The sequence below is a fragment of the Giraffa tippelskirchi genome, chromosome 2, assembly GCF_054371585.1.
Source record: "Giraffa tippelskirchi isolate mGirTip1 chromosome 2, T2T-mGirTip1v1.2.pri, whole genome shotgun sequence".
Classification (NCBI taxonomy): domain Eukaryota; kingdom Metazoa; phylum Chordata; class Mammalia; order Artiodactyla; family Giraffidae; genus Giraffa; species Giraffa tippelskirchi.
The window spans coordinates 210,303,166-210,433,006 of record NC_137276.1 but is presented as its reverse complement, the minus strand read 5'-3'; the positions used below and the strand labels follow the sequence as shown (position 1 = coordinate 210,433,006).

Below are 129,841 nucleotides of genomic sequence, written 5' to 3'. Positions count from 1 at the left end.
AGAAGCCTGGGAGAAACAAACAGAATGCTCTCAGTTCTCACTTTTCAAATGCTTGGAACGCTTTTAGCCTACACGCGTTCTTATCTTGGTCCCTTACTTCTGCTCTTTGAATAAGCAGCCCCTGACAAGGACCTGCCCTGAGTATCTAACATACAGTGGCATAATGTTTCCCGTCTAATCTTCAGCTTACTCTCTCCTTTGTAGCACATTCTTCTGTTTAACCACCTGACATTTATACATAGCTGTTGTTGCTTGATCACTAAGTCGTGTCGAACTCTTTTGTGAATCCATGAACTGTGGCCCGTCAAGTTCCTCTGTCCGTGGGATTTCCCAGGCAAGAATACTGGAGTAGGCTGTCATTTATTGTTATCAATATATATTACTGTTTGTCTCCTTAAGGACATACACATTGGTGCAGATTCTATGTTGCTATCACACTGTCATGTCACATAATGAACCAATAAAATCATGTTGACTTGAGACATACAGTATATAAGCAAGTACAAGCAGAAAGTAATTGAAGGTAATGAGAAGTGCCATAAAGCAAATAAAGGAGGATAGCGAATGATCCTATTGTGGGGGAGGGGGTTCCATGGCTTGTCGTTGGTGGATATTTCAAGAGGTGATAATATAAGCTAAGGTCAGAATGATGATACAATTAGTATAGTCTGTATATGAAAAAAATTCACTACAGGATAAAAGAAAAAGAGAAGCTTTATGGATGATTTTCAGGCTTTGAAAAAGTATAAGAGACTGTGTGTGTGTGCTTATTCAGTTGTGTCTGACTCTTTGTGATCCCATGGACTATAGCCCACCAGGCTCCTCTCCATGGGATTTCCTAGGCAAGAATACTGGAATGGGTTATCATTTCCTTCTCCAGGGGATCGTCCCAACCCAGGGATCGAACTTGCAGTCTCCTGCCTCTCCTGCATTGGCAGGTGAATTCTTTACCACTGCACCACCAGGAAAGCCAAAAAAGAACAGGTAAATCAAGTCAATTGCTAGATGTGTTCTCAAAAAGTGCACAGTGAGTCCTAAAACAATGGAGTAAGAAGATGATATTTCATTTAAAGGAGAAGGAAAAGGAGGCAGAAATGATCACTTTTTCCAATGTTCCACCCCAAAGAGGGATGGAGAGGAATAGAAAAAATTCAAGGGGGAATGCTTATATTTGTATAGACCTTTATACTTTCAAATTTTATGTTTTCACATTTATTTATCACATTTCTGTCTCGTGATGACCTCTGAAAATAGGTAGAGTTCATTATTCCAATCATTAAGAGAGGCATTTTTTGGGCCCCCAAATCACTGCAGGTGGTGACTGCAGCCATGAAATTAAAAGACACTTGCCCCTTGGAAGAAAAGCTATGAAAAACCTAGATAGCATATTAAAAAGCAGAGACACTACTTTGCAGACAGATGTCCATCTAGTCAAAGCTATGTTTTTTTTCAGTGGCCATATATGGATGTAAGAGTTGGACCATAAAGAAGGCTGAGCATCAAAGAATTGATGCTTCTGAGCTGGGATGTTGGAGAAGACTCTTCAGAGTCCCTTGGACTGCAAGGGGATCAAACCAGTCAATCCTAAAGGAAATCAGTCCTGGAATAATCACTGGGAGGGCTGAAGCTGAAATTCCAATATTTTGCCCACTGGATGCAAAAAACTGACGTTTTGGATAGGACCCTGATGAAGGGAAAGATTGAAGGTAGGAGGAGAAGGGGACGACAGAAGATGAAATGGTTGGATGGCACCATTGACTCGATGGACATGAGTTTGAGCAAGCTCTGGGAATTGGTGATGGTCAGGGAAGCCCGGCATGCTGCACTCCATTGGGTCGTGAAGAGTCAGACATGACTGAGTGGCTGAACTGAACTGCAAATAAAAAGCCTAAGACTTACAGAAGTCTGTGCCTTCTCTAAGGTCAACAGACTAGCAAGTTAGTGCACAGGGCTTACCTAGCAGCCAGATGTCCTCATACAGTCCATTACACCATGTCTATGATGCCATGCCGATCTGATGGAAACTTGCAAAAGATTACCAGGAGGTTGTCGATCTGCTCTATACGAACTGAGTTCATACAATTGATTTGTGTTTAAATTCTACAAGCTTGAATTAAAGGTTGACTTTGAATGGGTGACAGGAAAACCAACCTTCAAAGATTCCTTAACACTCCCCAAACAAATTCAGAGCTGGTAGCTGGCATTCAAGGTTATCACAGTGTGATTTCTATGAGAATTTCCAACTTTACCTCATACATACCATACCTAAAATAATATTCTAAAATCTTTTTACCCATGCCAGATGATTTAAGTCATTCAACATGAACAAAAGCAAAGAGAGGGAAGGTATGATTTGCTCCATCTTTAATATCTACCCTTTTCTTTCTCTTGTCTCTTTCTGTCACAGTTATCCATCTTTAAGAAGACTTTGCAAATCCCCAAGTCAGCTGTGAATTTTATCCTTTCACATAACATTCATCAAAGTCAGATGATACTAGTCATATCCTGCCTTGTACTATTACAGCTATTTGCTACTGCTGCTGCTGCTGCTAAGTTGCTTCAGTCATTTCCAACTCTGTGCGACCCCATAGACGGCACCCCACCAGGCTCCCTCATTCCTGGGATTCTCCAGGCCAGAACACTGGAGTGGGTTGCCATTTCCTTCTCCAATGCATGAAAGTGAAAAGTGAAAGTGAAGTCGTTCAGTTGTGTCCGACTCTTCATGACCCCATGGACTGCAGCCTACCAGGCTCCTCCATCCATGGGATTTTCCAGGCAAGAGTACTGGAGTGGGTTGCCATCGCCTTCTCCAACAGCTATTTGAGGAACTGTTAAATAAACCATTCCCTAAGTAGAATATAAATGCTTTGGTAAAGGGGTGTGCCTTCTGTACGTTCTTCAATTTTTTATTCCTTTTGCCGAGAATCTACCATATAGTGGAGAATTAGAAAATATTTTGAAACTCAATAAAACTGGTTCAAAGAGAAAAAAAACATGTAACCTTCAGAAAAATTGTCCCAACACTCTATTGAAGGAAGAAAGAAAAAATCATAGACTGAAATTAATAAATAAAATTATTTGAAAGAAAACAATAGAAGTGAAAGCAGTTCATTGTATCTATAGAAGCTGGCACAAGGTATGATGCACAGTACCTACTCAGTCATTAGCTATTGGATTAATACCTCAATAAATAAACACAAAGTGAAGGATTTATGAGAACAAAGAACTATTATAAAATAGTCATAAAACTAGGCCCATCATTTCAGGCCAAATGGGCAGAGATCAACAGAAATTAGGTCACTGGGTTAAAATATAATATTAAAAGGATAAGAAGAAATATCTGTATTACCTCCTCTGCTCTCTTGTTATAAAGCTTGCTTTGTTGTTGTTCTGTTGCTCAGTCATGTCCGACTCTTTGTGACTCCATGGATTGCAGCATGCCAGACTTGCCTGTCCTTCACTATCGCCCATCGTGTGCTCAGACTCATGTCCATTGAGCCAGTGATGCCGTTCAACCATCTGATTTTGTCACCCCCTTCTCCTCCTGCCCTCAATCTTTCCCAGCATCAGGGTCACTTTAAATTAGTTTAATCTGGACCACAGAACAATTCCATGAAGAAGCAGTAGAAACAAGATTCCACCCATTCTATAAATAAGGAACAAATCAAAAAGATTAAGTCTCTAGGTTAAGATCAGAGTCAGAGACTAAGTCAAAACTTGAAGTCCTTACTAGGAGGTCTCTAACTCCTTGATATTCTGTTTTCCATAGGCCAGCAACATTGTCATCCCTGGGGTCTTATTAAAAATGCAAAATCTCAGACTCCAATTCCAGACACCTGAATCAGAATCTGAATATTAACAATATTCCCTGGTGATTTGAAATAATCTTAAAGTGAACTGCTTACCTGATACAAATTTGAATATAAATCTGTCTGCCTTCATATATATAGACATAGGCAAATATATAAAACATAATTTAGGATATGCGTGTGTGCTAAGTCGCTTCAGTTGTATCCAACCCTGTGCAACTCTATGGACTATAGCCGCCAGGCTCCTCTGACCATGGGATTCTCTAGGCAAGAATACTGGAGTGGGTAGCTACTTCTTTCTCCAGGGGATATTCCCGACCCAGGGATCGAACCTGTGTCTCTTACATCTCCTGCATTGGCAGGTGGTTCCTTACCACTAGTGCCACAAGGGAAGCTCAATATAGGATTTATGTGTGTATATATATATGTATACATATAGCCATAAAGCCATCATATAAAAATATTACTCTTGGAGAGAATGAAATAACTATTATTATTACAAATAATATTGAAGATCATAATACATATACATTAGAAAGGAACATCGTTTAGGTCCATGAATATGGTCGTTTAAGAAAAATATATATTTAAATGAAGTCTGTTTTTAATTAACACAAATCTGAGAAGTCTGTTGGGCATATTAGAAATTCTATCATGTCTTTGAGAATAAAGAATACCAAAGGGAGCACAAAGTAATAGAGCAAGCACAATAGTTGGCAGTCATCTGTAAAAACAAGGTATTGAAATATGCCTATTTCAGCACATGTTAACATCTGGGGGTTAACACATACACATACATACAATAGCTAAGTAGAATGGATTTGATGCTCAATCAAAATATGAAGTCTGTGATGTGCTAATTAAGGGAAATTCCTTCTGGTGATATTATGTTAGTAATAACAAACACTACAAGGCAGTAATGGAACCTATGCATGGCTTATAATAAACACATGTACCACTCATGCCTCAGATAAAAGAATGGACAAAAGCAGGAAGTTGGTCTCTCCTTTCAGAAAGGTGAGAGGTTATTTTCTTTTGTATTTTAAAAGGTAGACAAATCATTTTTTAAAAAGTGAAATTTCAGAGCTGAGTTTGTATTTTAAAATATTCCCATTGCCATCTACTTTTTTCTGCTCAGCAAAAATTACAAACAATACTCAATATTATAATAAATATAAAATAGAAGGAAAGAGAATATGAGTGAATAAGAGATAGGGAAAAGTAGAAAGTGAAGATGTTCCAGAAAGAAGGAAAACGTTTTCAAAAAGGAGGAGAGTTGAGCTAGGTCCAGAAATATGAATTAAATTCTCTAGATAGAATTTTTTTAGAAAACAACTTTTTTTGTTATAAAAAGACAAGATAGCTTCTTAAAAACATATAAAAGGACAATTAACTTTTTTCCTTCTAAAGCTGAAAGATAATAGTCTTTATAAATACTGTTTATGAGTTATCTAATAAAAATCAAAATTATTTTTCATTAAAAATCTTATATTAAAGAAGTTATTTAATCTTTCATGCATAAATATTTTGCATTAATTTGTTTTCAAAATTGTGAAATATTACTTGAAGAAGAGTTCCATATTATATGGCATAGGGGAGACAATTATCCAATGTTCAAATTGTGTACTATGTTCAATATGGCTGATATGATAACAAAGTAAAGCCTTTTACAACATTTGATTGGCTTTTGATTTCTCAGAAGCATGATATTAATATGTTTAAATGATTTTTTCAACTACAGGTAATATCTTAATCAATGAGCATTCAACACATTTCTTTTCATACATACAAATACACATACACACACAATATCATCTAAGTTGGATGTCTGATATGATAATGATATTTATCTTATGATAATGGCAGAATATTCTTTGAGCATCTTGACTATGTATACTGCTTCTTCAATTTTATAAATATACTGTACAGCTAGTTTCTGTAATTTATCTGTTTCCACTTACCCTTTACTTGAATATATATTAAGAATTATTTCTTCGTCATCTTGGCTGTAGCTTCCCAGGTGGCTCAGTGGTAAAGAGTCCACATGCCAATGATGGAGACATAAGAGGCACAGAGAAGATCCCCTGGAGGAGGGCATGGAAACCCACTCCAGAATTCTTGCCTGGAGAATCCCATGGGCAGAGGAGGCTGGTGGGCTGCAGTTCATGGGGTTGCAAAGAGTCAAACATGACTGAGAGACCAAATAAGCTTTGCACACATCTTGATTGTGCAATTCATAATTGTACTTGTGAATATGAAGCTCTCTGTGACATATATTATGTGATGAGAGTAGAATCCAGAAAGTATATGATATTCTGGGATTAAATTCATAGAATTCTTGGCTTTCATGATATAGATGTATGTTAGATCTATAGTAGACAGAGTTACATTCAGATGGTTTTCTCTCATATTAGCACATTTAAGCTGCGTTCTTTTCGCATTTTACTGTGGACTACCAAAAGGCAGAGACTCTGTATTAATCATGTTTAAATTACCAATGAATACCACAATACTTGGCCCAAAGATAGACACTCAAATTAATTAACTACTCTGTAAGCCATATGAACTGAAATACAATGTTTTGGGTCCATGAGACTGGAAAGGTAAATTGGAAGTGTGTGTGTTAGTCGCTCTGTTATGTCTAACTCTTTGCAACACCATGGACTGTAGCCCACCAAACTCCTCTGTCCTTTGGATTCCACAGCAAGAATACCGGGGTAGGTCGCCATTCCCTTCTCCAATCATATTATAAATCATCCTGCTTATTGTCACAAAATAGATCCCAGAGATCCTTCAAAGCATGTCATCATAGAACTCATTCTTCAGGCATCAAAGCCAAAAAATAATTTATTTATGATTCTAAGTCACGCACTACTTAGCCAAGTATCTATACTTAAACCCACCCAATATTTAAAGATTTCAGCTATAACCTACCCATAGTGAAAGTTCTTCATTTGTGTCTGACTCTTTTTGTCCCCATGGACTATACAGTCCATGGAATTCTCCAGGCCAGAATACTGGAGTGGGTAGCCTTTCACTTCTCCAGGGGATCTTCCCAACCCAGGGACTGAATCCAGGTCTCTCATACTGCAGGCAGATACTTTACCAGCTCAGCCACAAGGGAAGCCTACCCAAAGTAATTTAATAGGTAAAAGATCAAATGGGAACTAAGTGGCTTGTCTGTTAAAAACGTGTATTTCAATTCCTCTACTCATAGATTTTCTAGTTTTGTTTTCTCACCCAAGAGGAAAAGTGGGTAAATACAATTGATAATATGCCCAAAATTAAATGATATGCAATACAAGAGTATAAATTACTTCATGATACTTCATCTCAGTTTTATAAAAATTTGATGATAATCAAGTAAGTTAACGTTAGAGACACATTTATAAGCTGTCTGTTAGTTTTCAGAAATATGTTCTTAGGAACTCAGGAATGATTAGACAGTTATATATCAGTACATATAAATATTTTGTTAGAAAAGGTATAAAGAAATAAACATAGATGTTTATTCAGCTAAATTAGAGAAATCGGAAAGATAGACTATACTATTTCCTGATATAAAAGGTGAATCTTTAAAGAAAAACTGAGTGTCTATTATTTGCCATGACTGACTTTCTCTTTATGTCTAGTCTTCATAATTGATTTCAATAGTTTTGTATTTTAGACAGGTTGATAAATAGAAAACTTCTCTTAGACAGGTTGACAAATAGAAAACTTCTGAACCTATTGACCTTTTAGTGGTCATAATTTACCTACAAAGAAGGAGTGAGAGGAAATTAGATAATGGTGTGCTGGTAACTGTTTAACAACTGATTCTGAAAAAAAGGGAAAAAAAGAACTCTGATTTGTAGAACTTGCTGATTTCTATGGTGCAAATACTTCTGCCACAGCTGACTTCAAACAAGAAAATGCTGTCTCTTAAAAACAGAGATTAGGAAGGAATAGAGTAGTAGCTCATCCAAGCTAGTTTCAGCTTCAGCACATCACTGAAATAAGGTCGGATTAAGTATTTTATGAACAAAGTTGATTAAATAAATAACTTTGGAAAGCAGTGTCAAGTATATGCCCCTATTAGGGATACACCATATATTTAGCTTTTAAATGTCCTGGAAAGTATCTTATATGAGAAACCTATTTAAGATTGTTTAATATAATATCCCTCTCATAATTATTTGACTTATGGATTTTTTTTTTTTGGTTCCAGAATATCTTTCAGAAAAATAGTGTTTCATCAAATCCTATTAGGGAAGTGTGGCTCTGATTATACACTTCAAGTCTCACTGCATACATTATGGGCTTTCAGTAATCATAAATCAGTGACACTTATTTATATAGAAAGGTCTAGAGAAAAAGGTAAGAAAAGATACACAAGTATTGATAACTAGAGAAGATTCCGTCCTACATTTCATGAGATTGAATTATATTTAGGTAATTGATTCTTTAGTGCAATTACAGACTTATTTATTTAATAGAGATATTTTATTGAGCATCTACTATATTCAATGCACTATTAGACATCAAGACCTTGAAAATTTCAGTGCTTTTATCTCTCTTATATGAGAGAGTCTCCATTGTGTGTGCTTGTGTGCTCAGTGACTCAGTAGTGTTGGACTCTTTGGGACCTGATGAACTGTAGCCTGCCAGTTTCCTCTGTCCATGGGATTTTTCCAGGCAAGAATACTAGAGTGGGTTGGCGTATCTTCCTCTTCCAGGGGATCTTAAAACCCAGGGATCAAACTCGTGTCTCCTGCATTGGCAGATGGGTTATTTACCACTGAACTGCCTGGGAGGCCAATTAGGCAAGGCCAATTTTAGTCCTTCTGTTTTTTTATTTTATAGTGGGGAGGGAAAAATATACTAAACATTCTAATGTTTAATTCTAAGGAATGTTTAAATCTAATACATCTTCTTACATGAGTGGAATTTTGTTGTAAAATACAGGTAGTATGGACACATTACTCAGCTACTTAATACTTCATATATAATCTTTCTTAAGGAAAGAGGCTGTTATTTTCCCCACAAGTACTCAGTATTAAATATCTGTCTGCATATTAATATGTTAAAGCAATAGCATTTTAGTAACTATCCATCTGAGTCTATGAGAATGTCTCTGAGTGTTTAACCTATATCTACATTTGGCAAGTTAGTGTAATTTATGTATACACATAAATATTCATAAAATTGAGTATGTTTTGAAAAACAAAAGAGCAAGACTAATGGTTGAATGTTAACAGTAAAAAGAACCCCAAGAGTTCAGCTATCTATTTTGAAACAGATTTGTTGCAATAGCCTCTCTTTCCTTGAACCACATCCCACAAATTATCATGCAATACATAAACCTTAGTGCATTTGCTTTTGCTTTTTTTTCCTTTAGAGGATTGAGAGGTAGATTTTCCACAGAAGAAATAGCTGGCACTTGACCTTTGGCAGCAAGTATGATCTGCTGTTTCATCAAAGAAACTCTGATGTTGAATTACCTTAGCAGCATGTGAATTATTTAAAGAAACTACAACATGACTTCTTTAAGATAATGTGTTCACTGCTTATAATTGTGTATGAAGTATTACATACTAAAAGAGTAACACTTCAGTAGTTCATTTTTTTATCCTATGAGTCTCCCTTACCATGCAAGCATAGAAATAAATGTTTCTTATCACACTGAAAGAAACAAAACCAAATGCATACCTTTAGCCATGAACCTAGCTCAAAACACACCATCACCATGAAGGAACACATCACAAAATTACCCTCTGATTTCTCAACTGAGAGTACAAAATTGTTGCTATCATGGTCACCAACACTTAATTGCTTTTGTAATGCTACAGGGTAATTTTCCTTCAAAGTAGGTATTTGAATGACTAGTTACATACAACAAGCCATATGGTGCTCATTTATAGTAACAAACATAACTTCTGAAAATTAAATTTAATGAAAGTTGTTTTATACTTTGCCTTTTGGAACCTTCTTTACTTTCTTTATTCCTTAATTTTAACAATACACTTAAAAATTGCTCCAAGTATAAACTGCATGGAATATCTAGAGTTAATTGTCCATCATTGGAAGAAAGCCAAATATGAACTTTTCTAATATTCAGTTATGGTACATTGTTGTAGGAACGTTTTACCTATCTATATTATGGCTACATTTTTGTAACTTATAGTAGACTGATCCTTAATAATACAGAATAAGCTGCACTTTATATTTGTCAACTTTTTATCCAAATAGCTTTAGCTGCTAATACATTGTATCACAAAATTCAACTTTAACAACTTAACATTTCACAGAAAAGGAAAAAAAGTCTATACGTTCATCAAAGTATCAAGCAATCAATAAAATATAAATACATGAATTAGAAAGAGAACTACGCTCAGAGGCTCATAATTTTGGCATAGATCTGAATTCACTATAAGCATCTTTCAAAAGGCAGAGGAAACTCCACACTTTCTTAGCTTTCACTTCCACACCAAGGAAGTTTCTTACCAAATCTCCTACCTTTCCTCATGAGATCTAACCATGGAAATGAACATAAACAAGGGAAGATCCAGGGCAGGAAATCAAAGAGAATCAGGACTGAGAGATTCACAAGAGCATATATTCATCCTATAGTCCAGCAAAACATGGAAATATTTTTAAATGCTATCCATCATAAAGTAATACTAACAATAGGCTTCATGATCCTGCCATGGAATGGGAGGTATTATCTTGACCCTTGACCTCTGCTCACATAAAACCCTGAGAAATGAAAATCATGTTTATCATGGCTCTTCATTTTACACAAATTTACTGTCTTTTCTTAAACTGGTTTAAGAAAAAAAAAATATTCTGAAATAGCCCAAGTCTGGTTCTTAATAGTCACGTGACTTTTTTTTTTTTATTTCTGCCAGCCATGTGCCCCGTATCATTTTACTCTGAAATAACTATGCGGATTTCAGCTCAACCTGCCTTTGCTTATAAAGCATGACATACCCCGTGAGGGAGCCTGAGAACAGGCTCCCTTGAAAAGCAAGGTTCTCATAGTTGGCCTGTAACCATGGAAGCAGATGCCGTTTTCTTCTTACCCCTGCTTACCTCTTTGCAGCCTCGAGCTGCTCCCTATTGTTAAAAGGGGTACGCCTTGATTTTTCTTCATCATGACCGAACTTGCCTCTTCTTCAAAGGGCATGATGCTGCAGGTCATTGGTCTAGACTGTTTGCACGGTCCAGAGAACAGCCTTGATGTAACCCTTGCTCCGTCTGAGCCACACCACCAGCCGTGCATCTGTAGACTGTAGGGGGACATTGGAGATCTGTATTTGAAAAGAAGTCTGTCTGATTTTGCCATTGTGCCTTTTCACTCATCGATCGAATGAATATCGAACCTTCTGTCGTTGCATGTGTGAAATAGATAGCTTAGCAAGCACTTTTGTGCCCAACCTGTGCAGTGGGCCAAAAAAGGTTTTCCTTTTAGTCTCAAGATTTTTTTCCTTCAGACTATGAATTTTGTGTTAGCTGAAATTGTTTGTGTGTTTTTATTTCATCCAACTGTTAGGATGACCGAATTACTTCATCAGCAGTGACTTTCTTTTGTAACAGAAGGAACATTTTCTTTTTTGTCAACTATATTTTGGTTTTTGGTTTTTGTCTTTTGTAGCTTTTTACGATCTAGTTTAACTCATTTGTAACTAGAAGTGGTATAATTGTATCCTGTTAAGCCAGAAAGTTGAGGTATCTTTTTAAGAAGATGGTTAGATGATGTTTATCATTTAACAGATTTAATTTCAGAAAGGTGAACTTGAACTGCCTCAAGGTAATTTCAGTGATTTGTAAGAGTAAGTAAATCAAATAATCATATTGATTTTGAGTTAAACGAAATGTTTGATAAACTATGTGAAGGAATTTTTTCTTTGTTTTTCCCCTTTTAAAAAATTGTGAAGGTGTTAGTCTGGAATATTTAAATATACTTAAAGGCACATAAATGTATTACTCTCATTTGTTATGATAAATAATACCATATATTTATAATACGTACCTTATGGCATGATTTAATTAGAAAGTATGCAATATGAAAATATGTTGTTGACATTTAATTTTTAATACTATTGTAATTCATTGTTTTTCATCAAAAATTGATGTTAAGAATAACGGATGACCATAATCCCACCTGCTCATTATAAAACATATTATTTTACTGATTCTTTAAAAAAAATCAGAATTAAAATGTTTGATATGGTTTTTTTCAATATATTGCTTAGTAAGCATTGTCTATGTGTATCAGTTTTTGTTTTGTTTTGTTTTAAGAAACCACTATCCCATACTTCAAGGCATACCTATTTTCTCTAATTGCCACAGGCAAAGGGGAGGTCCATGACAGAATAAAGAAGGTTATTGTGACAGATGAAACATAATTCACAATGAACACTCTTTTCATCCAACCTTAAGTAGCAGAAGATTATTTCCAAGCTGAATTTGGTGGCAGAATGTATGAGCTGATTTTATTAACATATAAGGACAGGCTAAAGGCAGAAAGCCTATTTCTCTTCAGCTGGATGGTGGTTATTTCGTGTGTGTCTGTTTAGGGGTCTTATTTTGTTCACCTCAAATAGAAGAAATGCTGGACAGAAGAGAGTCTGAAGAATCGGAAGGAGTAGGTGGGGAGGGTAGGAAATAGGAAACTTAAAGTAATAAAAGTTGGAATTTTCTATGCCAGATAATGAAAAATGAGTTAAATATATTTCTACATTATTTGGCATGCACATGAAATAGTCAAAAGTGTTTTCAGCAAACATATGAACTGCAAAAGTAGGTAAATTTTATTTCATAAGCTTTAATTTCCTTAAATGATTATTTTTGTCTTTTTCATATTCTTAATTTCAAATGGTTTATTAGATTTCCAGATGCTATCAGGCTTTAAATTAGGGCTTAACACTAAATGTCAATTAAATAAGTATGTGTTTGTTTGGATATTTTATTTGCTTTCAGTTATTTGTTTTGTTTTTAATGACAGGGTTTTATTTGATCTTTATAAAACTTTAATATTCAAGTATAAATAATTTTTACTTTCTTTTTTTTACTAATGAGGAGAGATTTTAAATTGACTAAAAGACAAGCAAAAAAAAACCACAAAAAACTGTACTTGATACAATATCTGTGAATCACAAGAAAATTCCAGACTACTAAATCCATTCCATCTTTTTTGTTTTAAACAGAATTTTATTTACAGCAATCATTTGAAATTACTTATTTTTGAATTTTTTTTTTCTTTTTTGCTGTATTTCAAATACTTTCTAGGAGTTGTAAAGTAGTTTTCCATATACAAAAGGAAAAGGAAGTGGTTGTTCTGTCTGCTAGCATATCTACTATTATAGAACTTACAATAAAGTGCTATTTCTCTGCTATGTTCTTGCCAATCATAGTTTGTTGTTCTAAGGAATGAAAGAAAAATCTAAATTCAAAATTGAGATCTTTTTCAATATAACAGATACATTCCATATTTCAAATATTGTAATGAATAATTCAGAAGCACTGAAATCATGTAGGTATTCACTAGAAAGTATAAAAACTATAATCTAAAGCTACTGCTTTTATATTTTTTCCTTAAAGTAATAAATATGATTCTTTACAATGTATCAAGTATACAACTTGAATTAACTAAAGTGACTTCAATTATTTAGGTTGGCTTTGTAGTTAAAAATTTAGGAAAATATGCAATAAGATTCTTTCACTTTTACAATTGGTTAACATCATTTCCAAATACTTACTGCTGCGTTAAATATTTGTTTCTATTAAGCTGGATTTTCATTTCATTTCCATTACGTTGTGATTGAATTGTTACTGTTAAAAATGCAGTAATTTAAAAATAAAAGAAAGTGACTACTGTATTATTTCAGAAAATATTCTCATTGATCTGTTGATTAAAATTGAAATCTCATATATCCCCTATGAAAATAATGCTGAAATGAATCACATATCTAGGGAATATTTTCAGAATATTTTATATGCTTTTGTTAATACAAATAGAAGGCAATCTTTAAACAAATAAGAATTCCAAAGGACAAGTATATGTATATATTTATTATTGCCAGATCATCTACAAAGATTCCCTACTTGTAGTTTTCAAATCCTTCCTAATAACTACTCTGTAGAAACATGCGAAGGCATACACCTTTTGCATTTGCTAAAATTTTGTTATGCTGCTGTTATTTCATAAATACGGCTTTATATAATTCATTTGAAATATCTGTGTAATTTATTAGTTGAAAGTATGAAGGAGATGAATGGGAACTAAAGTGATATTTTTTAATTAAACAGAAGGGAAAGAAGAAGATTTTAAGAATGATGAAGTTGATACAGGAATTATTGAAATGTTGTATTTCATAGCATAATGTTTTTAAAGAAGTTTAATTTTATTCATGATTGAACTTAAAATCAAATAGTAAGGTATGTTGAATGATCACATTTTAAAGTAAAATTCACTCGCACTCATTGAATATTATAAAATAATATGAGAAAATAATTATATTCATCTGAGAATGAGATTTTTCTTGTTATCACATGATAGTTCTTTAAAAAATGGCATTTGCAACCTGAAAGTGATATCATTAAATACATTTTTAATTAACCTGTATATTCAACAGAGTACTGCACAAAAATAATGAAAATAGTGGGAAGTGTATTTGATTTTCATGTACAATCTCTGCAGAGTCAACCTCTGTCTTACTCAAAATGTATTTCCTGTGTTTTAGGCCAGGACATTTTTCATATTGCTTTCCTCTTCCTCCCCCTCCCTAAAACACATTTTGCTATAAACTTCTGCACCAATCACCAGGAAAGACACAAACAGCAGTAGCAGTTCAGGAAGCAGCCCTGTGAATGTAAAAAAAAAAAAAAAAAAAAAAAAAAATCACAGACTTTGATTTTATAAGACAAGTTGGATAGGAGTCAAAACTGCCACATGCAGTGTGAAAAAATGCCACCCTGGTGTGAACAAAAGGTTTAAAATGGAGTCAAGAAGCGTGCAAGCCCGATGTCTAAGCTTTTCCTGTGAATTGTCTGCCACAACCTGCAGGGTATAAAGTGGGCTAGGAAAAACAGAGAGCGCTTGGAAGCTACAACTGAGAAACATCGGCAGTCAAATGTGTTAGCTGTTTTTTTTTTTTTTTAATTTTGTTTTGTTTTGTCTCATCTAAGCATCATTACACTAAACTGTTTTACCCAAAACATAAAACAAATCCAAAAAAAGCCACATAATTTGTGAAGAAACTGTTGCTTAGAAATGAATTGTTACTTTTTTCCTCTTTTTTTTGCATTCCTTCATTTATAGCAATGTGAAGTTCCTAACTGTACTTCGTATTTTCAATTCTATGTTTTGTGGGCCTCAGTTTTATTTATGGAGGGTGAATAGGGGAAAAGTCTTATAAAATCCTGACTACCAGAGCAAAAATTATAGCACACATGTTTGTTTATCCTCTAAATTATCAAGGAAAGAATGAGGGGAAGAGACTAAGAGTTCACTATTGGAAACAAGCATTTCATGTCTTAATAAATAATACAGTGATAATTCTGAATGAATATTCAGCAGGAATAGTCCTTCAGAAAACATACTATTACGATGGATTACTAAAATATACTAATATTACACCTTGCCTAATATATTAGAATATAAAAATTTACTCCACAGCCAAAAATGTTTATTAAAAAAAAAATCAGTTAAATCCAAGGTTAAACTATCATCATACACTTAAATAACCAAAAGAAGTAATTCAATTTTAAGGACAATTAAAAAGTTTACCACTATGTTATAACCCACACTTCAATAATCTTAGTATATTTATAAAGGCAAATATGAATGCTAATTACACTATAAATTATGAATAGCATTTAAAGAAAGTAACATATCCTAGGTGATTGTGATATAATCAATACAACACATCTAAATGCAAAAAGAAACAGCTCTGATGAGCATTGAAAAGATTCTTAAACTTTGAAGCCAGGTTTATTACATTTGCATCTTATCTCATTAAGGATTGGGTCCAAAGCCAGCAAATCCCATCGGTTATGAATGCAGGTCAAGACAGGAACATTTTTCTATTTACTCTTTGCAACACTGGATAGAAATCAATCTGTTACTTTCATTACAACCACACAATCAATTCCATTTAAAGTATAATACAACAGCCAAGTCCAAGGACAATATGGATCCTTGAAAAAAGCTCAAACCATCTGCAGGCTATATTTGATATAGCTCCTGGTGAATTGTTTTCTTTCTAATTAGTGTACATGGTCATTTAAAGCAAACATGCCTAAACTGATATTGCAACATAGGATCCAAGAAAAATTAATAGTATAGTCTTTGTCAAAGTTGCATTAAAATATCATTCTTTTTAAACAATGAAAAACTTACAAGAGCGATTCTCTCTCACTGACTCTAATATGAGCAAAATATTATTATATAACCACTTTAATATTCCCCCAAAATTATGCACAATAAAAATTCTACCTTGAAATTAGTATATGAGATCCTTATTACATATGGATCCTCTCATCTCTCAAAAAAAGACTTAATTCTTATAAACTTTATCATATCCTCAAAATTATCAAAATATTTGCTTTTAGGAGTTCTCTTGCACAAAGCATAGCTCAGTAAACAAAAGAAATATGTCCATTGTGCAATCCATTTACACATAACAGAACCATCATGTCAATCGTTTTTAAATATCAAAACTAAGATAATCTTTACTTTCATAAATTATTTGAAAGCACAAGATAAGCCCCTGTACAGCAACATTAATGGTAGTTGAATAAATTATCTTTCCTTTATTTTATAAATGAGAATAGTTTCCTTTTACACATCGATTTCAAGCATTGCAATTTACATATATCCCAATTTCCTCAAACATAGAATAAATGAATGCCTTCAAGAAGGGCACTATTTACAATTGTCTCAGATATAATTTTAAAAATGTATTTGTTATTCAAATATATTCTGTCCATTCCATACAAAACGGATAACTCAAATTTAAATAAAATAATTTGGTTTTTTAATCAAAACACTATGTCATTTATGCAAATCACATGACCATGGAATTCTGGACTTTGGGAAAGCTTTCTCCACTTAAAAAAACACAGCTCAAATTTTGTTTCACTATAGCTCAAATTTTGTTTCAATAATTTTCTTTCTGCAAAATATTATGAGGACATGCTTCTCTGTCAGTAGTCAGTGATGATTTTATTGTCACTATTGTTAATAAAATTCCCTTTCTAATGATAGAAAGTAGTTCCTAGGCTTGGGCTTTCCTCAAACACAGTCTGTAAATAAAATCTGAGATATGAATATACCTTTTGTATGTTTTAAGGGGTCCTACACATTACTGTCCAAGGGGTCACAAAGAGTCAGATATGACTGAGCAACTGAACAAAAACAGCAACAACAATAAAATGTTTCTGACCAGAAAGGAAGATCTTTTGTGCCATATTTCTTTCATAAACAAGTTTAGGCCAGTGAATCCAAGGTTCAAGTATCTAGACAGACTGTCACTACCTAGGAGACATTCTTCTTCAACACAGAACTCAGTTTCTGATAATCATAATGGCCTTGAGTGGGGTTACTGTTGAGTTGTGCTTTCTTGTGCTTTATGGCCTTCGCAACTGAAAGCATCTAATTCTACTCCTTTCTTTCTTATCTGCCTGCTAGACTACTTTTTTCAGATGGAGCAGGAACCACAGCCAAAGATGATTTGCAAAAATCATGCTCTGGGCCCACATGAACTTAGAGCAAATTCAAAACAAGAAGGGAAAAGTTAGGTAGACTACATTTTTCTGATAGCAATTCAGAAGAAAGACATCAGAAGGGACTAGGGCACACACATTCATTTTAGAGTGAAGGTTAGCTTGAGCCATTCATAATACAGTTTCTTAAAAACTAGAACAGACATTTCAAGTAAATGGGCTAAAACACAAAAAGAAGATAAGAATTACTTTGTTTAAATGCAGGTAAGTCGTATATGCACTGTTGATGACCATGTATAAAATACATAACCAACGAGAAACTACTGCAAAGCACAGGGAACTCTAGTTGGTGCTCTGTGGTGACCTAAATGGGAAGGAAATCCAAAAAAAAAGAGGGGATATATGTATACATATAGCTGATTCCCAGGTGGTGCTAGTGGTAAAGAATCCACCTGCCAATACAGGAGACACAAGGAACACAGGTTAGATCCCTGGATCGAGAAGATTTCCTGGAGGAGGAAATGGCAACCCACTCCACTATTTTTGTCTGGAAAATTCTATGGGCTGAGGAGACTAGCGGTCTAAAGTCCATGGGGCCATGAATGAGCAACTGAACACATACAAATGTACACACACACACACACACACGGTCGATTCACCTTGCTGTACAGTAGAATATAACACAACGTTGTAAAGCAACTATACTCCAATAATTTTTAAAAAAATAAATAAATGCATGCAAGCAAACTAAAAACACCTGTGGGTTGATCTGCATATGCTTATTAGCTTTGATTTTAATTCACATGTTATTTTTAAATGTTCCTGAGAAATCACACAGGGAGTTCCTAAAAACTATGGCTTTTAAACTCGCATCCCTAAAATAGGGATTTAATATTTTAAGTTTCATATTCAATTCAAGTTTATATTTTAAGTTTTATATTCAATTCACAAATGGGCTCATCTTTCACTTTCTATCCAAGTTTGTCTGGAATGCAGGATTTCCTAAAGGAAGATCAGAATCACTAACTATATTTTCTTAGTTTCTTTATTTTTCTTCAACAATTGAAAAACAAATAGGGCTAAAATGTGTAATTTATTTTTCCTTTTTACATTAAAATTTGTCCATGGAAGTTCAGCTTTTGTATGTCCAATGATAATTTCTGTATTGAAGAGATTTTAAAGAAATCTAAGTAATATAATTTACCATTACTTTTCCACTGGCTGAATCACATTTTGAAAAATAAATATGAACTAAAACTGATAAATTTATCATATTATATAAAAATATAGTATTTCCTAAATGGGCAATAAAAATTTTATATGCTTTTATTGTTAATCTGGACTGTAGATGCAATGAAATCTATTAGCTATACTGTCCTCTAGTCAAAGAAAATATGTGTCATTATGACTTTAGGATAAAATGTGTCAGCCAATATGATTCCTCAGAGTAAAGTCTCAAGTTCTAATCTGTTTCTAGATGCCCAGTGCCCTGGCTCACACTTCTCAATTTCTACCTAATTTGAAAAATAAAATTGAGATATTTGGAGTATTATAGTCTTTACTATCAAAAGCCACAATACCTCAATCGTATGTATTTGACTATGAATCACTGTTTTAAAAATGGAAAAAAAAACCTGACTTTCCATCTATATTTTACTCTTAAAAGCTGATAAAAAAATTTGAACATGACAGTATTTGTATAAAGTGATATTTCTTCCATTCAGATCAAAAAAATGAAAATGAAATGTTAATCGCTCAGTTATATCCTACTGTTTGTGATCCCATGGACTGGGGCTCACCGGGTTCTTCTGTCCATGGGATTCTCCAGGCAAGAATACTGGAGTGGGTTGCCATGCCCTCCTCCAGAGGATCTTCTCAACCCAGGGATGGACCCTGGGTCTCCTGAATTGCAGGCAGATGTTTTACTGTCTGAGCCATCAGGGAAGCTTCTGACCAAAAAATGTTATATGTAATTTAAAAGATTAATATGGTAAGTCTCGAAAACTTGCAATAAACTGGCAACTGTTCTTTGGGGTTGTGGATCATTTAATAGAGGTCTGTTGTCAAAACAATCATTTCTGAGATAATTTATAAAGTGAAATAGATACTGACAATATTTTATATCAAGTCTTAAATCCACTGATTCAGCCAACTAACATGTTTTAATTGCCTTTGTGCCTTCCCAGGTTTTGAGGACATTGTCCATTCAACAAATATTTGTTGCATATCTATTCAGTAATGTTCTGGATGCTAATTATATAATTACAAATTTCTAAAAAGTGATTATGTGCCATGATGTAGAATAAGGAGACTGAAAAGGAGGAGAGAGTTCAGGATTTCCCAGACAAGAATACTGGAGTGGGTTGCCGTCTCCTACCACAGGGATTCTTCCCAACCCAGGGATCAAACCCACATCTCCTGTATCTCCTGCATTGGCAGGCGGATTCCTTAGCCACTGAGCCACCTGGGAAGCCCTTCTACTTAGAGAAAGTAGTCGGGAAAGGTCAAGAGGAAAGGTCTCCAGAGGCAAAGGGTGAAATGAGATTTAGAAAATGAGAATGACCAAGCCATGGGAAGAAAAGCATTTGGTTTCTCCACTAGAATGTGAGGGACCCAAGGCAGGAAGACACCCAGCATATTGGAAGCAATATATGGAGATCAGGGCTGCTAGAACACAGCCAGAGGTCAGAGGAGGACAGACTTGAGGCCAGCTGGGATGAAGGAGCAGGAACTCACCACTGAAGGGCTAATAGGCCTGTGGGGAGGAGTTTGGATCTTATTCCCAGGGTAGTGGGAGCCTCTTGAGATAGAATCTCTCAGGAATGAGATGATAGATACGAAAACTTTTAACATCTGTAATTCTGGAACCATCAAGTATAACTTAATATATTAAGCAGTGGTTGTTAACAATATCAAAAACTAACCCCATATCATCTGGGGAATAATTCAGGCTTCCTAAATCTTCTTAACTGAAAAACTGCACACTTGGGATATTAATTTATGGTTTTTGTTCCCTGGAGCTAATTAAACAAGTATCTGCCTAAAAGTAAATGCTAATGTGGGTTGCTTCAGCTCTCAGGTAAGGTACTTGCTCCTAGAAGCCAAACTAGGTAACATTTTCTACCAAGAATGGCTGCATCCTATGCATCCTTTGACTAGTCACATGGTAAAATAATTTACCAATGAGATTATTTTATATTTAACTGTATCGGCTATTTAAATATTCAGTTGAAAAGCTTAAGGGCATCACAACACATTAAAAAGATTGAATCGGGTATTTTAAGTTTATTAACAACTGATGAATTGAATAAACACATATTACTTTTGATGTTACAAATACGTACGATACTATTTTCTACTGAACAATAACCAGGAATGTTGAATTAAAATATCATTTCAGTTTTAAGAATTTCTAACTGATTAGATTTATTAGATGAAGATAAAATATATTCATTAAAACCAAAAGGAGCTCCAAAGATTAGATAAGCAGTTGGAATCAATATTAGTAATCTATGACCAAAATCACAACTTTGAAATTAATAAAACACTACTATTAAGCTAAATTACAAGGTGTTTCTGCCTTGTAATAAAACTTGTAATCACAAGTTTTATTGTACTTTTTCAGCCCCTTAAAGACAAATGATTACAGGACTGTAAATTCTAGATATTAAAATACATGATTAATAGCAACATGCTTTAAAACTACCATGGAAGTGCTGTAGTTGGCATTTTTAATTGGTGCTTCCCTTTAGTGAATTTCTCACCAAACAAATATCTTTCACCTCTTAAAAGAATAATAACTAGATTCATCCCTTCCTGGAGATTTATATTTAACTGTGTAAAAGATGAAAATAAGGCCACAGGGAATGCTTAATACACTTATTTGTAGAATTTTTCACTTAATGTCGAGTGCAGTTTTATAAATGCATTCAATATTTTGGTTTCCATTAAAAACTTTTTTGATAAGAGTCATCTATACTTCTCTTTACACACTAAAATGCCTTTTAAATAACCAGTTTGACAAATTAAATTAAAAACCAGAAAGTTAAACTTGTCACTTTATAGAAGATCTTATCTATTTTGTGTAACTATCAGTGCACTACGTTAAAAAATTTTTACTGGGGTAACTACATATGAGATAGTAGATCCAAAGCGAGTTGTGAGATAGACCTCCTTATACGAACATCAAAGTAGGTGACTCTGTACACACGGAAAAGGCTTAGAGTTGTGAGAGGGTTTTCTGAAAATATTTTTCAGGAGCATTGTGTCTACCCCTCCGATCAATTTTAGTGATGGAGTTTCCATAGGAACACTTGGAGAGTTGAAGTTGGGAGACACAGCTCAATTGTCTTTGACTCCTGCCTGGACAATATAAATGACACACGTGGATGAGCTAGTTGCTTTAGTGTCAGATTAAAGGAGAGCTTCCTATAATGTTGACATGTGCTTGACTTTCCAGAGTTCATTCTTGCAAAAAATACATGAGAATGACCCACAGAAAAATGAAGAACAGCTGCTTAGAGTAGCACCTGGAAGGATGTTGGAAGCCATGACAGAGTTTGTGTGGAAAAGATCCCCCCAAAATGCAAGCTGATATTGACACTGCTAAGAGAGAAAAATATATTAGTCCATGCACAGAAAGTGCAATTGAATGGCCACAGTGGGGACCTCCTATGTGCATCTAAAAGCACCTTAAGAGCTTAAGACAACTACCATTTTAGAGAGTAGGAAATCACTTTAAGACAACAGCAGTCAAATGAGAACTTTCTGATACTTGTTTTCTTCCCTACTGCAACTTTGTTACTATGTTTTAGAAACTGCCCTTAGAAAGATGATGAATGAGCAACGTAAGCCATAGGTGGGGAAAAAGAGAAGGTTCTCCCTTTTTCTTCCTGGGTCATGGACATCTTACCTATAGCAGATCTCTTCTGGGCAAAAGGAGAGATGAGTTTAGATGGATAGGCAGCAGACAACTGATGCAACGCCTTTAGGACATTTAAAAAAATACTTATGGCAACGATAACCCTATATGTGAGACAGAATAAGAGACACAGATGCATAGAACAATTTTATGGACTCTGAGGGAGAAGGTGAGGGTGGGACGTTCTGGGAGAATAGCACTGAAACATGTATATTATCATACGTGAAACAGAACACCATTCCATGTTCGATGCATGAGACAAGGGCTCAGGGCCGGGGCAATGGGAAGACCCAGAGGGATGGGATGGGGAGGGAGGTGGGTGGGGGGTCCAGGAAGGGGAACACATGTAAACCCATGGCTGATTCATGTCAATGTATGGCAAAAACTATGACAATATTGTAAAGTAATTAGCCCTCAACTAAAATAAATAAATTTATAAAAAAAAAAAAAGAAGAAAAAATAAATAAACAAATAAAAAAATACTTAATCTACTAGATCAGTTATAGAGTCACAGCATAATTGAGTGGAGGGTACAGAGACTTCTCAATATGTCTGCCCCCACATTCATAGCTTCCCTCATTATCAACCTCTCTCACCAGAGTGGTACACTTTCTACAATTGATGGACCTACATTGACAAATTATTGTACCTGAAGTTCGTTAAGATTCACTCATTGTGTTGAGCATTCTGTGGCTTTGGACGAATATATAAAAACATGTATCCACCATTGAAATTATATGATACATATGATATATATAGTATATGTGTGATACTGTATATAGCATTCTGTGGCTTTGGACGAATATATAAAAACATGTATCCACCATTGAAATTATATGATACATATGATATATATAGTATATGTGTGATACTGTGCTTAGTGGCTCAGTCATGTCCAACTCTTTGTGACCCCATGGACTGTAGCTCACCAAGCTTCTCTGTCCATGGGGATTCTCCAGGCAAGAATACTAGAGTGGGTTGCCGTTCCTTTCTCGAGGAGATCTTCCCAATTCAGGGATCGACCCAGGTCTCCCACGCTGCAGGTGGATTATTTACTAACTGAGTCACGAGGGAAGTCCTTATACTGTGTGATACTACAGTATGTATATAATGGTAGATACTTCCCTGGTGGTCCAGTAGTAAAGAATCCACCTGCCAATGCAGGAGATGAGGGTTTGATCCTTGAGTTGAGAAAATCCCCTGGAGAAGAAAATGGCAACGCACTCCAGTATTCTTGCCTGTGAAATATTATGGACAAAGGAGACTGGTGGACTACAGTCTATGGGGTCACAAAAAAGTTGGACACAACTTAGTGACTAAGCAACAACAACAACATATTATTATATATATCAGAATATCAAAATACAGAAGAGTTTTACTACTCTAAAATCCTCTGAGCTCCATCTATTCACACCTAGCTTCTGGCAACCATTGATTTTCTTTCTTTTTTTTTTTTTCACTGTTTCTTTATCTTAATATTCTCCATAACACCATGAAGTGGAAATCATACAGCATATAGCCTTTGTAGATTGGCTTCTTTCACTTAGTAATATACATTTAAGATTCCTCCATGGCTTTTCATGACTTGATAGCTCATTTCATTTTAGCATTGAATAGTATCCCATTGCTGGATGTGGTTTAGGTCTTTCAGTCCGGGTGCAATGGAAAGACTTTGAAAATCTTAAGGAAAGAGTGACATGATGAGATTTATGATTTAAAAATACAAATCCAGCTTGATTGTGGGGAAGAGGTTAGAGAGGGATAAGGATAAATTCCAAGAACAGTCAGGGTGCTATTGCAATAGTTCTGGTATGAGAGGACAGAGCCACATTTTGTGGTGGTAGCAGTTGAGATGAACAGAATGAGATGGTTTAAAAACACATTTATGAGGTAGAAGTAATAGCACTCATTGATGAATCAGACTTAGGGAATTATAAAAAGAGAAGTCCAGGGTGACTTTTGGGTTTTTGGCTTGAGCAATTGGGTGGATGAGGGTATTTAACAAGGGTGGGTGCTGAAATAAGGCTGGAAGTATTTCTACTGGAGAAGGTTGATTCCAGGCCAAAAAGTCAGCCCCTTATAAAATTCTACTAGAGAAATATAAATGTCTTCAACAAACATAAATCTCATTTCCTTCCCCCTCAAATTGCTGGCCACTCCTCCTAGGCTGCAGAGATATGAATAATGCCCTTAATAATATTGCATAATTTCCATAAATCTTTAATTGCCCACTGATGTGTTTCCACTGTCTAAACCATCTCCTTGATGCTGTTGTCTGTCACTCCTAAACTTGACATTTTATATCCAACAGTACCCACAGTGTTCTTTTTCTTTTTTTAACTTTATTTTTTTTGTAAACTTTTGTTATTTGCAAACATTTATGTCAGTGAAAGGGGCTTCCCTGGTAAAGAACCCACCTCCAAATGCAGAAGACACAGGTTCAATCCATGGGTTGAAAAGATCCCCTGGAGAAGAAAATGGCAGCCTACCCAGTATACTTGCCTGGGAAATTCCACAGATAGAGGAGTCTGGCAGGTTTCAGAGTGTTAGAAACAACTTAGCGACTCAATAACAACAATAGCAACATGTCAGCTACAATAGGTCAAAATTGTTTGCTGGAACCCTAAATAAATAGCATAAATGGTGTCCATAAGAGAGTGTTAGGATCATTTGCGGTAGGTTATGCTCATAACTATTGGCTAACAGTGTATAGTTCATCATATGGGCTCTCATTGTTAAAAGTTTAAAATAGCATTCAGAGCATATAAATAGTAGGTTATAATATCCTTCATTTTATATATATTTTACTTTTTTATAAAAATTATTGAGAGACTAATAGCATTAAAATCAATCATCAATACAAATGTTAGTTTCTTGGTTTTGATAATTGAACTCCAGATATATAAGATATTAATGTTAAAGGAAGGAGGGTCAAGGATATACGGAAAATCTATGTACTATCCTGTGACATTTATGTAGGGGTGTGTGTGTGTGTGTGTGTTAGTCACTCAATTGTGTCGGTCTCTGCAACCCCATGGAGTATAGCCTGCCAGGCTCCTCTGTCCATGGAATGCTCCAGGCAAAAATACTGAAGTAGAGAGCCATTCCCTTTTCCAGAGGATATTCCCAATCCAGGGATCAAACCCAGGTCTCCCACATCGCAGACAAATTCTTTACTGTCTGAGCCACCAGGGAAACCCATTATGTAGCTCTAAACTTATCTTAAAAAGTTAAACCGCTTTATTTAAAGTGGATAACAAACAAGGACTTACTGTATAAGACAGAGAACTCTGCTCAATGTTATATGGAGCACATATGGGAGGGGAGTTTGGGGGAGAGTGGACACATGTATATGCATGGCTAAGTCCCTTCTCTGTTACCCTGAAACTATCACAGCATTGTTAATTGGCTATATCCCAATACAAAATAAAAAATGCTTAAAAGCAAATCATCATTGCTAGGGCAGAGTTAAAGGGTAATATGTATACAGGATATCTGAAAAAGACAGATATTTAAACATTAGCATTAAAGGGCATTAATTCAATATTATGTCTTCACACATTCTTGATTAAATACATGGGTTCACTTACATTTGCAAATCAAATCTGTTTAAATCATCTGAAATAAAATAAAACAGAAATATGTGAATAAATAGATGACTGTATGTATTGAAGCTTAATGAATAAACAGAAATTAATATTGGCTTAAAGAATTGTAAAGGAGCTAAGAACCCACCATAAATCTAAAGGCAAACTTGCTCAACAGTATAGATCTTCTTGCCCATGTTCTTAAGAAGAAATATATTTTATAAATTCCCTGAGCTCAAGGATGTCTTTTGGCTTTACCCAATCTGTTCATCACAAAATCATTTTTCTGTTAACTCAGGGGTAAAACTTTAGAGTCCTCTTTAACTCTTCCTTCTCTATTTCTTCTTTCATCTGAACAGTTCCTATAGCATGCCAAGCCTTGATCTTCCTTATCTTTGTGAAGTCGTTATTGCTTCTCTAAGATCTTACACAAGAATTTTCTTTTAATACTTCCCTGGTGGTCCTGTGGTTAAGGATCCATCTGCCAATGCAGGGGATCCTGGTTTGATCCCTGGTCCAGCAAGATCCCACATGTTGTGGAGCATCTAAGCCCATGCACCACAACTATTGAGCCCACATTCTGTTACTAGGGCAGGCCTGTGCACAGCAAAGAAGACCCAGAATAGTTACTGCTGCTGCTGCTGCTAAGTCGCTTCAGTCGTGACCGACTCTTCAAGACCCCATGGACTGCAACCTACCAGGCTCCTCCGTCCATGGGATTTTCCAGGCAAGAGTACTGGAGTGGGGTGCCATTGCCTTCTCTGCCAGAACAGTTAAAAACTAATTAATTAAATTTTAAAAACAAGTTTTCTTCTAAATACCATCCTCACTTTCCCTCACTCAAATGATCCATTCTACACACATAAGACAAAGCATTCACTATAAATTATAGATAGATCTGGTCATGTTCAAAAGTCTTCAGGGAAAATGTATTACTTTGAAAAAGAAAGGAAAACAGAAAAATGCAAACTCCTATAGAATTTGGTCTACATCATGACTCCTTTGTATCTTATCGAGTTCAAGACATCCCCTTTTTTCCATGTATGCTCCCTGCCCTCCTGCCAAAATGAATTGTCTACTGTCCCTTGAAGAGGCTCTGCCTTTGTTTTTCCAACCATCCCTTCATTCATGTTCATTCCCTTCAGCTGAAATTTTTCACTTTTTCAGTGGTTCAAAGGACCAGCCTTAACACAGACAACTAGGATGTAACATTATCATGACAGAGTGGTCTTGCCATTAAAGGGTTCCAAATGAAAGACTGCTTCACCCATGAAACGTCTCTGATCTACCTGTTAGTATGTAGACATTTCTTCCTTTGACCTGCCTTCCTTGTCAAGGCATCAATTTGACTGTAACCTGATATATATACTGATACTGTCCTCCCACGTGTTGCTTTCAAATAGTCGAAATTTTTGACAACTATATTCTCCATCAGAGAAGTGGGTGCTCAATAAAGATCAATAGAATAAAATCTAGCACTGAAGGTGCTCTCTAAGCAGAAGGATAACTCAAGTTCAGTTCCTGATCAGCTCCTCCCTTTCCTACCTTGACCTCCTTACCACAACAAATTTACCCAAATATCTTTTTAGACTTAAAATACTCACAAACATGCTTCTTGGACAATAGTAATATTTTAGAATTTAAATGAACAATCATCAGTGAACTACAATTAAACATAGTACTTTATTAAAATTTGAATTAACAATAATCAGTGAGCTATGATTAAATATGACACGGTTATAATTGTTTTTCGGTTATAGAAACCATATGTCTCATTTATTCTGCATACTGCTCAAACTTCCAGTTGAAGGAAAGCATAAATGAGCTGAAACCATGGACCTATCTTCAGTTCATCCTATTCAGAACCCTGTTTTGTCATCATATTCACGATCTAATATTCACCAGGCCCCTGCTTGTGGTTGTTTGGGTGCTCTCTAGAAGGGACACCACCTAGCAAGGTGAGGCTGAAATCCAGCTCTCACTCTGCTCACCAAAACATAAGCACAAGCCCAATGACACCAGCAACTGTGCATGTGGTACCTGCATGGAGGAAAGGGTACCTTTTTATAATTCACACAAAACACAAGTGGGGATTAATCTAGTCAATGAACTTTAATATATTGTATGGAAAAACTTTTCAATACTGAAATCCTCAGTGTGTGTGTGTGTTTTAATCCAATTTTCCTAATAGGAGTACAATTTTCATCTAAGTGTATTTCAACATAGAAGCAGTGAAGAATTGCTTTTATGAATTATTCTTATGCATAATCATATCAAAATAACCATAATTATTCTATGAATTAAACATACACACTCTGGCTTGAAATAATAAGAAGATACATTAGGTCATTAGATCAATTTCTTTTACAAAGTGAGACTGTTCTCTCCTGTGTATTTTTCATTGTTTTCTCCTATAAACTTGTTATACGAGTTTAAACTCTTTAAGCTGTGGTTCTTATTTTATTTCTCAAGGGTGCATATTCAAGTTTCTAAAGAAGCCCCTGGTAATAACTGAAGGGCAGGTATTTTTTGTTTTTTGCTCTGACCTGAATTCAGGGAAATTTCATATTACTCTTATAATTATCATCAACATCATTGCTGTTACAATTATCTATATTAGCCAACGATAGCATTTATAATGCTCATTGCCTCTAATCCTCTCTACAAATTATTCTGATAGGTAGTGATATTCCCATTTTTTTCAAAAGAAAACTCAGGTGTTTGGTGATATCCCCAAATCCAGAAGGTATACATGAGTCCAAATTGAGATTTAAATCCAGGTCCTCTTGGCTACAAAAAATTTTCTCATTTACATAGCCTTCCAAACTACGTTCCAGTTTCTTTAATACATTTTTTCAGTAAGTACTAACAGAATAATTCTTATGTGCCTGAAATTCTCCTAGATACTAGAGATGAGCAAAGAGACTTTATTTGTTTTTCTGGAGCTTACGTGGAGGAAAAGAACAATAATCAAACACAGAACGTGAGTCTAGGTATTGGCAAGTACTAATGTCATAATGGTTCCAAAGTGGGAAAGGAGTATGTCAAGGCTGTATATTGTCACCCTGCTTATTTAACTTATACGCAGAGTATATCATGTGAAATGCTGGGCTGGATGAAGCACAAGCTGGAATCAAGATTGCTGGCAGAAATATCAATAACCTCAGATATTCAGATGACACCACCCTTATGGCAGAAAGCAAAGAACTAAAGAGCCTCTTGATGAAAGTGAAAGAGGAGAATGAAAAAGTTGGCTTAAACTCAACATTCAAAAAATTAAGATCATAGCATCCAGTCCCTTCACTTCACAGCAAATGGATGGGGAAACAATGGAAAAAGTGAGACTTTATTTTTGGGGGCTCCAAAATCACTGCAGATGGTGACTGCAGCCTTGAAATTAAAAGACACTTGCTCTTTGGAGGAAAAGCTTTGACCAATCTATACAGCATATTAAAAAGCAGAGACATTACTTTGTCAACAAAGGTCTGTCTAGTCAAAGCTTTGGTTTTTCCAGTGGTCATGTATGGATGTGAGAGTTGGACTATAAAGAAAGCTGAGTGCCAAAGAATTGATGCTTTTGAACTGTGGTATTGGAGAAGACTTTTGAGAGTCCCCTGGACTACAAGGAGATCCAACCCATCATCCTAAAGGAAATCGGTCCTGAATATTCATTGGAAGGACTGATGCTGAAGCCGAAACTCCAATGCTTTGGCCACCTAACTCAAAGAACTAACTCACTGGGAAAGACTCTGATACTGGGAAAGATTGCAAGTGGGAGGAGAAGGGGACAACAGAGGATGAGATGGTTGGATGCATCACCGACTCGATGGACATGAGTTTGAGTAAGCTCCAGGAATTGGTGATGGACAGGGAAGCCTGGCGTGCTGCAGTCCATGGGGTCACAAAGAGTCAGACATGACTGAACAACTTAACTGAACTGAACTGAAAGTCATAAAACAAATTAGGGTAAGGAAGTAGAGAGTAATGAGTTTTAAACAGTGGTTAGAAGGTCAGAGAAGGTCTTTCTAAGGAAGTTATAGTTTAGAAGTGGTCTGAATGTAGTAAGGGGAAGGTCATTTGATGATCGTGTGAAGAATCATGACATGTTAGAGGAATTCCATGAAGGTCAGCATCACTAGGACAGGATGCACAGGTGGGAGAGTGGTAGGAGATGAAGTCAGCATATAGGGAGAGGTCTCCTAATGCAGGTTCAAGGAGATGGGATTTGATTCTCTTTTTTTCTGAGAAGCCTTTGGAAGTCTTTGAAAAATTACCTTGACTGTCATCTAAAAAGTTAACTCTAGGGAGAAAAGAATGAAAACAGAAATAGAGAGTATTGTGACAGCCTCCAAAAGAAATACCAGTGGCTCCAGGAAGAGTGGAGGTCTTAGACAAAGAAGGAAGCAGTTGTGTAGGAATAGAGTTAGAAATCAAGTTGGCAGGACTTGCTATGGAAAAGATGCAGGTCTCAGAAAAAGAGAGAAAGCCAAGATCATACTTCGGTTTTACACTGGAGGTTCTTGGTGGATGTTGGTGCCATTTATTGAGACAAAGAAAACTGGAAAGGAGCCAAAGTTTAGAAGTGGATAAGTGGGAAATCAAGTGTGTTTCATACACGTTATTACTTCTTATGGCATATTATACATGTTTCTCCATCATTCTGAGACTGTAACATTCCAACTCAACCTGAAAACACCTAAAGGTTTTGGCAGATACATACAGATTTATGCAAGAAGTGAAAAAATGTGTTCCTACACATATCCACTCACCCACAATACAAAATTGTCTCTACCATTTTTATACCTACCTACATTAATGAATAATCATACCTACATAATTATTCATTGGGATACACAGTTTGATTTGGATCATCAAACCAATGATTAAGTCCAGCCAGAAAAGATATATACAGTGGATATCAATCTTCTTTTTGATCATAGATCACCTCTATGATGCCCAGGGGCAATCATTAATGGGTCCATTTTCTCCATGTAAAATGTGTGGTTTCCCACAGCCCTGAGGTTGGGAGCAGAAATAGAGTTTGCTGAATTTTGTTGTTGCTGTTGTTGGCTTTTCTACCTCTTTCTTTCAGAAGCATTCTCAAAACACAGTTAATCCAAAAGCCTTCTCTGAGTGTTCCAGGTCACATAAAGAAGAGCCCAAATCTTTCCTGGAGTCTGAAAATGGTATCATTTATATCCCTTCTTGATCTTCATTTTTGAGCACTTAGAACCAACTTAGAGTTCTTAGCTTTCTTTTTGTTTCTAAGTGCTTTTTACCTAGCAAAATTGCTTTTTTACTGCTTAAAAGCTGCTTAAGGTAAGAGTGCTGTCTGGTACACTCATAATCACTCTTCACTGAGCATAATGCTTATGTAAGAGGCCTTTGACTCATTTTTTCTGATTAAAAAAAAAAATTCAGAAAGTCTACTTTTCAAAATTCAGAAAGGACACAAAACAGTATAGTTGTTTGGAGACTTCTGTCATATATTTGTAAAATCATAAATGTCTAACTTTGGCAGCAGTATTACAGATCATCTAATCCAACTTTATTTTGTATTTGAAACTTTGCTAGGTAAACTGATGCTTATTTAAACCAAAGCCAACAAATAGAGTAACAAAAAGGATCAAAATATACAACTATGCCAGTGAACGGCTTCGATTTGTTGGTGACTGGTTTGTTCTTCTGAGCTTTACTTTTTAAGGTCATTTTTGTCGATTTTTGAGTTACATTAGCATTTCTATGATTTTGCTTGTAAATGGTGATGATCTTCATCAATACTAAAAAAGGACATGATAACAAAGTCCATTTGAAGGAATCCCCTCCCAAACCAAGTCAAGAACTCCGGCACTTGATTGGAACTTCAGGTGATAATTATCTGCTATAGTCTTTAGGGTTAATGTGCACTATTTATTTTGATTTTAGAATTTATAAGCAGTATATAAACATTAATATGGTATCCTAAATTGTCTATTATACTGAGAAGAAAAATTTTTGACCAGCAAACAAAATATATGTGTCTATGTATCCATGGTAGTTTGCTTTTTTCTCTCCAAAAGTCTCTTATAAACTTGAATTTGTGAGAGTTAAGCTTTGAGGACTTTATCACCTCTGGGTAAAATGATCAAGTAAGTTTTCTCAACAAATACAACAGAACCCTGGAAAACGTAAGCCCAAGTGAGGTACAGATCCTTTTCAAGGTTCAACCTAAAACAGTGAGTGAGTTTTTGTTTAGCCTGCAATGCAAGAGATCCTGGTTCAATTCCTGGGTTGGTAAGATCTGATGGGGAAGGGATAGGTTACCCACTCCAACATTCTTGGTTTTCCCTTGTAGCTCAGCTGGTAAAGAATCTGCCTGCAATGCGGGAGACCTGGGTTCAATTCCTGGGTTAGGAAGATGTCCTGGAGAAGGTAAAGGCTACCCACTCCAGTATTCTTGCCTGGAGAATTCCATGGACTGTGTAGTCCTTGGGTTCACAAAGAGTTGGACACAACTGAGCGACTTTCACTGGTGGGGAAAGATGACATGAAATATCTAACATGACAAAAATGAGGTAAGAGGTGCACATCTGTACTTTAAGATGTCTCCAATGAAGCATAGAAACCACCAACATTCTTTTTTCTCAGCTCACAAGTGGAAAGCAGCATGGTCCCATTTCTGTTTTACATCTATTCCCATTGATCAGCTTGTCGGGTAATTCCTTCTCCCTTCCCACACTTTTGATTCAATCTGTTATAAGTCCATCATTTAGAATGCTTGCTGTGCCTAGTGGTCAGAAACAACTCTGGTTCAATACTAATCTGAGTAATTCAAGTGGACAGCCAAATAGCTGATATTATTCTCATTAGTGACTGAAAACAAAGCAAAACAGAAAAACCCACAGGGATAAATTGGATTTTGATGAGAGAGATGGTACAAGGTGGTGGTGAGAGTACAGTGAGAAGATCTGTCAACATGAAAAAGTTTCATTATTCTTCCCAAGTATGTTTTAATGTGTGTGATTTTGGTGTGTATCTTATATTCTTAGCATAATATTTCTTGAAATTCTACTTCCAAAATGGCTTGCCACATTTCCATGTGTAGCAAACCACTAGGCGTTCTCAAAAAGAATCATACTCGCCAAACAAGCGTGTATCTTCAAATATAAAAATCACGGAAATATCAATTCTAATACTAATTTTCAAGGAATGGTCTGAGAGCAAACAGTCATATAAGGCCCTGATTCTTTCCCCTAGAGCAACAGAATCTTGAAGAATTATCAGAACATACTTATAAAATACTCAAACTCCTGTTCATGGTCAGAAAATATGCACAATTAGCAAATCTGTGTTTGGGAAGTTTAAAATTTAACTCATACTGTATTAAAAGTATCTTCAAATATGACATAAAGATTCATAGTTGTTTCAACAGGCATTCACTGACCCCTCTCCTGTGTGCCAGGGTCCATGGACAGAAAGATAAATATGAAGAACTGTACATCACAAACTCCAAGATAATAAGTTGATTTTTTAATAAGGCATCTAGTTTTTTTCCCCACAAGGCAAGGACATTTTCTCTTTAATACGAGCAATTATGACCTTAGTGGGCCTCAGGTTCATGCCAAGACTAAAACTCTAATGTTATGATTCCAAAGATTTGCCAACATAATTAGAGAAGAGGCGATGAGTAAAGTGTGAAAAATAAAAGAGAAAGAGAGAGCCAACATAGAAAATGGATTTAAGTGAAACAGAATTTCAGTTGGAGGACAGCAATTTGGAGTTGTCTAGTCTGGAACATTAACAAAAATACTATTATGAAAGACTTTTAAGTTGGAAAGAACAATCTATTTGAAATATGTGGTAATGGACTGCTTGTTAAAGAAGCATTCTAAGCCACTTTATGGCCAGAAAGCCACGCATAGTTGTTAAGGTTTCTCTAAGAACCAGAACAAAAAAAAGAGAGAGACCAAGACAGAGAGATATTGGTCAGATCCTAAAATATCTAACAATAATCACAAAATGATAAACATTAATACTAACTTGTATATAGTTATTGACTTGAAATTGTTCATACCCTACATGCAACAAAATGTCCAGAACATCATATGAGTTTAATATTAAATGTAGGCCAGATGCTTAAACTGAGTGCTTGTGGAGAAGTTGCCTTTTATGTAGTGTTAAGAATAAATGTTGAAAAGAAGGGACAACTGGGGACTAAGGGTAGCATCATCTTTGAAATTCCTTTAATGATCATAAAATAGGAATGAAGACAATACACAAACATTCAGTTTCCTGAGGACACTGTTAGTATTATCAGCATGATGACTGCAACAGATATTCTTTGATCATCTGCAATTGTTTTCTTTAACTTCGCAATGCTCACCTTCTAATAAAAAGAGAGCCTATAAAGAGGTAGAAGGTAAAAAACAACAATGAGGATTTCAACCTAGCTGAAGACAGCAAAAGAATTTTTAAAGAAAAAAATGTCCTTGGCAACTAGTGCTTAATTATCCTGTAAATTGTGATGGAAGCAGTAAAAGGGATTTAAGATAGCCACAAGTCTTAAGTGATATGGTCTCCTGGAATCAAACAAGCAAAGTTATAATGTAGAAGGTAAGAATTCAGTCTAGGGGTCTGTTTCTATAAACAACAATTACTTGCAATTTTTTATAAAGTCCACCTTTTGAAATACCGGGTTGGCCAAAACTTTTCTTTAGGTTTTCCTGTAACATTGTACAAAAACCCCAAAGGAACTTTTTGGCCAACCTAATATTTTCCGTGGGGCAACTTAGAAAGCAACTTTACAGTAGCACCTCCTTAGATCCAAGAGAGTAGAAAAGCACTCCACCTCCCCGCTCCCAGACTAGGGCTGAAATACCTCAAAGGGTGATTGAGAATGACCAAACACAGCATGGCAATCCCTGTCTTTGGTTGGAAAATGAACATTACCCTAGGACATCAACAAGCATGTCTCATGCCATCTATGAAATGAGTTAATTGACTGTATTAATCCCCCACCCAAACACACAAATACACATATTCCCCTGTAATGCTGAGTGAGTGTGGAATGACTGTGTGTGACTGTAGGAATTTGTGAGTGCTTTATATCCTCAAGTTAAGTACTGGTAGATTTCAGAATGGACGTAAGAGACTGCACACACAAAGCAGATCATTGAAAAAAAAATATGCAAAGTTTAGGATAAAAACTCGCTTTCACCAGAAAGATCCTAGTTATTTATTATGCTTTGTTTATAGAGGAAAACTATTTGTTACTATCTATCCCTCATAGATAGAAGGAAATGGCAACCCACTCCAGTATTCTTGCCTGGAGAATCCTAGGGACGGCGGAGCCTGGTGAGCTGCCGTCCATGGGGTCGCACAGAGTCGGACACGACTGAAGCGACTTAGCAGCAGCAGCAGCATCCCTCATAGATACAATTTCTTGAATGGATGCTAATTGCACCTTGATGTGTACTTTAGGTAAGCCTTGATTCATGAAGATAATTTTCTTTAAACACTCCATTTAAGCACACATGATCTCAGAAGGAAGGAATCATGAAAAGAGTCAAATCCCACCATACACAAATACATTTAACTTTTACAAATACCTATAAGGCTACACATGTGCAGCAGTACAAGAGTTGATGTTCTCTAGCTTACTGAGTGTGTTATGATTTTAACTATCAATTTAAACTCACAAATAAATCACTTCTGGGTGCCTTTAACCTTTATAAAATTAGTACATAGCTGCTTTAATTTACTGTTCCTCTTTAACTTAAAGCATGATAGTTAAAACCTCTTTGATAAATACATTTGATTAAGACCTAATACAGAGTTCCTTTCACCAACAGTTTTAGGAAAAACTTATAAGGAAAGATTGGGAAGTCCTTTAATAAAATATCAGACTGGCAAATTTGCTTTTATGAATTAGGATCTGGGAAAAAAAAACTGGACTCAAAGTGGTAGGATCCAACTGTATTATTTTTCTTAGCTTACATTCCTTTCCCAAATGGCTGAGCAAGCTTATTAGAGGATCAAATTACTCAGTGTCAAAATCATAAAGGGGGACTCAGGATGAAAGTAAACCTGTGTGATACCTCCTGTGTGCCAAATGTGCATAGCACAAACATAGAGTAAGCATTTATGTATACTTAAACGTGCAATTCTGTTTGATTATTTTTCAGATAAAGAAATTAAGTTTTAAACTAGAAGATGTAAGTATATTTTCCAAGGTCACATACCAAATACATAGGGGAGCCTGGATATTAACATATTCATCTGATATTAAAACTCTTGCCTATATTTTTATTCTACAGTGCCTTTTAGTGTGCATTAATTATCAGAAGCTGTAACCTTGATTAGAAAATCATGAATACTCATTTGAAATCTGGTATTACTTTGGAAGGAACCAAGGGAGTTTACTTAGCATAACCTGCTTTTGTGATATCTGTTTGCACTAATTATTTTAATTTCTTTTAAAAAGTAAAACACTACATACATGAGTTATTGCCTTTATAGATTCTCACATCCATGAGCAATCATCACTGTCATTATAACACCGGCAGCTAATATGAGGGAGTGATGTAGTTAAGGAAAGCATGTCACCAAGGATAAGGATCCGAATTTATATTGTACTAAATTCTGATATCTAACTCACAACAGCATACTTCTTTGTAGCATAGATGATCATAATGACTTATTTATTAACCAAAAGATAACTATATGTACTATTTGCTTCTTACCAGCTTTAAAAAAATATTTGCCAAAAGGATGACCTAGAATCCCTGGGTGAGAAAAGAATTTTTCGCTTTTCTCAAACTTCAAAAATGATATGAGTTGACAAGTCTTTTGCCATGCGGCTCATTTTTAATTATCTTGAGTTGGTAGGAGGATGATGATAGTTCTTCAGTCTTTGAAAATTATAAACAAGAATTAGCCCTACTTTACAGTCTAGTAACCTACCCTATATGTCAACAGAAGTAGTCTGTGTATGAGAAAAGAAGTGAAAATATAAACATGGTATGTTTGACATTTTGGAGCATCCTTGTAGAGACATTGATTTGTAATTCAGATCACATAGCATCTTTGATTTCTCCCACTTGCCCATGCCCTTTTCTCACCCTCCCCCACTCAAAAAATAAAACACAAAAGCTTTATCTGCAAGGGATGGAGTGCAACCCAGGAATCTATGTGGAGACCATCCATCACATTTCTGTCTTAATTGAATGACACCAGAATGAGATCGATGAAATGTAACAAGAGACAGCTTTGCATTTCCACACTCCCTTACTCCTCTCCATTACTTTCAGTCACCATCGTGACCAGAAAGCCCAAGTACAGAGCATGAACCCTGCTGCCAGGCAAGCTGTTAGGATATGAATAAACTTGTCAGAGAAGCAGCAAAACTTAGAAACGTTAAAAGGGAGCTAGGGAGACAAAACATTATTAGAGGACTATTGAATAGACTTCTTTAAAAAAGCTTTTTCATAGATGTATTCTCACTGCTGAATCACCTGCTCAAATGCAATGTTTTGTTTAGATAATCTCTGCAGCTTTCCCTGTGGCCCCAAGATTTCTTGAGCAGGCATCAATGACTGGCTCCAAAACAGATGCAGTGACATCTCAGCTCAAATCTGCAAGTCCTGCAGTAAATGCCAGGCAGCTGTGATGTCCATACGTACAAGGTTCCTGAGATCTCCAATGCATTATTGATAACTTCATCACTCTGCTAAAAGCAAAGCCTGACACTGTTATAATCTCAGCCTTCTCCTGAAGAGCTCTGGCTTTGCCTGGGAATCGATCAGAGGAAGAAAGAAAGAAACCAAAGAGTAAAACTGCACATGTAAAACTCAAGAAGGTTAAGAATGACCTAAATTCACTTCACTCTGAGTGTGTTAACTCAAATCACATGGCCTGCTCAGGTTTTTTTGTACCTTTGACAGTTTACAGTGAGGCCAAACTCTAGGCTGTATGTTGTAATGATCCATTTAAGAGTCCACATCTTGGACTTGTTAGAAGTTATCCCCAGAAGAAAAGTCTGTATTTGAAAATAAAATTAAGTTTTTAATGTAGCTTCCCAAAAGGCCGTTTTTTTTTCCTTCATTCTAGTAAATTTTCTCTGTATCATTCTGCCACTTATTTAGATATAGACGACTCCTCTGTCTTCACACAGCTTCTCTCCATAGCCATATGGCATCTTAGGAAAAATATGTACCTCAAGAGATACTCTACACAAATTTACTTCTATATTTTAATAATGTGAGATTATAGCACAAAGTGTCTGACTTCTTTATAACTTGTTTTATTTTTACTTAGAATTATTTTTTAAATGAGACAATTGCATAATATGGCAAAATATAAATGGCACATCTTATCCCACATAATTTAAAGAGAGGATTAGAAGATACACCCAAAGCATGATACCGAGTTTGATTTTTTTTTTTCTTTTTCTGTGTTCATCCTTGGAGGTAAAGTCTTAAGGAGCCAGCCCTTGCTGTTAAAAAGAAGAGAAAGTTATTTTCTTAGCTGATAGATGGCTAGGTAATTTGCAGAATAATCATTAGTTGGAGGCTACTCCTGAATTCTAGAGCAAATGAGTTTGCCATTCAATCATGATTTGCAAATAAAAACAATGGATCCAATGGAACAGTGAGCAAAACATACACAATTTCATTTCCCCTACAGACAGTAGGCACCTGGAAGCAGGAGTTAACGGCTGGCTGCTCAGGTAAGACACAGGGTGTGCATTAATGAACCTGTTTTTTCCACCTTTTACTTGTTGAGGCCTGTATTTCATATCATGTACATTTTCCCCAAGTTACTGATTGTGATATGGCTCAACACAAAATAAGGTCCCAGGAAAGGTGGGTATTATAGGAAGAGTAGTATATGTCTTTAGACAAATATGCATACATTGCAAGACAGAAAAGTGTTACTCCTTGCATCCTAAATTAAGCACAATTTAAAGTGCCTCAAGACATATCATGCTGTTTTATTATGGATTATGATTTTTTAATGTAATCATTAAAAAAGACCACTTTCCCAAGCGTTTCCAGAGTGTAACCCCTGGGAAAAAAACAAGTTCCATGGAATGTGGAACTTATTTGAGCAACATACAGTAAAACTAACTTAGAGTAAATATATTCTACCTCTGATCACTTTTTACATTTCATTGATCTCTGCTTACTTTAGTTAGTGGGCTATACACGTGGCAGTAAAACAGTGAAGCTGTTTCTGATATAATATGCACACCACTGGATTAAAAAAAAAAAAAAAAAAGTAAAATATAACAAACATCATCAGAGTGTGGTAGTATCAGCGTGGGATGTGGACTTCCTGATGTATGTGTATCTCCCACTGGGAAAGTCGATTAACCCCTCGCATGGCCCTTACAGTTCAGGGGCTAGGAACTCGTCCACAGTGTGAGTTCACACAAAGAGCACAGTTACTGCTGTCGGGTGCTCTTTCTTGTCGATGGTATTGCGTGTGGGGTGTTTTTAATTTTCAAAACGAGGCTATGGCTAATTAGGGGTGTTGGCCCAGCTTGGAGTGATGAAGAAACCGATTACAATTATAAAAGACTTCTGGGGCCAGAGCAGTCAAAGATACTGACAGCTACCCGTGCTAGCCTCAGTGGTGTCTCTATGGTTGTCAAGGGTGATTAGATGAGAAGAAGACTGGATTTATTAGTTTTTTTTTTTTTTTTAACTATAGGATTCAAATGCCTATGGATGTGGCTCACAGTATTACTAGAGTCCTAGTTTTTCTCATGTTTCCTGTGTTCATTTAGAACACTCAAGAAAGAAAATCCCCATCCTACTGTACTCTACAGAGTCTATGATAAGGCAGGGTGAATGAAAAATTATCTTCCCGAAGTAACTTTCATAATACTTTCTCATTTTAAAATCTAAATGTCAGTCTCAAACTGATTAATTTTTCACATTCGGTATATTTGAAACTGATAAAAGGAGAATATATTGAATATCCACCAATAAGGTGAAAAGGGAACCAACCAAATTTTACTTTGGGTAATTTATTTCTAGAGAATGATAAAAGATAGAGAGTAAAAGAACCTTTGTTTAATCCTCTGGGGTAACCTATTGAAATACAACATCTAAACATAGTTTATGTTTGAGTTTTGTGCCCTCATGAGTATTCTTCATTTAGGAGATGTGCATTTATTACAGCACATTACAAAAGAGCCTGAATGGGTATTCAAATAACTGCTGTAAATCAAAAGATCCTTTTTTTCAAGGAAACAACCACAGATTTTTATAGTTTTTGTGCTTTGCTATGGACATTCAAAAATGATAGAAAGATTTTCATTTGTTCATACCCTCCCCCTCCATGCTATTGCATTGTTCAGGTTTTGTACAGTGTAGAACAATCCTGTAATAATAAAACATTTCAACTTTGTACAAAAGGTGAAGCTTTCCATTTGAAGTTGTTCTTTAAAGGGAAAAAAAAATGGTCTGACAGCTTTAGAAAATTTAAACAATTCCCCTTGCCAAGATCTGTATTTCATGAGTTTTCTCTAATTTCAGATTTGGTGCGTATGTGTCGTGCTAACAATGAATGCTTTCAATTTCAAAGTTCAGTTTCTTCTCTCCCTGTTGAAACCAATCTTCACCTTTTAATAGGCAATTATTTTTCTAATCGCCTCCTAAAAACTTTTTTCAGGGTTGTGAGACACTGAGCTCTAAGTTATACATTATGGTTGCATTTAAAACAAAATGAATGCTTTGCAAAGTGCAAAATGTACCCAACTGGTAAAAGTATCTTAGAATAAGGAAAAGAAGTGAGGAGGCTATACTTCAAAGTGTTAGAAAACTTTTATAACATAACAAATTCATAAATAGCATGGGGAATTAAATGAGAAGAACTCTCTTAAGGAAAAAATGAGCAAAGTATTATTGACTGTGACTGTTTCAATAGGATATAGAGTGTTGTACTATTTTCTCCTATTGGAATTAAACCTGACTTCGTAAAACAGAATATGCTCCCATTTTCTTTCTTTATAATCTGTTACCTACATGGAACACTTCCCTATATTTAAAGAAAAACATAAAAGTAAACTTTTATAATCTCCAAATTCACATATTTTTCCGTGTGAACTATAAGTGCATTCCTTTGTGGCAAAAAATAAAACAAAAAAAAAGTTTGTCAGAAAAAAAAAAAGAACAAATAATATGCTATATTTTATGATATAGCTGTCAGGCATGAAAAGAAAGACAATAGGTCCAGCCCTGTGATACCTTACCAAGACACTTTAGCAAGGGTAATTTCAATATCATGGAGACAAATAGAATAATAGAAATGTATGTGACTAAGCAGTCGAAATTGTAAATTTTAAGGATTATACCAGGGGATTCAATTCAAATCTTAAAAAATCAATTGATGTTTCATGAAATCAACTAACCTATTAAGAAAAGCTTTCTTCAATTTCAAGATTTTAAAGTTAATTTACAATAAGCTGTTTAAAAGACTTGTTTAATTATTAATAGAAACATTTTATCTCATGGATTTTTTAAGTTGCACTTGATATTATCTACCAATGATTCAATATAGAAAGTAAAACACAAAACATGGCTGAGCCAATATTGCAAAGATCCTAATTAGTATCATGCTATAGGAAAACAATGAAGTGATTTTGTCACCAATTACTGACAATTAGCCTAAGCACAACAGTTAATTTCATGGAAGTAAAACCACTATAAGATAAAAGGAACAAAACCTATCTAATTATCAGCATTTACCTGCATTCCTTTACTGGTTATTTAATTTAGGAACCATAAAAGTTTGAAACAACTGGAACAGCTAAATACATACACAAAATTCAAGTCTGTATATCTGGATTTTTAGGCATCTGTGGAAATATGTAATTTAGCAACAGAATTCATTATGTTTATCAAATTTTAACCCCTCAACCTTAAAATATTATCCTTCCAAAATGTGCATTTGTTAAACAATCAAATCTAGTATATTAAATAATAGAGAAATAGTTTGTGAATAGCTTGTTATTATCCTGTTGTCATACATCTAGATGCAGTAAACTGCCAATAATTGTAGAAATATTACAATGTTAAAAGTCCCTAGTCTCCCTTGCACTTTGTCTCAGTCAAACTTTCTTTCCCACTTGCTTCTTTTTTGGCTGTAACTCTGCTGTCTGTGCTAAGGACCTCAGGGATGGCTGTGACCTACCCCCCACACACACCATGTCAATTTCATCCTATATATTAACTCTGCCACAAGTTTCACAGATGTTGTGTCACAAGGCATCGTGAAGTCAAGTCAAGCTTTAAAGCGTCTCTTAAAGCTGGAAAGGACTCGTTTTGCAAGGTATCTACCAATCAACAAAGTAAAAACAATTCAAGTCCAGTGACTTCTAAAGCTAAGCTTCAGAAAATGCACCCTTGCAAATATTTTTATAGTTTCAACAAGTTCCGAAAAACAAAACTTTAAAACCTAACAAAACATCTCTATAGACTCATGCCTAATAAACAGCCACATCGATTTTTAAAACTTTAGGTACACACATAAAAACATTTTAGAGGTTTTTGACCACGCAGAGATAAGATCCTCTCTGGGGAGACGACTAGAAAACTGCTCGGTCTTTTGTGCAGACTCCTGGAATGTGCTTGCTTTTCATTTCTTTCTTTGTGTCTGGCACACTGGCCTCACAGGCAGTGTCTTAAGCCATGCAGGGTCAGGGCAAACAGAGAACAGCATTCATGGACAGATCAAGTTTATGTGAGAATATGCTCCTAGGCTGCCCTCAATCTCCATATGAATTGTTAATAAAATCTTAACCTGAAAGCTCATCACCCCAACAGTAGGGAAGTCATGCAGAGAATCCTCTAGTTCAGAAAAACAAGATTTCTTTATCTTTTTCATCCTTCACCAGCATTCGTGGGAATTCTGCCATGTAACCTCTTCCTGAACCACCTCCCCCTCCTCCACTTCTTTGCACAACTCTCTTGGTTGCACCTGATCACTGGGAAGGCAGAGAACTAAAAGACAAAAGAAACATTCTGACACCCACAGCAAATCTACCACAACATCAACTTTGCCTCTGAGTAATTTGCTGCTGTAAAACCTTCAGGCAAAAGGAAATATCAAATGCCTAATTTTTTCTAGTTAGTGTCAGAGAGCTAGAAAGACTTTCCCATAGCTTTATGACACCACATGAACTAGTGACTCACAGATATAGTAAAAGGTCACATAGAAGGCGAAGAACAGAGTCATACCGTAATTAACTTGATACCTCCATGCAAATACTGGACAGGAACAAGACTCCTTGTGTGCTGCAGGCAATCTTGCGTGTATCTTCTAACCTTGCTACAGGCTAGCTGGGCCTCTTGTTTCCTCTGCTTTTGCTCCTTGCAAACTGTTTTAATATCGAACGCTTTTCAGAGGGATGGGCTGATGAACGAAAACATGAATTTCCTGCCTGCCCTTTAAGGTGGGTTAAAGGGGGTGCTAGCAATCAATTACAGAACAAAAGAACCAAAAAAAAAAAAAAAATGACTTAAGAACCTAAGGAGTGAATGTGTTACATTCTTTCCACTCTATTTTTTTTAAATAGAGTGCTTCATTTTTATCAAGAATAGTAAACAGTATGTATTTCATGTAAGAACTAAAATAACTTTACCCAGGAGCTCAGGAAGGAAACCTATTATTTTGTGCTCAAAAAGTATCTAAATGCACTCAACTTCCATTTCTACTTGACAATAATTTTACAAGGAATAAGGAAATTTCACATTTCATTCGAATTTGTACTTCAGATTTTCAGGCCTATTTCAGAATAAAAGTTATATTTTCCACTCTAATTAATATCTTCAGCCTATTAAGTCTTTGTTTCCTTATTTTATTTTGGGCACTAAAGCAATATTAACTTCTAAACTCTTTGCACATAAATTATTCCAAGATACTTTTCGTTAAATGTATCTTTAGTGTACCTGCATATATCAAAAATGTTGAATATCATTTAAAAAACAAATATTCCTAAAGTATATGCAAATTAATATGATTTGGATAAATATACTGTAATTTTATCACCATACAGCTACAAATTCTATTAGTAATTAGTATTTGACAAGATAAAAATACATGAATATACACCCAGGCACCCCACACACAGAGAGTATCTTAAAAGCAAGTAAAGTAAAAGGAACACAAGACTCTCCACAATCACTCACATAATAAAGTCATAGAAATGTATTCAGTTCAGTTCAGTCACTCAGTCATGTCCGAATCTTGCGACCCCATGAACCGCAGCACGCCAGGCCTCCCTGTCCATCACCAACTCCCTGGGTCCACCCAAACCTATGTCCATCGAGTCGATGATGCCATCCAGCCATCTCATCCTCTGTCGTCCCCTTATCCTCCCGCCCTCAATCTTTCCCAGCATCAGGGTCTTTTCCAGTGAGTCAACTCTTCGCATCAGGTGGCCAAAGTATTGGAGTTTCAGCTTCAACATCAGTCCTTCCAATGAACAGCTAGGACTTATCTCCTTTAGGATGGACTGATTGGATCTCCTTGCAGTCCAAGAGACTCTCAAGAGTCTTCTCCAACACCACAGTTCAAAAGCATCAGTTCTTCATTGCTCAGCTGTCTTTATAGTCCAATTCTCACATCCATACATGACCACGGGAAAAACCATAGCCTTGACTAGATGGTCCTTTGTAGACAAAGCAATGTCTCTGCTTTTTAATATGCTGTCTAGGTTGGTCATAACCTTCCTTCCAAGGAGTAAGTGTCTTTTAATTTCATGGCTGCAGTCACCATCTGCAGTGATTTTGGAGCCCAGAAAAATAAAGTCTGACACTGTTTCCACTGTTTCCCCATCTATATGCCATGAAGTGATGAGACTGGATGCTATGATCTTAGTTTTCTGAATGTTGAGCTTTAAGCCAACTTTTTCACTCTCCTCTTTCACTTTCATCAAGAAGCTCTTTAGTTCTTCTTCACTTTCTGCCATAATGCTGGTGTCATCTGCATATCTGAGGTTATTGATATTTCTCCCGGATATCTTGATTCCAGCTTGTGCTTCATCCAGCCCAGAGTTTCTCATGATGTACTCTGCATATAAGTTAAATAAGCAGGGTGACAATATACAGCATTGACGTACTCCTTTTCCTATTTGGAACCAGTCTGTTTTACCTTGTCCAGTTCTAACTGTTGCTTCCTTCTAACTGTTGCATACAGGTTTCTCAAGAGGCAGGTCAGGTGGTCTGGTATTCCCATCTTTTCAGGAATTTCCACAGTTTATTGTGATCCACGCAGTCGAAGTCAATAAAGCAGAAATAGATGTTTTTCTGGTACTCTCTTGCTTTTTCGATGATCCATTGGATGCTGGCAATTTGATCTCTGGTTCCTTTGTCTTTTCTAAAACCAGCTTGAACATCTGGAAGTTCACGGTTCATGTATTGCTGAAGCCTGGCTTGGAGAATTCAATTTCTCTAAAACAAAGTCATTATTATAAATAGCACATTCATTTACTCTATATCCATAGATATCACTTTAGTGTGTGAAGCACAGAAATCAGTAGCTCAAAGAATTATCTTACCTAAGATTTAAGTCACATAAGTTTAATATAATTTCAAAACAACAGTAAATTAATTTTATATTAAATATCCCAGTGCCTCACCAAATTCTACTTAGGTATTATGACTTTAGAAATTCATTAAAGATAGAATGGAAATACAAATGCACAATATAGTTCTATATCATTCTTTAGCATTGAGGTAAATCATCATTATAATTATATTATTCTATTTCTGGAAGGATAGAAATTCTAATTGTTCTCCATAATATACCTAGACTAGGCTTTAAATATATAAAATTAGTAATTCAATAAATGTTAAAGAAGTACTTGCAAAGTTATACAAATATGTAAAACAGTTATTTTAGAAAATGAGAATGATCTGAAATACATATTAGTCTTTTAAAAATAATTACTCTAATCTTTAGCTAATTTTATAATAATGAGTTTAATAATCAAACAGGGCTTTGTGAAATTCAATATTTTTTATTCATAAGACCATACATTACTGAACTACATCACTTCATGGGTTATCCAGGCAAGGATACTGAAGCAGTTTGCCATTTCCTACTCCAGGGGATCTTCCTGACCCAAGGATTGAACTTATGTCTTCTCTCATGAGAACCCGCTTTGGCAGATGGGTAATTTATCACTAGTGCCCAAAATTCATATACTGAATGAGCCCTAAACCCGAGTGTGGCTGTATCAGGAGATAGGTCCTCTAAAGAAGTAATCAAGATTAAATGAGGTCACAAGGGTGGGGCCTTGACTTGATAGGATTAGTGTCTTTTTTTAATTGAAGTATAGGTGATTTATACTGTTGTACTAGTTTCAGCTGGTGTACAGCAAACTACACATAGTCTTTTCAGGTTCCTTTCCATTACAGGTCACTATAAGACATGGGATATATCCAATGGTACCCTCAGTGGACTACTTATTGTGTTAGTTGCTCAGTCATGTCTGACTCTTTGCGACCCCATGGGCTATAGTCCGCCAGGTTCCTCTGTCCTTGGAGTTCTCTAAGCCAGAATACCGGAGCGGGTAGGCATTCCCTTCTCCAGGAGATCTTCCCAACCCAGGGATTGAACCTGGGTTTCCTGCATTACAGGCAGATTCTTTACCATCTGGGCCACCACAGAAGGGTGCTACATAGTAGGTCCTTCTTACTTATTTACTTTCTATATCAGTCAGTTCAGTTCAGTTGCTCAGTCATGTCCGACTCTTTGCGACCCATGGACTGCAGCAGGCCAGGCCTGCCTGTCCATTGCAAACTCCCAGAGTTTACTCAAGCTCATGTCCATTGAGTTGTTGATGCCATTCAAACATCTCATCCTCTGTCGTCCCCTTCTCCTCCTGCCTTCAATATATTTTCCATATAGTAGTGTGTATATGTTAATCTCAAACTCCTAATTTATCCCTTCCCTTCCTTTCCTGATCTCACAGGCTAGTAAAGTAATGCTCAAAATTCTCCAAGCCAGGCTTCAGCAATACATGAACCGTGAACTTCCAGATGTTCAAGCTGGTTTTAGAAAAGGCAGAGGAACCAGAGATCAAATTGTTAACATCCACTGGATCATCGAAAAAGCAAGAAAGTTCCAGAAAAACATCTATTTCTTCTTTATTGACTATCCCAAAGCCTTTGACTGTGTGGATCACAATAAACTACGGAAAATTCTGAAAGAGATGGAAATACCAGATCATCTGATCTGTCTCTTGAGAAACCTGTATGCAGGTCAGGAAGCAACAGTTAGAACTGGACATGGAACAACAGACTGGTTCCAAATAGGAAAAGGAGTACGTCAAGGCTGTATATTGTTACCCTGCTTATTTAACTTATATGCAGAGTACATCACGAGAAATGCTGGGCTGGAAGAAACACAAGCTGGAATCAAGATATCCGGGAGAAGTATCAATAACCTCAGATATGCAGATGACACCACTCTTATGAAAGAAAGTGAAGAAGAACTAAAGAGCCTCTTGATGAAAGTGAAAGAGGAGAGTGAAAAAGTTGGCTTAAAGCTCAACATTCAGAAAACTAAGATCATGGCATCTGGTCCCATCACTTCATGGGAAATAGATGGGGAAAACAGTGGAAACAGTGTCAGAGTTTATTTTTTGGGGCTCCAAAATCACTGCAGATGGTGATTGCAGCCATGAAATTAAAAGACGCTTACTCCTTGGAAGGAAGCTTATGACCAATCTAGATAGCATATTTAAAAGCAGAGACATTACTTTGTCAACAAAAGTCCATCTAGTCAAGGCTATGGTTTTTCCAGTGGTCATGTATGGATGTGAGAGTTGGATGGTGAAGAAAGCTGAGCGCCGAAGAATTGATGCTTTTGAACTGTGGTGTTGGAGAAGACTCTTGAGAGTCCCTTGGACTGCAAGAAGATCCAACCAGTCCATCCTAAAGGAGATCAGTCCTGGGTTTTCATTGGAAGGACTGATTTTGAAGCTGAAACTCCAATACTTTGGCCACCTCATGTGAAGAGTTGACTCATTGGAAAAGACCCTAATACTGGGTAGGATTAGGGGCAGGAGGATAAGGGGGCGACAGAGGATGAGATGGCTGGATGGCATCACCGACTCGATGGACATGGGTTTGGGTAGACTCCGGGAGTTGGTGATGGACAGGGATGTCTGGAGTACTGAGATTCATGGGGTCGCAAAGAGTCGGACACGACTGAGCAACTGAACTGAACAATAAGAATCATAGACATAGGATTAGTGTTCTTTTAAGAAGAGACACCAGAGAAGGTGTTTGCTCTCTCTTTCTCACTCTCTCCCTCTATCCCTACACAGAACACACAGTGAAGAAATGCCAAGTAAGGGTGTAGGTGGAAAGCAAAGGTCTATAAGCCAGGAAGAGTCCTCACCAGAAACTGAATATATTATATCTTTGACCATGAAAAAATGAATGTCTGTGGCCTCCAGAGCTGTGAAAAAAATGTCTATTGCTTAAGCTTCCAGTCTGTGGTACTCACTTATAGCAGCCCAGGCAGATTAGTATGCATATTAAAACTAACAACAAAAATAGCAAACTGTAATAAATCTAGAATTGCATTCTAAGAATAGTTCTGTATCACCTGTATCTCTTCCCTTCTTGTAGATCTAGGTGAAGTAGACAAGATTCTCAATCTGAAACCCAGCCTCTGTTGTGAGATATTAAGTTCAACACCTGTATTGCAAAATGTTAAGTCTAAACTTTCCACTGGAGAGCTTATAAACTTGACTTTAACCAATATTTGGATTATATACTTAAACTACTGAGTATAAAGTTTAGAGTCCCATAGAGATATTTCATTCAAAATAAACAGAAAAACTATAGTGAAAAGAAAAAAATCTATAGTGTAATGAGGAAGACCGTGGCTTTAGAGAAAGATTTAAATGCATAAATGATTTTTAGCTCCTACTTGTTTTTATTATTTGAGTCATTCAAACTATGCAGTTATCAAAATGCTCATAATATTTGTCAAAAACAAATCATATCTTCAGGTTCTATGTGGAATATTCTGAAGCCACTTAAGCACTCCATGGAGCCAAATAACAGAGGGTATACTACTTTTAGCCCTACTTCTGTCATTTCTATTACTATACATTGCTCTGAAATCCCCCAGAGAAGAGAATGGCTACCCACTCCAGTATTCTTGCTTGGAGAATCCCATGGACAGAGGAGCCTGGAGGACTGCAGTCCATGGGGTCTCAAGGAGTCAGATACAACTGAGAAACTAATACTTAGTGGTCACAGTAAAGATTTTATCAGTGTGGCCGACCCTTGCTATTAATTTAAATATAGCCCTCTATTCTCATTTAACTAAGAAACTATGTTATATGTGAAACGTATATAATGTTAAACAAAAAAATATAAAATTTTACTCTACTTTATATCCATATTTCTACAGTATATAACACTGAAGTGACCTACTCCAAGTGAAACTCTAGAAAATGACTTGATTATAAGATGATATAAGAAAAAATGAGGTATGATTCTTTATATTGAAGTTGCTAAAAATGGACCAAAATGACTAAAACTGTGCCTACTCAGTATAAGCATATTTCCACAATTGTAGTGGAAACTGTGAGAGACTTTATTTTTAGGGGGCTCCAAAATCACTGCAGATGTTGATTGAAGCCATGAAATTAAAAGATGCCTACTCCTAGGAAGGAAAGTTATGACCAACCTATACAGCATATTAAAAAGCAGAGACATTACTTTGCCAGCAAAAGTCCATCTAGTCAAGGATACGGTTTTTCCAGTAGTCATGTATGGATGTGAGATTTGGACTGTAAAGAAAGCTGAGCTCCGAAGAATTGATGCTTTTGAACTGTGGTGTTGGAGAAGACTCTTGAGAGTTCCTTGGAGTGCAAGAAGATCCAACCAGTCCATCCTAAAGGAGATCAGTCCTGGGTGTTCATTGGAAGGACTGATGTTGAAGCTGAAACTCCAAACTTTGGCCACCTGATGCGAAGAGCTGACTCATTGGAAAAGACCCTGATGCTGGGAAAGATTGAGGGCAGGAGGATAAGGGGACGACAGAGGATGAGATGGTTGGATGGCATCACCGACTCAATGGACATGGGTTTGGGTAGACTCTGGCAGTTGTTGATGGATAGGGAGGCCTGGCGTGCTGTGATTCATAGGGTCACAAAAAGTTGGACATGACTGAGCAACTGAACTGAACTGAACATGTAGTTGTAAGAGGATCAGCTTCAATGATGGCTCACAATTGTCACTGTCAACTTCTGATGGCCGGCCACTACACTCCTCAACTTCAAGGCTCTCGTCTCCTTTGTAAAACTTCTTGAACCACCACTGTACTGTACAGTCATTAGCAGTTCCTTGGCCAAATGCATTGCTGACATTGCAAGTTGTCTACTATTTTACAGCCCATTCTGAACTCAAATAATAAAATCATTTGAATTTGCCTTTTGTCTAACATCATTTCTCTAGGCTAAAATAAATATAAAAAACAGTAAGTAATAAGTCACTAGCAAAAAATAGAAGGCAAGAAATGCACATTAAAATGATGTATAATATAACCATATTTATTTGGAATGTATTCCAATATCAAATGGCAAATTTCAACAATGCCAAAATCGCAATTACTCTTGCACCAACCTAATAAAGTTTGAAATTTCAAGAATGACCAAAATGTGAGATGGACACTTGACGTGAACAAATGCCATTAGAAAAATGGCACTACATTTTTAAAATAAATTATACTTGCTCCATACCAAGTTAACACAAACCTTCAGTTTGTAAAAAAAAAAAAAAAAAAAAAAAATTACAAATAGTTCTGAAGTACAATAAAACAAAGCACAATAACATGAGGTATGCCTATATTTGATTCAATGTTTGGAAAAACATATTGTCCTTCAGGCAAAATCAAAGTCAAGAATTTAATCATGAAGTTTCAAATGATAAGAATTTTTATAAAAGTTCAGGGGTGTGAAGTTACAAGAACTGATTCTAGACTCCGATGGATAGAGCATAACAAGAAATTTTAGTGCTCTGGCCAGGTGAAGTGAAGTGGCCAGTCTGGCTGTGTTCAGGTTTTGTCTACAGCCATCTATAAGGAAATTCAGAGTGACTGTATTGACCCAGCAGAAGTAAGGGTAAAAGCAAGTGATTATCCCAACTCCACATTCCTGTCACCTCAGACCTTCGGAATATAATTCAAAATCTACGGTAATCACAGTTTACTTAGTAGTATAGCAATATCTTAAGTGTACAGAATCTAGAGTTGACTTACTTGTGGCTCATATTTCAGTTCAGTCAACAATTAATTATTGCAACTCTAGACCTTAGCTTGTGGACTCTGTTTACAGATCTGTAAAATAGGAATAAAAATAATTTTGCACCCATAGGGAAGTGGTAAGTTTAATTGAAAATATATATAAAACAATTAGAGTAACACCTGACACACAGTATATGTTCATTTAATCAGTCATGCATATTACATTTTCCCCAGTGGATTCATTTCATTCAAAATGTTTGAAATGTTTAAATTATGCATAAATTCTCAATTTTTAGAGATTGCATGTGCTAAATAATGCATTACTACACTATCATGAATTTTGGGGTTCTGGCTGCTGAGGTACATAATTCTCAGATGACAGAGTTGCTGAGACCATTAAACTATCATCCCACATTGACAACAGCTTAAATGTTCCACAAGTCATCATCTAGGTTATTCTTCATCATGAGTGAAGTGAAAGTTGCTCAGTTGTGTCTGACCCTTTGCGACCCAATGGACTATACATGGAATTCTCCAGGCCAGAATACTGGAGTGGGTAGCCATTCCCTTCTCCAGGAATCTTCCCAACCCATGGATCAAACCCAGGTCTCCCGCATTGCAGGAAGACTCTTTACCAGTTGAGCCACCAGGAAAGCCCAAGAATACTGGAGTGGGTAGCCGATCCCTTCTCCAGGGGCTCTGCCCGACCCAGGCATCAAACTGGGGTCTACTGCACTGCAGGCAGATTCTGTATCAGCTGTGCTAACAGGGCAGTCCAAAGTTGAGCGTTATGTTTTATTCAGCAGACACTCTTAGGACTTAGAGCCCTGGAATGTGCTTAATTGCTCAGTCATGTCCAACTCTTTGCCACCCCGTAGACTGTGGCCCACCAGGCTTCTCTGTCCATGGGGAGCCTCCAGGCAAGAATACTGAAGTGGGTTCCATGCCCTCCTTCAGTGTTCTTCCCAACGCAGGCATCAAACCCAGGTCTCCCGCATTGCAGACGGATTCTTTACAGCCTGAGCCATCATGAATGGACTATATATTCTGTAAATCTTAGTTTTACAATACGTTTGAGTGGAAAAACACTTAAGAACATGAGAATACATAGGCCAGCTCATTATTCTAGGGCCCCCATTCCATAGTAGTCTCTTTTACAGAGTGCCACATTTTCACGAGAAATTTTCTTAAAATTTTGTAACTGGAACACAGGCTCTACCATAAGAAAACATAAAAAAGCTTTCTGAAGTGATCCTTATGACCATCAATATGCAATAAATTATAAAATTTTTCCCACTGCACCCCCAAATGAAATGAGCTTGAGAGGGAATAAAGTCTATTTTTTTTATAACATTACGCTCTGTCATCTTTGCACTTTCCTGGTCTCCATTTCCCAAGAATGTGTATTATGGAGCACAAGAAGATTAGACAACTGGGTACTGTGTTATAATGCTTCCTATGCTGGGCTTATTATCAACAAGCACTAATTACATTCCAACAAATAATCAGAATTCCAATTTAAGTAAAGATAAAATGCATTCTGAAGAAAAAAATGTTAGTTCTCTTTCTGTCTCTCAGAATGGCTATCACCTCAAGTGAGATGTATGAATAGATTTAAACTACTCATATCAGCAATAGTTTAAACAAATATTAAGCATTTTCTGGAACAACTAAGGACCAAATTTAATTTGCCTTTTTTTTCAATCCTTTTTTAAGGAAAATTCAATTTCAATTTGAAATCTTGTCTTGTTGTTTCCTTTTGTGCTTATGGTCTGGTTGAAATGTAATATTTATATGTTGCCCAATACTTTTTTCGATTCTATTTATTATGTTCTTTAGTATTTTTCCCCTGTTTGTAGAGGAATCATCCATTTGGAATGTCAATTATTTAGTTTTTTCTTCTCTTTTTAAATGTTCATGTTGGTTCGTTTTATATGTATGATTTCTTTGCCAACTAAATCATGATCTCCTAACTTGCAAAAAGTTTTTTACATGAGTTTTAGCCACACATATAAAGGTACAAGATAAATTATAGTGGTTTAGTTAAATATTTCTGTCAAGACTTAGTTCTAAGTATATGAAATGCTTTGATTCTCTTGTAATAAAATTAATGCTAAACACTAAATATTTTCCACATTAGCCCTACAGTACTATTAACAGATTTATTTCACTTGTCATATGAGTTGCATTTATTTAAGAGGCTGGTGTTTTTCAGAGAAAATACAAATTTTGAACCATTTTATTTTAAATGGAAAGAAAAATTGGTACATAAATCTTCTGAAAAAGCTATAGTTTTTGTAAACTCAAAAAAACTGCAGTAAAAGCTATAATAAGTAATAATGTAATAATATACTATAAGAAGGATTTTAGAATTTGAATCTTTCTTAGTATAAGAAAATAAAACAAGAATCTGATCATGCTAAGCAATTGAATAAGAGCACTGAACTTTCCAAAAGCCTAATCCACAGGCACAACACGTTTAGGATTATACAGTGTTGTGGGTTTTGGGTGTTTGTGTTCTGCTGTTGTGTGAGCATGCGTTCCCTTACTCATGGACTGGTGGATGAAGGGTGGAAGGAGGGAAGTGTTGGGTTGGCCAAAAACTTCATACTGGGTTTTCTGTTAAATCTTACAGAAAAACCTGAATGAAAATAATAAAACCCTTTTTTTTTTTTTTTTTAATCAGAAGGCTGGTGTTTTGTGACCTAGAGCAAATAGGCCATGTGTTTTTCTATGAAAATACACATTCCTTGGAACCATTACAGATCTACTTTTCTGAAGATATGTTTAACTACCATTTGAGAAAAACTACTATATCAGAAAAATAAAACTATCATATAAGAAAAAATATATCATCTACCTTGATTTTTTGCTTTAGGTGATCTACTCACCTGTAGCGCATAATGCAAAAGATCCCCCAAAAGTCATCCAGTCAGTGAAGGCAGCAATCATATATGTTTTTCTCACAACCATATCCCCAGCATGTAACAGGGCTCTAAAATACCTTTTAATAAATTTTTTACTGATACAGGAAAAAAAATTGAATGAATGAAAAAAATATAATTTCAATAAATTTATAACAGCTCTTCTTATATGACTCTTTGCAACCCCCACCAGGCTCCTCTGTTCATAGAATGTTTCAGGCAAGAATACTGGAGCAGGTTGTCACTTTCTATTTCAGGGGATCTTCCCAACCCAGGAATTGAACCCTTGTCTCTAGAGTTTCCAGCATTGGAAGGTGAATTTTTCCCATTAGCAACAACTAGGAAGCCTGCTCTTGTATGATAAAATAATAATGACATGGATATTAGCATACAGCATCACTTAACAGAAATATCCCTCACATCATTCAGATTTCTGCAAATTTGTAAATGGGAAATGGGAACTTCGGGACGTAGGTGCCTCATAGATTTATCTTCAAATTTCTGCACTGGAATTGAGAAAGCATTAGCTCTTTAAAATTGCCTGGTTTTAAAAATACTCATGTGTAAAAAGGAAATTCAATTCCTTTCAGAATGCTGCTACCAGAAATAAATTTATATAATACAGGGTTTATAAAAGCCATGCAAATGTAGATACATTTTTCCCCATATTATAATCCCTGGTGGCTCACAAGGTAAAGAATCTGCCTGCAATGCAGGAATCTGTCTTCAATGCAGGAGTTCAGTTCCTGAGTTGGGAAGATATCCTGGAGGAGGAAATAGCTACCCACTTTAGTATTCTTGCCTGGAGAATTCCATGGACAGAGGAGCCTGGTGGGCAACAGTCCATGGCGTGGCAAGGAGCTGGACATGACTGAGCAACTAACACTTTCACTTTTTCAGAGTCCACATTCATATTTTAAAGAAATGTCTGGAATTCAAGATATTCAATAAAAATAACTGGTAAAATTTATTTTCAAATAGAACTAGAAAAACCTGGAATCAATTTTAGAACACTATTTGGTTTATGTGTGTAAACAGGCAATATTACTAGCTATAAAAATACATCCCTTTCAGTTAGAAGATATGCAAATAGACATATTCTGTCTTCTTGTTCAAAAATGACTTCCTATTTTAAATTCTGTGTGTGTGTGTGCTCAGTTGAGTCCAACTCTTTCAGACCCCATGCACTGTAACCTGCCAGGCTCATCTGTCCATGGAATATTCCAGGAAAGAATATTGCAGCGGGTTACCATTTCCTACTCCAGGGGATCTTCCTGACCCAGGGATGGAACCCTCATGTCTTGTGCTTCCTGCACTGGAAGGTAGATTCTTTACCACTAGAGGCACTTGGGAAGCCCCCATATAAAAATTCTCCTATTGGTTGTTTTTTGACACAGAACACAAGTGAGCAATCATTCTACTCAAAATAACAACAATGATAGTAATAAGGTGAAGACAAAAATCTGCTCATTACCTATTTTTCCTGCTGTTGGAAAAGTAAAAAAATATTTGTTTACATTTCCTCAGTGGAAATGTTTATGCTTTCCCTTCATATTCTGATTTTGATGATGGAAATAGTTCAATTCCTACTTCAGTTTTCAATCACTTTGTTTCCCTTAGTGAAAATCAAATCAGTAAGAGCCTTTACTTTTGCTAATTTTTTTGGCACACTGAAATTATCTCTGTTACAGTCCAAAAATTCAATTAGTGTCCTGTGAACTGCTTTTCCAAAGAGTATCTAGTGCATAATGTCCAAATCTACCCCAATATTAAATCATATCTGTTTTGGAAATGGAGAGATTACCTTCCTGGATTTGATGTTTTTGAACAGTAACTATAACATAGCTCTTTGATTTAATTCCTTTTACTGTAGTTCACAGAGTGACTACTGCCTGATGACCATATTTTGAGACTCATTTTTTGAATTATAATTGTCACCATAAGACTATAAAAATCCTCAAACTCCAGTAGGTCAATGAAATTATAACTCCAAATGTGCACAAAAGTCCTTAACATATCTTGCTTACCTTCTTACTTTTCTTTTTGTTAGTGGTTTTTGTGAGAAGCTACTCTACAGAAGTTCTGTTCTACACTTAAGCATTTTCTTGACACCAAATGGTTGGAGATGAATGGACAAACCATAACTAAAGCAGCATCTCCCAGTGCTTTGTAGAACTGTAAATTCCCCAGAAAACACTAAAGGTGTCTCCAAAATCAGATTTGTGCAAAAAACAGAAATGAAAAACAAAATCAGTGGTTATTCCCTGTATATATTCTTTTAACTCCATAACATACAGACAGTTCAGGGAGCTATAATATATACAGTCTGGAAAATGGCGGATGGAATCTGGAACCTTGGATGTCTTCCTGGAGCAGAGTCACCCACCTGCTGGCTTTCTCAAGACTTTTATGAGAAACAGAGCTAAATTTCCACCTTGTTTGGTCCACTATATGTGGGGGTCTTTATTGCTGTTGCTTAAGGCATTATGAAGTGTGTTCTCTAATCCTGGAAGCTAAAAACATTCCAGGTGGAAGAATTTTCATCTCTAATTCCAGTTCACAACACCTTCAATATAGACTAATTTGTAGCTCTAATCTTCAGCTGGAAGATTCCTTTTTCAAGCTCAATTATTACATCCTGTGAGAAAACTTCCCCAACTCATTCAGACAGCTTTAGACAATTCACTCAGCTCTCTGAGGATCACTTATTCAATAAAGAATTCTCTGATAAAATATGCTTTTAAGAGACACAGCCTCAGAAAACTTGAGTGACTTTTGTTTAACTCTTCAATTTAATTTTATTATGGCACATAATATAAAGTACACTGGTTGCCACTCTCTTCTCCAGGGAAATCTTCCCAACTAAGGCATAGAACCCAGGTCTTCTGCATTGCAGGTATATTCTTTGCCATCTGAGCCACCAGGGAAGCCCATAAACTACATGATCCTGCATAAATTAAATACTGAGGAAAACTCAGGTTACTGAAGAAAAAATAAAGCAAAACAAAATGAAAAACATGTTTATGTCCAGTGTATTTATGTTCTTAAGGCTATCTCATAAAGAAAGAATTGGAATGAAAAGATGTAAATAATAGTTCTAAATTAAGACAGAATGCAATCTGTGCCCAGAGTACAAGTATTCTGTTTTCAAGCCAAGAGCTCATACCTCCTCCTCATATATCACCCAGCATCTCTATTTAAAAATGGGTAAATTTAGCCCATCATTGAGAGCATTAACAGTGACTTGTGCTTTAAAATAATCAGTTCTTAAGAAAGGTGCTTCTTAAATTCAGTTCCTTATTTAAAAGCAGCAATTGTCCACCATATGTGTGTGTGTGTGTATGTGTGTGTGTGCATGTGCACATGTGTTCAGTCACGTCTGACTCTTTGTGACCCCATGGACTGTAGCCCACCAGGCTCTTCTGTCCATGGAATTTTCCAGGGAAGAATATGGAAGCAACCTAGATGTCCATTGGCAGATGAATGGATAAGGAAGTTGTAATACATACACACAATGGAATATTACTCAGCTATAAAAAGGAATGCATTTGAGTCAGTTCTAATGAGGGAGATAAACCTTGAGCCTATCATACAAAGTGAACTAAGTCAGAGAAAGACAAATACTGTATATTAACGCATATATATGGAATTTAGAAAGATGGTACCAATGATCCTATATGCAGGGCAGCAAAGGAGACATAGATTTAAAGAACAGACTTTTGGACCTAGTGGGAGCAGGCCAAATGGGATGATTTGAGAGAAAAGCATTGAAACACGTACATTACCATATGTAAAATAGATGACCAGTGCAAATTCGATGCATGAAGCAGGGCACCCAAAACCAGTACTCTGGGAAAACTGAGAGAGATAGGGTGGGGAGGGAGGTGGGAGGGAGGTTCAGAATGGGGGGAACACATGTATACCTGTGACCAATTCATGCTTATGTATTGCAGAAACCATCACAATGTTGTAAGTAATTATCCTCCAATTAAAATAAATTAATTAATTGAAAAGAAAGAATATGGGAGTAGGTTGCCATTTCCTTCTCCAATGTATATATACATCAAGTTACATAATCAACAGTAGACATCTACTGATTTTAAATTTCTAGGGATGTATACAAATACACACACACATACATACCATGTATTGTTGTTATTATTGTTTAGTTGCTAAGTTATGTCTGACTCGTGTGACCCTGTGGACTGTAGCCCACCAATCTCCTCTGTCCATGGGATTTCCTGGGCAAGAATACTGGAGTGGGTTGCCATTTTCTTACTCGGAGGATCTTCCCAAACCAGGGATTGGACCTGCATCTCTTGTGTCTGCTGCATTGGCAGGTGGATTCTTTACCACTGAGTCACCTGGAAAGCCCATGCCATGTATACAAATATGGTATTTTAAAAGAGTGTGAAGAAAATATTTAAAGGTGTCACTGCTATCAACCTTTATTTGGTAATTTTCAAACAACAAAGCTTTCCAGGGTTACATTATAAGGAAGATAGAAAGAAAGAAGTATTTCAACAACCCTAATCAAAGGCAAAATTGTATCCATCTACATAATAGCCTCAACTGTAAAAGAAAGAGAACGTTATAGAGACAAATAATATCTTATGGCAGAACAAAAAGAAGATGTAAGGGATATGGACAGACCTGGTATTAGAAACTTAGCTACTTCAAAGTGGTGAGTCCTTCATTAGTGTTAAGACAAAGGCAAAACTTGGGTTAGTCTTTGGTCTATACAAAAAGGAGGAAAATTGGTATTGGAAAGTGAAAAATTAACCAACTTTTTAAAAATTTAAAATGTGTAATAAAAAACAAAACAGAACACTTAGTTTTGAGTAAATGATGGAGGGTTCAAGAGACCAAAAATTTTACTAAACTATCTGAGGCTTCCTATTTAGGACAGAGCAAGAGGGAAGGTCTTTAGTTATTTAAAGTATGAATAAATAATTGAAAATAGTAAACATTTTAGAGTGCTCCCTTCATGATCAGCATTTTTTAATTGCATTGTCTCTAATTTCTCAAACTTAAAAATTAATAATGTAATTACTTTCAGTTTTACAGACAAATCAACTATCTCAGAAACATTAATATCCTTGCTCAAGCTCATGATGACAGTAAAAGTTAGAGGCTGGTCTACCTCCAAACACCACATTCTTAAGCTCTACCCAATATTACTGTCTATGTTGACATTTATGACAAACATGATGTGGGGTTAACATTTGATGATATTCATGTACACCGATATTCTTAAAGCATCTTTCCAAAGACTGAGGGTTTGTTTCCTACAAAACTTGAAGCACTGATTAAAATATTTCTGCTGGACACCACAATTTCTTCTTGTTTCAAATCAAGTAAATTAAAACTCTATCAAATATATATTGCATAGAAAAAATAGCATCACTTCATTTCTAAACAGCTGAAAAATTAACAGAGGCTTAAAAGTCCACATTTGCAAACCCCATCTAAAACACCTTCATGTGAATTTCTCTCTTTACACAATATTATATAAGCACTGGCAAAGAATATATCACTTTTTTTTAAGGTGGAAATAAAATTGCAAACCTTGAAAAGAAGGATTTTATTACCCATCCATAAAATTCAAGTTTACAAGAGAGTTGGAATATATGCTAGGGTAACCTGATCATGCATAAAAGAGGTGATACACTCAGGGGATCACATTACTTTAATTAAAAACCTGCTTAAGGTCACTTCAGGTTGGGGAAGAAGAACAGTAATAGAAGTCACAAGGGAAGATTTATATTCCTGATATTACCACTAACAGGAATCCTGCATAATATAAAGATGGGTTTATTTATGTGTCAGAATGGAATCAACATAAACTAAATGTGAGATGTACAATGGTTTTATTAGAGGGAAGGCACCGTAGTATCCATGAATCAAGTTCCTTTCAGACTGACTCGCCAGTTTCCATTCAGTCACTTCTGCCAACTCATGAACTTTTATCTAAAAGTAATCCATGCACACAAAAAGAGATCCGATTTTACCTCAAATACATGGCAGAGTTCCCTCAATAAAACTATATTTTAAAAATTATTAAAGAAATATACTACAGAGATATTCTGAGGGGTGCTGCTGCTGCTGCTGCTAAGTCGCTTCAGTCATGTCCGACTCTGTGCGACCCCATAGACGGCAGCCCACCAGGCTCCGCCGTCCCTGGGATTCTCCAGGCAAGAATACTGGAGTGGGTTGCCATTTCCTTCTCCAGTGCATGAAAGGGTAAAGTGAAAGTGAAGTCGCTCAGTCGTGTCCGACTCTTAGCGACCCCATGGACTGTAGCCTACTAGGCTCCTCTGTCCATGGGATTTTCCAGGCAAGAGTACTGGAGTGGGGTGCCATTGCCTTCTCCGTCTGAGGGGTGGGCAGGTGTCAATTAAGAGGTTTAAACTGGGAGTAATGCCATAAATAAACAGAATGTTACTCTTTAAGGAGGAAAAGGAAAGTGGAAATAAATTTGACTAGTGAAACAGAATCATGGAAATTAGAAAATTTAGTTTTTACCCAGATCCACTGATAGTCAAGGCTTCCCTTGTAGCTTAGTCAGTAAAGAATCTGCCTGCAATGCAGGAATCTGCCCTCAGTGCAGGAGACCTGGATTTGATATGTGGGTCAGGAAGATCCCCTGGAGAAGGAAATGGCAACCCACTCCAGTATTCTTGCCTGGAAAATCCCAAGGAGAGAGGAGCCTGGCAGATTACAGTCCACAGGGTCACAAGAGTCGGACACGACTTAGCGATTGAAACATCACCACTGATAGTCAAAACACCTTACACTGGGAGGTAATTGTTCACAATTATGTCATGTATGAATGTGAGAGTTGGAGCATAAAGAAGGCTGAGTGCTGAAGAATTGATAGGTTTGAATTGTGGTGTTGGAGAAGGCTCTTGAGAGTCCCTTGGACTACAAGGAGATCAAACCAGTCAATACTAAAGGAAATCAATCCTGAATATTCATTGAAAGGACTGATGCTAAAGCTGAAGCTCCAATGCTTTGGCCACCTGATGCAAAGAGCTGGCTCATTAGAAAAGGCCCTGATGCTGGGAAAGATTGAAGGCAGAAGGAGAAAGGAATGACAGAGAATGAGATGATTGGGTAGCATCACTGGCTCAGTGGACATGAGTTTGAGTTACACTCTGGGAGATTGTGAAGGACAGGGAAGCCTGGTGTACTGCAGTCCAGGGGGTCGCAAAGAGTCAGACACGTCTGAATGACTGAACAACAATTGTGATTTAAGATCAGGGAAATTTCTTGACTTGTTTACAATTTGAAAATAATAGACAATCTTGTACTGGAATTAATTATTTTCCTGCATTTAATTCAATTCCAACTTCCAGAAGCACTTATTTCACATGTGGTGACACCTCACCACATCACAAGAACTGTGCAAAGAACAGGGACAAAAAGATAACACAACAATTACTACTCTCTTTAAGTAACAGTCTGTTCATTCTAAATTAGCTATATACAAGTTCATTAATATACTTATGACAGGTTAACAAACCACAGAAAATGCACAGAAGATGTTCAATGCAAACATTGAAGACGGTTATTTCTAAAAATACTTTTCAATTACTTCACCATTTCCAATTATAAAATGTACCTCATTATTTTTTTTACTTCCTAGATTTGACCTCAAAGTCAGTAAAGCTGATTAATAAACTAACTCTATTCATTTTCTTTGACATTAGATCATGTTGATAAGATTGGGTTTCTCAGGTGGCTCAGTGGCAGAGCATCCTCCTGTCAATGCAGGAGATGTGGGTTCAATCCTTTGGTAAGGAAGATCCCCTGGAGAAGGAAATGGCAACCCACTTCAATATTCTTGCCTGGGAAATTCCATGGACAGAGGAGCATGGTGGGCTTTGGTCCATGGAGTCACAAAAACTCAGTCTTGGCTTAGCGACTCAACAATAACAACGACATGTTGATAAGTTAGTATATTATGTAGAAAATGAGTGGAAATAGCATCCACTATTACTATCCTTCTTAAAGCATCTATATGGAATGCTTTGGAGGCTTTGCTTGGAAAGTGAACTGGACTTACTCATTGTAAGAATTGTGACATTTACTCTTCAAAATGAGAAAAATAATACGTGTTTCAGAAAAGTTTAAAACTGTTACAATTATAATGCACCTTATTTAGTCCTTTAATGCAAATATACTTTATTTGGTCAAAAGTCTATGGACAGAAAAATAGTGAATTATTCTTAAAACCCACCCTTATTATTTGGCAGGAAATTAAGCCTAAACACAAGACAGTATGACAAAAATCACCAGATGTTTTCATAGAATGCCGATATTGTGCTAATGAATTCCATCCTTATGGAAAATTCCACCTCATTTTACAAGGTTCAAAATCTGTTCCCTCAAGGAATGAAAATAACTATTAGGGTCACTGACTAACAGAACAGAATCCCACATGATGAAACAATTTGTTACTTTTTTTTTGGAAATATCATTCCTGTTGATAGTAGGTTCTACAATGTCTTGTAATTTATTAATTTATTTGTTTGAATTTTTTAATTAAAATGATACTGAAATGTACTAAGAATTAAACAAGCCATCCATATCATACATATTCCTACCACCCAGAATTAAGCATCAGTAATGTCTTGGCATATTAGTCATTACTATCTTTTAAATAAAATTGTTTTATTATTTTTATAGGATTCATGCCCACTGTGAACTCAAAATTTATTTGTAAAGAAATAAAAGGTACAGAGAAATGTGTTAAAATACCCAAAATCCTTATGCAGTAATAACTAGAATTGGTATCAGGAGAGTTTCACTTCAGGCATCTTTCAAAGTACATATATGGATGGATAGATGAGTGAAAATTGATATTTTTATGAATACTGAATCATTACAAATAATATTTTAAGTTATTAAATTTAATTTCAGTAGAGTATAACAAAAGAATGAAGCTGAAGACAGTGATAAATTTGGAATATTTCAATATCAAAAAAGACATTATTTCTTTAAATTTCCTTTTAATTTAAGACATTATAAGAAGGTCATTATCTTTTTTAAAACTACATGTCAATGGTTTAAAAATACATTATTCAGCATGACTTTTGCTGTGATATATGATGATATTAATAGTTTCAAATGTACCAATATCATCTCTTACTTCCAAATTTTTAAATGTGAATATGCTTAAATTCATCTTCTCTAGACTTTTGTCATTTCTGATAAAATATTTTAGTTGCTAACTTTTAGTTGCTAAGTTTTAGTTTTATACTTAAATAGATGTGAAGCTTACCATTATGTTTCCCCTGTGGTCTTTCCTTTCTGCATTCTTTACTTTAATTCAAACATGAATTGGCTTGATTTTATTGTCAGGATGGTTTGAGTATGCATACACACATTGTTACCTATCTATCGAAATATAAATACATAATCATTTTTAAGAATTAAAAGTTTAATTAAAAATTAAAACAAGTAAGATGACTAAAAAGAAAATACATTTAAAAGAAAACTCAAAATACTAACACAAGGGAATGTATAAAATTGTTCTTTAAATGGATTCAAATTCTGAAATGCCCTTTAGCTAATTTCATAATAATCTAATTAAAGGGAATTCTACACTGATGAGGCATTTCTAACTTTAATTTCCAATGTTTATTTAAAAATTAGTTAGGGAAGTGAGCCATTTTTAAGAATGATCTGAATACTTATACTGCATAGATGCTGGAACTTTGTCACTAATCTTCAACTCCTCTGAATTTACAGAACTTATGCAAATAAGTTACTGTATTAAAATGAACTGTACTGAAATTTCAAATTGACATTTTAAATAGATATACTAACTTGCATGGTGGGAACATAAAGAAAGTAAGACTGGAGACAGGAGCGTTAGAATTGCGCGCGCACACACACACACACACACACACACACACACAGAGTCTCCTGCATTTGCATTTGTCACGGCTGATTCAAGCAGCTTGTCATCTGAACAGACTGCTTTCTTAAACTCACCCATCAGTAATCTAATGCAAGAAGAGGTAACGGAACCGGCCCCAGTGAGAATCTATGTCTCTGCACTGATTTAACTTATTTTCAAGGACTGATTATGATAGTTTAATGCTTGCACTCTGGACCCCCCGGGTGTCAAGTAAGGAAGGAAGAAATTAGCTGTGACTTGGCGGGATTCTCATTTAAATTTCACATGTTGGGATTTGAAAATTATATATTCTGATTCAAAGGGTGTATAGCGTGTGACAAGCTATACAACACTCTCAGCTGCTTGCCCAGCAACATGATAGCCACATTAAAGCTCAGGCTGAAATAACACAGCTGACAAAATGGATCACCTGTGACAAAACAGCTCATTGGGAAATATCACATAGGACTTCGGAATCACCCATCATCAGACATGCTTAGCACCCAGGAGGCTGGTGGTATCAGCAGATGAACATTCCTAACCAAGAATAATTAGATTTCTCTGGAAGCAGCTCTCAGAATAAGCTTTCAGACTGTCAAAATTAAAAGCAAAAACTTACCATCACATACTATAGCATTACAAAATTGGCTCTTTCATAGTCCGTAATCGTGTAAAGAACATACAGAAGTAAGAGGTTTGGGACTTGAGAAACATGGATTTTATCTCTCCCTGGAATGATAAGACAATACATAATTGAAACCCCATATTCTGATCACTCAGGAATATGATATGGGGTCAAGGAAGCATGATAGCTCAGGGCTTTTCCTCACTGTAGGTTCCCAAAGGAGAGAGAGAGAGAGCACTGGTCTCTGACAGGACCAAAGGCAGAATCCACAAATCCAGCCTCACTTAATCCATCTTTAAGATATTGTAAAGGGAGATTGCTACCATATGCCAAGGGAGATTGGCAATCATATAATTTAGCGATGTGTGCTTAGCCACAGAGAAGAAAGTGTGAAAAAGAGTTAGTCACTCAGTTGTGTCCAACTGTTTGCGATCCCATGGACTGTAGCCCATAGGCTCCTCTGTCCATGGAATTCTCCTGGCAAGAATATTGGAGCGGGTTGCTATTCCCTTCTCCAGGGGATCTTCCTGACCCAGAGATCAAACCTGTCTCCTGCATTGCAGGCAGATTCTTTACCATCTGAGCCACCAGGGAAGCTCTTACACAAAACTCTAGGGGCACAAGAGATATAAAGAACTAGGTCTTTGGATGGCACTATAAAGAACTTTGTGCAATTATGATTCACACACACATACACACACACACACACAATCTTGATTTAATGCCCAATATTTAGTACAATTGTGGTACATTGGTAAAGTATCCGCCTGTCAGTACATGAGCTTCAGGAGACAGGTTCAATCCCTGAGTTGAGAAGTTCCCCTGGAGGAGGGCATGGCAGCCCACTCCAGTATTCTTGCCTGGAGAATCCCATGGACAGAGGAGCCTGCCGGGCTACAGTCCATGGATTTGCAAACAAGTCAGAAACGACTGAGCACGCACACATTTACTACAATTAATCAGGCCACTATTTGAAAATTAGTCAAACTATTAAGCATATTTGAAATGAGAGGGAGAACTGCCATTCCATATACATTTTAATGCAGTTTGATTAAAAGAAAAAAAAAGGTACGCATTACTATTACTCAACTATATATGTTAGCTTTATTGTAAAGCAATCTGTAGTAAAAAGAGATCTAGAAAATTTGTTAGTGATTATCTTTAAAATGGTCCCCTATTCACTGTAAATTTGACCAGCAGAAACATTTAGAATGGAGCAGCTAAAATTGTCATGAATTATTTCTAAATATTTAATTTTTAAAAAAGGAACAAAGATGGTCAAGGTTAACTTAAATATTAACTTCATATGAATTCAAAGCTACAAAAAGCTACAGCAGAAATTTGATGGAAGCCTTGTCTCTTAGTAAGAAATCCATTAAGGCTTGTGAGAGATTTGTCTGGTTTTTTAAGTGGCATCCTAAAAGCAAATCTAAAACTTTTCATTCTAATACAAATATAAGTACTTTCAAAAGATGAATTGTTGGTTAAGAAGTTACTTATTTATATTTGAAAATACTTTTATGACAAAAGCTATTAAATTCAATTATCATAAATTCAACATCCTGATCACTTATGATGGAGAATATTTTTGATAATGTTAACAGTCAGCCTCCCGTGTACTTTTACTTATCTTTCCTGCATTAAAAAAAAAATGTATTTAGGTTCAAGAACACCTCTGCTTGTTTTAGAGATAGGTAATCATTCAAGAAGGGACTAACAAATGACCCCATGGTTTATAGAGAAGACTCTTGCATGACAATTCAGTGAATTCTTCAGTTAACTTTTTTTCAGATTTGCAAATGTGTAGGTAGAACATATGGAAACTTGGTAACTACATCAATATGAAAGTCAATATGTTTACTTCCTGTCAGTTTGGTATAGTTTACTGACCAAGACACATTCAAAAAGGTTTTCACTTACTTTGCTCAACATGTCCATCTGGATACACTACCCCTCTCTTTCCCTTAAAAATATCTCAAAAGCAAAAGGTCATCTGCAGTAAATCAAGATTTGTCCTTTTATGGTCTTATTATTTCACAGTGTGGATTTCCAACTTACAGGCAAATACAATCAAATCAACTAGACATGGCCATCTGGAGTTTAAAACCACCAATAACAGAGTAACTGTTAAATGTATTAGTCTAGTTCTCTGAGTGGCATTTTTCCCTTGCATCATCATGCTAAGTACTCAGGGATGTATCCAACCCATAATTTGAGAAGTCTATGCCTGCAGGCAAGAAGGAGATAGAAGCAATTGAAGTTTAAAATACAGAAAATTGATTAGAAATAGAATTGAATTAACACCTAGGAATTAGATCGCTTATTTAATTATTTCATTTTGTTTTCATTTTCCTTCAATTACTTTATAATCTTTTGTAATAAATGAAGCCAAATCATAGAAAGAAAAGGTTTTGGCTTTTCCTTTTTATAAAATTAGCTCATCGTATGAAGTAGAAATGTGAAAACATCTAGCTATTAATTTTTTTAGGCAATATGGTTGCAGTCTGAGGAAGACCTAGTTAAATAGAAATGTTTTTCTAATAACTTTGAATTTCTTCAGTTTGCAATATAAAGAAAATACCAAATAATCTAAAAAGAATGTTTTTGAGGCAAAAGCATTTTAAAAAAATCAATATCAATTGAGACATAAAATGCTATTACTAATGCTACTATAGAGTTCAGGCTTTTGCATATTTAAATATATGTCTTTGTATTGAAGGTATTAAAAATAATGCTTTAAGTATGTGTAACTGGAGGTATACATACATATGGTAACGTTAGGAAAACTAAACAGAAATAGTAAAGAATATGGTAGAATTATCACACACACACAGCCACACAAGTAAACAGTAGCAGATTATATCAACATGACTGCCACTGGATGTTCAATGTTTATTAGTAGGTAATGCACTGTCTGATATGAGATAGAAATTTTGGGTATCTAATCATAAAACATAGATGATCAAAACTTTTGCATACTCAGAATCTACATTATGAATTAAAATTATAAAGAGGCAAAGGTAGGGAGTTGCTCTTAAATTTATTGTATGCATGTCTTGCCTACATAGCCAACCATAAGTTAGAACAGAAGTTGGCCCAGAAGACCAATGATTTAATCAAGTAAGCACACGTCTCCTCCATGATCTCAGCAGAAATGTTAGCCCCCAGATGACTTCCTTCTTCAGTCAACCATGAGGGCCTGGCATTCCATTATTCATTTAGTCCATTGGGTTAGAAATTAAAGTTTTCTATTCAGTAATTCCCTATTAAATACAAAAATCTTAGAAGATAACATTTCAACCTACCATCAGTGATAATACAGGTATACTGATTGAACTAGATTTATGTTTCATTTAATTCTGACCAATTTTATATTCTTATTTCTACCTGCATTTCTATATCTCTCACCTCTATACAAAAAAGGAGACTATTTTGTATTCTGCAATTCCTATAAGATGACCTAGTAAAAATCATCTATCAGAATACTTCAGCAAAATAAGTATGGGGGAACTCAAAGAGGTCTTCAACTGAGTAGCACATTTCTAAGCAATAGCCAGTAATAAAGCTTAACTGTCTTGTCTCGGCCTATATATATTCTCCCTAGATAACTATAAAATGCTAGTATTAATCATCATAACAAATATTATTTGTAAAACTTAAAAACCTCTCTACAATTTTTCCCAGAGTTCTTTTGGTAATGCTTAAATTTAACTATGAAAGAAGAAAAAGTGGCAGGATCTTTTGATAAATAGTTACAAATTAAGTCAACAAAAGTTTTTTTTGCTCTAACTGGAGATTTTTTTTTAAAGCTTGATTTCTTTTTAAATATATATCTTAGGAGAACGACAATAATTAAGAAGATAGGATCACAAAATTATTCACATGGAATCATTTTTAAGGACTCAAAACAGCAGATGTTGGAGCCAGTTCCTTTTTTAGAAGCCTCTGCCTTTAAAGAAATCTAAGGAAGTCCAAGATTAGGATAGGACATAATGAATGAATTCTATATACTGGCAAAACAAACCGAAACAATTCCTATTTGTGCTATGGATATAAAAACGATTACATTTGCAGTGGAAGGTAATACACTAGCTTTCTCCTCAACTAGTTCTAAAATATTTCTTTCAATGAAATTAACAAATTTGACATTTTAAGAGCAATAATTTATGACAAGTTGTCTATTGTATTAATAGCTACGTTGATGCATCTCATGTCTGTGAAAACTTAAGTCTGAATCATAAAACTTTCCTTTTTAAGCCATTAACTGCCATTCAGAACATCCCAGGGATGTGTAAGCTTTTGTACACTTAACTGAGATGTTCTGTGGCAGTAAACCATAGTGGTAACTTGGAACCAAGTACAATATGGTAAGAAATGACTTTTTAAAAAATTGTTGAATAAAGATAACATGGCAAACATCTTTCATTGAAACTATTTATTCTGGCAAATGTTCATACAAAATAAGTTACATGGTAACTCTAAAAATAGGAACTGCTGCTGCTGCTGCTGCCAAGTCGCTTCAGTCATGTCCGACTCTGTGCGACCCCATAGACGACAGCCCGCAAGGCTCCCCCGTCCCTGGGATTCTCTAGGCAAGAACACTGGAGTGGGTTGTCATGTCCTTCTCCAATGCATGAAAGTGAAAAGTGAAAGGGAAGTCGCTCAGTCGTGTCTGACTCCTAGCAACCCCATGGACTGCAGCCTACCAGGCTCCTCCATCCATGGGATTTTCCAGGCAAGAGTACAGAAGCATAAAAAATTTTGAAAATAATTTATACATAATTTATAAAAATAAATGATATAATTGAAAAAGTAGTTCCACACCAGCAGTAGACAAATAACACACAGGATAAAAGATCAAAGCTTTTTTCTTTTTTCTTTGTAATTGGATTTTGCTCTATAAAAAGTTTATATTTAATTAATTTTCTGTTTACACAAAAACATGGGGAAAACTTTTTAATTTTTGATACTCTTCAAAATTGTTAATGATCATTTGTTTCTCAAATTTAATAAATATTAGTAAGATAAAGTTACATTAAATTTTGTGATATACAGACATGCATGCAAACACATATACACTCGATAAATCGGTACTTCAAAATGAACTTTGATGAATTTATATACCAGAAACAAACAAGAATATTAATAATATGTGATGTGTCCAACAGCCTTACTGATAATTTGTTGGTATGGCGATGAGAACGATATCATTTCATAGGAAAAGCCTGTGATAAATACTGAAATCCCTACAGAGGTAGCTAGTGTCTCCATTAGATCTCTCAACCTGACAAGGAACCAGGATATCAGTGGAATTCATACCTGAAGCATCTTGCAAGGCCTATGGATAAAGATGCTACAGTCTGGACAATTTGTCTTCAGGGAAACAGAGATGATGTTAAAGAATAATACTATCTGTGGTAATTCATATTTGGAAATACAGTGGAATGAACCATGCTATGATCTGGGTATTTGTTTGTTTTTGTCGTTGTTTAGCTGCTAAGTTGTGCCTGACTGTTTTGCGACCTCAAGAACTGTAGCCCACCAGGCTCCTCTGTCATGGGATTTCCCATGCAAGAATACTGGAGTAGGTTGCCGTTTCCTTCTCCAAGGGATCTTCCCCACCCAGGGATCGAATACACATCTCCTGCAATGGCAAGCAGATTCTTTACCACTAAGCTACCGAGAAGGCCCCTCTGATTATTTATGTCCTCCTAAAATTCACTGTTGAATTTGAATCCCTAAGGATGATGGTATTAGAAGGTGGGACTTCGGGTTGTGCTTAGGTGAGGAGAGTGGAGTTCTCATGAATAGAATCAGTGCCCTTATGGGTCCTCAGAGAGGTCTTTAGCCATTTACGTCCTATAAGGACCTGCCAGGAATTAAGAAGAGGGCTCTCACTAGAAGGTGATTATGCTGGTGATCTGATCTTGAATTTTCAGCCTCCAAGACTGTGAGCAATAAATTTCTGTTGTTCATGATCCATAAAAAAATGTCTATTACTCTCTAGATTATCAGAGAACATGGAAAGGAAAATTATTTTCCTTTATTAACTCTTGAAAATATATATATTCCTCACTATAAAACAATCCAGACATTTAAAAATTGGTACCCAACATCTTATTTTTAGCCTTAGTGATTAAAATGTTTTACAATGCTAGATAAAATATTGTTCAAATTAATGGTATTCTTCAAAATTACATGATATACTGTGCTTCTCAAGGGGTGGTATAATTCAAATGACAACCTGGTAATTTAAATTATTTTATTATTTTATCCTTGGAAATTACTAAGTGTCTGTGAGATTTGTGATTGCATCTTCTGTCTCAAGGAAGCTGATAATTATCAATTTCAAATGATCTATAAGAATGGAAACAAATTAGAAGTGCGGATCTTCCAAAACATTGTTTAGACTACATTATAGTACTAATGTCACATTAAAGAAAGTATGTTTAAACCAATAATGTAGCAATTTGAAGTGTTAGCTATATTTGAACAATTTGAATTTAGCTCCAAATACTGACATTGTTAATATTATTTTAAATTATGTCAAATGAAGCAATGGGCAGTTTTCTTGGAGACTCAAAAATAGTCTAATGCAATATACTTAAATTTTATCACAAAAGACTATACCCTAATTTAATATGAAAGATCATGACATGTTAAAATAATGTGAATCTCAGTAACATGGAACAGGGGCTGAATTGACATGTTTTAATTGAACCAGTATATCAATTCACATTAGACCTAAAAATGCACCAGTGATTCATAGATGTCAATGCTGAATCTAGTATATACAAGTCTTTCAAATTTCACAGAGACAATATTTCATACCTTTAATCATAATTTAAATCAACTCTAAAAGAGATGAATCTGTCTGGATGGCACCCTAACAGTGATCACTAACACCTTCTATAAAATATAATTTATACAGCCTATTTTCTATCAAAATTCTATATTTTAAAGTCAAAATAGACACAAATTCATTGATGTTTATAAAATATCTCATTATTTTTAATTGGAATATAATGATAGAATTATTCACAAATATGCAGATGCATGTAATGGATTTTATTTCTGGTTTTAGATTTTTCTTTTTTATTTTATATATTTTCTTTTCCCCATTATTTTTATATTGTTGCATCATGGTTTCATGTCATTTTTAGTAGTTTTCAGTATGAAATATATTATGAAGCATTCTTCTTTCTTTCCATATACATATATATCTACCCATAATACCACATTCACATATATATGAGCTACATACATAAGGCACATATTCATAAATGATACATATATATATATACACATATATATATATATAGCACATATACATATCTATCATGTATGCTGGCAAAGACTTTTAACAGTCTCTTGCGCAGCAAGGAGATCAAACCAGTCTATCCTAGAGGAAATCAACCCTGAATATTCATTGGAAGGACTGATGAGGAAGCTCCAATACTTTGGCTACCTGATGCGAAGAGCCAACTTATTAGAAAAGACTCTGATGCCGAGAAAGATTGAAGGCAAAAGGAGAAGGGAGTGGCAGAGGATGAGATGGTTAGATAGCATCACCAACTCAATGGACATGAATGTGAGCAACCTCCAGGAGACAGTGAAGAACAGGGAAGCCTAATGTGCTGTAATCCATAGGGTCATGCGTTCAGTTGCATAGTTGGACATGACTTAATGACTGAACAACAACAACAAATATGAAAAATGAATAAAATTGTTTGTATACTCTGATTTCAATATGTAAAATTAGGACATAGTAAACTGGAGCCTATTATACAGAGTGAAGTAAGCCAGAAAGCAAAACACCAATACAGTATACTAACATATATATGGTATTTAGTTAATCGGTAAAGACAACCCTGTATGCAAGACATCAAAAGAGACACAGATAAATAGAACAGTATTATGGACTCTAGGGGAGAGGGCGAGGGCGGGATGATATGGGAGAATGACATTGAAGCATGTAAATTATCGTATGTGAAATGAATCACCAGTCCAGGTTCGATGTATGATACAGGGTGCTCGGGCTGGTGCACCAGGATGACCTGGAGGGATGGGATGGGGAGGGAGGCGGGAGGGGCGTTCTGGAAAGGGAAAACATGTACACCCATGGTGGATTCATGTCAATGTATGGCAAAAAAAAAAAATACAATATTGTAAGGTTAAAAAATAGATAAATAAACTAATTAAAAAAAAAAGTGTCAAAGCAATAGTGGTGATAACTGTATGATTTCAGAGCTATACATGACAAGCTCTTTGGGGTAAAGTCTGGATTTATTATTTTTTTTCTTATGGTACACAAGGAATTAGATAAATAAATTAGATTTGCTTGAAGCTATTGTAATGCTCCTGAATGTGTAGTGGAGTTAGGCAGACTTCCATAAATGTGATATGGAAAGTGCACAAATAATCACTCTTACATTAGAATTGTCATTGTATATCAGAAAGCTTAGGGAATCTTTGCCTCACCCCATATACCACTCTTCAGAAGTTAATAAGATTCCTCCTGAAAGAAACACAGATTTTGTTTCCTATACTTAACTAAAAAGAACCATAGAAACTAACAACAATATTAATACTCACCATGACAAACAATGACATCTTTAGCACCCCAAGGATTGACAAGAGTTTGACAAAACTGCTGTTCCTCACTTGGTTTCCAATACTTTTAGTAGTTGCTCCTTATTCATCAGACTGCTGCTCCTGAGACTGGATAGAGTCTCAAGAATTAATGCAATCACCAACAGTTCCTTATTACTATGGGGAATGGCTTAGCATTAGTTAATGACAGCGAACTGAAGAAAAATAGCTAGAGCTGCTCTACTACAATGATAACAGGGGTTTCAAATTAAACTTCAAAAAGCTTTTCTCAAATCGGTGATTGAAATACACAATAAAAGCTACTCAGTTGTGCCATGAAATAGCTCTTCTCTAAGCTGGTTATATTATTGAAGCTCCACAGGAGGAAATCTGGCAATTCTGCGATCCACACAAATATATGTATTTGAAAAATTATTCTTAAAGTGTGCTCAAAGGAAAATGTTTGCCTTTTTCAGTCCAAGTAATAATTATAGAATACCTAAAGCTATTATATAAAATATTGCTTCACATTGCAGGAGACATAATGATGTAAAAACACACACACACACCTATTTGTCTTTATTATGTCTGAAATAAAATGTTATAAAATTATGGAAAAGATGTTCAGCTCTTCTGTTTGAAAATCTGAGCTCCATAAAAGTAATAAACCACATGCTATCTGACAAATTGATAGCAAAGACAAAAGAAAAATCAATTAAGTGAAAAGAAATTACTCAGGCAAAGGAAAAATAATATCATCTGTTCCATTTTCTAATGTAAATATGTAGCTAGGAAATGGATTCTTCGTTCAACATAGACAAGAGATCTTTCAAAATGTTCTTAATGATTTGTTGTATTTTGCAGAGTTTTTGTGTTTATTTTCAATTAAGACTATAAGCATATATCCCAAATATATGTTCCTTTGACTTTTTAAAAAATATTCACCTTTCCTATAGAATACAGTTAGCATAGATGATAAACACAGATATTTTATATACCAAGTATTACTAGTATTTACCTAGCTATTTAAGACTTTTATATTTATTGAGTAATGTTGATTTCTGCATCATGCAAAATTATATTTACCTTTTATAATGACTTCCCTGGTGGCTCAGATGGTAAAGCGTCTGCCTACAATGTGGGAGACCCGGGTTCAATCCCTGGGTCAGGAAGATCTCCTGGAGAAGAAAATGGCAACCCACTCAAGTATTCATGCCTGGAAAACCCCATGGACAGAGAAGCCTGGTAGGCTATAGTCCATGGGGCCTCAGAGTTGGACACGACTGAGCAACTTCACTTTCCTTTTACTTTTTTTATAATGGAAAATCTCTCTTGAGGGATTTGTCAATTACTCCCCTCAGAATAAGTGTATGCTTTCAACTTAGGATAGGTTTGTTTCTTTCCATGATTAGGCACACACACAAACACACATACGAAAAAAAACCCAAAAAAACCCTTCAGCTTATGAAGTAGCTAAGCTATGGCATAAAGGTAATAATCAAGGTTAATTTTGAATTGACTAATCGGAATTCCAACAGGCTGCCAGAAAGAAGTTCCCTCTACTTCTGCCCAAGTTCTCTAAGCTTGCCAGAAGGAGCTCTTCCAGTCAACACTGAAATCCCCTTTCCACTGCACCTTCCTCACTCTCCTTCCAGACCATACAGGAAAAAATTAAATTTTAGAGATGCCAATGGTGACTGGAGTTATGAGGAGAAAAGACAGTTGTCCAAAAGTCTACAAGCAATAAATGCTGGAGAGGGTGTGGAGAAAATGGAACCCTCTTACACTGTTGGTGGGAATGCAAACTAGTACAGCCACTATGGAGAACAGTGTGGAGATTCCTTAAAAAACTGGGAATAGAACTGCCATATGACCCAGCAATCCCCCTGCTGGGCATATATACCGAGGAAACCAGAATTGAAAGAGACGCGTGTACCCCAATGTTCATCGCAGCACTGTTTACAATAGCCAGGACATGGAAGCAACCTAGATGTCCATCGGCAGACGAATGGATAAGGAAGCTGTGGTACATATACACAATGGAATATTACTCAGCCATTAAAAAAAATACATTTGAATCGGTTCTACTGAGATGGATGAAACTGGAGCCCATTATACAGAGTGAAGTAAGCCAGAAAGAAAAACAACAATACAGTATACTAATGCATATATATGGAATTTGAAAGATGGTAACGATAACCCTATATGCGAGACAGAATAAGAGACACAGATGCATAGAACAATTTTATGGACTCTGAGGGAGAAGGTGAGGGTGGGACGTTCTGGGAGAATAGCATTGAAACATGTATATTATCATATGTGAAACAGAACACCATTCCATGTTCGATGCATGAGACAAGGGCTCAGGGCCGGGGCAATGGGATGACCCAGAGGGATGGGATGGGGAGGGAGGTGGGTGGGGGGTCCAGGAAGGGGAACACAAGTAAACCCATGGCTGATTCATGTCAATGTATGGCAAAAACTATTACAATATTGTAAAGTAATTAGCCCCCAACTAAAATAAATAAATTTATTAAAAAAAAAAAGACAGTTGTTCATTTCAGTTTAGTTGCACCGTCATGCCCAACTCTTTGCAACCCCATGAACCACAGCACACCAGGCCTCCCTGTCCATCACCAACTCCCAGAGTTTACCCAAACTCATGTCCATTGAGTCGGTGATGTCACCCAACCATCTCATCCTCTGCTGTCCACTTCTCCTCCTGCCCTCAATCTTTCCCAGCATCAGGGTCTTTTCAAATGAGTCAGTTCGTTGTATTAGGTGGCCAAAGTACTGGAGTTTCAGCTTCAACTTCAGCCTTCCAATGAATACCCAGGACTGATCTCCTTTATGATAGACTGGTAAGACTGCCAAATTTTAGCATTTTAGTTCATATTTTCTGTTTGACAAGGGACAAAATACAGCAGTCCGCTATATACAAAGGAGGTCCATTCCAAAAGCAAGTTTGTAAGTCCGAGTTGTTCATAAGTCCAACAAAGTTAGCCTAGGTACCCAACTAACACAGTTGGTTACATAGTACTGTACTGTAATAGGTTTGTAATACTTTTCACACAAATAACTCATAAAAGCCAAATACAAAAAGCAAACATGTTTAAAAAATGTTTTGAAAGAAAATATTTTTAATCTTATAGTATAGTACCTTGAAAAGTACAGTAGTATAGCACAGAAGCTGGCAAACAGGATCATGTTGGCACATTGGAAAGTTTGCAACTTGAAGGGTTGTATGTAGGGGACTTACTGCATCAGAGTCTCTCAGAGGTGGAGCAGTTGCCATTTCAGGACTTTCTCAAAGTCAATTATATATTTAAACTGATGAAAACAGCATAGAATTCAGTTACAATGGAAGGCAGGAAGAGAGGAGGGCTCCAGAGGATGAGATGGTTGGATAGCATCACCAATTCAATGGACATGAGTTTGAGCAAACTCTGAGAGAGAGTGAAGGACAGGGAAGCCTGATGTGCTACAGTCCATGGAGTTTCAAAGAGTGAGACGTGACTTAGAGACTGAACAACAGCAACATGGCCTAATATCAGGCTTCTCGTAGTGTGAGAGTATTTATGCTCTGTTCAAGCTGGTTAGAGGAAATAGAGGAAATCAGTAGAATGGGAAAGACTAGAGATCTCTTCAAGAAAATTAGAGATACCGAGGGAATATTTCATGCAAAGATGGGCTCAATAAAGGACAGAAATGGTAGGGACCTAACAGAAGCAGAAGATATTAAGAAGACGTGGCAAGAATACACAGAAGACCTATATGAAAAAGATCTTCACAACCCAGATAATCACAATGGTGTGATCACTCACCTAGAGTCAGACATCCTGAAATGTGAAGTCAAGTGGACCTTAGGAAGCATCACTATGGACAAAGGTAGTGGAGGTGATGGAATTCCAGTTGATCTATTTCAAATCCTAAAAGATGATGCTGTGAAAGGGCTGCACTCAACATGCCAGCAAATTTGGAAAACTCAGCAATTGCCACGGACTGGAAAAGGTCAGTTTTCATTCCAATCCCAAAGAAAGGCAATGCCAAAGAATGCTCAAACTACTGCACAATTGCACTCATCTCACTCGCTAGTAAAGTAATGCTCAAAATTCTCAAAGTCAAGCTTCAGCAATATGTGAATCATGAACTTCCAGATGTTCGAGCTGGATTTAGAAAAGGCAGAGGAACCAGAGATCAAATTGCCAACATCTGTTGGATCATCGAAAAATCAAGAGAGTTCCAGAAAAACATCTACTTCTGCTTTCTTGACTATGTCAAAGCCTTTGACTGTGTGGATAACAATAAACTGTGGAAAATTCTGAAAGAGATAGGAATATTGGACCAACTGTCCTGCCTCTTGAGAAATCTGTATGCAGGTCAGGAAGCAACAGTTAGAACTAGACGTGGAACAACAGACTGGTTCCAAATAGGAAAAGGAGTATGTCAATACTGTATATTATCACCCTGCCTATTTGACTTATATGCAGAAGACATTATGAGAAATCCTGGGCTGGATGAAGCACAAGCTGGAATCAAGATTTCCAGGAGAAATATCAATAACCTCAGATATGCAGATGATACCACCCTTATGGCAGAAAGTGAAGAAGAACTAAAGAGCCTCTTGATGAAAGTGAAAGATGAGAGTGAAACAATTGACTTAAAGCTCAACATTCAGAAAACTAAGACCATGGCATCTGGTCCCATCACTTCTTGGCAAATAGATGGGGAAACAGTAGAAACAGTGGCAGACTTTATTTTTGGGGGCTCCAAAATCACTGCAGATGGTGCAGATGGTGACTGTCATGAAATTAAAACACACTTCCTCATTGGAAGAAAAGTTATGACCAAACTAGACAGCATATTAGAAAGCAGAGACATTACTTTACCAACAAAGGTTCGTCTAGTCAAGGCTATGTTTTTTCTAGCAGTCGTGTATGGATGTGAGAGTGGACTATAAAGAAAGCTGAGTGCCAAAGAATTGATGCTTTCGAACTGTGGTGTTGAAGAAGACTCTTGAGAGTCCCTTGGACTGAAAGGAGATCCAACTTGCCCATCCTAAAGGAAATCAGTGCTGAATATTCATTGGAAGGACTGATGCTGAAGCTGAAACTCCAATTCTTTGGCCACCTGATGGAAGAACTGACTGATTTGAAAAGATCCTGATGCTTGGAAAGATTGAAGGCAGGAGGAAAAGGGGATGACAGAGGATGAGATGGTTGGATGGCATCAACAACTCAATGGACAGGAGTTTGAGTAAACTCCGGGAGTTGGTGATGTACAGGGAGGCCTGGTGTGCTGTAGTCCATGGGGTCACAAAGAGTTAGACATGACTGAGCAACTGAACTGAACTCTATCTGCTTAAGTATTGTCCTCTGTTACTTGTACAAGAATTTCTTTTTTAAAAAACTTTTTATTTTGTATTGGGTTTAGTCAATTAACAATGTCGTGATACTTTCAAGTGAATAGTGAAGTGACTCAGCCATATATATACATGTATCCATTTCTAACTAAGACTGTTTTAAAACATGATCCAGTGTAGTTGTTAGTGATTGATATATTAGAATATCCTATGCATCCAGCTCATTGCTAAACAGGACTTCATGTATAGGACAGGAGCTGATCAACATTCTCTGAGGCATCTCTAAACTCTAAAATATTATGCTTCTACAGTAGTTCATGTCTAGCTATTGCAATCATATTTTTTTAACCACAAAGTGAGACAATTTGAAAAAAATTTTGTGTGTTTTTATATGAATAGAGGTCTGGGAGATATAGTCCAGATTCTAGAAGTAACTAAATTTTCTGCAATGCTTCTGTTGTTTATGCTACTAGCAGGAAAGTATGATTAAAATCTGAATCACCTCAGAAAACTGCAATAACTCATTCCAACTCTAAAATATTAATGTGCCTGCATGCTAAGTCACTTGTGTCATGTTTGACTCTCTGTGACTCCATAGACTGTAGCCTGCCAGGTTCCTCTGTCCATGAGATTCTCCAGGCAAGAACACTGGAGTGGGTTGCCATGCTCTCTTCCAGGGATCTAACCCACATCTCTTATGTCTCCTGCATTTGTAGGTAGGTTCCTTACCACTAGCACCACCTGGGAAATCAAAAATATTTACAGAGAATAACAAAAAATGCTGACAGAAAGATTAGTGGTCAGGTTCAAAAACATGGCACTCATTAAACCTCTGTTTTTGAGAGATGCTATTCCATAAAAAAGTATGTGATTTTGTGAAATTTAGATTCCTGTAAATGATTTATTTATTTATTTATTTATTGCTAGATAAAGGACTTGAGTTGGTAACAATAAAAATGACATGCCTAAAAATGCATGCTCTAAACAAATTTTTTTAAAAAACATGGTCTAATCAAAATCATTTGTAGTTGTTACCAAGAAATGCAAATTTGAAAGACACAGTGAAGATTTACAAATCTCAATGGGAGGTGGGTTTAAGATTCTATTTTAGAAGTAACTTGTTCTGGATGATTCTTGTGCTCACTGTCACTTGAGAAGTTCTACCATAGTAGACAGAATAGAATCCTAAATCTCTTGATTTACAGTTTAGACTTGACTTTTAATAACGACTTAAGATGCTCAGCATAAACCTTGGGACTCACATCAAATACTCAGACTTCATTTCCTCTATATTTAATTCTAATTCCAATGACCCTAGAAAACAGAGACACAGTGCATTATCTCATTTGAGATATTTTCAGCTGTTATATACTGTGGCATAATGAGGTAAGGTCCTTCATGATATTACTCTTTAAATGCATAGACTGTTTTTTTTAAATAGAAAATTATATCCAATATAATTTGGCTGGGTTGTATGCAGGCAAGACTACCAAAAAAGTGGTAAAATGAGCTATCAACAAATTGAAAGAGAAATTTTCCATTTAATAAATTTTAATAACGCTTAGTAATGCAGAGCTTGTTTGAGATGATCTTAAGTAGTGCAAAGCAAAGAAGTTTCATTCCATTTGTTACTATAAATTCTGAACATTGAAAAGAGTATGATATTGGTAAAGAAATTGTGTGACGGTTGTGTGTAAAGAACATAGAAAGAGATATTGACAAAAAGTGGTAAACTATTTGAAAATCATGGGTAAAAGTGGTTCATCTTAGTTCTATCAACAAGGGTGAAACTTTCTAAAATTACCAGATTACTAGAAGAGTATCATTGTTTTTAACAAGAATTCATGGATTTAGAACTAGTTTTTATCATAACTGGCAGCTTAGGAAAATGACTGAACTCTAAGAAACATCTCTGTTTATTCAGTGTATCAGTTGGAATTCATGCTAAGTCACTTCAGTCATGTCCGCCTCTTTGCAACTCTATGGACTGTAGCCCACGAGGCTCCTCTGTCCATGGGATTCTCCAGACAACAATGCTGGAGTGGGTTGCCATGCCCTCCTCCACAGGATCTTCCTGACTCAGGAATCGAAACAGCACCTCTTACATCTCCTGCACTGGCAGGGGGGTACTTCACCACTATGCCACCTTGGAAGCCCATCACTTGAAATACTCACACTTTATTCCTCAGAAATCACAAATAGGATAAGATACAGATCTCTTCTACTTTTGAATTTGTACAGCATGGCTTTATACTAAATATTTCAATGGAGGGGCATTGTTACACTGATAATATATTGACATTATTGACAATATGATTTTCATGTAAATAGACCAAATAAGAGAAAAAAACAAAGATAAATAGGGACTCTGCATATTAACTTGACAATATTAATATTTATGCTAAAGTTTTACACTAAAAGACAGTACAAGAGGAAATTGGAAGAGGGACAAACTCTAAAAGTAATTGGAAGGATGGCTTCTCTAAGAAAACAAATAATTTAAGTAACAACAAATTAAGTACATTAAATTTCATTGTACAAAATTAGTGATGTGTAATACTTTTAAAAGTCAATAAGAAAATAATTAAAGATGTTCATAAGTGACAAAAAATAATATTACTACATATAGAATTTCTGGTGTGAATTAGAAAAATATTTTAAGGTTACCTCATCACAAATATTTTCTTTGTCATATATTTGCTATCCATTTTTACACCTCCATAGTATAAATGTAAAAACCTTATTCTGTGGTAAAAGGCAGTAGTTTCTTCAGAGGTTTTCATAGAACCTAATATGACAAATCTCTCAGAAAAGTATGCCATATTTCATTCAGTTCAGTTCAGTCGCTCAGTTGTGTCTAACTCTGAGACCCCATGGACTGCAGCACACCAGGCTTCCCTGTCCATCACCAACCCCCAAAGTTTCCTCAGACTCATGTCCATTGAGTTGGTGATGCCATCCAACCATTTCATCCTCTGTCGTCCCCTTCTCCTCCTGCCTTTAATCTTTCCCAGCATCAGGGTCTTTTCAAATGAGTCAGTTCTTCTCAACAGGTGTCCAAAGTATTGGAGTTTCAGATTTAGCATCAGTCCTTCCAATGAATATTCAGCACTGATTTCCTTTAGGATAGACTGGTTGGATCTCCTTGCTGTCCAAGGGACTCTCAAGAGTCTTGTCCAACACCACAGTTCAAAAGCATCAGTTCTTCGGCATTCAGCTTTCTTTATAGTCCAACTCTCACAACCATACATGACTACTGGAAAAACCATAGCTTTGACTAGACAGCCCTTTGTTGGCAGAGTAATGTCTCTGCTTTTTAATATGATATTACCACAAATGCATTTCTAAATTTGACTATATATCTAGATAATGGTGTTAACTAAATTATTCCTCAATTTCTTATTAACTAGCTTGAGCATCAATAAGGAAAAGGAAGGTTCATGATGTGTATTCATTTGTCTTTGAATCAGCCTTGAAGTTACATCTTAATATATTACATATACCATTAATTGAGGAGGACATGGCAACCCACTCCAGTATTCTTGCCTGAAGAATCCCCATGGACAGAGGAGCCTCATAGGTTACAGTCCATGGGGTCACAAAGAGTCAGACATGACTGAGTGACTAAGGACATGCCATTAATTATGTCATTACTTTCAGATTTGACACAAAATGGTGCATTTTTGGGAAAAGAATGACATTTTTAAAAAATAATAAATGTTTCTTTCTTATTAATTCAAATAAAATTTTATCTTTTTAAATAAAATAAAATTTTTAAGTTAAGAGTAAAATCACTTTATTCTTAAAAAGAGCAGTGAATCTTAACTTCTGAAGATTGCTATAAGTTGAGTTTTACTATGATATTTCCTTCATCTTAAATACTCAGAATAGAATTGAAAATAATATTGTCATTTCATTAGACATGGATTGTCACAGAATTTAAACTTACACTAACATGATAGAATTAATAATATGAGAACTTTCACATTTTATTTAATTAACTTCAAAGTATCAAATATTGAGCTTTATAAACTGTGATATTAACATAGTGAACATAGTTAATAGTTTATTTTTGATTTTTCTCAAAATAAAAAAATTAAAAGAGTGAACGTTTAACATATGTGCTCTTACCAAATCTAGTTAGTACTATAATAACATTTTGAAGTCCTCTATGAAAGTGAAAGGGAGTGAAAAAGTTGGCTTAAAGCTCAACATTCAGAAAACTAACATCATGGCATCTGGTCCCATCACCTCATGGCAAATAGATGGGGAAATAGCGGAAACAGTGAGAGACTTTATTTTTTTGGGCTCCAAAATCACTGCAGATGGTGATTGCAGCCATGAAATTAAAAGACGCTTACTCCTTGGAAGGAAAGTTATGACCAACCTAGACAGCATATTAAAAAGCAGAGACATTACTTTGCCGGCAAAGTTCCGTCTAGTCGAGGCTATGGTTTTTCCAGTGGTCATGTATGGATGTGAGAGTTGGACTATAAAGAAAGCTGAATGCAGAAAAATTGATGCTTTTGAACTGTGGTGTTTGAGGAGACTCTTGAGAGTCCCTTGGACTGCAAGAAGATCCAACCAGTCCATCCTAAAGCAGATCAGTCCTGGGTGTTCATTGGAAGCACTGATGTTGAAGCTGAAACTCCAATACTTTGGCCATCTGATGCGAAGAGCTGACTCATTTGAAAAGACCTTGATGCTGGGAAAGATTGAGGGCAGGAGGAGAAGGGGACGACAGAGAATGAGATGGTTGGATGGCATCACCGCCTCAATGGACATGAGTCTGGGCTGGCTCTGGGAGTTGGTGTTGGACAGGGAGGCCTGGCGTGCAGCAGCTCATGGGGTTGCAAAGAGTCAGACACGGTTGAGCGACTGAACTGAACTGAACTGATCCTCATTTGAAGAAGTGAAAAACTTGAGGTTGCAGCTTGTCATCTCAAATTATAAAATGGTATATGATTTTCTTTATCCAATCCTCTTATTTTAATGATGAATCTGAGAATTCGAAAGGTTAAACGACATGTCCATGTCCTTACTTAGTGGCAGCCTACATTCTTAGCTGGGGAATGGAACCTTGATAGACTAGTTTTAATTTAATGAAATGGTTGGATGGCATCATCAACTTAATGGACATGAAGTTGAGCAAACTCCAGTTGATAGTGAAGCACAGGGACAGGGAAGCCTGGAATGCTATGGTTCATGGGGTCACAAAGAGTTGGGCATGACTTAGCTACTAAACAACAATTTTCATTTTGCTGTTCAGTTAATTTCTTTTATGACTAAATATATATTTTAGCCATTCACTGTTTACACAAAATTATCAGTAACAAAAACAAGTTTATAGATAGAAATTTTTACAAGTCATTGCAGAACTTAAGCATTAACCTTTTCAAAAGTATTACTTTTCAAATGTTATATTTAAATGACCTTTACTTACTTTTACTTGGAGCAGAAAAGATTTGTTAAATAATTTTAAATGTCCATCAGGAAAAACAAATTTTAGTAATTCAGCAACACCACATAAATCTAAAAGAGACAATTTAGAAGGCTAAAATAGTCTTTCCTTTAAAAATTATATTTTAAAATTATTTTAAACTACACTGTTCCTATTCCAAAACAGAAATCAGTGTTTTTATTAATGGTCATACAAAATCTAAACTTGAGAGTGGGGCTACATCCCCTAAGGCCTAAGCTTTCTATAAACAGCAAGATTTTCTTATAAAAATTCAAACTATCAAAGGGCCAGAAACATCACTGGCAGCAGCAGAATCTTATCACTGAAACTCACATTACTTGCCAACATTTCTGGGGTTACTGGAGTGAAACCATCTCAACAAAAGCATGTTTTTCATTAGGTTTGTGCTTTTGGATGTTTTATCTATTACATATGGACTTCCTTAAGATATACAAGAAATTATGAGGCCTATCTGATAAATGCACACAGAATAACCACCTCCTTATGGTTGAAAATAAGTTCTTTTAAATGAGAAGTTGCACTTTTAAAAAGCTCTAAATGTAGTAATTCTAATCATTTCTTTCCTCTTGTAGTAGTACCATGTGTAGATTCAAATATATTTAATTTTAATTCAAAATCAACTGCTTTTGAGATAGGAAAAAAATAATCACAGTGTTCTTTAATTAAAATTTATTTTAATTCAGAAATAAAAAAACATGAAGTACATTAAAATACCAGTACCTCACTAACATTTCAAAAGGTGTTTTATTCTTGTAAGAAAATATATCTTGTAAAGGAGTGACTTTCTATTTCTTTGCCCTCTAATAAAACATCAGAGAGCAGAGAATTAAACAAAGGTAGGCATCAAATTAGAATATAAAAGTCATGCCCAATTCACATATAATAATGCATTTTGGACAAAAAAACCATCCCGTCCATAGGACTACATATCTGCACATGAAGTTTCATCACAGTCTCTGTGTAAATGCTAAACCATATTTTAAAATTTAGCTCATCACTAAAACAATCTAAATTTTGCAAAGATGTTCCACCAAATGTAAAACTTTATAGTGAATAAGAAAAAATGATTATTCTATATATGTCTTTTCATAAAGAGAAACAAGTACTCAACCTTAAAAAAGTTCAAAAACTATAAAAAATATCATGTAAATATAGTTACAATTTTTCAGCAGATGATATCATTGTTAAAAACAACAAAGTTGTTGCAAAATTCTATTTCAAAATAATGTTTTACTGCTTAATTGTGATTATTGAATCGATACATAATGCACAGAAGTGAAAATATGAAAATTTTAATGAGCATTTATAGCTTAAAATAATTTATGTCTAAATTAAAAATTGTATTTATCAAAGTATAAAATTTCTCTCATAGTGGTAGATATTTCTTCTATTAAGATAATAAAATTCTTCTTAAAACAATAATTATAAAATTGCCATCTCAAAACTTTAGTTTTTCTTTGTTTCTTGAAAATGTGTTTTTTAATGAATAAGATTAATTGTTAAATTCTACTTTTGGTATCTACCTAAACCATTATTTCAAATGCTTTCTGTAATTTTAAAAAAGATGTATTCAATTAAAACTTGCAAATAATCTACTAATTAGTTCCTGTCTTCCAAATCATGGTTATGTTATTTATTAATATGTGATAAAGAAAAAGACTTTTTATAACCAACCAAATATAAACTTTTACTCTATTCATATTTCAAAAAGACATTATAAAGTTTATATTTGATGTGGATCCCTTTAATGTGTGATTTTAAAAGCAGACAATGGTTTTGTCTTTAAGAAAAAAATTCTCTATTAAATAAACCAACTAAAATCTGGTTATATTTTCATTTATTTCTCATATAATTTATAGACCACTAAGAAGTATAAAATGGTTTCATTAATACTACGAAGCTAAAAGACCTATAAGTTCCTCTAAAAGGCAGGCATTATAATAATTTATTATAGTATAAGATATTTTAAAAGTATAAGATATTTATACATCTATATACATATAAGATATAGTATAAGAATATTTATACATATATATATACATATTAAATTTATGTAATATATATATACAAATAAGATGTAGTATAAGATATTTTTAGAAGCTCAAACCTTAAAATAAATATTCTCTAAATATTTATCCTGGATGTTTAAATTCATTTTTGTAATTTTTCTTGGAGACAATTAAATTTGAAAATACTGTAGAGGAAAATATTTCAGCTAGTTTTGATAACACCTCACATGATTAAACATGTTCACAATAATGAATGTAAGTAAATGTAGGTTCTCTAAACATCTTTTGCACCCTGATAAATATTTATCCTTGTCTTTTGTGATAAGGTCTATTGTCTGCAGTTTTACCAAGACAGAGATGGGAAGGGACACCTCCAAAAGAGTACTAAAGACCACCGTTGCAGAATGGGTGTTTCTGTACAAAAAAAATTTAATTAAGATCATTTCTGATTTTGAATCTCCCTGTGCTGATGAAAAGGAGAGTTATAAGGAAGAAGCAGGGCTCCTGCCAGCTGTAAACAGGGTAGAACAAATACACCCAACTCCAAAACAAGGAAACATGGACCCCCCTGCTGATTAGCAATGGAAGGAAGTTATCTCCCACAGGCTTCAGAGATGAGTCCCAGAAAGGAATATGGTATGAGAACCATAGGCACTTAAGGAAAGTGGAGGAAATGGAGCTAAACCACTCATTATTGTTTAGTTCCACTGTTGTGTCATGACGCAGTTTGATTTTTGAAAACAAATGGCTCGGACTTTATATTTCAGAAATCATGGCTGTAATATTTCTAAAGGGGTGGGGAAGGTGTTCCCTAATACTCTATTTTAGCAGCAGAATGATGTGTCAATAGACTGCTTTTGTTCGTCAAATGAATATTGTCTTGTTACTACTTCACATCTAAGAAAAGTTTTTTACACTGAATCTCCAGCAATATTTAAATATCATAATATAGCACTTTACAAAATGGAGATCTTTAATAAGCAAATTAGAATGGAATTCACATGTTCCCCAAAATGTTAAACATTTGAAAGCAAAAGTTCGGCAGCCCAGTTCATAGTTTTGAACCACGTTGTTTTCATGGAAGTTAGGAAGACGTGATATTAGGGAAAACTTTGACAGTTTCTTTGTTAAGTTATAGACTGAACTTGAAAATACTGATACAATATGAACCTATCCCACAATATTTGGTTCTGTAGGGCTTTTATACGTAATTTGTAAGTTCATGCTCACAGCCTTTCACCAAAAAAAAAAAAAAAAAATCATTACAAGTCATACTTGATTCATTAGGTTTTCTGATTCATTTTTATTAAAATTTATTAAAAAATAAAATATAAATGTCTTTCTCTGATGGCTCAGCAGTAAAGAATTCATCTGTAATGCCAGATATACAAGAGATCCAGTTTCAATCCCTGGGTCAGGAGATCCTCTAAAGTAGGAAATGGCAACCCACTCCAGTATTCTTACCTGGAAAATTCCATGGACAGAGAAGCCTGACAGGCTACAATTTGTGGGATCACAGAGTCAGACACAACTCTTATAATATAAATATAAATAAATAAATAAATACCAATACTCCAGAATAATATAATTATATTAAATAACTCTCCATCAGCTGAACTTTGTATACTGAAAAGGTTTCCCTCCTGTTTCTTAAGAAATTGTCCATTAACAATTTGTTCTTGTTTCTCTGTGTGGTAAGTTGAAACACTGGGATTTCAACCAAAATCAAATCTTACTAAGAAACAATAACATTACTTCCAGTGATATAACAGTGACACCCTGGCGACAATGATTTGCTTTGCTTTATTACTAGATAGAGTATAATTTTCTAGTGAAGTTCTAAAGATGGACAGAAGCTTGGATAGTTTTTATAATGAATTTTTATAATTTTATAATATTTTTACAATTTTATAATAAAAATTATCAAAATGAAAATATAGAAAACAGAGACAGTAACAGTTATAAATTTATACCTTTAAAACAAAAATGTATATTAATCATAAATTGGCTCTTTATTTAACTAGAAAATAAGTAGCAGTTACACAAAAGGACCATAGAATATTAAGTAGAAGAACACAGTACAGGATTTTCATCAATGAACCATATGGAAAATCAATTACTTTCTAAAGATAAAATAAACCCCAGACCCCTCTCACTAACTGTAGGTGTATAGTGACACTATCCAGGCCTTCTGATTCTCAGCTTCTCTGAGAAGGAGCAACAATAATATTCCACCTTCCTTAACAATACAGGCTTATATTGAGAAGTAAAGATATCCTGTCATCCAGGATCATAAATAAGCTATCCCTAAAATTATGTCATCCAGCAGAAGATGATTGTGATACTCACTAGAACTTGGTTACAAATTCTCCAGTTTTCCTCTCATGGGCACTTAGTATGAATGTATTTTCACATCTTTTTGACTTAGCTATGACCTTATGACTTGTGTCAGTCAGTGAGTGTGAGCAGATATAAAACTTCAAGCATTAGCATGCCATTCACCTATATCCTTTTCTTAGTTATAACAGTCAAGGTGGTCCCTCCATCAGCCTGGACTGATGTTAAAAGTTATTTGAGTTCTGTAGTATAAGTAAAAGAATAAACCTTTGTTGCAGTAAACCAGTGAAATATGGGATGCCTTATTACTGCACCATAACCTCGAATATTCTGACTCACAAAATATATCAATTCCCAAAGGGAAGTGTTTTATGAACATGTTTTATAAACTGTTACATTTCATATAAAATTTCAATTTTCCAACAAATGCATCCTTTAACTGTTTAAAAAAGAAAAAAAAAAAAGCTGTGCCTTAAATTCCATACATTAAACAGGTCAATTTGTCAATTTTTGTCAGTCTTTGTTCAAAATGGACCATAACCTACCAAGATGGAGTTTTATGATGTGTCATAGTTAAGAGGTATGCTTGAAGGACTGTGGCATAGTTACACTCTGCATAAGGCTATTTGGAGAGTACAGTTGACCTCTGAAAAACACAGGATTGAACCGTGTAGGCCAACATATATATGTTTTTTTTTAATAAATCAACAGTATTATACTATCCTGAGGTTGGTAGAGTCCTTAGATGCAGAACTACAGAGATGAAGGGTAGACTATGGGACCCAAGCATGCATGGATTTTGGTATCTCCGGTGAGTGTTGGGTCTCTTCCTCTGTTTTACTGAGGAACAACTGCAATTCTTTTTCTGGAGTTCCTCTGGCATATCTATTCATTTCCTGTCCTTTCAGTGTGTGAATCTTCGTAACTGTGAATGAATGACTGAATACAAAGAAGAAATGTATTCAGTTCACCAATAATATTCAGTTCACCAATGATAGTCAGTTCACTCAACAGCCATTTTTGAGAATTTACCATATACATAGTAGTTGAGAAGAGTACTAGGGGAGAGGTTCTCAATGCTGGTGTCGCATTATAATCCTCTGAGGAGATTTAATAAACACCAGCTCCTGAGCCCTGCCTAAAACCAATTAAATCAGGATCTTTGCAAGTGAGATCTGAGTATTCTTTCTCCCCCACCAAGTAGGGGGATTAAAAAGTGGTCAAAAAGTAAGATTATGTTTTCAGTTCAGTTCAGTTCAGTCATTGAGTTGTGTCCGACTCTTTGTGACCCCATGGACTGCAGCATACCTGGCTTTCCTGTCCATTACCAACTCCTGGAGCTTACTCAAACTCATGTCCATTGAGCCAGTGATGCCATCCAAACATCTCATCCTTTGTAGTCCCCTTCTCCTCCCATCTTCAATCCTTCCCAGCATCAGGGTCTTTTCAAATGAGTTACTTTAAAAAAACAAGCAAACAAACTGATGCTGGTAAAGATTGAAGGCATAAGGAGAGGAGGGTGACAGAGGATGAGATGGTTGGATGGCATCACTGATTCAATAGATATGAACTTGGGAAATCACTGGAAGATAGTGAGGGACAGGGAGACCTGGCGAGCTGCAGTCCATGGGGTTGCAGAGAGTCGGACACAGATTAGCAACAGAAAAACAAAACCAATATATTCAAAGTACACAATTTGATCAGAGATCATTCTGTCATTTTTGACATTGCACCTGAGTACTGCATTTCGGACTCTTCTGTTGACTACAAGAGCTACTCCATTTCTTCTAATGGATTCATGCCCATAGTAATAGATGACCATCTGAATTAAATTCACCCATTCTGGTCCCTTTAAGTTCACTGATTCCTAAAAGGTTGATGTTTACTCTTGTCAACTCCTGCTTGAACACTTCCAATTTACCTTGATTCATGGACCTAACATTCCAGGTTCCTATGCAATATTGCTCTTTACAGCAACAGACTTTACTATTACCACCAGACACATCACAACTGGGCCTTGTTTCCGCTTTGGCTCAGCCTCTTCATTCTTTCTGGAGCTATTTCTCCACTCTTCTCCAGTAGCATACTGGGTACCTACCAAACTGGGGAGTTAATCTTTCAGTGTCATATCTTTTTGCCTTTTCATACTGTTCACGGGGTTCTCAAGGCAAGAATGCTAAAGTGGTTTGCCATTTCCTTTTCCTGTGGACCCTGTTTTATCAGAACTCTCCATCCTAACCCATCTGTCTTGGGTGGCCCTACACAGCATGGCTCATAGTTTCATTGAGTTAGGCAAGGTTATGATCTAAGTGATCAGTATGCTTGGTTTTCACATATTAGCAAAGTAATGCTCAAAACTCTCCACGCCATGCTTCAACAGTACATGAACTGTGAAGTTCCAGATGTTCAAGCTGGATTTAGAAAAGGCAGAAGAACCAGAGATCAAAATGCCAGCAACCGTTGTATCATTAAAAATGTAAAAGAGTTCCAGAAAAACATCTACTTTTGCTTTATTGACTACGCCAAGTCTTTTGACTGTGTGAATCACAGAAAACTGTGGAAAATTCTTCAAGGGATGGGACTACAAAACCACCTTACCTGCCTCCTGAGAAATCTGTATGCAGGTCAAGAAGAACAATTAGAACTGGACATGGAACAACAGATTGGTTCCAAATTGGGAAAGGAGTACATCAAGGCTGTCTATTGTCACCCTGTTTATTTAACTTATATGAAGAGTACATCATGCAAAATGCCAGGCTGGATGAAGCACAAGTTGGAATCAGGACTGCTGGGAGAAATATCAATAATCTCAGATATGCAGATGACACCACCCTTATGGCAGAAAGCAAAGAGGAACTACAGTGCCTCTTGATGCAGGTGAGAGAGGAGAGTGAAAAAACTGGCTTAAAACTCAACAATCAAAAAATGAAGATCATCGCATCTAGTCCCATCACTTCATGACAAATAGATGGGGACACAATGGATCAGTGACAGACTTCATTTTCTTGGGCTCCAAAAACACTGCATATGGTGCCTACAGCAAAAAAAATTAAAAGACACTTGCTCCTAGGAAGAAAAGCTATGACAAACCTAAACAGCATATGAAAAAACAGAGACATTACTGTGCTGACAAAAGTCCATCTATTCAAAGCTATGATTTTATCAGTAGTCATGCATGGATGCAAGAGTTGGACCAGAAAGAAGGCTGAATGCCGAAGAATTGATGATTTTGAGCTGTGGTGTTGGAGAAGACTCTTGAGAGTCCTTTGGACTGCAAGGAGATCAACCAGTAAATCCTAAAGGAAATCAGTGCTGAATAGTCATTGGAAGGACTGATACTGAAACTGAAGCTCCAATACTTCGGCCACCTGATGCAAAGAACTGACTCATTGGAAAAGACCCTGATGCTGGGAAAGATTGAGGGCAAGAAGAGAAGGGGATGACAGAGGATGAGATGGTTGGATGGCATCACTGACTCAACAGACGAGTTTGAGCAAGCTCTGGGAGATGGTGAAGGATAGGGAAGGCTGGTGTGCTGCTGTCCATGGGGTTGCAATGAATTGGACCTTACTGAGCGACTGAACAACAACAACAAAACAATTTTATAAGTTTTGACATACATAGATGCATGCAAAATATCATCACAATCAACTTTCATCATCTATTCCTGAGTATTTTTTAATCTCAGGTGTTTCTAAGGAGCAGCCAAATTTGAGCAACATGGTAGTAGATAGAGAGAAAGAGATAAGTAAGTATGGTATCTCACTCTTGAGAGTCCCTACAAGGACCGCAGATGACTCAAACCAGCCAATCCTAAAGGAAATCAACCCTGAATATTCATCAAAAGAACTACTGCTGAAGCTGAGGCTCCAAGATTTTGGCCATGTGATGCAAAGAGCAACTCACTGGAAAAGATACTGATTCTGGGAAAGGCATCTGGCAGGTTGAAGGCAAAAGGATAAAGGGATGGCAGAGGATGAGATGGTTAGATAGCATCACTGACTCAATGGATATGAATTTAAGCAATCTCTGGAAGATAGTGGAGGACAGATGAGCCTGGTGTGCTGCAATCTATGGGGTCTCATAGTGTTGGACATGACTTAGTGACTTAACAACAAATACAGCAATATTTAATTCTAAACAAGAGAACCTAATATATATCTAAACATAGAAGCAATAGTTATATTGTTGGAAAACAGTAGGAATGGAAAAACATATTCACATTAATCATAAGCAACTAGCTATAATCTGATGAATAATATATTTCTATCATAGTTAAAATCATTTATGCTTTACAACATTTTGTATGATGAAAACATCATATTCATCATCTGAAATAACTTTTACTCTGAAATAAAACTTTAAATGTCTTTCAAAAACTCACAATAAAAACACCTTACTCTCTCCTTTGAATCACATAAAAATAAAAGTATTTCAAAACAATATTTAATATTTAAAATACATTGCAATGAAAACAAACAAATGTTAATATTTGCTGTTATTAAAACTACTCATTTATAAGTGTACTTGTCAGAGATTATTTCAGAATTTTATTTAAAAATTCAAAAAAGCCTACATGAAGCAAAATTTCAGTGATTTTTAATATTGAGATACTTATTTTAACTTCTATATTTAGTTTGATTTGACCCAGTTCTCTTTTTATAATCAATTTGAAGTTATTGTGAAAGACTTTTCATGCTCATCTGCATATATTTATCACTATGGTTATGGTCCATCTGTCACTGACTAGATAATTCACTGAACTTGATAATTCACTCAACCTTTCTGGTACTATATCTATATAACATGAACGTTAGGTTAGATGCTCTCAAGAACACTATCAGATATATAAAAGTATAATTTTGTATATAGAAGCCCATCCTTTCAAACTAGGAACTTACTCAAATTGGAAAACTTGAACAATTTTAAGCTATTTTCTGTCACATCATATTTGTCAACTCTGAACAGTAGAGTCCAGAAGGAAAAAAAATAAAAATGTTTGCAAACCTTTAACATGGAAATTAATCTTTTCAAAGTTTTAATATAAAACTAAATATACATTTATAGGGCTTATAATGCTTACCGGGCTTCCCTGGTGGTTCAGCTGGTAAAGAATCTGCCTATAATGTGGGAGACCTGGGTTTGACCCCTGGGTTGGGAAGATGCCCTGGAGAAGAGAAAGGCTACCCACTCCAATATTCTGGCCTGGAGAATTACATGGACTTTATAGTCCATGGGGTCGCAAAGAGTCGAAATGACTGAGAGACTTTCACTTCACTATAATGCTTACAATACTATAAAGTCAAAAGAAACGTGTAAATTAAAGCTACAAAAAAAATTCATTTTCTCTCCTGCTGATGAAGTAGAAAACCAAAGTTTTTCTTACTCTCCAGGATATAGGAAAAGAATGTCTTGATAGTGACTAAGTCAATTCAGAATAATGTTTTCTTCATCAATGGTTAAAGATCAGTGCAACCATAGCACATTCAATTTAGTTTCCTTCATTACTGAAGTAGTCAAAATAATCTAGTAAGTGTTCAAAGACTGTGTCATTGACAATGTGTATAGAATATACTACATACCACACTACCGAGTTGACAAACCTTGACACTTGGAAAGAAGTGACTATGACCAAGCAGTTAAAATTTATAAAGGATAATTTCAGAGACTTGATATTTGGTTCAAACTTTTTAACTCAACAAAAATATCATATGAAAAACCTAGCTTCATTGCTCTTCATGTGATGAAGACAAGTAGGACAAAAACAACTATTTGAAACAAGTTGTGCCAAATATCTGCTAAATGTATTTAATTTTGATGTGAAACTCTCCACCTCAAATTTTCCATGACATCCTCATGACTCTCTTATTTCTAGCCAACTCAGCCCAATTCTTTGAGTTAAAGGATCAAATTTCCAATTACATTCTTAAAAAAAAAAAAAACACTGAAAATTACATAATCATAAATATTTCACTACCAGGAAAAATAATAATGATACAGCCTTGGAGGTGAATTATTTGGAGGCCTATGTATATAACCATTTTGAATCAAATCAGACTACTTGCATCATATAATAATTATGACACATCATGTCTCTTAAATTTATACTCAAAATGCAAACCATTGTTTTCTTTAGCTTCCACAGATAATGGAAAGCAATCATTCTTAGAGTATTAAACAGTTGTAACCATAATACTGAATAAATTTCTGATACTTGAAGCATCAATTTAACAACCAGAAAACACAGCTGGACAAAGTCACTGTCTAAGTCATTGTCTAAGTCACATATATGATTCCCATTTGTATGGCATTCCCCTAATATGAAACTTCAAAGGCTGTCATAAATTACAAAATTAAACAGTATCTCATCAATCTGACCCACCCAGAAGATCACAAGGTCTTGCTTATCATAAACCTGAGTCATCTCAAAATAATGATCAACAAACACCATTTGAATACCCACTATGTGTCAGAAAATGATATAAATATGAAGAAGCCACAATACACAGTAGTCAAAGATGACTACATTCATACGAGTGGGGAGAGGGGTGTCAAGTAAACTGAGAAGAAATGAACTTGGTACCAAGTTGTGAAGAAAAACAAAATGCCAAGCTGAGGAGTTTGTGCTTTTCCTCTAAGCAAAGCAAAATCATAAAAATTTTGATGGGTGACTACTCATTAGTGTTCATCACTCAGTCATGTCCAACTTCTTGCGACCCCATGGACTGTAGCCTACTGGGCTCCTCTGTCCATGGAATTCTCCAGGCAAAAAACTGGAGTGAGTAGACATTCCCCTCTCCAGGGGATCTTCCCAACCTAGAGATGGAATCTGAGTCTCTTGTATTGCAAGCCAATTCTTTACCATCTTAGCCACAAGGGAAGACCTGACTATCTCATTAATTTCATATAAATTTCAGGGGGAACCTTAATGGCCCTGTGGTTGATGGACGAGAGAGGGAGGGATACAGAAATAGTTAGGAGCTTGTAAAAAATCAAGAAGCAGATTTTTTGGTTCTAACACTAAGGTAACAGATACAAAGATAAAGAGAAGTAGAGAAGCTTGGGACAAATGTAAACATGTGAACAATAGGATTTTGATGAATGTCAGGGATAGGACTAATGCGTATATGTGGAATCTAGAAAAATGGCACAGACAAACATATTTGAAGGTAAGAAATAGAGATGTAGATGCAGGGAATGGATGTGTGGACACAAGGAAGGGGAAGGAAAAGGGTGGGAAATTAATCAGGAGACTGGGATTGATATATATACACTACTATGTGTAAAACAGATAGCTAGTGGGAGCCTGATGTATAGCAGAGGGAACCCAATTCAGTGTTCTGTTATGACCTAGATGGATGGTATAGGTGAGGGGTGGGAGGGAGGTCCAAGAGGGAAGGGATATGTATACACATAGCCAATTCACTTTGTTGTACAGAAGAAAGTAACACAACATTGTAAAGCAACTATATCCCAATAAAAAGACTTTAGCATAAAATAATAATTTAATAAAGATTATATATTAAGAGCATAGAAGGTTACTATCAACCACAAACCAGGACAAGAATAGTAGGAGGTGTAAGTTTAGAGATAAAGATAGACCTTAGTAAAATTTTGGATATCTTTAGGTTATCAAATTAAAGATAGACTCATGCCAATTGGAGATACTGAACCTTGGAGAGTTCAAGCAGAAGATTAAGATCTCTTTAGTACAGGGATTAAACATTCTAGCTGAGCTAGGGAGATAGCATTTTCTACTTCCTGTTATAGTGCCTAACACATAGCTGATTTTCAATATGTGTTTGAGGAATGGCTGGATGAACACTGTATATCAAATTCTGAAAGAAATTCATCTTGGTGTTTACAAGCTATATATATAGCAAAATTGTTAAAGAGAAAAGGTAAAGGCAATAAGAGAACTCAGCAGACAAAGCCATTATACTGGATATTTAAGAGGGTAGCGTCAAAAAGTACTGAGAAGAAAATCTGGTAAATGTCTTGGATGAAGGAAATAGGAATATAGAGGGAAGAGCCAGAGCCTTGGGAAAGAATAAGGACAGTGACACTTCTTTCTTAGAAAAGAGAGTATTTCTAAAGGTCGGACTCCTAAAAGATCCTAATGTAGGATCAAAATAGATTTTAATTTTTTTCCTCTGGCCTTAGTGTTATCCCCATTGTAGTTGATCTTTTTCATCCCTGAAAGACTCACCTTCCTAAATAAGTACAACTTATTATATATTTATTTCTAAACAACTATGACTGATATAACTCACCAATTTATGCTTGGCAGCTTTGTGACTAGAATATAAATTCAGTGACTCACTTGGGCTTGGTAAGAATTTGTACAAAGTAGCAGCCCCATCTCTGTTCAGCAGACAGACTATAAAAAACATGAAACTTGAAGAATAAGGTTACTTATGTTAAAGTGAATAAATAAAAATATATTTGGCTTAGAACATGACATGGATTATATATTGTTTTAAAACATTCTCCAAAGATTTAAAAAGTTGATGATATTAAAACCTTAATATAAATAATCTAGAATACACTTATAGAAGTTTTGATAGAAATACATCTCTTAATTTAAAAAATTTGATGAGAAATAGATTAAGTATTCAACAGAATTAACAAATAAGAAAAGATAAAATATATCCACAGAGCAAATTGCAAAGATTCCAATGTGAATATAACCTCCTTAGAGTACCCAAAAGTAAGAATAAAAGATACTATAAAGGGAAGAATTAAAAATACTATAAATCACCTTCACTTTTGAGCATTTTTCCAAAGTCCCTCATAAATTAAAAAAATAAATAAACATTGAGCTAAAGTATGTATAAAAGAATAAGCTTTCAGCTATTCAAAGAATACTTAAAATTAGTGAGACAGGAAAACCAAATCATCACCTCAACAGATTCAAATGATATTTGTGTATCTAGAGCATCAACAGAAATTTCTGATAATCTAGTTCACTAAGAATATGATAACTTCTTAACATGAAAAAGAATAAAACTTAGTCAACATCATACTTAAATGATCATCAAGAGAGTCATCCACAATCAAACTAGGAAGAAGTTATTTATCACTATTTAGCCTTGAACTGAAAGCTGTAGTCAAGAAAATTTACGTGGTGAACTCAAAATTTAAAAGTGTTGAATATTTAAAACAAAAATTATCTATAAATAATTTCTTTTTGAAGATAAAGTTATTTTCAGAGTGAAAACACAAAAGAACCAACAGAAAGGAAATTACAATAAATAAAGAGCTTAAATGAGTTATCAGGATACAAAAAAAGCACAAATTTACATTATTTATCTCACTTTTCAGAAAAAAATTAAAAAGCAGTGGATAATTTTGAAGCAACTGAGCACTGTTCTAAGCACTTTATTTCTATTAACTTGTTTAATCTTCAAGAGAACCTCATCAACTAGGTATAGATTATTATTTTTCCTATAAGGAAAGAAAGGCCCAGAGAGAGTAAAGAATTTACCCAATGTCATGCAGAGAGAGAGAACAAGTGATTCAAACTCAGGTTGCAGAGTCATTTGGGGGCAAATAGGGTAAACCTAAATTCTATATTGCTATCACTTTCATTTTTCAAATTCCTGCAAAAAATTGTGTGTTCACATACTAAAAACATTCACCAGTATATTCGAAGGGTTAACTGGTTATGTTTAGGTGGTAAGAGTATGGTTGCTTTGTTCTTATTTGAATTTGTGTTCATTTAATATCTGTCCATGGTAAATATATGTAATGAGAAAATATAATAAACAAAATTTTAAAGCACTTTCCTTGTGCAATGAGATCAGATGTAGACTTATCTGTATTTTGGACGTCGCCCTTATTTCAACAGTGTGAAAACACTGAGAGCCCATCTGGCAAACACCATGTTTATCACAAACTTTAGCAGCAAGTTTTAAGGAAGACAGTCTTCAGTTTCTGGCAAATTACTTCTAAACTAAACAAGAATAATATGGCTTCACTTATCCCATCTCAAAACCTGATGAAATAACTCTTAATGAAGATAACAAAGTTAGTTTAGACCAATGTACTCAGATGTCAAAATGTACAGAATTCAATATCATTTTCAAGCAAATTACACCTCTGTTGAAGCCCATAAATTATATTTTACAATTTCAATGTAAGTAGAAACATAATTATATGGAAAGAGAATTTTGTATGTATATTTCTACAAACAGTCCTACCTATCTATATTTGCTTATCACAGATCTATTAATTTTCAGGCGCTAACTTTATTCCAGTTTTTAGAGGACTGTCATAAATACTCCCCAAGTTTACATGCCATATATTTCATTCCAGCATGATAATTTAAAAAATAAAAGAAAATTCTTTCATAATTCTCCTTCAAAAGTGATACAAAATATGAGTGAAGAATAGTAATTAACATTTCTAATTTCAATACTCAGAAAATTATATTAATTACAGATGAAAAATGGTAATATAACAAGTAGTTTTACTTACCATTTGAATAGAATGCTTCAAACTCATTTGGAGGATTATCCCAACAAAATTCCTAATGACCTGAAAATGAGAGTGATTGAGGACGATCAATACTTTATATATTGTTTTATAACATATTAATCCCATATGATATCTGACTCATATCTGTTCTAGATTTCCACAAGGATACATCCAGACTTAGGATTTTCATTTAATATGAATATTGTCTAAATTTGGGAAGTATCGCACCCATTTATTTGTTAACATACCACCTTTCATGCACCCTAGTGCACTTTTCTAGCCTGCCTGCTCTCAACCTCAACCCTAACCTACAGAACCACACAACAGAAAAAAAGAATAGTTCATTCTGACTCTAATTTGGTTCTTCCCTGAAAGTTAAGAGATTTACCACTATGTTCTTATTTTCCAATGCAAACCTTCTGTGGGGTAAAATTGCATTACGATGTTTTAGTATGGTAAAACAAAATCTATATCATGAAATTTTTAATGAATATACTAGTTGACCTAACTGATAAATTTAGAAATTATATGATCTGTGGAAAATATTTATTTTAAGGTAGGGATTACAAGATTATTCAGATATATATTGTAATTGCTAAGTACTTTTGTAAAACCAGACCACTCTTCAATCAAAAAAATCCTTATTTTTAAAAGATAAGGAAAATGAGACCTAATGAAGGAGGAATAGTTTGGCTAAAAGCTTAGAGGCAGTACTTATGATCAGATGCTAAATCTAAAGGCTATAGCTTATCTTTTTTCCATGGTATTATTTCAAAACATTTATTAAGGCTCTGATATATACCAGGCACTAAATTGAGCACTGGATATGAACAAGACAAGTAAAGGACATGCCTTGGTGAAATTTAATTCTAGTGATCTGATTCAATGCAGTATCAAGTATACATTCCATCCTTATAAAATACAGAATGTAAATATAAACAAGATATCAAGATTTTAGAATACAGTTCTATTGTGAGGCAAGCCTGCTTTCCAATAAATATTCCCTTTCAACCCACAAAATACTTAGCTAAACATCTAAATGTCTTTGATGTGTAGATAGATATTTTGTGCAAAGATAAATCCTCAAAAACTGAAAGGAACACAATTTTTTTCTATTGAATGTTTTGAAGTGAATCTTTAATTTGCTTACTGATCCAAATCTGTCTCAACTTTCAGATTCAATGTGAAGCTTAGAGGCATGCTGTAGAGATGAGAAGTTCCACATGTGCAAATGAGTAAATAGATTCCACATGGAAGAACAAAATAAAGACCTTGAGATCCGTTTTGCAAATAATTTCTTAACTACTGTTTCATATTTAGCAATGAGTTCAGTGTTATGCTTAGAGCAGGCATTTGCAAACTAGGATGACATAATTTAAACATAAAAGACTGAATTTTTAGACTATTAAAGCACCTTTCTCATGCCTTTATTTTCATACCTCCAATCAATAAGATATTAAGTAACTATTAATACTTTTCTGTGTAGTTGTTTTATCTTGTTTACTATAGAAATGTAAACAAAGAGCCCCAAATAATGTACAAAACATGAGTTCAAGTTTGGCCTGAAACTATAGTTCTGTAAAATTAAAATGATACAGAGATATATGGAATGTTTACTAAATATAAAATGATTATTGGCTAGTTTCCCTTGAGATAGGCAGCCCAGTCTATGACTGTGGCTACTGTCTCAGGTCCATTAGCAATGCTTCTGTTTACCAGTTAATGCTTCCATTCCCTGTAGACTCCCTTAATATGACATTCAGTATACTTCATTAGTGAATCACTTATTAAAAAAAAAAAAATCAAATTGTAGAATAGACCTATCAGAGGAAGCCTGGGGAGACTTGTTCCCTTCATTTTAAAGAAGAGATGACAAGAGTGTGGCCCATAGTCACATACTTGATTATCGATAGTATAATCAAGTTAATACCCCTTATTTACTAGTACTAGTTATGGATCGTCCACAACTTCACAGCTAAGCTAAAAAAATTTTTTTCATTCTCATTAACTTAGGATACAAGGAGTATTTTATGACAGATATCACCAAAATTAAGTGCTAGTATATATTATTGTTGCTGTTGTTGTTTAGTTGCTATGTTGGGTCCGACTCTTTTGAGACCCAATATACTGTAGCCCACCAGGCTCCTCAGTCCATGTGATTTCCCAGGCAAGAATTCTGGAGGGGGTTGTCACTTCCTTTTCTAGGAGATCTTTCTGACCCACAGACTGAACCCACATCTCTTTCATTGCAGGTGGATTTTCTACCACTGTACAACCAGAGAAACTCTGTAATAGTATATATTATTACATGTGTAATGTATCTATATATTCACTAGATCTGTCTGAACTTGAAACCTGTAGCTTCTGTTTCTAGTGACCAGGTCCATCATTTAAAGATACTATTTTAATTACAAGCCCTTAATTTGGGTTTAACATATACAAAATATATAAAATAGATTACAATGACCTACTATATAGCTGCTGCTGCTAAGTCGCTTCAGTCGTGTCCGACTCTGTGCGACCCCATAGACGGCAGCCCAACAGGCTCCGCTGTCCCTGAGATTCTCCAGGCAAGAACACTGGAGTGGGTTGCCATTTCCTTCTCCAATGCATGAAAGTGAAAAGTGAAAGTGAAGCCGCTTAGTCTTGTCCGACTCTTCGCGACCCTATGGACTGTAGCCTACCAGGCTCCTCCATTCATGGGATTCTCCAGGCAAGAGTACTGGAGTGGGGTGCCATTATATAGCGCAGGGAACTCAACTCAATATTCTGTAATAACTTATATGAGAAAAGAATATGAAAAAGAATAAAGGTATGTATATGTATAACTGAATCACTTTGCTGCACACTTAAAATTAACACAACATTGTTAATCAACTATACTGAAAATATATTCAACATAAAATGAATTTTTTGAAATAATAAATATTAATAATAAAATTTATAGAGATATTATCTTTCCAGAATTATGATATTAAGAACCATAAGAAATTGCACCACCAAGGTTTGTACCCATTGTCTTTGACCAACTCCACCCTACCTTCCTTGCAGTAATCTTTTTCCAGTGGGTGAGACTCCTACAGATTCTTCTGAAGTGCCTTCCACTTTTAGAATCAAGTTTAGAGCATTCCTAAGAAAAACATCACAACTTATTGTCCTATGTTATGCTCTTATTCCTAATAACTGCCATTGTATAAATCTTGGTTGTGGACTTGAACTTTTCAAAATATCAGTGTCTCTCTTTTCTTCAATTTATTTATGTACTTAAAAATTTCATTCTTATTTATATCCTTGAAACAAATGGTGCATGCTTTGATATTTCCAGCAAATTTGGAAAACTCAGCAGTGGCCACAGGACTGGAAAAGGTCAGTTTTCATTCCAATCCCAAAGAAAGGCAATGCCAAAGAATGTTCAAACTACTGCACAATTGCCCTCATCTCACACACTAGGAAAGTAATGCTCAAAATTCTACAAGTCAGGCTTAAACAGTGTATGAACCATGAACTTCCAGACGTTCAAGCTGGATTTAGAAAAGGCAAAGGAACCAGAGATCAAATTGCCAATATCTGTTGGATCACTGAAAAAACAAGAGAGTTCTAGAAAAACATCTATTTCTGACTAATTGACTATGCCAAAGCCTTTGACTGTTTAGATCACAACAAACTGAAAATTTCTTAAAGAGATGGAAATATCAGACCACTTGACCTGCCTCCTGAGAAATCTGCAGGCAGGTCAAGAAACAGCAGTCAGAACTGGATGGACATGGAACAACAGACTGGTTCCAAATCAGGAAAGGAGTATGTCAAAGCTGCATATTGTCACCCTACTTATTCAACTTATATGCAAGATACATCATGCAAAATGCCAGGCTGGATGAAGCACAAGCTGGAATCAAGATTTCTGGGAGAAATATCAATAACCTCAGATATGCAGATGATGCCACCCTTATTGCAGACAGCAAAGAAGAACTAAAGAGCCTCTTGATGAAAGTGAAAGAGGAGAGTGAAAGAGTTGGCTTAAAGCTCAACATTCAGAAAACTAAGATCATGGCATCCAGTCCTATCAATTCATGGCAAATAGATGGGGAAACCATGGAAACAGTGAGAGACTGCAGCTAAGAAACTGAAAGACGTTTGCTCCTTGGAAGAAAAGCTATGACCAACCTAGACAGCATATTATAAAGCAGAGACATTACTTTGCTGACAAAGGTCCGTCTAGTCAAGGCTATGGTTTTTCCAGTGGTCATGTATGAATGTGAGATTTGGACTACAAAGAAAGCTGAGCACTGAAAAATTGATGCTTTTTAACTGTGGTGTTGGAGAAGACTCTTGAGAGTACTTTGGACTGCAAGGAGCTCCAACTAATCCTAAAGGAAATCAGTCCTGCATATTCATTAGAAGAACCGATCTTGGAGTTGAAACTCCAATACTTTGGCCACCTGATGCAAAGAACTGACTCACTGGAAAAGACCATGATGCTGGGAAAGATTGAAGGCAGGAGGAGAAGGGGACCACAGAGGATGAAATTGTTGGAAGGTATCACCAACTCAATGGACATGAGTTTGAGCAAGCTCTGGGAGTTGGTGATGGACAGGGAAGCCTGGTGTTCTGCAGTCCATAGGGTTGCAAAGAGTCAGACACTACTGAGGGACTAAACTGAACTGAACTTTATATTATCCATTATCTGATTATAAAAAAAATATGAAAAATCATCAACTATTATCTTACTTACGGCTAGGAACTGGAGAGTACAATAAAACACAGGTGATAGAAATAATACTTCACTCCAATTCATTCAAAGAAGACATTAACTAGGGGACAACTGTTTTTGACAGAAACAAGCCACATTGACACTAACTCTGTTTGCCACAAGTTTATTGAGTACTCTATGTTTTAAATATGATGATCAATTCCTTTTAATAATATCTTTACTGGTTAGAGTCAAAGGAAAGAAAGTTGAATTATTAGTCACTCAGTTATGTCTGACTCTCTGCGACCCCATGGTCTATAGCCGACCAGGCTCCTCTCTCCATGGTATTCTCCAGAAAAGAATACTGCAGTGGGTAGCCATTCTGTTCTCCAGAGTATCTTCCTGACCCAGGGATGGAACCTGGGTCTCCTGCCTTGCAGGCAGATTCTTTACTGTCTGAGTCACCAGGGAAAAGGGGCCACTAAAAGAGAAAGGAGAAGGAAAAATTCTAGTAATGATTCTTGTAATCATCATTTACTCATGCCCACTATGAGTTAAGGAGAGACTGAGCCAGAGAATAATATGGTTTGATTAAACTTTCAGTGGCATTATTCTGGCTGCTAAGTGGAGAACGGATGCAAAAGTTGGGGTGGGATGGTTCTAGAGAAAGAGAGAGAAAGTTAGATGATTACTTATAGTGCAAATATAATGTTCTGATGCTTTCAACTCCAATGCATTAGTCTATATGAAAGAAGCAGATGCAGTGGACGTGACTGGAGAACTATGTTGAGAAGCAAGGATGACTCAGGTTTTTGGCTTGAGCAATGGGGTAGACTTCAGTGCTTTTTTTTTTTTTTTTTTTAACAGGTCGAGGGAGAGACAGACATACTTGTATATAGTGGAGCAGAAGGAGAATGGGAGGGAAGACTACTATTTTGGCTATTTGACTATGTAGGTTTAAAAATACTTGTTATATAAGTCATGGAAAACAAGATGTTCTGTCAAATATCATAATTTTGGCTACATCAACCACAGTTTCCTTGATAATAAGGACGAGAACCAGATTCTCATTTCTGCTGCATCATATTGAGGTATTTTTTGAGTAATTCCATATCTTCTATAGATTTTCAACCCCTTGCTCCACCAGCTCCTTTTCCACAAAGCACTAATAATATTCATATCTCTCTTATTTTGATAGGCAATACATCTCTCTACCATGTGAACCTTTTATTTAATGTCTTCTCCTCCCTTTCACAGCGAAGTTCCTCAAAAAAGAAAATGAACTTGTCCATTTGAACTTTTCCATTTATTTTTAATTATTGTATACTACTGAGTGGATGTTTCTACTTCACTACATTACTGAAACTGAACTCACAAACATCCCCAAGAAACTCTTAACTGTCACACCTTATGGATTATTTTGGCAAGAGTCGTTACTAGCTTCTTCTCCACTTAAATGTGATGTTTCTGCACATCACTACTGCTAATTTTCTTTCTCTTCTCAGTGCTTCGCCGTAAGTAATATTAACATTCCACACACTAATTGCTTATGAGAAACAAATTTATTTCTTTAATCCTCTCCTGTTTTCAAGCCTGTAGGCCCACATATTCAACTGGTTACTTGGCATCTCCAATTGGCAGCACTATTTATACTTCAAACAAAGCATGGCTGAACTTTGAACTCCTTACCTTCACTTCCAAACCTCCCCTCCTATTCATATTGGTGGGTAGCATCACCACCTACTCATTGTCTCATGATTTGTTTGAGAATAAACCTTACTTCTGTATTTCTACATCTTCCAAGTGTTATCACTGACCCACTCTTGTCAACTCTACTTCAATAATATATCCTGTGCACATCAGTTCTTTACATCCCAATGCACTCTGGCCTTATTTCATGTCTGAATATGACCTGAAAGAAACGTTTAAATTTTTCTTATTTGTTTCCTCTATTTCCCCTCCGCATTGACTCCAAAGGTCTCTTTTGAAATTGTACAGTACAGTTGCTCTCTGGTTGAAAACCCTTTAAAAGGCCTTTACCACCTAAAGGAAAAACCTGTGGACTTTGGCATGGCTTCTAATCACTCTCAAGATCTGAGGCCTCCTTTACATCCTTATCTTCATTCTTGCCAATGCCAATGCATATGCATGCTCCATCATGTCTGACTCCTTGTAACCTCTTGCACTGTAGCCCACCAGGCTCCTCTGTCCATGGGATTTCCCAGGCAAGAATACTGGAGTGGGTTGCTATTCCTCATCCAGGGGTTCTTCCCAATCCAGGAATTGAACATGCATCTTCTGAGACTCCTGCATTGCAAGCAGATTCTTTACCACTTCAGCTATCAGGGAAGCCAACCTTCACTCATAAAATACTATGTGTTCAATTTGCCCAACTCTTTGCCGCCCCATAGACTGTAGTTCACCAGGCTTCTCTGTCGATGGAATTTTCCAGGCAAGAACACTGGAGTAGGGTGCCATTTTGTTCTCCAGGGTATCTTCCCAACCCAGGGATCAAACCTGAGTTTCTTACATCTCCTGCATTGGCAGGAGGAATGTTTTTTTTTTTTTTTTTACCACTGCATATCTCTCACCAAACCCTATGTACCTACTCTAGCAGTTTGATTTTTTTTTCCTCCTCTCAAATTTCATCATATCAAAAATATGGCCCCATCTCTACCCATGAATCTTATTCTCTCTATCCATCCAGATTCTGCTGGAGCTTCTCCACTTAAATGAGTATCCCTGATTGCCCTGGTAGAAGGGATTCTTCTTGGTTATTTTACTCCTATTTATACTAATTCCCTGTATATTTTATGGAATCCATTGATTTCATGCCTCTAACTTCACTCTACTGGCCTTTTCTTGATAACCCTACTGACATGGTCAGTATTCAGTAAATGATTGATGCTATTCAGAAATAACTAAAGAGTAATAATGAATTAATTGCTGAACAAATGATTTCTCCCAAAATCCTACTAAAAAACTCTAATATTCCTAAATATTGGTTAAAACTCCCCATGACTTATTTCCTTATACCATGTTAATATATAGTTCGCTGACAATCATGCACCTACCATAAACAGTCTAACACGAAAAGAACAAAATGTCAACATAGGACAAGTCTATTAGGTCAACTATTGACAGACATAAGCCATTTTGTGGACTTTGGCTATAGCTAAACTTGAGAAAACAACTCCAAGTTAAACTTTGAACGTCAGAGTTTAGGGAGAAGGAAAGCAACTGAAATAAACTACATATTCAGCTTAAATCCAATTGGTGCTATCTTTACATACAGCTTAAAATTGCGTTAGCTGTCTTGTTTCTTATTGCCAAAGCCAACCATAGGCAAAGCATGTGAATTGCTTCAAGTCTTCAGCAAATAGTGATTTTTAAAAACTTATGTAATGTTATTCATGTGGTTGAGTCAGAAATACACTTATCCAGTGGTACAGATGGAAATGATTTGTTCTAGAAACTGAGATAGCTGTTATTATTTTACCATTTTTACCTACAAAAATAAGTTCATGTGCTAGTACATATGAGGAACCTCAGACCAAAAGTATACCCAGACATTTTTGAATCTGAATGCCATCATATTAAGCTCTGAAATTTACTTTGCACCACTATATTAATTATATTTGAGTTTCTATTTCAACTTTTAAAATACATGCAGTATATAAACTCATGTTAATTATAAAAGGTTCAGACAATACATACATATTTAATATAAAATTTTCCTTTCCTCCTTTTCTTCAATTTTGTTCCATTCCTCAGAAGTAAGAGTTTCGTGCACATCATTCAAGTTATGTTACACAATTATGTATGTGGTTTTTAACATACACATGATTAATAATGGGCTTTCCCAGTGGCTCAGCAATAAAGAATCTGCCTACAATGGAGAAGACATGGGTTCGATTCCTGGGTCGGGAAGATCCTCCAGAAGAGGACATGGCAAACCCACTCCAGTACTCTTGACTGGAGAAGGCTATGGACTGAGGAGCCTGGTTGGCTACATTCCATAGGCTTGCAAAGAGTCAGACACAACTAAAGTGACTGAGCACACACACATGATTAATTATATATATTGAGCTATGTCTTGCATTTTCTCTTAATAGTGAGACTTCAAGACATTATTGATAGAAGTATAAACTGTCAAGAAAATTGTTGAAGGATGATTTTAAAATTCAGCCTAACTAACAATTCCATTTCTGCAAAAGAAGGCAGAAACAGTGGTATTTCTTACAGGATTGTTAGAAATAATGAAGTAGAGGAAACAATATAAACATCTAACAATATGAGAACATTTTAATATATTGTGATTTATCCATACTATGTACATGTAATGGACTTACGTACTTACAAGCTATTTATTTTATTCTTCTGGAAATATTAATTCAGCTTTGTTTGTAAGCAACATGCCTCAAGAACAAGTCTAGTGAAAGAATATCAGTAATTGTAAGTTCTTCAACATCAGAAAAATTCTTAAGTAGTAAGAATTTCTGGTAGATATCAGACTGAAAAAGGATTGGATTTAGTTTTTCTTAGACCACTTTCCCCTTTGGGGTGTAGTGACAAAGATCACTAGGCTTGGAAAACTGAGTTTGAGAAAACAGACTTGCCGTTTCTCAGCCTCAGTTTCCCAACCTCCAAATAGGACTATTAGCAATGAAAAGAATGAAAACACCTAGTGTAAAGGGTTAAAGAGTCACTCATCAAAATGTGTTTCAAACTATAATGAAAATACTTCCTCCACTAATTCTTTGATTCCCTCAACTAAATTTTGATTATCTCGGTTCTTTAACACATACCAACTTAATTTATATGGTAAGTAAAGACAACTGGTTAATAAAACAATAGGTTTTTTGTTAAGGATGATAATTTATTTTAAAAAACTGCACTTTAAGTACAGCACTGGTAAAAAAAAAAAACTTTTTAGTGACATTAAGTTCATCTTAATTCACTATTCAGCAATAAGGCATTTTTAAAAGGTAAAACAATTTACTTCAAAAAGAATGTTTAATAGACTAAGAACAAAACCTACTGAAAAGAAAAATAGTTCTTCATTTCTGATAATAGTTTGCCATGTGTTTGCCATTTGTTCATATTTAACCATCTATTTTTATATCTATTGTCATACTATAAAATAAAATACCTGTAAGATATGGGTCTTCTTTCCCTTTTTATCACTTTACTAATTTATCCTGCTTATCATTCTCATGGAATGATCCAAATAAATGCAGAAGAGTAAAAAATAAATATTAGTGTTATGTCTATACTACTGTAACTTCTCATAGGAAATAAAATGGTAAAGGTGATAGTTCAAAAAGTTTAAATGAACAAATTTATGCTACCACTAATTTCTCACACTTTTTTTTCAGCCACATCTTAAGGATCTATTTTTCATGGGTGTGCTAGAGGAGCTAGATGGTAAAGAAGAGATAAAAGGGTGCTCATGGTTTGTCAATTGGCAGGTTCATATTTTGCCTTCTATTAAATAGTACAGAAGTAAAGATCCAGTAATATAAACTTCTGGACTCTATTAGTCACTGACATATCTAGGCCAGTCCTTATTTCCAAAAAGTAACAGCAAGGAAATGGGCCCATGTGCCATGTTACTCAAAATCAATTAATAAAATAAATGCAGAAATACTAGATGTGAAACATGATAATGAAAGAGAAAAAAACTTTTCTAAATCTTCAGAAAATGACTTAAGTAAACATTGAGAAATTCTTTTAGAAGTATGACATAAATAATGAAAAATATTTGCCTCTCAGAGTGTAAGAGAAGAGAAAGCTAAATAATTCACTTAAAGGAGATGGCACAGTAGAGGCCGACAGGAGCTACCCCATGTCCAAGGAGCAGCGGCTGCGCGGGCACAGGAGGGCCAGAGGAGCTACTCCATGTTCAAGGTCAGGAGGGGTGGCCGTGAGGAGATACCCCTGATCCAAGGTAAGGAGCAGCGGCTGCACTTTGATGGAGCAGCCGTGAAGACATACCCCACGTACAAGGTAAGAGAAACCAAAGTAAGAGGGTAGGTGTTGTGAGAGGGCATCAAGGGCATCAGAGGGCAGACACACTGAAACCATAATCACAGAAAACTAGCCAATCTGATCACAAGGACCACAGCCTTGTCTAACTCAATGAAACTAAGCCATGCTGTGTGGGGCCACCCAAGACAGACGGGTCATGGTGGAGAGGTCTGACAGAATGTGGTCCACTGGAGAAGGGCATGGAAAACCACTTCAGTATTCATGCCTTGAGAACCCCATGAACAGTATGAAAAGGCAAAATGATAGGATACTGAAAGAGGAGCTCCCCAGGTCAGTAGGTGCCCAATATGCTACTGGAGATCAGTGGAGAAATAACTCCAGAAAGAATGAAGGGATGGAGCAAAAGCAAAAACAATACTGAGTTGTGGATGTGACTGGTGATAGAAGCAAGGTCTGATGCTGTAAAGAGCAATATTGCATAGGAACCTGGAATGTTAGGTCCATGAATCAAGGCAAATTGGAAGTGGTCAAACAGGAGACGGCAAGAGTGAATGTCGACATTCTAGGAATCAGCAAACTAAGATGGACTGGAATGGGTGAATTTAACACAGATGACCATTATATCTACTACTGTGGGCAGGAATCCCTTAGAAGAAATGGAGTAGCCATCATGGTCAACAAAGAGTCTGAAATGCAGTACTTGGATGCAATGTCAAAAACGACAGAATGATCTCTGTTTGTTTCCAAGGCAAACCATTCAATATCACGGTAATCCAAGCCTGTGCCCCAACCAGTAACACTGAAGAAGCTGAAGTTGAATGTTCTATGAAGACCTACAAGACCTTTTAGAACTAACACCCAAAAAAGATGTCCTTTTCATTATAGGGGACTGGAATGCAAAGGTAGGAAGTCAGGAAACACCTGGAGTAACAGGCAAATTTGGCCTTGGAGTAGAGAATGAAGCAGGGCAAAGGCTAATAGAGTTTTACCAAGAAAAAGCACTGGTAATAGCAAACACCCTCTTCCAACAACACAAGAGAAGACTCTACACATGGACATCACCAGATGGTCGACACCAAAATCAGATTGATTATATTCTTTGCAGCCAAAGATGGAGAAGCCCCATACAGTCAGCAAAAATAAGACCAGGATCTGACTGTGGCTCATATCATGAACTCCCTATTGCCAAATTCAGACTTAAATTGAAGAAAGAAGGGAAAACCACTAGACCATTCAGGTATGACCTAAATCAAATCCCTTATGATTATACAGTAAAGTGAGAAATAGATTAAAGGGACTAGATCCATTAGACAGAATGCCTGATGAACCATGATCGGAGGTTCGTGACATTGTACAGGAGACAGGGACCAAGAACATCCCCATGGAAAAGAAATGCAAAAAAGCAAAATGGCTGTCTGAGGAGGCCTTACAGATAGCTGTGAAAAGGAGAGAAGTGAAAAGCAAAGGAGAAAAGGAAAGATATTCCCATTTGAATTCAGAGTTTCAAAGAATAGAAAGGAGAGATAGAAAGCCTTCCTCAGCAATCAATGCAAAGAAATAGAGGAAAACAACTGAATGGGAAAGACTAGTGATCTCTTCAAGAAAATTAGAGATATCAAGGGAACATTTCATGCAAAGATGGGCTCAAGGACAGAAATGGTATGGACCTAACAGAAGCAGAAGATATTAAGAAGAGATGGCAAGAATACACAGAAGAACTGTACAAAAAAGATCTTCACGACCCAGATAATCACGATGGTGTGATCACTCACCTAAAGCCAGACATCCTGGAATGTGAAGTCAAGTGGGCCTTAGAAAGCATCACTATGAAGAAAGCTAGTGGAGGTGAGGGAATTCCAGTTGAGTTATCAAATCCTGAAAGATGATGCTGTGAAAGTGCTGCACTCAATATGCCAGCAAATATGGAAAACTCAGCAGTGGCCACAGGACTAGAAAAGATGAGTTTTTATTCCAATCCCTAAGAAAGGCAATGCCAAAGAATGCTCAAACTACTGCACAATTGCACTCATCTCACACGCTAGTAAAGTAATGTTCAAAATTCTCCAAGCCAGGCTTCAGCAATACATGAACCGTGAACTTCCAGATGTTCAAGCTGGTTTTAGAAGAGGCAGAGAAACCAGAGATCAAATTGCCAACATCTGATGGATCATCAAAAAAGCAAGAAAGTTCCAGAAAACATCTATTTCTGCTTTCTTGACTATGCCAAAGCCTTTGACTCTGTGGATCACAATAAACTGGAAAATTTTGAAAGAGATAGGAATACCAGACCATCTGACTTGTCTCTTGAGAAACCTGTATGCAAGTCAGGAAGCAACAGTTAGAACTGGACATGGAACAACAGACTGGTTCCAAATAGGAAAAGGAGTATGTCAAGGCTGTATATTTTCACCCTACTTATTTAACTTATATGCAGAGTACATCATGAGAAACGCTGGGCTGGAGGAAGTACAAGCTGGAATCAAGATTGCCAGGAGAAATATCAATAACCTCAGATATGCAGATGACACCACCCTTATGGCAGAAAGTGAAGAGGAACTAAAAAGCCTCTTGATGAAAGTGAAAGAGGAGAGTGAAAAAGTTGGCTTAAAGCTCAACATTCAGAAAACTAAGATCATGGCATCTGGTCCCATAACTTCATGGGAAATAGATGGGGAAACATTGGAAACAGTGGCCAACTTTATTTTTTGGGTTCCTAAATCACTGCAGATAGTGATTGCAGCCATGAAATTAAGACACTTACTCCTTGGAAGGAATGTTATGACCAAACTAGACAGCATATTAAAAAGCAGAGACATTACTTTGCCAACAAAGGTCCATCTAGGCAAGGCTATAGTTTTTCCAGTAGTCATGTGTGGATGTGAGAGTTGGACTGTGAGGAAAGCTGAGCGCTGAAGAATTGATGCTTTTGAACTGTGGTGTTGGAGATGACTCTTGAGAGTCCCTTGGACTGCAAGGAGATCCAACCAGTCCATCCTAAAGGAGATCAGTCCTGGGTGTTCATTAGAAGGACTGATGCTGAAGCTGAAACTCCAATACTTTGGCCACCTGATGCGAAAAGCTGACTCATGGGAAAGGACCCTGATGCTGGGAAGGACTGAGGGCAGGAGGAAAAGGGGATGACAGAGGATGAGATGGCTAGATGGCATCACAGACTCGAGGCATGTGAGTTTGGATAAACTCCGGGAGTTGGTGATGGACAGGGAGGCCTGGCGTGCTGCGATTCATGGGGTCACAAAGAGTCGGACATGACTGAGTGACTGAACTGAACTGAACTGAACTGATTGAAAGGAGATAAAAAGAGGAAACTATTATTCTGTAATTAAATATAAATTCATAATCTTATAAATAAAAGATAGTTTCAAACACAGTACTTTCCTGAAAAGTATCATTTCGTCTATGTCATATTCCCTCCTTTGAGAGATTTCTTATGAGTTATTTCTCAAAATCAGATTTAATCAAAACATTCTTAAGATGGTGGTTCATGTAAATCAACTCACTTAATTCTCTCAACAGCCCACCAGGGTAGGAAGTATTAGCCTCATTTTAATGATGATAAATCTAGGCTTAGAGAAGTTAACAAACTTGCTTAGAAATAGCAAGTCACCATTTCAGAGCTGGAATTTGAATTCACCTTTGTTCACTCTAAATTAACAGTCTTTTTACCACAGGACTGTAACTCTTAAAACCCATATATTAAACTATCATAAGAATGAACATGATTACTTTACATTCATAGTTTTAGTTGGCACTTATTGGTCAACAGAAATACTCCCATTAGCTATTTTAAAGACAGCTTTTATGAAACAGATAATGACTACCACTTAATAAACCCAGCAGTATAAGGTTATTAGATATATCACAGTCTTCCCATGTGATGGGAAGGAGCAGGAGGCTCTGAAATGAGTGCTGTATTGTTTTTTCTGTTGTTGTTGGGTTGCTCTTTTAAAGAGAAATTCTCTGTAATTAAATAGCAATCGGGCACTTAAAAGACAGGCTGATCTCAGTACTGTATTTAAGTAAAGCAGACAAAGATTGCATTTTCCATTCTGTGGTCTGGACACCTGGTGCACAAGCTCAGCCTTGTGTAGGGTCAGCCTAATTGAAACCATCCTTCATGCGCCTGTCACATAAACAAGGCTCCCCGTACTGAAAACTCCATATAACAAAAATACACAGGATTTCTTTTTTTTTTTTTATCACTGTTATGAGTGCCAACATTTCTGTCCTTAGTTCAACTGATCTTGTAGACATTTCCATAATTTTTTAAACATCATTTTTCACTTAATAAATGTACCTTGCATTAGCAAGACTTAATTATGTTATGCAAAAGCCACAGGGATAATTATAATTTATCCAGGCACTCTTAATCTGTATTAGGGGAAATGTGTTACAGACCTGATGAGAAAACTCACATACCATTATCCAATCTCAACAACTGCTTAGCTAAATCTTGCTATAGTAAAATCTCAGTTATCATCCCATCATTTCTAGCCTGCCATGTTCTTTTGAATTTCTACTAATTGAAAAGATACATTTTAAGTTGTCAGTTCTAGAACTTTGTACTGTGACTAAATCTGTTTCACTAAACCAAACATGATTCTCCTAACATGATTTAAGATTGCACTAGCTACATATTTACAATTCTATTTAACTAATCACATGCATTTGCTGAACATCTACTACATCCTCAGTGTTTCTGGAACTAAGGACCTCTAGGTATTTTGTTACATTGCCATAAGCAACCAAATCCTAGCAGGGAGAAAATACTTTACTGTATATGTCCAATTTCCATACTTTGATTTGCCCATCTTACTTATAACGGACAGCAAAATGTCAAAGTTTCAGCTTGGAAATCTACTCATCAGATAAATATAAGTAACATGAGAGGCATTCCTTCTTAGAGCGATATTAAATTCTTACTAATTGTAACTCAGCCCTTTGTCCAGCAGAATTTTCACTTATCCAAAGTCCTTGTATGCCAGTACTTCCACCATTTCCGTTGGAAATTTCCTCCATAACTAAACAAATTTCACCACTAGATTGTATTTCCTGCCTTTCAGTTCATCTTCTTCCTGATACTTATTATGCAGCAGACAGTTACCTTAGATCTGTAGACCTAAAATTAATTTTGCTTTGTTTTAGCAGTCTGGGGAAATCAAAAGTCATTTGTAAATTTCCCCTGAATAATGCACTTGTTCTTAAAAGCTTGTGAATTGTCAACATTATTGTAGCCATTGAATGATGGCAATATTACTGCTTTTGACAAGCAAGGGGAAAATTACAACAGTAGCTAAAATGCTTAATATTTTCTATGCACGTTAGGAAATTTAAGGTTTTTCTCTTTGGAAAAAAAAAGTACAGGTGAATGAAAATCCTACTCTTGTAAAAGAACCAGAAGATAAATCCTACCTATTAAAGGAGTTGTAAAGAGATAGGAAAACAAACAAAACAAACCAAATACACACTCTCACATATACTCATTCATCCTAACTAATATTTTGACTGATTATCTACCAAATCCTTGTGTACTTTTGAGACACTTGACAAAATTTAACTACTTTTAAAGTATGCCCATAACTCTTAATTGGGAAATGCTTTGTTTAATCATAAATATTTTGGCCTATTCAAATCATGCCAATATGAAATTCACTATATTTTACATATCAAATACCATAACTACCCAATGTACTTCACCAAAGGATTTATCCAGTTATTATACACACAAACTTAGCCCCAGACATTGTCACTTCTCACTTTCTATTTTTTTAATTTTTGTTTCTTTATTTAAGTAATAAGTTAAGTATCCTAAAAGGTCCTTCTGCAGTACGATCCTACAAGGTAGGAGAAATTGTCATTAGGAACAACCACCCCCAAAATAAATCAACAAGGAAAACATTTTTTTTTCCCTTCAATTGCATATTATTTAAAAGTAAGTGGGAGTCACCCTTTATTTTATCAGGAAAAAAAAAAATCAGAAGTATTCTTAACTGTAGTTTTAATTCAAGCAAACAAACTTCAAGAAGAATGCCTAATTATCAATCATTTTCAACCTAATTCTCAAGTCACAGATTCATAAGAAAACTTTGAAGAAATACCAAAATAAAACTCCAAGAGATTTACAAAACATTAATGGATGGTTTTAAGTAGAGTGGTATGATATACTAAGAATTGCAACATGGGAAAAATAATAATCCTATGGCAGCAACCAACTCTAGAATACAATTCCTTTCTTTCTTTGTTCTTATCACTGATCCAGTATTTTACTTTACAGAAATGCATCAACTGTATCATTCTCCCAGGTGGTGAAAACTTAGACTGGTAGTCTGGGTACAAAGACTACTTTACAGAGCTTTGAATGATTATCAAAAGACACAACGCAGGACATGGGGATGAAGTCAGCAGAGATAGGCCAATAGTATGAAAATACTGGAGAGACCCAAGAGTACCTCATACCTTTCTCTATGTATGCTGAAACATAATTTTGTCCTCAAAATAACTCTATGCAATGGATAGAGTGTTTATCATAGATGAAAACTAAGAACTCAGACAAATTTTATGGTCAACCTGAGAATAACCTAAGATAAACCCATATTTTCTGATAGCTAATCAGTCTTTTTCCACTCACTTTACCAAAAGAATACCATCAATGAACAGGAAGGAACAAATATAATCTCAGACACTTTTAGGATATCCTGTTCTCTTTTCAGAATTTTGAAAATGTATCCATTAGTATCCTGAGCCATACAACAAGTTCCCATTGGCTAATCAACCTAGAGGGGTGGGATGGGGAAGGAAATGGGAGGGAGTTTCAAACGGGAGGGGGTTTATGTATACTTATGGCTGATTCATGTTGAGGTTTGACAGAAAACAGCAAAATTCTGTAAAGCAATTATCCTTCAATAAAAAATAAATTAATTTTTAAAATGTATCCATTAGTAAATGGAAAACTACACATTAGATCAAAGTATTTTAAGAACTCATAAATGCTAACCATATTGTAACTAAAACCATTTGAAAATGTATTATGAGATACAAACTTTTATTATAATTAATGCACTTTCATTTGAATGTTGCTACTGTACTGTATTTCCAATTGGCAGTCACAACTTATTTTAAAAGTACCATAAAATTTGCTTAATGGAAGTAAGATGATTTCTCTGAAAGTTGGAGTAATTTTAAAGTAAATTATCAGTCTAAAAATTACACATTAATTATAATGCCATGGTTGTCATCTAAACTTTGTTACTTCTTCTCTGCAGGAATTGATGAAGATCTTCTGTTTTGACCTTAACAAGGATTAGGCTATCTTCTAGGAGGAGTACAATTTTCAGTAGCTAATGGAAAATTTTTCTTAGAGCACAACACCTGGAAACCAGGCTTCAAATATTCTCCACCAACATTTTTTGATCTCCACATTTGGTAAATTATTGCTAGCAGGTCTAATGGGAGTTCAAGAGGCTATATTACTTCTCAAACATTTAAATACTTGCATCATAAGAAATGGGGAGAAGTGGCCCTCAAAACACTCATTCCTAGAGAGCATTTTAAGTAATGAATATGCTTGAACATACAGAAGTGCCACTTGAGAAGCACTGAATTCCTACCCTGTTCTTTACCAAGTATCACAGAACTAAAAGAACTCATGGAGACTTCAAACTCTCTAAAGTTAATTACTTTTCTGCATAATTTCAAAACTATCTATATTCTGACAGTAAGTCTAGAAGAGAATGTGGTGTGAGAATTTGGTCAAGGGAAGGTACTTAGAAATCAAAGAAATATATTTGCTTAGGGCTGAAAGGATGGAAGGGGATCTGTCTTGTATTATTTCTTGTTATGAAATTGTTTTTCAATTGTGAGTTCACACATGGGAGGATTTTATAGTTCTGATGTGGAACCACTATACATCGATCCTACTCACCCTCTGTTTTACAGAACTCAGCCACATGGCCATATTTTGTTCAGGTGAATCTGGGAAATGTGACCTATCTGTGACTCTGAAAGAAAAATTTGAATCACTTATCCAAATAACACACTTCTATTTTAATTACACATTAATATTGCTTGAAATTGTTTTTCAAAATATGGTAATTTGTGGCTACAATAGAATTTAGATATCTCTGTTGCTCTTCTCAAGTTCAAGGCCTCCAGAGATGCCATTGCTCAAACGCTGAAAAAGTTTTTGCTTTGGCAGCTGTTAACAGTCCCTTAGCTAATGAGATCAACTATAAGTGCTCTTTGAACTCTTCAAATAATTCCCAAGGATTAACCATCAAGAACATTCTGTCAGTGGAATGTAAAAATCTCTGGATTTACTCACCAACACAAACAATCTCAAATCCACTTTTTCAAATGTTTTTGTATTAACTGTTCTCTCATTTCCATTCCCACTGCCTTAATTCAAGTAGCTCTCGGTTACTCTCTTCGCAAACTTCTTTCCATACTAACATATTCTGAACATTGCTTCTTTCTTAAGCATATGCTACAGATTTTGCAATGACTCCTGAACTATAAATACTGTGTTAAAAGTGAAAGTGTTAGTTGCTCAGTTGTGTCTGACTCTTTGTGACCCCATGGACCGAAGGCTCCTCTGTCCATGGAATTCTCCAGTCAAGAAGACTGGAGTGGGTGGTCATTTCCTTTTCCAGGGGATCTTCCTGACCCAGGGATTGAACCCAGGTCTCCTGCATTGCAGGTAGATTCTTTATCATCTGAGCCACCAGAGAAGCCCTAACAGAGTGTTCAAGGTCTGTGATATTATCATTCCCAAATATCTTCCAGACACCTGTATCTCTATACCTAGCAGACTGTTTGGTAACTACCTGGTGCCATGTGACTGTTCATGCTCTCCACCTCTGCCTGGTGGTGAGCCGCCTACCTGTGCTTCAAGTTCCACTCAAATCTTGCCTCTTAAAGGGAGTTTTTCCTTTGTAAGAGACTCTTTATCCCTGTAATACAGAACCTAATACATCTGGCCTCACACTAACATTTATTTATGTATAGTTCTACCTAAGAATTTGAGGGCAGAAAGTATGTCTTATTTATAGAGGTGTTCTCCACAGTACCTGACTTGAATATTTTAATTACAATAGAAATATGCTATTTGAATAAGTGGTGCAGGATTTTGTTTCAGGGACACAGATAGACCATATTTCCCAGATTCGCTTGAGCAAAGTTATGGCCATGTGGCTGAGTTCTGAAGAACTCAGAGTATGGGTAGCATCAACATACAACACTTCCCCATCAGAACTGTACAATCCTCTTATGTGTGAACTCATAATTTGAGGCTGTGGGAGTTGATATTGGTGGCCCTGCAAGAGAAAGGATCCTGAGCAGAAAGGTGCCCCAAAACACCATCTTGGATTCTGCTCTAAGTTCTAAGCTTCTAAGATGCTGGGGTTTTATCTATTACTTCAGCGTATGTGGTCTTATGAGCCTAAGACTGCTGATTGATCATCTAATTATTATAGTGGAAAATAACAAATCATGGTGCAATGATCTTATTTTTGGATAGACTTGCTGGAATGACCCTGCTTTCAGTAGAATGGCCCTCATATCTTTTCTCCAATGTTGAACCCACCCCTGTGCTGTTGCTTGGATCAAAAAATTTCTCCATTTGGACACACTTACTCTTCTAGGAATTGCTGCATCTATATGGAATTGGTCCATAGACCTTCCCACTAGTACCGAATCCATTTGGCTAGACTTTTAAATCCGTAGCCATATGTCTCAATCCTTTCCATCACTCAAGGCCTAGCAGATGCTTTGCTCTTACACAATGATTATTATCAAGTCTTTCAGAATGTTTTTGCCTTGTTATGTATTTCCATAGCATTCATTCGATAACACTTCATATTCTAAATGAGTCTTCATATTCTGCCTTTTCTATAAAGTGTCAAAGAAACTCTGTTACTTAACCCACCCTAATGTCACTGTACTACTTATGAGTGGGCTTTATCCTCAGATATTTTTCTGTGGATCTCAAAGCACCAGCCAGAGTGGCTGGAGAGAGATTAGGAATGTAACTAGTCTGTTCCTGAACTTCTGATTTACAACATGTAACATTCTTCCTGGTAAAAATGTTAAAGCATTTAGGCTAATCCCAAAAACAGCTAATCTAGCTCAATAGTGATTATTTGAAAAAATTAAGAAGAAATGGGATATAGTAGCATTATAAACAATAGTCACACTTTCTGCAAAATGAAGTGAACTAAAATGAGGCAAGAATATTTTGAGAGAGGCAATTGTGTATTAGTTATCTTTGATCTATGTGTTTATTATTGTTGTTCAGGCATTCAGTCCTGCCTGACTCTTTGTGACCCCATGGAGTGTAGCTCTCCAGGCTCTTCTGTCCTTGGGATTTCCCAGGCAAGAACACTGGAGTGGCTTGCCATTTCCTCCTCTAGGGGATCTTCCTGACCCAGGAGTTGAAACCAAGTTTCCTGCATTGGCAGGTGGATTTTTTACCTCTGAGCCACCCAGGAAGTCCCGAGTCTTGTGTCTATCTATCTGTATATGTTATGTTCCAAAATGTATGATAAATGCAAATTTCCCCTATTTAAAAAATCAAATCCCTTGAATCTAAAAGCACTAGAGGAAATCAACTCAAATTTTCCTAAAGGTTAACATTATTTTGAAGTTACATGGTTCATGATTCATGAATAATCTTTTAAAAATAAAATTGCAAAGACTATGCCTTCTGGTTCCTCATTTTTAATGGTGTCTGCTGAGGTTTTAAAATCAGCATTCATTTTATCTGAATCTAATTCAAAGTAGTTCAGTAATTTACACAGATAAAATAATACAGCATTCCATAATGTATGTCTATCAATCTACATGCACATGTTTGCGCATGTGTATCAGGCATCAGTGTGCTTCTCCAAATTTCTGTTTCAAACTAGTCATTTTTAATCATCCAATAGATAATTAAATTGATTTGCTAAATGCATAACAGTGATTAAAAGGTTAATAACATTTAGTAAGCATTGATCATTTTTTCTATCCACAGGAGAAAAAAAAATTCTAAATGTTGATTAAAGTGTTCTAAATCTGGATGTTTTGAGCCATATTCCTGTGACATTTTCCCCTATGTAATTTCTAGTGCATAAACAGTACAAATGAATATTGATTGTAAAAGTCTTCCTACATTGCGTTGTGATATCCTCCCTTCAAGAACATATGAAATCTAATCCTACTAATTTGCATCTGACTGACAAGAAAATATTGATTGAGAAGGTGAGAACAATAAGAAAACCAATTATCAGTGTATATGAGATATCTGAATTTAACATGGAAAATACTGATGTCAAAGAATACCATGTTTAGTTTGGAGGTTGACATATTTACCTCTTCTTTACTGAGGGAGATATTTCACAGAAATTGGAGAGAAATTCTGCTGAAGGGTGGACTGTGTTAGCGATGGGGAATGGTGTAGGAGAAACTTAAAGCACTAAGAAATGGCAGTACAATCAGAGTAATGAAACATTGTGCAGAAATCTGAAGGCAAAAAGGCATTTCACTTCAAAGTAACAAATTATAAGAGGCAAATGCAGAAATCAGCTATATCTTCCAAAAAGAAAAGAAGAGAAGACAAAAAATGGGTTAATGCAACTGAAAGGCCAAAATAAAATCTTACAGACACTCGCACGCTTACAGGAAAGACAAACCAACAAAAATATTTCATGGAAAAGTAAATACTAGGCTCCCCAGTTGGCTCAATGGTAAAGAATCTGCCTGCCAATGCAGGAGACACAAGAGATGTAGGTTCGATCCCTGTGTTGCGAAGATTCCCTGAAGGAGGAAATGGCAACCCACTCCAGTATTTTTGCCTGGAGAATTTCATGGACAGAGGAGCCTGGTGGCCACAGTCCATGGGTCACAAAGAATCGGACATGACTGAGCAACAGAGCACAAGAAGAATGATCTTGCTTGGAGACAAGTAAACAACAATAATACCTCAAAAAGGCTAAATTAGATATATCTTGGATTAATCTGTGAACTAGAAAATTAACAGAAAATATGAATAGTTTTATAAAAAGAAATTTAAAGGCTTGAAAGAAAATGTTATAATGTCAAGGTATTACCGTCAAAAGTCAAAAATCCTCATAGGCTTGGCCATGATTTCTCTATATTGGTGTCATTTCTGATAAAAAGATGGAGTGTAGGTAGGCATATGAAAATATCCAGACAAAAAGGACGAAACATGGAAAAAACAGAATCAACTTGCCAAGAAAAACACACCTGCCAAGAAGGGCTGCCTACTGTATGATTTAATCTGTGGATTAAATCTATGGATTAATGGAATATAGAAGATGACACATAAAATGCTAAACATTTATAACATTAATAAGTAGCTTATAACTACATGTTTTTCCTAGTGGTTTCTATTTCCCTAGTTATTCCATGAAAGAAAAACAGTATTTCTACTAGAGTCCAGCATAATAGTTAAAACAAAAACCAAATGCCAACTCAATAGGTGTTCACTTATGGTTTTAATTTCTTCATAGTTGTATGACTTGTCTTTATAATTTCATAACTGGGACAGTGAATTTACAATCCTACATAACAAACCAACACATAAAAAATGAGGACGACAACTAAATTAAAAATTTGGAATTCTGAACATCAAGTTAATATAAAAACCTGTCCTGAAAAAAAATAACCTGAAACAGATTTCTCAGTCACTCTACAAAGTCAGGATTGATTTCGAACTGCATGTGCTTACCTAGATCTTCTCTCCTGAAGGAAACTGTTCCTTTTGTCATTGGAATAGACGTTATGCTTCATCACTTAAATTAGTAATCCCCAACTTTTTTGGCACCAGGGACCCGTTTCATGGAAGACAACTTTCCCATGGACTGGGATAGGGGGATGGTTTCAGGATGATTCCAGTATATTACATTTACTGTACATGTTATTACTATTATTATTATGTCACCTCTACCTCAGACCATCAGGTATTAGATCCCAGAGTTGGGGCCCCCTGACTTAAACCACTCTCATTATGACCTCTCTCACCTAGCCTACTTGGAGAAGGAAATGGAAACACACTGCAGTATTCTTGCCTGGAGAATTCCATGGACAGACAGGCATGGCGGGCTACAGTGTATGGGGTAGCAAAGAGTTAGACATGACTGAGTGACTAACACTACTAATAATATCTAGCCTATCACCCACATCCTGAGTAATCCAAGTAATCCAAGCACAGATTCAATCCCATGACACACTTCTCTCTTAGATTTTTCATATATGCTGGAGGCTTTCCACAACAACTCTACACTTATATAATTCTTCTCAAGAAACTGACACAATCCACACAACTCTTATTCTCAATAGCTTTCCTGATTCTTGGGAAAAAATGAGGTCATCCTACTTGAACTATTTGCACTTGTGCCCATCAATCATACCTGTTGTTCTAGCACTAGGACCTGCAACAACCTCATCTCTACATGCATTTTCTCTTTAGGCTATAATCGTGGTCAATTTTCTCCACCAAATCCTTAAAAAGATAACTCTCTTTTAACTCTGAATCTCCTAATTAGCAACTTTCCTCATCCTTTTTCAAACAATATTCAAGACTTTCAACTCAACTATGATTTTTTCCCTAAAGAGAGAGATCTCAATATTTCGTCTTTCAAAGGAGCCTTTTCAATTTTTAGCATAATAGATGTTCCCTGGCTGGTGTATCTAAAAATAGCACTTCTATCTTTTTCTTCTTAGGACTTATTACTTTCTAATATTATGCCACAAACATTTGTTAATTCGTTCAATCTATCTTTTCTTTCTAGAATATAAACTACTTGGTAGTGGATTTCTTTTAAATGGCTATAACCTTATCACATAGTAGGGGGAGCTTTCCTGGTGGCTCAGCTGGTAAAGAATCTGCCTGCAATGCAGGAGACCTGGATTCGATCCCTGGATTGGGAAGATCCCCTGGAGAAGGGAACAGCTATCCACTCCAGTATTCTGGCCTGGAGAATTCCATGGGCAGAGGAGCCTGGCAGGCTGCAATCCATGGAGTCACAGAGTTGGTCATGACTGAGTGACTTTCACCTTCACTTTTAAAGTGAAATGTATAATGTATAATCACATAGTATAATGACCAAATAGAGAAATTGCTCAATAAATAGATTAAATAGGTATACACACAAACACACAAACATGCACACACATATCCCTTTCAAATCACTAAGTGTTTTTTTAACTTAAAATGTTGGTGAAGCAACTGCTGTTTATTCTCCCCAAATTCATTCTTCCTCTCTTTCTAATCACATGGCCACCCAAGTGGAAAGTACATTTCCCAGTTGTCTTGCTTCCAGCCATGGATGTGTGACTAAATTTAGGTGAGTAGAACAGAGCAGAATATCATATATAATTACTAGGCTGTCTTCAACTTAAGGACAGGATGCTGCCCCTGCACTTTTGTTCTTTTTCTCTTCCTGGGTTCCTGAGTGACCTGGAAGAGCAGAGTGGTCCCCTGGCATACATGGAATGGCTTACAGTATGAGAGAATAAAGTTTTTTTTTTTTTTTTGAGGAACTTAATTTTGGAATCTTTTTCTTTTAACTACTAAGCTTTTAACACACTTGGCTTCTATGATTCTCTCTGCTATTTTTCTGGTCATTCTTTATTTCTTTTCGAACTACTCCTTCTCTATCTGTTCCTTAAATACTGATTTTTCTCAAGGGTTTTTTTCTGGCCAACTACAGGTTTTTGTTTTTGTTTTTTAAACTCCAGTTTTACTGAAATATAATTGACATATAACATTTTATAAATTTAAGATATACAACATAGTAGTAGTAGTACTGTTAGACTCTCAGTCGTGTCCGTTCTTCGCATTCCCACGGAATGTAGCTCACCAGGCTCCTCTGTCCATGGGATTCTCCAGGCAAGAATACTGGAGTGGGTTGCCATTCCTTTCTCCAGAGGATCTTCCTGACCCAGGGTTCGAACCCAGGTCTCCTGCATTGCAGGCAAGTTCTTTACTATTTGAGCTACAGGGAAGCTCCAACATAATGATGTAATATATGTACATACACACTGTGAAATGATTACTACAATGCTTACTTAACATTCATCACCTCACATATTTAACAATTTTTTTCTTGTAATGAGAACCTGTAAAGTCTACTCTCCTAACAACTTTCAAATTTGCAATATTGTTAACTATGGTCCCCATGCAATACATTACACCCCCAAGATTTATCTGTTTTATAACTGGAAGTTTGTACCTTTTAATCACCTTCATTTATTTCCCCCTCTCCCTTCCCTCTACCTCTGGCAGCCACCAATCTGTTATCTGTTTCTATAAGTTTGGTTTTTAGATTTCATATATAAGTGAAATCATACAGCATTTGTCTTTCTCTCTTTGACATTTCACTTACTATAATACACTCAGGGTTCATCCATCTTGTTGCAAATGGCAGGATTTCCATGTTTCTATAACTGAATAATCAACTACTATTCTTAGTTTAACCTAGTGATTCTTAAAATTTTTAGTCAATGACCAGCTTGGTAATTTAATGAGGATTTTATACACATATACATATACATACATATACTTATGTATATGGGCTGCCCAGGTGGCTCAGTGGTAAAGGATCTGCCTGCCAATAGAGGAGATGGCAGAGACCTGGGTTTGATCCCTGGATCAGGAAGTTCCCCTGGAGTAGGAAATGGCAACTCATTATAGTATAGTTGTCTGGAAAATTCCATGGACGTTGGAGCCTGGCAGGCTACCATCCATGAGGTTACAGAGTCAGATACAACTAAGAGACTGAGCATGCATGTGCACACACACACACATATATAATCATATATATATAAGAAAGAGAGAGAGAAAGCATATGAACATTGGTCATTTACACATAATTTGAAACCTGCTTTTGAACCCTCTAATTAACAATAGTAGCCAGATTACAGAATTTCTTGAGAAATACATCACTTGCCATGGTTTTCACTACCATTCATCTCTCAAGATATGTTTCTATCAAACTAAGACAATATCCAGAGAAGGCAATGGCACCCCACTCCAGTACTCTTGCCTGGAAAATCCCATGGACGGAGGAGCCTGGTAGGCTACAGTCCACGGGGTCGCTAAGAGTCGGACATGACTGAGTGACTTCACTTTCACTTTTCCCTTTCGTGCACTGGAGAAGGAAATGGCAACCCACTCCAGTGTTCTTGCCTGGAGAATCCCTGGGACGGCGGAGCCTGGTGGGCTGCCGTCTATGGGGTCGCACAGAGTTGGACACGACTGAAGCGACTTAGCAGCAGCAGCAAGACAATATCTGACAAATTGGCAGCCATATTAAACTCTTTCAGTTCAGTTAAGTTCAGTCGCTCAGTCGTGTCCGACTCTTTGCGACTCCATGAATTGCAGCACGCCAGGCCTCTCTACCCATCACCAACTCCCAGAGTCTACCCAAACCCATGTCCATTGAGTCAGTGATGCCATCCAACCATCTCATCCTCTGTCGTCCCCTTCTCCTCCCGCCCCCAATCCTACCCAGCATTAGGGTCTTTTCCAATGAGTCAACCCTTCGCATGAGGTGGCCAAAGTATTGGAGTTTCAGCTTCAACATCAGTCCTTCCAATGAACACCCAGGATTGATCTCCTTTAGGATGGATTGATTGGATCTCCTTGCAGTCCAAGGGACTCTCAAGAGCCTTCTCCAACACCACAGTTCAAAATCATCAAGTCTGCGGTGCTCAGCTTTCTTCACTGTCCAACTCTCATAGGTCTCTAGTGCACTTAGGATGAAATCCAAACTAGGCTGTTCAAAAGTGAGCCAGTACTTATCTCTGCAGTTTCTTCTCAACCTCTCATCATCCTTAAAATTCTACTCTATCCAATTTAACCTTCTCGCAGTTTCTCAAGCTCATCATATTCTCACTTTCATAATATTGCACATCTGTCCTTTGCCTGGAGCCTTCCCCATGTTTATTTGGCTGTCCTTACTTCTCAAACATACTTCAGCCTGACATCTAGGTATTCTGTTAATAACTGTCCTTTTTACCCTGTATCTACTCTTCCCTCGTTATTTACCTCTCAGGCTCCACCTCCCATGAATTCAGGGATTATCTGCTTTGTTCACGTTTACATCCTCACTAATACTTGTCACAGTTCATATATAGTAGGCCCTTAATATATGTTTTCTTTAATTACAAATTTGCAAACTTTCCACAGGTATAGAAAATGTAATATTTAAAATGCTGGGTTAAAAGTAGGAATAAATCATATTTCCTAATGCATGATTCTCAGCTGTTTTGAAGAATATAAATTTTTCAATGGGAAAATAAATATCTTCTCTCTAAACTCCTGTAATGCTTTATACCTCTCTTAAAGTCACAGGCAAAACCAAGTTCTCAATGGGTGTACTGTGTATTGTGTTCCTGTGTTCCTCTCTCACACTTTGCAACACAATTTCTTACATTTCTTGAAATAACTCTGTAGTATATTACACAACCGAAGTATTATGTAAAATATTGTATATAACAAGAAGGGACAAAACTCCATTTTTATTTGCTTTATATTCAAGAAGACACTCTGTGAAGGGAGCTATGGTGGGGAGGGAAAAGGCAGATGGAATAAATAAATAATGCCAATAAGTGTATGAGAAAAAGACAAACAACCTAACAAAAAAATTGGCAAAGGTATAACAAGCCATTAGCCAGAGAGAGCATTTGAATTGTCAATAAATAAAGATGCATTCACATTAAAAACTGAGTAGCCTATTGTAGCCTCTTTCTAACTAAAGTGTCCATCCATTGCTCACCTATCTTTAGGAATTCATTGGAAATCATTCTGAATTCATTATGCATGCTAAGTTGCTTCAGCCATGTCTGACTCTTTGCGACACTATGGATTATAGTCTCTGTCCATGGGATTCTCCAGGCAAGAATACTGGAGTGGGTGGTCCTGCTCTCCTCCAGGGCATCTTCCCAACCCAGGGATCAAACTCACATCTCTTGTGTCTCTTGCATGGGTAGGGGTGTTCTTTACCACTAGTGCCACCTGCAAAGCCCCTGAGTTCATAGGAATAAAATCAAATCAAGCTGAAGAAGTTTAGCATACTATTTTACTCAACAGATATCCAAAATTAAAACATTGGGCAATATTAAATGCTGAAAAGAATGTGGGCCAAAGCGTACTCTAATAACTGCTGAAGGAAGCAGAAATGTGTACAGCATCGTTAGAGAATAATTTTACTATTTAGGAGAGTAATTTGGAGACTTACAAAACTGAGACCTCATATATCTCACAACCCAGTGATTTCATTTTTGGATATATACCCTAAAAAAAAAAAACTCCACATGCTCAGAGGAGACATATACAAACGATGTTTTTTGCAGTGTTGCTGAAATAGCAAACATTTGGAAGTGACTTCAGTGCTCATTCAATGTACAGTGAAGAAGCTCTTCGTGTACTGCTCACATATTCTTCATCTTTAAAACCTTTTGACTTTCAGAAACTCATTCCCTCCCCGCCCCTAACTAAACATACCTTTTACCAATATTGTCAATTTGAATCCTAATCCATCAGAACAGATATTTTGAAAAGATACTAATGTTACAAATTAGCTACAAAACTACCAAACAAGTCTCCTGAAGCCCTTTCAATAGACTCTCCTTCCCTCTTTTTCCACTATTACCGAAACCCGTTCTGGGGTGAAACTGTGATATACCTTTAACTGTAACCTATATATGTAAACTATATATATATATAATAATTTGTAAACTCAATACATTTATTTAATGTGTATTATTATTAACTGTTAATAAAGTCAAAAGAAAAAGTCAAAAAATCAAAAGAACAATCCACAAACATTTTCCCATAACACTTATCTCACATTCTTCTACTGTGCTTAAAGATAACTTTACTTTGGATTTAGACTAACTACACCAAAATGTCATTTTGAAAAATGCTTTGTATTTTACTGAAATTCTCTGAAATAAATTTACTTGCTAAGGTATATGGGGCTTCCTGATGGCTCAGTGCATAAAGAATCCACCTGCAATGAAGGAGACACAGGAAATGTTGGCTCGATCTCTGAGTCTGAAAGATCCCCTGGAAGAGGAAATGATCATCCATTCCAGTATTCTTGCCTGGAAAATCCCATGGTCAGAGGAGTCTGGCAGGCTATAGTCCAAAGGGCTGCAAAGCGTGGGACACAACTAGGCAACTAAGCACGCAAGCACTAGGGTATATGGATATTGTAACAGAACATTTACCTGTTAGACGTGCACTTGACATTCATCTTCAAAATATTAGCTATCAAAAATAGTGTTGCATTTTCTCAGAATACAAGAAACAAGAGTTACCATTTGCCATGTATTCACTCCATGATTGGTTGGTAGAGTCTGGTTTTATTTTGGTTGCTTTTTTTACTTCCTAGAATTTGGATATTTAATACAGCTAACCTCAGGGCTAGCTGCTTTCCATACATTATCTAAATCAGTGCTTAGAACAGCATTATGAGACAAGCATAGCTATCAGTATCTTTGCTGGGAAAAAATAGAGACTTTTAAGAAACTAAAGACTTTTCTTAAGGCAAAAAAAATGAGTTAGACTCTGAACCCACATTTTCTGATTCCAAAGCCCATTGGTTGGGAAACTTACAAAGATGTCAAGAATATGGCTTGAATCTCTTGCCTTTGCTTCCCACATATAACTGCAATAGGTAAAATATTTAATGAGATCATGTAAAAGTGATAATCAAAAACAAGCCAAATCCTTCCGTGGGCCAGAGATAGAATAGAAATAGAAAATGAGCTGCAGTGCAACAGTTGGTTTTTGGAATATGAGACAAGCATTTCTCTATCTGTAAGGTAACTAGGTTGCCACTGCACCAAAAGGGGTGAAAAACAGTGCTATGTTTACTGATTAAAATCTGAATGTAAGATAACAGGAAGATGAATAACCATCTCTCTCCCTGGAGCCACAGTTTACATAGACCGTTTAGTAGGGAGGCCACAGGCAGCAGGTACAATGTGGCAGTCAGCACCTGGGACAACTGCTTTTTCACTGGGTGACTAGATATGGTACAGCCATTATCAGAGATTCTGAGCTGGGGATGGAGAGGGTACAGGGCCAACTCTATGACAACAAGAGTGGGGTGAGGCTAACAAAGAGAGAGAAA

General features: G+C 35.9%; 1 long non-coding RNA gene across 2 annotated transcripts; it reads right to left on the bottom strand.

The window, feature by feature from the left end:
* Positions 1–10,930: 10,930 nt before the first annotated feature.
* Positions 10,931–99,061, bottom strand: LOC145539143 (uncharacterized). Of its 2 annotated transcripts, XR_014077606.1 has the most exons (3): positions 99,002–99,061; positions 84,138–84,226; positions 10,931–11,077 (listed from the first exon to the last, which is right to left on the bottom strand). It is a non-coding gene; the product is annotated as an uncharacterized LOC145539143 (long non-coding RNA). The 2 variants fall into 2 exon arrangements; XR_014077605.1 differs by lacking the exons at positions 84,138–84,226; positions 99,002–99,061 and adding an exon at positions 43,250–43,514.
* Between the last annotated feature and the right edge of the window lie 30,780 nt (positions 99,062–129,841).